Raw genomic sequence first — 140,287 nt, forward strand, 5'->3', positions numbered from 1 at the left:
GCCCAAGCAAGACGCGCCCAGAGGAGCGTCTTGCCACGTGTCACCACTGGGTCTGATTGAGCACCTCCAGGAGAGAGGCCCCAGCAAGACGCGCCCCGAGGAGCGTCTTGCCTTATGTCAGCACTCGGTCTGACTGAGCGCCTCCAGGAGAGAAGCCAAAGCAAGACGCGCCCCGAGTAGCTTCTTTCCACATGTCAACAATGGGTCTTACTGAGGGCCTCCATGAGAGAAGCCCAAGCAAGACGCGCCCCGAGGAGTGTCTTGCCACATGTCAACACTGTGTCAGACTGAGCGCCTCCAGGAGAGAGGCCCAAGCAAGACGCGCCCCGAGGAGCGTCTTGCCACGTGTCAACACTGGGTCTGACTTAGCGCCTCCAGGAGAGAGGCCCAAGCAAGATGCGCCCCGAGGAGCGTCTTGCCACGTGTCACCACTGGGTCTGACTGAGCTCCTCCAGGAGAGAGGCCCAAGCAAGACACGCCCAGAGGTGCGTCTTGCCACGTGTCACCACTGGGTCTGACTGAGCGCCTCTAGGAGAGAGGCCCAAGCAAGACGCGCCCCGAGGAGCGTCTTGCCACATGTCACTTCTCGGTCTAACTGAGCGCCTCCAGGAGAGAGGTCCAAGCAAGACGCGCCCCGAGGAGCGTCTTGCCACATGTCACTACTCGGTCTGACTGAGACCCTCCAGGAGAGAGGCCCAAGCAAGACGTACCCAGAGGAGCGTCTTGCCACATGTCAACACTGGGTCTGACTGAGCGCCTCCAGGAGAGAGGCCCAAGCAAGACACGCCCCGAGGAGCGTCTTGACACATGTCAACACTGGGTCGGAGTGAGGGCCTCCATGAGAGAAGCCCAAGCAAGACGCGCCCCGAGGAGAGTCTTGCCACATGTCAACACTCGGTCTGACAGAGGGCATTCAGGAGAGAGGCCCAAGCAATACGCGCCCCGAGGAGCGTCTTGCCACATGTCACCACTGGGTCTGAATGAGCGCCTCCAGGAGAGAGGCCCAACCAAGACGCGCCCCGAGGAATGTCTTGCCACATGCCAACACTGGGTCTGACTGAGCGCCTCCAGGAGAGAGGCCCAAGCAAGACGCGCCCTGAGGAGCGTCTTGCCACGTGTCAACACTGGGTCTGACTGAGCGCCTCCAGGAGAGAGGCCCAAGCAAGACGTGCCCCGAGGAGCGTCTTTCCACGTGTCACCACTGGGTCTGACTGAGCGCCTCCAGGAGAGAGGCCCGAGCAAGACGCGCCCCGAGGAGCGTCTTGCCACATGTCAACACTGGGTCTGACTGAGCGCCTCCAGGAGAGAGGCCCAAGCAAGACGCGCCCCGAGGAGCGTCTTGCCACATGTCAGCACTGGGTCTGACTGAGCGCCTCCAGGAGAGAGGCCCCAGCAAGACGCGCCCCGAGGAGCGTCTTGCCTTATGTCAGCACTCGGTCTGACTGAGCGCCTCCAGGACAGAGGCCCAAGCAAGACGCGCCCCGAGGAGCGTCTTGCCACATGTCAACAATGGGTCTGATTGAGGGCCTCCAGGAGAGAGGCCCAAGCAAGATGCGCCCGGAGGAGCGTCTTGCCACATGTAGACACTGGGTCTGACAGAGGGCCTCCAGGAGAGAGGCCCAAGCAAGACGCGCCCCGAGGAGCGTCTTGCCACATGTCACCTCTGGTTCTGACTGACCGCCTCCAGGAGAGAGGCCCAAGCAAGATGCGCCCCGAGGAGCGTCTTGCCACGTGTCACCACTGGGTCTGACTGAGCTCCTCCAGGAGAGAGGCCCAAGCAAGACGCGCCCAGAGGAGCGTCTTGCCACGTGTCACCACTGGGTCTGATTGAGCACCTCCAGGAGAGAGGCCCCAGCAAGACGCGCCCCGAGGAGCGTCTTGCCTTTTGTCAGCACTCGGTCTGACTGAGCGCCTCCAGGAGAGAGGCCCAAGCAAGACGCGCCCCGAGGAGCGTCTTGCCACATGTCACTACTCGGTCTAACTGAGCGCCTCCAGGAGAGAGGTCCAAGCAAGACGCGCCCCGAGGAGCGTCTTGCCACATGTCACTACTCGGTCTGACTGAGCGCCTCCAGGAGAGAGGCCCAAGCAAGACGTACCCAGAGGAGCGTCTTGCCACATGTCAACACTGGGTCTGACTGAGCGCCTCCAGGAGAGAGGCCCAAGCAAGACACGCCCCGAGGAGCGTCTTGACACATGTCAACACTGGGTCGGAGTGAGGGCCTCCATGAGAGAAGCCCAAGCAAGATGCGCCCCGAGGAGAGTCTTGCCACATGTCAACACTCGGTCTGACAGAGGGCATTCAGGAGAGAGGCCCAAGCAATACGCGCCCCGAGGAGCGTCTTGCCACATGTCACCACTGGGTCTGACTGAGCGCCTCCAGGAGAGAGGCCCAAGCAAGACGCGCCCTGAGGAGCGTCTTGCCATGTGTCAACACTGGGTCTGACTGAGCGCCTCCAGGAGAGAGGCCCAAGCAAGACGCGCCCCGAGGAGCGTCTTTCCACGTGTCACCACTGGGTCTGACTGAGCGCCTCCAGGAGAGAGGCCCAAGCAAGACGCGCCCCGAGGAGCGTCTTGCCACATGTCAACACTGGGTCTGAATGAGCGCCTCCAGGAGAGAGGCCCAAGCAAGACGCGCCCCGAGGAGCGTCTTGCCACATGTCAGCACTGGGTCTGACTGAGCGCCTCCAGGAGAGAGGCCCCAGCAAGACGCGCCGCGAGGAGCGTCTTGCCTTATGTCAGCACTCGGTCTGACTGAGTGCCTCCATGACAGAGGCCCAAGCAAGACGCGCCCCGAGGAGCGTCTTGCCACATGTCAACAATGGGTCTGATTGAGGGCCTCCAGGAGAGAGGCCCAAGCAAGATGCGCCCGGAGGAGCGTCTTGCCACATGTCAACACTGGGTCTGACAGAGGGCCTCCAGGAGAGAGGCCCAAGCAAGACGCGCCCCGAGGAGCGTCTTGCCACATGTCACCTCTGGTTCTGACTGAGCGCCTCCAGGAGTGAGGCCCAAGCAAGACGCGCCCCGAGGAGCGTCTTGTCACATGTCAACACTGGGTCTGTCTGAGCGCCTCCAGGAGAGAAGCCCAAGCAAGACGCGCTCCGAGGAGTGTCTTGCCACATGTCAACAATGGGTCTGACTGAGGGCCTCCAGGAGAGAAGCCCAAGCAAGACGCGCCCCGAGGAGCATCTTGACACATGTCAACACTGGGTCTGACAGAGGGCCTCCAGGAGAGAGGCCCAAGCAAGACGCTCCCCGAGGAGTGTCTTGCCATATGTCACCACTGGGTCTGACTGAGCGCCTCCAGGAGAGAGGCCCAAGCAACACACGCCCCGAGGAGCGTCAGGCCACATGTCACTACTCAGTCTGACTGAGCGTCTCCAGGAGAGAGGCCCAAGCAAGACGCGCCCCGAGGAGCGTCTTGCCACATGTCAGCACTGGGTCTGACTGAGCGCCTCCAGGAGAGAGGCCCCAGCAAGACGCGCCCCGAGGAGCGTCTTGCCTTATGTCAGCACTCGGTCTGACTGAGCGCCTCCAGGAGAGAGGCCCAAGCAAGACGCGCCCCGAGGAGCCTCTTGCCACATGTCAACAATGGGTCTGACTGAGGTCCTCCAGGAGAGAGGCCCAAGCAAGATGCGCCCGGAGGAGCGTCTTGTTACATGTCACCTCTGGTTCTGACTGAGTGCCTCCAGGAGAGAGGCCCAAGCAAGACGTGCCCCGAGGAGCGTCTTGTCACATGTCAACACTGCGTCTTTCTGAGCGCCTCCAGGAGAGAAGCCCAAGCAAGACGCGCCCCGAGGAGCATCTTGACACATGTCAACACTGGGTCTGACAGAGGGCCTCCAGGAGAGAGGCCCAAGCAAGACGCTCCCCGAGGAGTGTCTTGCCATATGTCACCACTGGGTCTGACTGAGCGCCTCCAGGAGAGAGGCCCAAGCAACACACGCCCCGAGGAGCGTCAGGCCACATGTCACTACTCAGTCTGACTGAGCGTCTCCAGGAGAGAGGCCCAAGCAAGACGCGCCCCGAGGAGCGTCTTGCCACATGTCAGCACTGGGTCTGACTGAGCGCCTCCAGGAGAGAGGCCCCAGCAAGACGCGCCCCGAGGAGCGTCTTGCCTTATGTCAGCACTCGGTCTGACTGAGCGCCTCCAGGAGAGAGGCCCAAGCAAGACGCGCCCCGAGGAGCCTCTTGCCACATGTCAACAATGGGTCTGACTGAGGTCCTCCAGGAGAGAGGCCCAAGCAAGATGCGCCCGGAGGAGCGTCTTGTTACATGTCACCTCTGGTTCTGACTGAGTGCCTCCAGGAGAGAGGCCCAAGCAAGACGTGCCCCGAGGAGCGTCTTGTCACATGTCAACACTGCGTCTTTCTGAGCGCCTCCAGGAGAGAAGCCCAAGCAAGACGCGCCCCGAGGAGCGTCTTGCCACATGTCAGCACTCGGTCTGACTGAGCGCCTCCAGGAGAGAGGCCCAAGCAAGACGCGTCCCGAGGAGCGTCTTGCCACATGTCAACAATGGGTCTGACTGAGGGCCTCCAGGAGAGAAGCCCAAGCAAGACGCGGCCCGAGGAGCGTCTTGCCACATGTCAGCACTCGGTCTGACTGAGCGCCTCCAGGAGAGAGGCCAAAGCAAGACGCGCCCCGAGGAGCGTCTTGACACATGTCAACACTGGGTCTGACAGAGGGCCTCCATGAGAGAGGCCCAAGCAAGACGCGCCCCGAGGAGTGTCTTGCCACATGTCAACACTGGGTATGACAGAGGGCCTCCAGGAGAGAAGCCCAAGCAAGACGCGCCCCGAGAAGTGTCTTGCCACATGTCACCACTTGGTCTGACCGAGCGCCTCCAGGAGAGAGGCCCAAGCAACACGAGCCCCGAGGAGCGTCTTGCCACATGTCACCACTTGGTCTGACTGAGCGCCTCCAGGAGAGAGGCCCAAGCAACACGCGCCCCGAGGAGCGTCAGGCCACATGTCACAACTAAGTCTGACTGAGCGCCTCCAGGAGAGAGGCCCAAGCAAGACGCGCCCCGAGGAGAGTCTTGCCAAATGTCAGCACTTGGTCTGACTGAGCGCCTCCAGGAGAGAGGCCCAAGCAACACACGCCCCGAGGAGCGTCAGGCCACATGTCACTACTCAGTCTGACTGAGCGTCTCCAGGAGAGAGGCCCAAGCAAGACGCGCCCCGAGGAGCGTCTTGCCACATGTCAGCACTGGGTCTGACTGAGCGCCTCCAGGAGAGAGGCCCAAGCAAGACGCGTCCCGAGGAGCGTCTTGCCACATGTCAACAATGGGTCTGACTGAGGGCCTCCAGGAGAGAAGCCCAAGCAACACGCGGCCCGAGGAGCGTCTTGCCACATGTCAGCACTCGGTCTGACTGAGCGCCTCCAGGAGAGAGGCCAAAGCAAGACGCGCCCCGAGGAGCGTCTTGACACATGTCAACACTGGGTCTGACAGAGGGCCTCCATGAGAGAGGCCCAAGCAAGACGCGCCCCGAGGAGTGTCTTGCCACATGTCAACACTGGGTATGACAGAGGGCCTCCAGGAGAGAAGCCCAAGCAAGACGCGCCCCGAGAAGTGTCTTGCCACATGTCACCACTTGGTCTGACCGAGCGCCTCCAGGAGAGAGGCCCAAGCAACACGAGCCCCGAGGAGCGTCTTGCCACATGTCACCACTTGGTCTGACTGAGCGCCTCCAGGAGAGAGGCCCAAGCAACACGCGCCCCGAGGAGCGTCAGGCCACATGTCACTACTAAGTCTGACTGAGCGCCTCCAGGAGAGAGGCCCAAGCAAGACGCGCCCCGAGGAGCGTCTTGCCACATGTCAACAATGGGTCTTACTGAGGGGCTCCAGGAGAGAAGCCCAAGCAAGACGCGCCCCGAGGAGCTTCTTGCCTCATGTCAGCACTCGGTCTGACTGAGCGCCTCCAGGAGAGAGGCCAAAGCAAGACGCGCCCCGAGGAGCGTCTTGACACATGTCAACACTGGGTCTGACAAAAGGGCCTCCATGAGAGAGGCCCAAGCAAGACGCGCCCCGAGGAGTGTCTTGCCACATGTCAACACTGGGTCTGACAGAGGGCCTCCAGGAGAGAGGCCCAAGCAAGACGCGCCCCGAGGAGTGTCTTGCCACATGTCACCACTTGGTCTGACTGAGCGCCTCCAGGAGAGAGGCCCAAGCAACACGCGCCCCGAGGAGCTTCTTGCCACATGTCATTACTCGGTCTGACTGAGCGCCTCCAGGAGTGAGGCCAAAGCAAGACGCGCCCCGAGGAGCGTCTTGACACATGTCAACACTGGGTCTGACAGAGGGCCTCCATGAGAGAGGCCCAAGCAAGACGCGCCCCGAGTAGTGTCTTGCAACATGTCAACACTGGGTCTGACAGAGGGCCTCCAGGAGAGAGGCCCAAGCAAGACGCGCCCCGAGGAGTGTCTTGCCACATGTCACCACTTGGTCTGACTGAGCGCCTCCAGGAGAGAGGCCCAAGCAAGACGCGCCCCGAGGAGCGTCTTGCCACGTGTCAACACTGGGTCTGATTGAGGGCCTTCTGGAGAGAGGCCCAAGCAAGACGCGCACCGAGGAGCGTCTTGCCACATGTCAACAATGGTTCTTACTGAGGGCCTCCAGGAGAGAAGCCCAAGCAAGACGCGCCCCGAGGAGCTTCTGGCCACATGTCAGCACTGGCTCTGACTGAGTGCCTCCATGAGAGAAGCCCCAGCAAGATGCGCCCCGAGGAGCGTCTTGCCACATGTCACTACTCGGTCTGTTTGAGCGCCTCCAGGAGAGAGGCCCAAGCAAGACGTGCCCCGAGGAGTGTCTTGCCACATGTCAACAATGGGACTGACTGAGGGCCTCCAGGAGAGAGGCCCAAGCAAGATGCGCCCGGAGGAGCGTCTTGCCACATGTCACCTCTGGTTCTGACTGAGCGCCTCCAGGAGAGAGGCCCAAGCAAGACGTGCCCCGAGGAGCGTCTTGCCACATGTCACCTCTTGTTCTGACTGAGCTCCTCCAGGAGAGAGGCCCAAGCAAGACGTGCCCCGAGGAGCGTCTTGTCACATGTCAACACTGGGTCTTTCTGAGCGCCTGCAGGAGAGAAGCCCAAGCATGACGCGCCCCGAGGAGCGTCTTGCCACATGTCAGCACTCGGTATGACTGAGCGCCTCAAGGAGAGAGGCCCAAGCAAGACGCGCCCCGAGGAGCGTCTTGCCACATGTCAACAATGGGTCTGACTGAGGGCCTCCAGGAGAGAAGCCCAAGCAACACGCGGCCCGAGGAGCGTCTTGCCACATGTCAGCACTCGGTCTGACTGAGCGCCTCCAGGAGAGAGGCCCAAGCAACACGCGCCCCGAGGAGCTTCTTGCCACATGTCAGCACTCGGTCTGACTGAGCGCCTCCAGGAGAGAGGCCAAAGCAAGACACGCCCCGAGGAGCGTCTTGACACATGTCAACACTGGGTCTGACAGAGGGCCTCCATGAGAGAGGCCCAAGCAAGACGCGCCCCGAGGAGTGTCTTGCCACATGTCAACACTGGGTCTGACAGAGGGCCTCCAGGTGAGAGGCCCAAGCAAGACGCGCCCCGAGGAGCGTCTTGCCACATGTCAGCACTCGGTCTGACTGAGCGCCTCCAGGAGAGAGGCCCAAAGCAAGACGCGCCCCGAGGAGCGTCTTGCCACATGTCAACAATGGCTCTGACTGAGGGCCTCCAGGAGAGAAGCCCAAGCAACACGCGGCCCGAGGAGCGTCTTGCCACATGTCAGCACTCGGTCTGACTGAGCGCCTCCAGGAGAGAGGCAAAAGCAAGACGCTCCCCGAGGAGCGTCTTGACACATATCAACACTGGGTCTGACAGAGGGCCTCCATGAGAGAGGCCCAAGCAAGACGCGCCCCGAGGAGTGTCTTGCCACATGTCAACGCTGGGTCTGACAGAGGGCCTCCAGGAGAGAGGCCCAAGCAAGACGCGCCCCGAGAAGTGTCTTGCCACATGGCACCACTTGGTCTGACTGAGCGCCTCCAGGAGAGAGGCCCAAGCAACACGCACCCCGAGGAGCGTCTTGCCACATGTCACCACTTGGTCTGACTGAGCGCCTCCAGGAGAGAGGCCCAAGCAACACGCGCCCCGAGGAGCGTCAGGCCACATGTCACTACTCAGTCTGACTGAGCGCCTCCAGGAGAGAGGCCCAAGCAAGACGCGCCCCGAGGAGCGTCTTGCCACATGTCAACAATGGGTCTTACTGAGGACCTCCATGAGAGAAGCCCAAGCAAGACGCGCCCCGAGGAGCTTCTTGCCACATGTCAGCACTCGGTCTGACTGAGCGCCTCCAGGAGAGAGGCCAAAGCAAGACGCGCCCCGAGGAGCGTCTTGACACATGTCAACACTGGGTCTGACAGAGGGCCTCCATGAGAGAGGCCCAAGCAAGACGCGCCCCGAGGAGTGTCTTGCCACATGTCAACACTGGGTCTGACAGAGGGCCTCCAGGAGAGAGGCCCAAGCAAGAAGCGCCCTGAGAAGTGTCTTGCCACATGTCACCACTTGGTCCGACTGAGCGCCTCCAGGAGAGAGGCCCAAGCAACACGCGCCCCGAGGAGCTTCTTGCCACATGTCAGCACTCGGTCTGACTGAGCGCCTCCAGGAGAGAGGCCAAAGCAAGACGCGCCCCTAGGAGCGTCTTGACACATGTCAACACTGGGTCTGACAGAGGGCCTCCATGAGAGAGGCCCAAGCAAGACGCGCCCCGAGTAGTGTCTTGCAACTTGTCAACACTGGGTCTGACAGAGGGCCTCCAGGAGAGAGGCCCAAGCAAGACGCGCCCCGAGGAGTGTCTTGCCACATGTCACCACTTGGTCTGACTGAGCGCCTCCAGGAGAGAGGCCCAAGCAAGACGCGCCCCGAGGAGCGTCTTGCCACGTGTCAACACTGGGTCTGATTGAGGGCCTTCTGGAGAGAGGCCCAAGCAAGACGCGCCCCGAGGAGCGTCTTGCCACATGTCAACAATGGTTCTTACTGAGGGCCTCCAGGAGAGAAGCCCAAGCAAGACGTGCCCCGAGGAGCTTCTGGCCACATGTCAGCACTCGGTCTGACTGAGCGCCTCCAGGAGAGAGGCCAAAGCAAGACGCCCCCCGAGGAGCGTCTTGCCACATGTCAACACTGGCTCTGACTGAGTGCCTCCATGAGAGAAGCCCCAGCAAGATGCGCCCCGAGGAGCGTCTTGCCACATGTCACTACTCGGTCTGTTTGAGCGCCTCCAGGAGAGAGGCCCAAGCAAGACGTGCCCCGAGGAGTGTCTTGCCACATGTCAACAATGGGACTGACTGAGGGCCTCCAGGAGAGAGGCCCAAGCAAGATGCGCCCGGAGGAGCGTCTTGCCACATGTCACCTCTGGTTCTGACTGAGCGCCTCCAGGAGAGAGGCCCAAGCAAGACGTGCCCCGAGGAGCGTCTTGTCACATGTCAACACTGGGTCTTTCTGAGCGCCTGCAGGAGAGAAGCCCAAGCATGACGCGCCCCGAGGAGCATCTTGCCACATGTCAGCACTCGGTATGACTGAGCGCCTCAAGGAGAGAGGCCCAAGCAAGACGCACCCCGAGGAGCGTCTTCCCACATGTCAACAATGGGTCTGACTGAGGGCCTCCAGGAGAGAAGCCCAAGCAACACGCGGCCCGAGGAGCGTCTTGCCACATGTCAGCACTCGGTCTGACTGAGCGCCTCCAGGAGAGAGGCCAAAGCAAGACGCGCCCCGATTAGCGTCTTGACACCTGTCAACACTGGGTCTGACAGAGGGCCTCCATGAGAGAGGCCCAAGCAAGACGCGCCCCGAGGAGTGTCTTGCCACATGTCAACACTGGGTCTGACAGAGCGCCTCCAGGAGAGAGGCCCAAGCAAGACGCGCCCTGAGAAGTGTCTTGCCACATGTCACCACTTGGTCTGACTGAGCGCCTCCAGGAGAGAGGCCCAAGCAAGACGTGCCCCGAGGAGTGTCTTGCCACATGTCAACAATGGGTCTGACTGAGGGCCTCCAAGAGAGAGGCCAAGCAAGATGCGCCCGGAGGAGCGTCTTGCCACATGTCACCTCTGGTTCTGACTGAGCGCCTCCAGGAGAGAGGCCCAAGCAAGACGTGCCCCGAGGAGCGTCTTGTCACATGTCAACACTGGGTCTTTCTCAGCGCCTCCAGGAGAGAAGCCCAAGCAAGACGCACCCCGAGGAGCGTCTTGCCACATGTCAGCACTCGGTCTGACTGAGCGCCTCCAGGAGAGAGGCCCAAGCAAGATGCGCCCGGAGGAGCGTCTTGCCACATGTCACCTCTGGTTCTGACTGAGCTCCTCCAGGAGAGAGGCCCAAGCAAGACGTGCCCCGAGGAGCGTCTTGTCACATGTCAACACTGGGTCTTTCTGAGCGCCTCCAGGAGAGAAGCCCAAGCATGACGCGCCTCGAGGAGCGTCTTGCCACATGTCAGCACTCGGTCTGACTGAGCGCCTCCAGGAGAGAGGCCCAAGCAAGACGCGCCCCATGGAGCGTCTTGCCACATGTCAACAATGGGTCTGACTGAGGGCCTCCAGGAGAGAAGCCCAAGCAACACGCGGCCCGAGGAGCGTCTTGCCACATGTCAGCACTTGGTCTGACTGAGCGCCTCCAGGAGAGAGGCCAAAGCAAGACGCGCCCCGAGGAGCGTCTTGACACATGTCATCACTGGGTCTGACTGAGGGCCTCCATGAGAGAGGCCCAAGCAAGACGCGCCCCGAGGAGTGTCTTGCCACATGTCAACACTGGGTCTGACAGAGGGCCTCCAGGAGAGAGGCCCAAGCAAGAAGCGCCCCGAGAAGTGTCTTGCCACATGTCACCACTTGGTCTGACTGAGCGCCTCCAGGAGAGAGGCCCAAGCAACAAGCGCCCCGAGGAGCTTCTTGCCACATGTCAGCACTCGGTCTGACTGAGCGCCTCCAGGAGAGAGGCCAAAGCAAGACGCGCCCCGAGGAGCGTCTTGACACATGTCAACACTGGGTCTGACAGAGGGCCTCCATGAGAGAGGCCCAAGCAAGACGCGCCCCGAGGAGTGTCTTGCAACATGTCAACACTGGGTCTGACAGAGGGCCTCCAGGAGAGAGGCCCAAGCAAGACGCGCCCCGAGGAGTGTCTTGCCACATGTCACCACTTGGTCTGACTGAGCGCCTCCAGGAGAGAGGCCCAAGCAAGACGCGCCCCGAGGAGCGTCTTGCCACGTGTCAACACTGGGTCTGACTGAGCGCCTCCAGGAGAGAAGCCCAAGCAAGACGCGCCCCGAGGAGCGTCTTGCCACATGTCAGCACTCGGTCTGACTGAGTGCCTCCAGGAGAGAGGCCCAAGCAAGATGCGCCCGGAGGAGCGTTTTGCCACATGTCACCTCTGGTTCTGACTGAGCGCCTCCAGGAGAGAGGCCCAAGCAAGACGTGCCCCGAGGAGCGTCTTGTCACATGTCAACACTGGGTCTTTCTCAGCGCCTCCAGGAGAGAAGCCCAAGCAAGACGCGCCCCGAGGAGCGTCTTGCCACATGTCAGCACTCGGTCTGACTGAGCGCCTCAAAGAGAGAGGCCCAAGCAAGATGCGCCCTGAGGAGCGTCTTGCCACATGTCACCTCTGGTTCTGACTGAGCTCCTCCAGGAGAGAGGCCCAAGCAAGACGTGCCCCGAGGAGCTTCTTGTCACATGTCAACACTGGGTCTGACTGAGCGCCTCCAGCAGAGAAGCCCAAGCAAGAAGCGCCCCGAGGAGCGTCTTGCCACATGTCAACACTGGGTCTGACTGAGCGCCTCCAGGAGAGAGGCCCAAGCAAGACGTGCCCCGAGGAGCGTCTTGCCACATGTCAACACTGGGTCTGACTGAGCGCCTCCAGGAGAGAGGCCCAAGCAAGACATGCCCCGAGGAGCGTCTTGCCACATGTGAACACTGGGTCTGACTGAGCGCCTCCAGGAGAGAGGCCCAAGCAAGACACGCCCGGAGGAGCATCTTGACACATGTCTCCTCTGGGTCTGACTGAGCGCCTCCAGGAGAGAGGCCCAAGCAAGACGTGCCCCGAGGAGCGTCTTGCCACATGTCAACACTGGGTCTGACTGAGGGCCTCCAGGAGAGAATCCCAAGCAAGAGGCGCCCCGAGGAGCGTCTTGCCACATGTCAGCACTCGGTCTGACTGAGCGCCTCCAGGAGAGAGGCCCAAGCAAGACGCGCCCCGAGGAGCGTCTTGCCACATGTCAACAATGGGTCTGACTGAGGGCCTCCAGGAGAGAAGCGCAAGCAACACGCGGCCCGAGGAGCGTCTTGCCACATGTCAGCACTCGGTCTGACTGAGCGCCTCCAGGAGAGAGGCCCAAGCAAGACGCGCCCCGAGGAGCGTCTTGACACATGTCAACACTGGGTCTGACAGAGGGCCTCCATGAGAGAGGCCCAAGCAAGACGCGCCCCGAGGAGTTTCTTGCCACATGTCAACACTGGGTCTGACAGAGGGCCTCCAGGAGAGAGGCCCAAGCAAGACGCGCCCCGAGAAGTGTCTTGCCACATGGCACCACTTGGTCTGACTGAGCGCCTCCAGGAGAGAGGCCCAAGCAACACGCGCCCCGAGGAGCGTCTTGCCACATGTCACCACTTGGTCTGACTGAGCGCCTCCAGGAGAGAGGCCCAAGCAACACGCGCCCCGAGGAGTGTCAGGCCACATGTCACTACTCAGTCTGACTGAGCGCCTCCAGGAGAGAGGCCCAAGCAAGACGCGCCCCGAGGAGCGTCTTGCCACATGTCAACAATGGGTCTTACTGAGGGCCTCCAGGAGAGAAGCCCAAGCAAGACGCGCCCCGAGGAGCTTCTTGCCACATGTCAGCACTCGGTCTGACTGAGCGCCTCCAGGAGAGAGGCCAAAGCAAGACGCGCCCCGAGGAGCGTCTTGACACATGTCAACACTGGGTCTGACAGAGGGCCTCCATGAGAGAGGCCCAAGCAAGACGCGCCCCGAGGAGTGTCTTGCCACATGTCAACACTGGGTCTGACAGAGGGCCTCCAGGAGAGAGGCCCAAGCAAGACGCGCCCCGAGAAGTGTCTTGCCACATGTCACCACTTGGTCTGACTGAGTGCCTCCAGGAGAGAGGCCCAAGCAACACGCGCCCCGAGGAGCTTCTTGCCACATGTCAGCACTCGGTCTGACTGAGCGCCTCCAGTAGAGAGGCCAAAGCAATACGCGCCCCGAGGAGCGTCTTGACACATGTCAACACTGGGTCTGACAGAGGGCCTCCATGAGAGAGGCCCAAGCAAGACGCGCCCCGAGGAGTGTCTTGCAACATGTCAACACTGGGTCTGACAGAGGGCCTCCAGGAGAGAGGCCCAAGCAAGACGCGCCCCGAGGAGTGTCTTGCCACATGTCACCACTTGGTCTGACTGAGCGCCTCCAGGAGAGAGGCCCAAGTGAGACGCGCCCCGAGGAGCGTCTTGCCACGTGTCAACACTGGGTCTGATTGAGGGCCTTCTGGAGAGAGGCCCAAGCAAGACGCGCCCCGAGGAGCGTCTTGCCACATGTCAACAATGGTTCTTACTGAGGGCCTCCAGGAGAGAAGCCCAAGCAAGACGCGCCCCGAGGAGCTTCTGGCCACATGTCAGCACTCGGTCTGACTGAGCGCCTCCAGGAGAGAGGCCAAAGCAAGACGCCCCCCGAGGAGCGTCTTGCCACATGTCAACACTGGCTCTGACTGAGTGCCTCCATGAGAGAAGCCCCAGCTAGACGCGCCCCAAGGAGCGTCTTGCCACATGTCACTACTCGGTCTGTTTGAGCGCCTCGAGGAGAGAAGCCCAAGCAAGACGTGCCCCGAGGAGTGTCTTGCCACATGTCAACAATGGGACTGACTGAGGGCCTCCAGGAGAGAGGCCCAAGCAAGACGTGCCCCGAGGAGCGTCTTGTCACATGTCAACACTGGGTCTTTCTCAGCACCTCCAGGAGAGAAGCCCAAGCAAGACGCAACCCGAGGAGCGTCTTGCCACATGTCAGCACTCGGTCTGACTGAGCGCCTCCAGGAGAGAAGCCCAAGCAAGACGCGCCCCGAGGAGCGTCTTGCCACATTTCAACAATGGGTCTGACTGAGGGCCTCCAGGAGAGAAGCCCAAGCAAGACGCGCCCCTAGGAGCGTCTTGCCACATGTCAGCACTCGGTCTGACTGAGCGCCTCCAGGAGAGAGGCCCAAGCAAGACGCGCCCCGAGGAGCGTCTTGCCACATGTCAACAATGGGTCTGACTGAGGGCCTCCAGGAGAGAAGCCCATGCAACACGCGGCCCGAGGAGAGTCTTGCCACATGTCAGCACTCGGTCTGACTGAGCGCCTCCAGGAGAGAGGCAAAAGCAAGACGCGCCCCGAGGAGCGTCTTGACACATGTCAACACTGGGTCTGACAGAGGGCCTCCATGAGAGAGGCCCAAGCAAGACGCGCCCCGAGAAGTGTCTTGCCACATGTCAACACTGGGTCTGACAGAGGGCCTCCAGGAGAGAGGCCCAAGCAAGACGCGCCCCGAGAAGTGTCTTGCCACATGGCACCACCTGGTCTGACTGAGCGCCTCCAGGAGAGAGGCCCAAGCAACACGCGCCCCGAGGAGCGTCTTGCCACATGTCACCACTTGGTCTTACTGAGCGCCTCCAGGAGAGAGGCCCAAGCAACACGCGCCCCGAGGAGCGTCAGGCCACATGTCACTACTCAGTCTGACTGAGCGCCTCCAGGAGAGAGGCCCAAGCAAGACGCGCCCCGAGGAGCGTCTTGCCACATGTCAACAATGGGTCTTACTGAGGGCCTCCAGGAGAGAAGCCCAAGCAAGACGCGTCCCGAGGAGCTTCTTGCCACATGTCAGCACTCGGTCTGACTGAGCGCCTCCAGGAGAGAGGCCCAAGCAAGATGCGCCCGGAGGAGCATCTTGCCACATGTCACCTCTGGTTCTGACTGAGCTCCTCCAGGAGAGAGGCCCAAGCAAGACGTGCCCCGAGGAGCGTCTTGTCACATGTCAACACTGGGTCTGACTGAGCGCCTAAAGCAGAGAAGCCCAAGCAAGAAGCGCCCCGAGGAGCGTCTTGCCACATGTCAACACTGGGTCTGACTGAGCGCCTCCAGGAGAGAGGCCCAAGCAAGACGTGCCCCGAGGAGCATCTTGCCACATGTCAACACTGGGTCTGACTGAGCGCCTCCAGGAGAGAGGCCCAAGCAAGACATGCCCCGAGGAGCGTCTTGCCACATGTGAACACTGGGTCTGACTGAGCGCCTCCAGGAGAGAGGCCCAAGCAAGACACGCCCGGAGGAGCATCTTGACACATGTCTCCTCTGGGTCTGACTGAGCGCCTCCAGGAGAGAGGCCCAAGCAAGACGTGCCCCGAGGAGCGTCTTGCCACATGTCAACACTGGGTCTGACTGAGGGCCTCCAGGAGAGAATCCCAAGCAAGAGGCGCCCCGAGGAGCGTCTTGCCACATGTCAGCAGTCGGTCTGACTGAGCGCCTCCAGGAGAGAGGGCCAAGCAAGACGCGCCCCGAGGAGCGTCTTGCCACATGTCAACGAAGGGTCTGACTGAGGGCCTCCAGGAGAGAAGCCCAAGCAAGACGCGCCCCGAGGAGTGTCTTGCCACATGTCAGCACTAGGTCTGACTGAGCGCCTCCAGGAGAGAGGACCAAGCAAGACGCGCCCCGAGGAGCGTCTTGCCACATGTCAACACTGGGTCTGACTGAGCGCCTCCAGGAGAGAGGCCCAAGCAAGAAACGCCCGAGGAGCCTCTTGACACATGTCAACACTGGGTCTGACTGATCGCCTCCCCAGGAGAGAGGCCCAAGCAAGATGCGCCCCGAGGAGCGTCTTGCCACATGTCAACAATTGGTCTGACTGAGGGCCTCCAGGAGAGAAGCCCAAGCAAGACGCACCCCAAGGAGCATCTTGCCACATGTCAGCACTCGGTCTGACTGAGCGCCTCCTGGAGAGAGGCCCAAGAAAGACGTGCCCCGAGGAGCGTCTTGCCACATGTCAACACTGGGTCTGACTGAGCTTCTCCAGGAGAGAGGCCCAAGCAAGACGCCCCCCGAGGAGCGTCTTGCCACATGTCACCTCTGGGTCTGACTGAGCACCTCCAGGAGAGAGGCCCAAGCAAGACGCGCCCCGAGGAGCGTCTTGTCACATGTCAACACTGGGTCTGACTGAGCGCCTCCAGGAGAGAGGCCAAGCAAGAAACGCCCGAGGAGCGTCTTGACACATGTCAACACTGGGTCTGACTGATTGCCTCCCCAGGAGAGAGGCCCAAGCAAGACGCGCCCTGAGGAGCGTCTTGCCACATGTCAACACTGGGTCTGACTGAGTGCCTCAGTGAGAGAAGCCCCAGCAAGACGCGCCCCAAGGAGCGTCTTGCCACATGTCAACACTGGCTCTGACTGAGCGCCTCCAGGAGAGAGGCCCAAGCAAGACGCGCCTGGAGGAGCGTTTTGCCACATGTCAACACTGGGTCTGACAGAGGGCCTCAAGGAGAGAGGCCCAAGCAAGATGCGCCCCGAGGAGCATCTTGCCACATATCAACAATGGGTCTGACTGAGGCCCTCCAGGAGAGAAGCCCAAGCAAGACGCGCCCCGAGGAGTGTCTTGCCACATGTCAGCACTCGGTCTGACTGAGCGCCTCCAGGAGAGAGGCCCAAGCAAGACGTGCCCCGAGGAGCGTCTTGCCACATGTCAACACTGGGTCTGACTGAGCGCCTCCAGGAGAGAGGCCCAAGCAAGACGCGCCCCGAGGAGCGTCTTGCAACATGTGAACAATGGGTCTGACTGAGCGCCTCCAGGAGAGAGGCCCAAGCAAGACGCGCCCGGAGGAGCGTCTTGCCACATGTCAGCACTCGGTCTGACTGAGCGCCTCCAGGAGAGAGGCCCAAGCAAGACGCGCCCCGAGGAGCGTCTTGCCACATGTCAGCACTCGGTCTGACTGAGCGCCTCCAGGAGAGAGGCCCAAGCAAGACGCGCCCCGAGGAGCGTCTTGCCACATGTCAACAATGGGTCTGACTGAGGGCCTCCAGGAGAGAAGCCCAAGCAACACGCGGCCCGAGGAGCGTCTTGCCACATGTCAGCACTCGGTCTGACTGAGCGCCTCCAGGAGAGAGGCAAAAGCAAGACGCGCCCCGAGGAGCGTCTTGACACATGTCAACACTGGGTCTGACAGAGGGCCTCCATGAGAGAGGCACAAGCAAGACGCGCCCCGAGGAGTGTCTTGCCACATGTCAACACTGGGTCTGACCTAGGGCCTCCAGGAGAGAGGCCCAAGCAAGACGCGCCCCGAGAAGTGTCTTGCCACATGGCACCACTTGGTCTGACTGAGCGCCTCCAGGAGAGAGGCCCAAGCAACACGCGCCCCGAGGAGCGTCTTGCCACATGTCACCACTTGGTCTGACGGAGCGCCTCCAGGAGAGAGGCCCAAGCAACACGCGCCCCGAGGAGCGTCAGGCCACATGTCACTACTCAGTCTGACTGAGCGCCTCCAGGAGAGAGGCCCAAGCAAGACGCGCCCCGAGGAGCGTCTTGCCACATGTCAACAATGGGTCTGACTGAGCGCCTCCAGGAGAGAGGCCAAAGCAAGACGCGCCCAGAGGAGCGTCTTGACACATGTCAACACTGGGTCTGACAGAGGGCCTCCAGGAGAGAGGCCCAAGCAAGACGCGCCCCGAGGAGTGTCTTGCCACATGTCACCACTTGGTCTGACTGAGCGCCTCCAGGAGAGAGGCCCAAGCAAGACGCGCCCCGAGGAGCGTCTTGCCACGTGTCAACACTGGGTCTGATTGAGGGCCTTCTGGAGAGAGGCCCAAGCAAGACGCGGCCCGAGGAGCGTCTTGCCACATGTCAGCACTCGGTCTGACTGAGCGCCTCCAGGAGAGAGGCCAAAGCAAGACGCCCCCCGAGGAGCGTCTTGCCACATGTCAACACTGGCTCTGACTGAGTGCCTCCATGAGAGAAGCCCCAGCAAGACGCGCCCCGAGGAGCGTCTTGCCACATGTCACTACTCGGTCTGTTTGAGCGCCTCCAGGAGAGAGGTCCAAGCAAGACGTGCCCCGAGGAGCGTCTTGTCACATGTCAACACTGGGTCTTTCTCAGCGCCTCCAGGAGAGAAGCCCAAGCAAGACGCGCCCCGAGGAGCGTCTTGCCACATGTCAGCACTCGGTCTGACTGAGCGCCTCCAGGAGAGAGGCCCAAGCAAGATGCGCCCGGAGGAGCGTCTTGCCACATGTCACCTCTGGTTCTGACTGAGCTCCTCCAGGAGAGAGGCCCAAGCAAGACGTGCCCCGAGGAGCGTCTTGTCACATGTCAACACTGGGTCTGACTGAGCGCCTCCAGCAGAGAAGCCCAAGCAAGAAGCGCCCCGAGGAGCGTCTTGCCACATGTCAACACTGGGTCTGACTGAGCGCCTCCAGGAGAGAGGCCCAAGCAAGACGTGCCCCGAGGAGCGTCTTGCCACATGTCAACACTGGGTCTGACTGAGCACCTCCAGGAGAGAGGCCCAAGCAAGACATGCCCCGAGGAGCGTCTTGCCACATGTGAACACTGGGTCTGACTGAGCGCCTCCAGGAGAGAGGCCCGAGCAAGACACGCCCGGAGGAGCATCTTGACACATGTTTCCTCTGGGTCTGACTGAGCGCCTCCAGGAGAGAGGCCCAAGCAAGACGTGCCCCGAGGAGCGTCTTGCCACATGTCAACACTGGGTCTGACTGAGGGCCTCCAGGAGAGAATCCCAAGCAAGAGGCGCCCCGAGTAGCGTCTTGCCACATGTCAGCACTCGGTCTGACTGAGCGCCTCCAGGAGAGAGTGCCAAGCAAGACGCACCCCGAGGAGCTTCTTGCCACATGTCAGCACTCGGTCTGACTGAGCGCCTCCAGGAGAGAGGCCAAAGCAATACGCGCCCCGAGGAGCGTCTTGACACATGTCAACACTGGGTCTGACAGAGGGCCTCCATGAGAGAGGCCCAAGCAAGACGCGCCCCGAGGAGTGTCTTTCAACATGTCAACACTGGGTCTGACAGAGGGCCTCCAGGAGAGAGGCCCAAGCAAGACGCGCCCCGAGGAGTGTCTTGCCACATGTCACCACTTGGTCTGACTGAGCGCCTCCAGGAGAGAGGCCCAAGCAAGACGCGCCCCGAGGAGCGTCTTGCCACGTATTAAAACTGGGTCTGATTGAGGGCCTTCTGGAGAGAGGCCCAAGCAAGACGCGCCCCGAGGAGCGTCTTGCCACATGTCAACAATGGTTCTTACTGAGGGCCTCCAGGAGAGAAGCCCAAGCAAGACGCGCCCCGAGGAGCTTCTGGCCACATGTCAGCACTCGGTCTGACTGAGCGCCTCCAGGAGAGAGGCCAAAGCAAGACGCCCCCCGAGGAGCGTCTTGCCACATGTCAACACTGGCTCTGACTGAGTGCCTCCATGAGAGAAGCCCCAGCAAGACGCGCCCCAAGGAGCGTCTTGCCACATGTCACTACTCGGTCTGTTTGAGCGCCTCCAGGAGAGAGGCCCAAGCAAGACGTGCCCCGAGGAGTGTCTTGCCACATGTCAACAATGGGACTGACTGAGGGCCTCCAGGAGAGAGGCCCAAGCAAGACGTGCCCCGAGGAGCGTCTTGTCACATGTCAACACTGGGTCTTTCTCAGCACCTCCAGGAGAGAAGCCCAAGCAAGACGCAACCCGAGGAGCGTCTTGCCACATGTCAGCACTCGGTCTGACTGAGCGCCTCCATGAGAGAGGCCCAAGCAAGACGCGCCCCGAGGAGTGTCTTGCAACATGTCAACACTGGGTCTGACAGAGGGCCTCCAGGAGAGAGGCCCAAGCAAGACGCGCCCCGAGGAGTGTCTTGCCACATGTCACCACTTGGTCTGACTGAGCGCCTCCAGGAGAGAGGCCCAAGCAAGACGCGCCCCGAGGAGCGTCTTGCCACGTGTCAACACTGGGTCTGATTGAGGGCCTTCTGGAGAGAGGCCCAAGCAAGACGCACCCTGAGGAGCGTCTTGCCACATGTCAACAATGGTTCTTACTGAGGGCCTCCAGGAGAGAAGCCCAAGCAAGACGCGCCCCGAGGAGCTTCTGGCCACATGTCAGCACTCGGTCTGACTGAGCGCCTCCAGGAGAGAGGCCAAAGCAAGACGCCCCCCGAGGAGCGTCTTGCCACATGTCAACACTGGCTCTGACTGAGTGCCTCCATGAGAGAAGCCCCAGCAAGACGCGCCCCAAGGAGCGTCTTGCCACATGTCACTACTCGGTCTGTTTGAGCGCCTCCAGGAGAGAGGCCCAAGCAAGACGTGCCCCGAGGAGTGTCTTGCCACATGTCAACAATGGAACTGACTGAGGGCCTCCAGGAGAGAGGCCCAAGCAAGACGTGCCCCGAGGAGCGTCTTGTCACATGTCAACACTGGGTCTTTCTCAGCACCTCCAGGAGAGAAGCCCAAGTAAGACGCAACCCGAGGAGCGTCTTGCAACATGTCAGCACTCGGTCTGACTGAGCGCCTCCAGGAGAGAAGCCCAAGCAAGACGCGCCCCGAGGAGCGTCTTGCCACATTTCAACAATGGGTCTGACTGAGGGCCTCCAGGAGAGAAGCCCAAGCAAGACGCGCCCCGAGGAGCGTCTTGCCACATGTCAGCACTCGGTCTGACTGAGCGCCTCCAGGAGAGAGGCCCAAGCAAGACGCGCCCCGAGAAGTGTCTTGCCACATGTCAACACTGGGTCTGACAGAGGGCCTCCAGGAGAGAGGCCCAAGAAAGACGGGCCCCGAGAAGTGTCTTGTCACATGGCACCACCTGGTCTGACTGAGCGCCTCCAGGAGAGAGGCCCAAGCAACACGCGCCCCGAGGAGCGTCTTGCCACATGTCACCACTTGGTCTTACTGAGCGCCTCCAGGAGAGAGGCCCAAGCAACACGCGCCCCGAGGAGCGTCAGGCCACATGTCACTACTCAGTCTGACTGAGCGCCTCCAGGAGAGAGGCCCAAGCAAGACGCGCCCCGAGGAACGTCTTGCCACATGTCAACAATGGGTCTTACTGAGGGCCTCCAGGAGAGAAGCCCAAGCAAGACGCGCCCCGAGGAGCTTCTTGCCACATGTCAGCACTCGGTCTGACTGAGCGCCTCCAGGAGAGAGGCCAAAGCAAGACGCGCCCCGAGGAGCGTCTTGACACATGTCAACACTGGGTCTGACAGAGGGCCTCCATGAGAGAGGCCCAAGCAAGACGCGCCCCGAGGAGTGTATTGCCACATGTCAACACTGGGTCTGACTGAGGGCCTCCAGGAGACAGGCCCAAGCAAGACGCGCCCCGAGGAGCGTCTTGCCACATGTCACTACTCGGTCTGTTTGAGCGCCTCCAGGAGAGAGGCCCAAGCAAGACGTGCCCCGAGGAGTGTCTTGCCACATGTCAACAATGGGTCGGACTGAGGGCCTCCAGGAGAGAGGCCCAAGCAAGATGCGCCCGGAGGAGCGTCTTGCCACATGTCACCTCTGGTTCTGACTGAGCGCCTCCAGGAGAGAGGCCCAAGCAAGACGTGCCCCGAGGAGCGTCTTGTCACATGTCAACACTGGGTCTTTCTCAGCGCCTCCAGGAGAGAAGCCCAAGCAAGACGCGCCCCGAGGAGCGTCTTGCCACATGTCAGCACTCGGTCTGACTGAGCGCCTCCAGGAGAGAGGCCCAAGCAAGATGCGCCCGGAGGAGCGTCTTGCCACATGTCACCTCTGGTTCTGACTGAGCTCCTCCAGGAGAGAGGCCCAAGCAAGACGTGCCCCGAGGAGCATCTTGTCACATGTCAACACTGGGTCTGACTGAGCGCCTCCAGCAGAGAAGCCCAAGCAAGAAGCGCCCCGAGGAGCGTCTTGCCACATGTCAACACTGGGTCTGACTGAGCGCCTCCAGGAGAGAGGCCCAAGCAAGACGTGCCCCGAGGAGCGTCTTGCCACATGTCAACACTGGGTCTGACTGAGCGCCTCCAGGAGAGAGGCCCAAGCAAGACATGCCCCGAGGAGCATCTTGCCACATGTGAACACTGGGTCTGACTGAGCGCCTCCAGGAGAGAGTCCCAAACAAGACACGCCCGGAGGAGCATCTTGACACATGTCTCCTCTGGGTCTGACTGAGCGCCTCCAGGAGAGAGGCCCAAGCAAGACGTGCCCCGAGGAGCGTCTTGCCACATGTCAACACTGGGTCTGACTGAGGGCCTCCAGGAGAGAATCCCAAGCAAGAGGCGCCCCGAGGAGCGTCTTGCCACATGTCAGCACTCGGTCTGACTGAGCGCCTCCAGGAGAGAGGGCCAAGCAAGACGCGCCCCGAGGAGCGTCTTGCCACATGTCAACGAAGGGTCTGACTGAGGGCCTCCAGGAGAGAAGCCCAAGCAAGACGCGCCGCGAGGAGCGTCTTGCCACATGTCAGCACTAGGTCTGACTGAGCGCCTCCAGGAGAGAGGACCAAGCAAGACGCGCCCCGAGGAGCGTCTTGCCACATGTCAACACTGGGTCTGACTGAGCGCTTCCAGGAGAGAGGCCCAAGCAAGAAACGCCCGAGGAGCCTCTTGACACATGTCAACACTGGGTCTGACTGATCGCCTCCCCAGGAGAGAGGCCCAAGCAAGATGCGCCCCGAGGAGCGTCTTGCCACATGTCAACAATTGGTCTGACTGAGGGCCTCCAGGAGAGAAGCCCAAGCAAGACGCGCCCCAAGGAGCATCTTGCCACATGTCAGCACTCGGTCTGACTGAGCGCCTCCTGGAGAGAGGCCCAAGAAAGACGTGCCCCGAGGAGCGTCTTGCCACATGTCAACACTGGGTCTGACTGAGCTTCTCCAGGAGAGAGGCCCAAGCAAGACGCCCCCCGAGGAGCGTCTTGCCACATGCAACCTCTGGGTCTGACTGAGCACCTCCAGGAGAGAGGCCCAAGCAAGACGCGCCCCGAGGAGCGTCTTGTCACATGTCAACACTGGGTCTGACTGAGCGCCTCCAGGAGAGAGGCCAAGCAAGAATCGCCCGAGGAGCGTCTTGACACATGTCAACACTGGGTCTGACTGATCGCCTCCCCAGGAGAGAGGCCCAAGCAAGACGCGCCCTGAGGAGCGTCTTGCCACATGTCAACACTGGGTCTGACTGAGTGCCTCAGTGAGAGAAGCCCCAGCAAGACGCGCCCCAAGGAGCATCTTGCCACATGTCAACACTGGCTCTGACTGAGCGCCTCCAGGAGAGAGGCCCAAGCAAGACGCGCCCCGAGGAGCGTCTTGCAACATGTGAACAATGGGTCTGACTGAGCGCCTCCAGGAGAGAGGCCCAAGCAAGACGCGCCCGGAGGAGCGTCTTGCCACATGTCAGCACTCGGTCTGACTGAGCGCCTCCAGGAGAGAGGCCCAAGCAAGACGCGCCCCGAGGAGCGTCTTGCCACATGTCAGCACTCGGTCTGACTGAGCGCCTCCAGGAGAGAGGCCCAAGCAAGATGCGCCCCGAGGAGCATCTTACCACATATTAACAATGGGTCTGACTGAGGCCCTCCAGGAGAGAAGCCCAAGCAAGACGCGCCCCGAGGAGTGTCTTGCCACATGTCAGCACTCGGTCTGACTGAGCGCCTCCAGGAGAGAGGCCCAAGCAAGACGTGCCCCGAGGAGCGTCTTGCCACATGTCAACACTGGGTCTGACTGAGCGCCTCCAGGAGAGAGGCCCAAGCAAGACGCGCCCCGAGGAGCGTCTTGCAACATGTGAACAATGGGTCTGACTGAGCGCCTCCAGGAGAGAGGCCCAAGCAAGACGCGCCCGGAGGAGCGTCTTGCCACATGTCAACAAAGGGTCTTACTGAGGGCCTCCAGGAGAGAAGCCCAAGCAAGACGCGCCCCGAGGAGCTTCTTGCCACATGTCAGCACTCGGTCTGACTGAGCGCCTCCAGGAGAGAGGCCAAAGCAAGACGCGCCCAGAGGAGCGTCTTGACACATGTCAACACTGGGTCTGACAGAGGGCCTCCATGAGAGAGGCCCAAGCAAGACGCGCCCCGAGGAGTGTCTTGCCACTTGTCAACACTGGGTCTTACAGAGGGCCTCCAGGAGAGAGGCCCAAGCAAGACGTGCCCCGAGGAGTGTCTTGCCACATGTCACCACTTGGTCTGACTGAGCGCCTCCAGGAGAGAGGCCCAAGCAAAACGCGCCCCGAGGAGCGTCTTGCCACGTGTCAACACTGGGTCTGATTGAGGGCCTTCTGGAGAGAGGCCCAAGCAAGACGCGGCCCGAGGAGCGTCTTGCCACATGTCAACAATGGTTCTTACTGAGGGCCTCCAGGAGAGAAGCCCAAGCAAGATGCGCCCCGAGGAGCGTCTTGCCACATGTCACTACTCGGTCTGTTTGAGCGCCTCCAGGAGAGAGGCCCAAGCAAGACGTGCCCCGAGGAGCGTCTTGTCACATGTCAACACTGGGTCTGACTGAGCGCCTCCAGCAGAGAAGCCCAAGCAAGAAGCGCCCCGAGGAGCGTCTTGTCACATGTCAACACTGGGTCTGACTGAATGCCTCCAGGAGAGAGGCCCAAGCAAGACGTGCCCCGAGGAGCGTCTTGCCACATGTCAACACTGGGTCTGACTGAGCGCCTCCAGGAGAGAGGCCCAAGCAAGACATACCCCGAGGAGCGTCTTGCCACATGTGAACACTGGGTCTGATTGAGCGCCTCCAGGAGAGAGGCCCAAGCAAGACACGCCCGGAGGAGCATCTTGACACATGTCTCCTCTGGGTCTGACTGAGCGCCTCCAGGAGAGAGGCCCAAGCAAGACGTGCCCCGAGGAGCGTCTTGCCACATGTCAACACTGGGTCTGACTGAGGGCCTCCAGGAGAGAATCCCAAGCAAGAGGCGCCCCGAGGAGCGTCTTGCCACATGTCAGCACTCGGTCTGACTGAGCGCCTCCAGGAGAGAGGGCCAAGCAAGACGCGCCCCGAGGAGCGTCTTGCCACATGTCAACAATTGGTCTGACTGAGGGCCTCCAGGAGAGAAGCCCAAGCAAGATGCGCCCCAAGGAGCATCTTGCCACATGTCAGCACTCGGTCTGACTGAGCGCCTCCTGGAGAGAGGCCCAAGAAAGACGTGCCCCGAGGAGCGTCTTGCCACATGTCAACACTGGGTCTGACTGAGCTTCTCCAGGAGAGAGGCCCAAGCAAGACGCCCCCCGAGGAGCGTCTTGCCACATGTCACCTCTGGGTCTGACTGATCACCTCCAGGAGAGAGGCCCAAGCAAGACGCGCCCCGAGGAGCGTCTTGTCACATGTCAACACTGGGTCTGACTGAGCGCCTCCAGGAGAGAGGCCAAGCAAGAAACACCCGAGGAGCGTCTTGACACATGTCAACACTGGGTCTGACTGAGTGCCTCAGTGAGAGAAGCCCCAGCAAGACGCGCCCCAAGGAGCGTCTTGCCACATGTCAACACTGGCTCTGACTGAGCGCCTCCAGGAGAGAGGCCCAAGCAAGACGCGCCTGGAGGAGCGTTTTGCCACATGTCAACACTGGGTCTGACAGAGGGCCTCAAGGAGAGAGGCCCAAGCAAGATGCGCCCTGAGGAGCATCTTGCCACATATCAACAATGGGTCTGACTGAGGCCCTCCAGGAGAGAAGCCCAAGCAAGACGCGCCCCGAGGAGTGTCTTGCCACATGTCAGCACTCGGTCTGACTGAGCGCCTCCAGGAGAGAGGCCCAAGCAAGACGTGCCCCGAGGAGCGTCTTGCCACATGTCAACACTGGGTCTGACTGAGCGCCTCCAGGAGAGAGGCCCAAGCAAGACGCGCCCCGAGGAGCGTCTTGCCACATGTGAACAATGGGTCTGACTGAGCGCCTCCAGGAGAGAGGCCCAAGCAAGACGCGCCCGGAGGAGCGTCTTGCCACATGTCAGCACTCGGTCTGACTGAGCGCCTCCAGGAGAGAGGCCCAAGCAAGACGCGCCCCGAGGAGCGTCTTGCCACATGTCAGCACTCGGTCTGACTGAGCGCCTCCAGGAGAGAGGCCCAAGCAAGACGCGCCCCGAGGAGCGTCTTGCCACATGTCAACAATGGGTCTGACTGAGGGCCTCCAGGAGAGAAGCCCAAGCAACACGCGGCCCGAGGAGCGTCTTGCCACATGTCAGCACTCGGTCTGACTGAGGGCCTCCAGGAGAGAGGCAAAAGCAAGACGCGCCCCGAGGAGCGTCTTGACACATGTCAAAACTGGGTCTGACAGAGGGCCTCCATGAGAGAGGCCCAAGCAAGACGCGCCCCGAGGAGTGTCTTGCCACATGTCAACACTGGGTCTGACAGAGGGCCTCCAGGAGAGAGGCCCAAGCAAGACGCGCACCGAGAAGTGTCTTGCCACATGGCACCACTTGGTCTGACTGAGCGCCTCCAGGAGAGAGGCCCAAGCAACACGCGCCCCGAGGAGCGTCTTGCCACATGTTACCTCTGGTTCTGACTGAGCGCCTACAGGAGAGAGGCCCAAGCAAGACGTGCCCCGAGGAGCGTCTTGTCACATGTCAACACTGGGTCTTTCTCAGCGCCTCCAGGAGAGAAGCCCAAGCAAGACACGCCCCGAGGAGCGTCTTGCCACATGTCAGCACTCGGTCTGACTGAGCGCCTCCAGGAGAGAGGCCCAAGCAAGATGCGCCTGGAGGAGCGTCTTGCCACATGTTACCTCTGGTTCTGACTGAGCTCCTCCAGGAGAGAGGCCCAAGCAAGACGTGCCCCGAGGAGCGTCTTGTCACATGTCAACACTGGGTCTGACTGAGCGCCTCCAGCAGAGAAGCCCAAGCAAGAAGCGCCCCGAGGAGCGTCTTGCCACATGTCAACACTGGGTCTGACTGAGCGCCTCCAGGAGAGAGGCCCAAGCAAGACGTGCCCCGAGGAGCGTCTTGCCACATGTCAACACTGGGTCTGACTGAGCGCCTCCAGGAGAGAGGCCCAAGCAAGACATGCCCCGAGGAGCGTCTTGCCACATGTGAACACTGGGTCTGACTGAGCTCCTCCAGGAGAGAGGCCAAAGCAAGACACGCCCGGAGGAGCATCTTGACACATGTCTCCTCTGGGTCTTACTGAGCGCCTCCAGGAGAGAGGGCCAAGCAAGACGCGCCCCGAGGAGCGTCTTGCCACATGTCAACGAAGGGTCTGACTGAGGGCCTCCAGGAGAGAAGCCCAAGCAAGACGCGCCCCGAGGAGCGTCTTGCCACATGTCAGCACTAGGTCTGACTGAGCGCCTCCAGGAGAGAGGACCAAGCAAGACGCGCCCCGAGGAGCGTCTTGCCACATGTCAACACTGGGTCTGACTGAGCGCCTCCAGGAGAGAGGCCCAAGCAAGAAACGCCCGAGGAGCCTCTTGACACATGTCAACACTGGGTCTGACTGATCGCCTCCCCAAGAGAGAGGCCCAAGCAAGATGCGCCCCGAGGAACGTCTTGCCACATGTCAACACTGGGTCTGACTGAGCTTCTCCAGGAGAGAGGCCCAAGCAAGACGCCCCCCGAGGAGCGTCTTGCCACATGTCAACTCTGGGTCTGACAGAGCACCTCCTGGAGAGAGGCCCAAGAAAGACGTGCCCCGAGGAGCGTCTTGCCACATGTCAACAATTGGTCTGACTGAGGGCCTCCAGGAGAGAAGCCCAAGCAAGACGCGCCCCAAGGAGCATCTTGCCACATGTCAGCACTCGGTCTGACTGAGCGCCTCCTGGAGAGAGGCCCAAGAAAGACGTGCCCCGAGGAGCGTCTTGCCACATGTCAACACTGGGTCTGACTGAGCTTCTCCAGGAGAGAGGCCCAAGCAAGACGCCCCCCGAGGAGCGTCTTGCCACATGTCAACTCTAGGTCTGACTGAGCACCTCCAGGAGAGAGGCCCAAGCAAGACGCGCCCCGAGGAGCGTCTTGTCACATGTCAACACTGGGTCTGACTGAGCGCCTCCAGGAGAGAGGCCCAAGCAAGACGTGCCCCGAGGAGCGTCTTGCCACATGTCAACACTGGGTCTGACTGAGCGCCTCCAGGAGAGAGGCCCAAGCAAGACATGCCCCGAAGAGCGTCTTGCCACATGTGAACACTGGGTCTGACTGAGCGCCTCCAGGAGAGAGGCCCAAGCAAGACACGCCCGGAGGAGCATCTTGACACATGTCTCCTCTGGGTCTTACTGAGCGCCTCCAGGAGAGAGGGCCAAGCAAGACGCGCCCAGAGGAGCGTCTTGCCACATGTCAACGAAGGGTCTGACTGAGGGCCTCCAGGAGAGAAGCCCAAGCAAGACGCGCCCCGAGGAGCGTCTTGCCACATGTCAGCACTAGGTCTGACTGAGCGCCTCCAGGAGAGAGGATCAAGCAAGACGCGCCCCGAGGAGCGTCTTGCCACATGTCAACACTGGGTCTGACTGAGCGCCTCCAGGAGAGAGGTCCAAGCAAGAAACGCCCGAGGAGCGTCTTGCCACATGTCAACAATGGGTCTTACTGAGGGCCTCCAGGAGAGAAGCCCAAGCAAGACGCGCCCCGAGGAGCTTCTTGCCACATGTCAGCACTCGGTCTGACTGAGCGCCTCCAGGAGAGAGGCCAAAGCAAGACGCGCCCAGAGGAGCGTCTTGACACATGTCAACACTGGGTCTGACAGAGGGCCTCCAGGAGAGAGGCCCAAGCAAGACGCGCCCCGAGGAGTGTCTTGCCACATGTCACCACTTGGTCTGACTGAGCGCCTCCAGGAGAGAGGCCCAAGCAAGACGCGCCCCGAGGAGCGTCTTGCCACGTGTCAACACTGGGTCTGATTGAGGGCCTTCTGGAGAGAGGCCCAAGCAAGACGCGGCCCGAGGAGCGTCTTGCCACATGTCAAGAATGGTTCTTACTGAGGGCCTCCAGGAGAGAAGCCCAAGCAAGATGCGCCCCGAGGAGCTTCTGGCCACATGTCAGCACTCGGTCTGACTGAGCGCCTCCAGGAGAGAGGCCAAAGCAAGACGCCCCCCGAGGAGCGTCTTGCCACATGTCAACACTGGCTCTGACTGAGTGCCTCCATGAGAGAAGCCCCAGCAAGACGCGCCCCGAGGAGCGTCTTGCCACATGTCACTACTCGGTCTGTTTGAGCGCCTCCAGGAGAGAGGTCCAAGCAAGACGTGCCCCGAGGAGCGTCTTGTCACATGTCAACACTGGGTCTTTCTCAGCGCCTCCAGGAGAGAAGCCCAAGCAAGATGCGCCCCGAGGAGCGTCTTGCCACATGTCAGCACTCGGTCTGACTGAGCGCCTCCAGGAGAGAGGCCCAAGCAAGATGCGCCCGGAGGAGCGTCTTGCCACATGTCACCTCTGGTTCTGACTGAGCTCCTCCAGGAGAGAGGCCCAAGCAAGACGTGCCCCGAGGAGCGTCTTGTCACATGTCAACACTGGGTCTGACTGAGCGCCTCCAGCAGAGAAGCCCAAGCAAGAAGCGCCCCGAGGAGCGTCTTGCCACATGTCAACACTGGGTCTGACTGAGCGCCTCCAGGAGAGAGGCCCAAGCAAGACGTGCCCCGAGGAGCGTCTTGCCACATGTCAACACTGGGTCTGACTGAGCGCCTCCAGGAGAGAGGCCCAAGCAAGACATGCCCCGAGGAGCGTCTTGCCACATGTGAACACTGGGTCTGACTGAGCGCCTCCAGGAGAGAGGCCCAAGCAAGACACGCCCGGAGGAGCATCTTGACACATGTTTCCTCTGGGTCTGACTGAGCGCCTCCAGGAGAGAGGCCCAAGCAAGACGTGCCCCGAGGAGCGTCTTGCCACATGTCAACACTGGGTCTGACTGAGGGCCTCCAGGAGAGAATCCCAAGCAAGAGGCGCCCCGAGGAGCGTCTTGCCACATGTCAGCACTCGGTCTGACTGAGCACCTCCAGGAGAGAGGGCCAAGCAAGACGCGCCCCGAGGAGCTTCTTGCCACATGTCAGCACTCGGTCTGACTGAGCGCCTCCAGGAGAGAGGCCAAAGCAATACGCGCCCCGAGGAGCGTCTTGACACATGTCAACACTGGGTCTGACAGAGGGCCTCCATGAGAGAGGCCCAAGCAAGACGCGCCCCGAGGAGTGTCTTGCAACATGTCAACACTGGGTCTGACAGAGGGCCTCCAGGAGAGAGGCCCAAGCAAGACGCGCCCCGAGGAGTGTCTTGCCACATGTCACCACTTGGTCTGACTGAGCGCCTCCAGGAGAGAAGCCCAAGCAAGACGCGCCCCGAGGAGCTTCTGGCCACATGTCAGCACTCGGTCTGACTGAGCGCCTCCAGGAGAGAGGCCAAAGCAAGACGCCCCCCGAGGAGCGTCTTGCCACATGTCAACACTGGCTCTGACTGAGTGCCTCCATGAGAGAAGCCCCAGCAAGACGCGCCCCAAGGAGCGTCTTGCCACATGTCACTACTCGGTCTGTTTGAGCGCCTCCAGGAGAGAGGCCCAAGCAAGACGTGCCCCGAGGAGTGTCTTGCCACATGTCAACAATGGGACTGACTGAGGGCCTCCAGGAGAGAGGCCCAAGCAAGACGTGCCCCGAGGAGCGTCTTGTCACATGTCAACACTGGGTCTTTCTCAGCACCTCCAGGAGAGAAGCCCAAGCAAGACGCAACCCGAGGAGCGTCTTGCCACATGTCAGCACTCGGTCTGACTGAGCGCCTCCAGGAGAGAAGCCCAAGCAAGACGCGCCCCGAGGAGCGTCTTGCCACATTTCAACAATGGGTCTGACTGAGGGCCTCCAGGAGAGAAGCCCAAGCAAGACGCGCCCCGAGGAGCGTCTTGCCACATGTCAGCACTCGGTCTGACTGAGCGCCTCCAGGAGAGAGGCCCAAGCAAGACGCGCCCCGAGGAGCGTCTTGCCACATGTCAACAATGGGTCTGACTGAGGGCCTCCAGGAGAGAAGCCCAAGCAACACGCGGCCCGAGGAGCGTCTTGCCACATGTCAGCACTAGGTCTGACTGAGCGCCTCCAGGAGAGAGGCCCAAGCAAGACGCGCCCCGAGAAGTGTCTTGCCACAAGTCAACACTGGGTCTGACAGAGGGCCTCCAGGAGAGAGGCCCAAGCAAGACGCGCCCCGAGAAGTGTCTTGCCACATGGCACCACCTGGTCTGACTGAGCGCCTCCAGGAGAGAGGCCCAAGCAACACGCGCCCCGAGGAGCGTCTTGCCACATGTCACCACTTGGTCTTACTGAGCGCCTCCAGGAGAGAGGCCCAAGCAACACGCACCCCGAGGAGCGTCAGGCCACATGTCACTACTCAGTCTGACTGAGCGCCTCCAGGAGAGAAGCCCAAGCAAGACGCGCCCCGAGGAGCTTCTTGCCACATGTCAGCACTCGGTCTGACTGAGCGCCTCCAGGAGAGAGGCCAAAGCAAGACGCGCCCCGAGGAGCGTCTTGACACATGTCAACACTGGGTCTGACAGAGGGCCTCCATGAGAGAGGCCCAAGCAAGACGCGCCCCGAGGAGTGTCTTGCCACATGTCAACACTGGGTCTGACTGAGGGCCTCCAGGAGAGAGGCCCAAGCAAGACGCGCCCCGAGGAGCGTCTTGCCACATGTCACTACTCGGTCTGTTTGAGCGCCTCCAGGAGAGAGGCCCAAGCAAGACGTGCCCCGAGGAGTGTCTTGCCACATGTCAACAATGGGTCTGACTGAGGGCCTCCAGGAGAGAGGCCCAAGCAAGATGCGCCCGGAGGAGCGTCTTGCCACATGTCACCTCTGGTTCTGACTGAGCGCCTCCAGGAGAGAGGCCCAAGCAAGACGTGCCCCGAGGAGCGTCTTGTCACCTGTCAACACTGGGTCTTTCTCAGCGCCTCCAGGAGAGAAGCCCAAGCAAGACGCGCCCCGAGGAGCGTCTTGCCACCTGTCAGCACTCGGTCTGACTGAGCGCCTCCAGGAGAGAGGCCCAAGCAAGATGCGCCCGGAGGAGCGTCTTGCCACATGTCACCTCTGGTTCTGACTGAGCTCCTCCAGGAGAGAGGCCCAAGCAAGACTTGCCCCGAGGAGCGTCTTGTCACATGTCAACACTGAGTCTGACTGAGCGCCTCCAGCAGAGAAGCCCAAGCAAGAAGCGCCCCGAGGAGCGTCTTGCCACAGGTCAACACTGGGTCTGACTGAGCGCCTCCAGGAGAGAGGCCCAAGCAAGACGTGCCCCGAGGAGCGTCTTGCCACATGTCAACACTGGGTCTGACTGAGCGCCTCCAGGAGAGAGGCCCAAGCAAGACATGCCCCGAGGAGCGTCTTGCCACATGTGAACACTGGGTCTGACTGAGCGCCTCCAGGAGAGAGTCCCAAACAAGACACGCCCGGAGGAGCATCTTGACACATGTCTCCTCTGGGTCTGACTGAGCGCCTCCAGGAGAGAGGCCCAAGCAAGACGTGCCCCGAGGAGCGTCTTGCCACATGTCAACACTGGGTCTGACTGAGGGCCTCCAGGAGAGAATCCCAAGCAAGAGGCGCCCCGAGGAGCGTCTTGCCACATGTCAGCACTCGGTCTGACTGAGCGCCTCCAGGAGAGAGGGCCAAGCAAGACGCGCCCCGAGGAGCGTCTTGCCACATGTCAACGAAGGGTCTGACTGAGGGCCTCCAGGAGAGAAGCCCAAGCAAGACGCGCCGCGAGGAGCGTCTTGCCACATGTCAGCACTAGGTCTGACTGAGCGCCTCCAGGAGAGAGGACCAAGCAAGACGCGCCCCGAGGAGCGTCTTGCCACATGTCAACACTGGGTCTGACTGAGCGCCTCCAGGAGAGAGGCCCAAGCAAGAAACGCCCGAGGAGCCTCTTGACACATGTCAACACTGGGTCTGACTGATCGCCTCCCCAGGAGAGAGGCCCAAGCAAGATGCGCCCCGAGGAGCGTCTTGCCACATGTCAACAATTGGTCTGACTGAGGGCCTCCAGGAGAGAAGCCCAAGCAAGACGCGCCCCAAGGAGCATCTTGCCACATGTCAGCACTCGGTCTGACTGAGCGCCTCCTGGAGAGAGGCCCAAGAAAGACGTGCCCCGAGGAGCGTCTTGCCACATCTCAACACTGGGTCTGACTGAGCTTCTCCAGGAGAGAGGCCCAAGCAAGACGCCCCCCGAGGAGCGTCTTGCCACATGTCACCTCTGGGTCTGACTGAGCACCTCCAGGAGAGAGGCCCAAGCAAGACGCGCCCCGAGGAGCGTCTTGTCACATGTCAACACTGGGTCTGACTGAGCGCCTCCAGGAGAGAGGCCAAGCAAGAAACGCCAGAGGAGCGTCTTGACACATGTCAACACTGGGTCTGACTGATCGCCTCCCCAGGAGAGAGGCCCAAGCAAGACGCGCCCTGAGGAGCGTCTTGCCACATGTCAACACTGGGTCTGACTGAGTGCCTCAGTGAGAGAAGCCCCAGCAAGACGCGCCCCAAGGAGCGTCTTGCCACATGTCAACACTGGCTCTGACTGAGCGCCTCCAGGAGAGAGGCCCAAGCAAGACGCGCCTGGAGGAGCGTTTTGCCACATGTCAACACTGGGTCTGACAGAGGGCCTCAAGGAGAGAGGCCCAAGCAAGATGCGCCCCGAGGAGCATCTTGCCACATATCAACAATGGGTCTGACTGAGGCCCTCCAGGAGAGAAGCCCAAGCAAGACGCGCCCCGAGGAGTGTCTTGCCACATGTAAGCACTCGGTCTGACTGAGCGCCTCCAGGAGAGAGGCCCAAGCAAGACGTGCCCTAGGAGCGTCTTGCCACATGTCAACACTGGGTCTGACTGAGCGCCTCCAGGAGAGAGGCCCAAGCAAGACGCGCCCCGAGGAGCGTCTTCCAACATGTGAACAATGGGTCTGACTGAGCGCCTCCAGGAGAGAGGCCCAAGCAAGACGCGCCCGGAGGAGCGTCTTGCCACATGTCAGCACTCGGTCTGACTGAGCGCCTCCAGGAGAGAGGCCCAAGCAAGACGCGCCCCGAGGAGCGTCTTGCCACATGTCAGCACTCGGTCTGACTGAGCGCCTCCAGGAGAGAGGCCCAAGCAAGACGCGCCCCGAGGAGCGTCTTGCCACATGTCAACAATGGGTCTGACTGAGGGCCTCCAGGAGAGAAGCCCAAGCAACACGCGGCCCGAGGAGCGTCTTGCCACATGTCAGCACTCGGTCTGACTGAGCGCCTCCAGGAGAGAGGCAAAAGCAAGACGCGCCCCGAGGAGCGTCTTGACACATGTCAACACTGGGTCTGACAGAGGGCCTCCATGAGAGAGGCCCAAGCAAGACGCGCCCCGAGGAGTGTCTTGCCACATGTCAACACTGGGTCTGACAGAGGGCCTCCAGGAGAGAGGCCCAAGCAAGACGCGCCCCGAGAAGTGTCTTGCCACATGGCACCACTTGGTCTGACTGAGCGCCTCCAGGAGAGAGGCCCAAGCAACACGCGCCCCGAGGAGCGTCTTGCCACATGTCACCACTTGGTCTGACTGAGCGCCTCCAGGAGAGAGGCCCAAGCAACACGCGCCCCGAGGAGCGTCAGGCCACATGTCACTACTCAGTCTGACTGAGCGCCTCCAGGAGAGAGGCCCAAGCAAGACGCGCCCCGAGGAGCGTCTTGCCACATGTCAACAATGGGTCTTACTGAGGGCCTCCAGGAGAGAAGCCCAAGCAAGACGCGCCCCGAGGAGCTTCTTGCCACATGTCAGCACTCGGTCTGACTGAGCGCCTCCAGGAGAGAGGCCAAAGCAAGACGCGCCCAGAGGAGCGTCTTGACACATGTCAACACTTGGTCTGACAGAGGGCCTCCATGAGAGAGGCCCAAGCAAGACGCGCCCCGAGGAGTGTCTTGCCACATGTCAACACTGGGTCTGACAGAGGTCCTCAAGGAGAGAGGCCCAAGCAAGACGTGCCCCGAGGAGTGTCTTGCCACATGTCACCACTTGGTCTGACTGAGCGCCTCCAGGAGAGAGGCCCAAGCAAAACGCGCCCCGAGGAGCGTCTTGCCACGTGTCAACACTGGGTCTGATTGAGGGCCTTCTGGAGAGAGGCCCAAGCAAGACGCGGCCCGAGGAGCGTCTTGCCACATGTCAACAATGGTTCTTACTGAGGGCCTCCAGGAGAGAAGCCCAAGCAAGATGCGCCCCGAGGAGCTTCTGGCCACATGTCAGCACTCGGTCTGACTGAGCGCCTCCAGGAGAGAGGCCCAAGCAAGACGTGCCCCGAGGAGCGTCTTGTCACATGTCAACACTGGGTCTTTCTCAGCGCCTCCAGGAGAGAAGCCCAAGCAAGACGCGCCCCGAGGAGCGTCTTGCCACATGTCAGCACTCGGTCTGACTGAGCGCCTCCAGGAGAGAGGCCCAAGCAAGATGCGCCCGGAGGAGCGTCTTGCCACATGTCACCTCTGGTTCTGACTGAGCTCCTCCAGGAGAGAGGCCCAAGCAAGACGTGCCCCGAGGAGCGTCTTGTCACATGTCAACACTGGGTCTGACTGAGCGCCTCCAGCAGAGAAGCCCAAGCAAGAAGCGCCCCGAGGAGCGTCTTGCCACATGTCAACACTGGGTCTGACTGAATGCCTCCAGGAGAGAGGCCCAAGCAAGACGTGCCCCGAGGAGCGTCTTGCCACATGTCAACACTGGGTCTGACTGAGCGCCTCCAGGAGAGAGGCCCAAGCAAGACATACCCCGAGGAGCGTCTTGCCACATGTGAACACTGGGTCTGACTGAGCGCCTCCAGGAGAGAGGCCCAAGCAAGACACGCCCGGAGGAGCATCTTGACACATGTCTCCTCTGGGTCTGACTGAGCGCCTCCAGGAGAGAGGCCCAAGCAAGACTTGCCCCGAGGAGCGTCTTGCCACATGTCAACACTGGGTCTGACTGAGGGCCTCCAGGAGAGAATCCCAAGCAAGAGGCGCCCCGAGGAGCGTCTTGCCACATGTCAGCACTCGGTCTGACTGAGCGCCTCCAGGAGAGAGGGCCAAGCAAGACGCGCCCCGAGGAGCGTCTTGCCACTTGTCAACGAAGGGTCTGACTGAGGGCCTCCAGGAGAGAAGCCCAAGCAAGACGCGCCCCGAGGAGCGTCTTGCCACATGTCAGCACTAGGTCTGACTGAGCGCCTCCAGGAGAGAGGACCAAGCAAGACGCGCCCCGAGGAGCGTCTTGCCACATGTCAACACTGGGTCTGACTGAGCTCCTCCAGGAGAGAGGCCCAAGCAAGAAACGCCCGAGGAGCCTCTTGACACATGTCAACACTGGGTCTGACTGATCACCTCCCCAGGAGAGAGGCCCAAGCAAGATGCGCCCCGAGGAGCGTCTTGCCACATGTCAACAATTGGTCTGACTGAGGGCCTCCAGGAGAGAAGCCCAAGCAAGATGCGCCCCAAGGAGCATCTTGCCACATGTCAGCACTCGGTCTGACTGAGCGCCTCCTGGAGAGAGGCCCAAGAAAGACGTGCCCCGAGGAGCGTCTTGCCACATGTCAACACTGGGTCTGACTGAGCTTCTCCAGGAGAGAGGCCCAAGCAAGACGCCCCCCGAGGAGCGTCTTGCCACATGTCACCTCTGGGTCTGACTGAGCACCTCCAGGAGAGAGGCCCAAGCAAGACGCGCCCCGAGGAGCGTCTTGTCACATGTCAACACTGGGTCTGACTGAGCGCCTCCAGGAGAGAGGCCAAGCAAGAAACGCCCGAGGAGCGTCTTGACACATGTCAACACTGGGTCTGACTGAGTGCCTCAGTGAGAGAAGCCCCAGCAAGACGCGCCCCAAGGAGCGTCTTGCCACATGTCAACACTGGCTCTGACTGAGCGCCTCCAGGAGATAGGCCCAAGCAAGACGCGCCTGGAGGAGCGTTTTGCCACATGTCAACACTGGGTCTGACAGAGGGCCTCAAGGAGAGAGGCCCAAGCAAGATGCGCCCCGAGGAGCATCTTGCCACATATCAACAATGGGTCTGACTGAGGCCCTCCAGGAGAGAAGCCCAAGCAAGACGCGCCCCGAGGAGTGTCTTGCCACATGTCAGCACTCGGTCTGACTGAGCGCCTCCAGGACAGAGGCCCAAGCAAGACGTGCCCCGAGGAGCGTCTTGCCACATGTCAACACTGGGTCTGACTAAGCGCCTCCAGGAGAGAGGCCCAAGCAAGACGCGCCCCGAGGAGCGTCTTGCCACATGTGAACAATGGGTCTGACTGAGCTCCTCCAGGAGAGAGGCCCAAGCAAGACGCGCCCAGAGGAGCGTCTTGCCACATGTCAGCACTCGGTCTGACTGAGCGCCTCCAGGAGAGAGGCCCAAGCAAGACGCGCCCCGAGGAGCGTCTTGCCACATGTCAGCACTCGGTCTGACTGAGCGCCTCCAGGAGAGAGGCCCAAGCAAGACGCGCCCCGAGGAGCGTCTTGCCACATGTCAACAATGGGTCTGACTGAGGGCCTCCAGGAGAGAAGCCCAAGCAACACGCGGCCCGAGGAGCGTCTTGCCACATGTCAGCACTCGGTCTGACTGAGGGCCTCCAGGAGAGAGGCAAAAGCAAGACGCGCCCCGAGGAGCGTCTTGACACATGTCAACACTGGGTCTGACAGAGGGCCTCCATGAGAGAGGCCCAAGCAAGACGCGCCCCGAGGAGTGTCTTGCCACATGTCAACACTGGGTCTGACAGAGGGCCTCCAGGAGAGAGGCCCAAGCAAGACGCGCACCGAGAAGTGTCTTTCCACATGGCACCACTTGGTCTGACTGAGCGCCTCCAGGAGAGAGGCCCAAGCAACACGCGCCCCGAGGAGCGTCTTGCCACATGTCACCACTTGGTCTGACTGAGCGCCTCCAGGAGAGAGGCCCAAGCAACACGCGCCCCGAGGAGCGTCAGGCCACATGTCACTACTCAGTCTGACTGAGCGCCTCCAGGAGAGAGGCCCAAGCAAGACGCGCCCCGAGGAGCGTCTTGCCACATGTCAACAATGGGTCTTACTGAGGGCCTCCAGGAGAGAAGCCCAAGCAAGACGCGCCCCGAGGAGCTTCTTGCCACATGTCAGCACTCGGTCTGACTGAGCGCCTCCAGGAGAGAGGCCAAAGCAAGACGCGCCCCGAGGAGCGTCTTGACACATGTCAACACTGGGTCTGACAGAGGGCCTCCATGAGAGAGGCCCAAGCAAGACGCGCCCCGAGGAGTGTCTTGACACATGTCAACACTGGGTCTGACAGAGGGCCTCCGGGAGAGAGGCCCAAGCAAGACGCGCCCCGAGGAGTGTCTTGCCACATGTCACCACTTGGTCTGACTGAGCGCCTCCAGGAGAGAGGCCCAAGCAAGACGCGCCCCGAGGAGCGTCTTGCCACATGTCAACACTGGCTCTGACTGAGTGCCTCCATGAGAGAAGCCCCAGCAAGACGCGCCCCGAGGAGCGTCTTGCCACATGTCACTACTCGGTCTGTTTGAGCGACTCCAGGAGAGAGGCCCAAGCAAGACGTGCCCCGAGGATTGTCTTGCCACATGTCAACAATGGGTCTGACTGAGGGCCTCCAGGAGAGAGGCCCAAGCAAGATGCGCCCGGAGGAGCGTCTTGCCACATGTCACCTCTGGTTCTGACTGAGCGCCTCCAGGAGAGAGGCCCAAGCAAGACGTGCCCCGAGGAGCGTCTTGTCACATGTCAACACTGGGTCTTTCTCAGCGCCTCCAGGAGAGAAGCCCAAGCAAGACGCGCCCCGAGGAGCGTCTTGCCACATGTCAGCACTCGGTCTGACTGAGCGCCTCCAGGAGAGAGGCCCAAGCAAGATGCGCCTGGAGGAGCGTCTTGCCACATGTCACCTCTGGTTCTGACTGAGCTCCTCCAGGAGAGAGGCCCAAGCAAGACGTGCCCCGAGGAGCGTCTTGTCACATGTCAACACTGGGTCTGACTGAGCGCCTCCAGCAGAGAAGCCCAAGCAAGAAGCGCCCCGAGGAGCGTCTTGCCACATGTCAACACTGGGTCTGACTGAGCGCCTCCAGGAGAGAGGCCCAAGCAAGACGTGCCCCGAGGAGCGTCTTGCCACATGTCAACACTGGGTCTGACTGAGCGCCTCCAGGAGAGAGGCCCAAGCAAGACATGCCCCGAGGAGCGTCTTGCCACATGTGAACACTGGGTCTGACTGAGCGCCTCCAGGAGAGAGGCCCAAGCAAGACACGCCCGGAGGAGCATCTTGACACATGTCTCCTCTGGGTCTTACTGAGCGCCTCCAGGAGAGAGGGCCAAGCAAGACGCGCCCCGAGGAGCGTCTTGCCAAATGTCAACGAAGGGTCTGACTGAGGGCCTCCAGGAGAGAAGCCCAAGCAAGACGCGCCCCGAGGAGCGTCTTGCCACATGTCAGCACTAGGTCTGACTGAGCGCCTCCAGGAGAGAGGACCAAGCAAGACGCGCCCCGAGGAGCGTCTTGCCACATGTCAACACTGGGTCTGACTGAGCGCCTCCAGGAGAGAGGCCCAAGCAAGAAACGCCCGAGGAGCCTCTTGACACATGTCAACACTGGGTCTGACTGATCGCCTCCCCAGGAGAGAGGCCCAAGCAAGATGCGCCCCGAGGAACGTCTTGCCACATGTCAACAATTGGTCTGACTGAGGGCCTCCAGGAGAGAAGCCCAAGCAAGACGCGCCCCAAGGAGCATCTTGCCACATGTCAGCACTCGGTCTGACTGAGCGCCTCCTGGAGAGAGGCCCAAGAAAGACGTGCCCCGAGGAGCGTCTTGCCACATGTCAACACTGGGTCTGACTGAGCTTCTCCAGGAGAGAGGCCCAAGCAAGACACCCCCCGAGGAGCGTCTTGCCACATGTCAACTCTGGGTCTGACTGAGCACCTCCAGGAGAGAGGCCCAAGCAAGACGCGCCCCGAGGAGCGTCTTGTCACATGTCAACACTGGGTCTGACTGAGCGCCTCCAGGAGAGAGGCCCAAGCAAGACGTGCCCCGAGGAGCGTCTTGCCACATGTCAACACTGGGTCTGACTGAGCGCCTCCAGGAGAGAGGCCCAAGCAAGACATGCCCCGAGGAGCGTCTTGCCACATGTGAACACTGGGTCTGACTGAGCGCCTCCAGGAGAGAGGCCCAAGCAAGACACGCCCGGAGGAGCATCTTGACACATGTCTCCTCTGGGTCTCACTGAGCGCCTCCAGGAGAGAGGGCCAAGCAAGACGCCCCCCGAGGAGCGGCTTGCCACATGTCAACTCTGGGTCTGACTGAGCACCTCCAGGAGAGAGGCCCAAGCAAGACACGCCCCGAGGAGCGTCTTGTCACATGTCAACACTGGGTCTGACTGAGCGCCTCCAGGAGAGAGGCCAAGCAAGAAACGCCCGAGGAGCGTCTTGACACATGTCAACACTGGGTCTGACTGATCGCCTCCCCAGGAGAGAGGCCCAAGCAAGACGCGCCCTGAGGAGCGTCTTGCCACATATCAACAATGGGTCTGACGGAGTTCCTCCAGGAGAGAAGCCCAAGCAAGACGCGCCCCGAGGAGTGTCTTGCCACATGTCAGCACTCGGTCTGACTGAGCGCCTCCAGGAGAGAGGCCCAAGCAAGACGTGCCCCGAGGAGCGTCTTGCCACATGTCAACACTGGGTCTGACTGAGCACCTCCAGGAGAGAGGCCCAAGCAAGACGCGCCCCGAGGAGCGTCTTGCCACATGTGAACAATGGGTCTGACTGAGCGCCTCCAGGAGAGAGGCCCAAGCAAGACGCGCCCGGAGGAGCGTCTTGCCACATGTCAGCACTCGGTCTCACTGCGCTTCTCCAGGAGAGAGGCCCAAGCAAGACGCGCCCCGAGGAGAATCTTGACACATGTCTCCTCTGGGTCTGACTGAGCGCCTCCAGGAGAGAGGCCCAGGCAAGACGTGCCCCGAGGAGCGCCTTGCCACATGTCAACACTGGGTCTGACTTAGTGCCTCCATTAGAGAGGCCCAAGCAAGACGTTCCCCGAGGAGCGTCTTGCCACATGTCAACAATGGGTCTGACTGAGGGCCTCCAGGAGAGAAGCCCAAGCAAGAAGCGCCGCGAGGACCGTCTTGCCACATGTCAACACTGGGTCTGACTGAGCGCCTCCAGGAGAGAGGCCCAAGCAAGACACGCCCCGAGGAGCGTCTTGACACATGTAAACAATGGGTCTGACTGAGGGCCTCCAAGAGAGAAGCCCAAGCAAGACGCGCCCCGAGGAGAGTCTTGCCACATGTCAACACTGGGTCTGACAGAGGGCATCCAGGAGAGAGGCCCAAGCAATACGCGCCCCGGGGAGCGTCTTGCCACATGTCACCACTGGGTCTGACTGAGCGCCTCCAGGAGAGAGGCACAAGCAAGAAGCGCCCCGAGGAGCGTCTTGCCACGTGTAAACACTGGGTCTGATTGAGGGCCTTCTGGAGAGAGGCCCAAGCAAGACGCGCCCCGAGGAGCGTCTTGCCACATGTCAACAATGGGTCTGACTGAGTGCCTCCAGGAGAGAAGCCCAAGCAAGACGCGCCCCGAGGAGCGTCTTGCCACATGTCAGCACTCGGTCTGACTGAGCGCCTCCAGGAGAGAGGCCCAAGCAAGACGTGCCCCGAGGAGCGTCTTGCCACATGTCAACACTGGGTCTGACTGAGCGCCTCCAGGAGAGAGGCCCAAGCAAGACACGCCCCGAGGAGCGTCTTGCAACATGTGAACACTGGGTCTTTATCAGCGCCTCCAGGAGAGAAGCCCAAGCAAGACGCACCCCGAGGAGCGTCTTGCCACATGTCAGCACTCGGTCTGACTGAGCGCCTCCAGGAGAGAGGCCCAAGCAAGATGCGCCTGGAGGAGCGTCTTGCCACATGTCACCTCTGGTTCTGACTGAGCTCCTCCAGGAGAGAGGCCCAAGCAAGACGTGCCCCGAGGAGCGTCTTGTCACATGTCAACACTGGGTCTGACTGAGCGCCTCCAGCAGAGAAGCCCAAGCAAGAAGCGCCCCGAGGAGCGTCTTGCCACATGTCAACACTGGGTCTGACTGAGCGCCTCCAGGAGAGAGGCCCAAGCAAGACGTGCCATGAGGAGCGTCTTGCCACATGTCAACACTGGGTCTGACTGAGCGCCTCCAGGAGAGAGGCCCAAGCAAGACATGCCCCGAGGAGCGTCTTGCCACATGTGAACACTGGGTCTGACTGAGCGCCTCCAGGACAGAGGCCCAAGCAAGACACGCCCGGAGGAGCATCTTGACACATGTCTCCTCTGGGTCTTACTGAGCGCCTCCAGGAGAGAGGGCCAAGCAAGACGCGCCCCGAGGAGCGTCTTGCCACATGTCAACGAAGGGTCTGACTGAGGGCCTCCAGGAGAGAAGCCCAAGCAAGACGCGCCCCGAGGAGCGTCTTGCCACATGTCAGCATTAAGTCTTACTGAGCGCCTCCAGGAGAGAGGACCAAGCAAGACGCGCCCCGAGGAGCGTCTTGCCACATGTCAACACTGGGTCTGACTGAGCGCCTCCAGGAGAGAGGCCCAAGCAAGAAACGCCCGAGGATCCTCTTGACACATGTCAACACTGGGTCTGACTGATCGCCTCCCCAGGAGAGAGGCCCAAGCAAGATGCGCCCCGAGGAGCGTCTTGCCACATGTCAACAATTGGTCTGACAGAGGGCCTCCAGGAGAGAAGCCCAAGCAAGACGCGCCCCAAGGAGCATCTTGCCACATGTCAGCACTCGGTCTGACTGAGCGCCTCCTGGAGAGAGGCCCAAGAAAGACGTGCCCCGAGGAGCGTCTTGCCACATGTCAACACTGGGTCTGACTGAGCTTCTCCAGGAGAGAGGCCCAAGCAAGACGCCCCCCGAGGAGCGTCTTGCCACATGTCAACTCTGGGTCTGACTGAGCACCTCCAGGAGAGAGGCCCAAGCAAGACGCGCCCCGAGGAGCGTCTTGTCACATGTCAACACTGGGTCTGACTGAGCGCCTCCAGGAGAGAGGCCAAGCAAGAAACGCCCGAGGAGCGTCTTGACACATGTCAACACTGGGTCTGACTGATCGCCTCCCCAGGAGAGAGGCCCAAGCAAGACGCGCCCTGAGGAGCGTCTTGCCACATATCAACAATGGGTCTGACGGAGTTCCTCCAGGAGAGAAGCCCAAGCAAGACGCGCCCCGCGGAGTGTCTTGCCACATGTCAGCACTCGGTCTGACTGAGCGCCTCCAGGAGAGAGGCCCAAGCAAGACGTGCCCCGAGGAGCGTCTTGCCACATGTCAACACTGGGTCTGACTGAGCGCCTCCAGGAGAGAGGCCCAAGCAAGACTCGCCCCGAGGAGCGTCTTGCCACATGTGAACAATGGGTCTGACTGAGCGCCTCCAGGAGAGAGGCCCAAGCAAGACGCGCCCGGAGGAGCGTCTTGCCACATGTCAGCACTCGGTCTGACTGAGCGCCTCCAGGAGAGAGGCCCAAGCAAGACGCGCCCCGAGGAGAATCTTGACACATGTCTCCTCTGGGTCTGACTGAGCGTCTCCAGGAGAGAGGCCCAGGCAAGACGTGCCCCGAGGAGCGTCTTGCCACATGTCAACACTGGGTCTGACTGAGTGCCTCCATTAGAGAGGCCCAAGCAAGACGTGCCCCGAGGAGCGTCTTGCCACATGTCAACAATGGGTCTGACTGAGGGCCTCCAGGAGAGAAGCCCAAGCAAGAAGCGCCGCGAGGACCGTCTTGCCACATGTCAACACTGGGTCTGACTGAGCGCCTCCAGGAGAGAGGCCCAAGCAAGACACGCCCCGAGGAGCGTCTTGACACATGTAAACAATGGGTCTGACTGAGGGCCTCCAAGAGAGAAGCCCAAGCAAGACGCGCCCCGAGGAGAGTCTTGCCACATGTCAACACTGGGTCTGACAGAGGGCATCCAGGAGAGAGGCCCAAGCAATATGCGCCCCGGGGAGCGTCTTGCCACATGTCACCACTGGGTCTGACTGAGCGCCTCCAGGAGAGAGGCACAAGCAAGAAGCGCCCCGAGGAGCGTCTTGCCACGTGTAAACACTGGGTCTGATTGAGGGCCTTCTGGAGAGAGGCCCAAGCAAGACGCGCCCCGAGGAGCGTCTTGCCACATGTCAACAATGGGTCTGACTGAGGCTCTCCAGGAGAGAAGCCCAAGCAAGACGCGCCCCGAGGAGCGTCTTGCCACATGTCAGCACTCGGTCTGACTGAGCGCCTCCAGGAGAGAGGCCCAAGCAAGACGTGCCCCGAGGAGCGTCTTGCCACATGTCAACACTGGGTCTGACTGAGCGCCTCCAGGAGAGAGGCCCAAGCAAGACACGCCCCGAGGAGCGTCTTGCAACATGTGAACACTGGGTCTGACTGAGCGCCTCCAGGAGAGAGGCCCAAGCAAGACACGCCCGGAGGAGCATCTTGAGACATGTCTCCTCTGGGTCTGAATGAGTGCCTCCAGGAGAGAGGCCCAAGCAAGACGTGCCCCGAGGAGCGTCTTGCCACATGTCAACACTGGGTCTGACTGAGTGCCTCCATGAGAGAAGCCCCAGCAAGACGCGCCCCGAGGAGCATCTTGCCACATGTCAACACTGGGTCTGACTGAGAACCTCCAGGAGAGAGGCCCAAGCAAGACGCGCCCCGAGGAGCGTCTTGCCACATGTCAACAATGGGTCTGACTGACCGCCTCCAGCAGAGAGGCCCAAGCAAGACGCGCCCCGAGGAGCGTCTTGTCACATGTCACTACTCGGTCTGACTGAGCGCCTCCAGGAGAGAGGCCCAAGCAAGACGTGCCCCGAGGAGCGTCTTGCCACATGTCAACAATGGGTCTGACTGAGGGCCTCCAGGAGAGAAGCCCAAGCAAGAAGCGCCCCGAGGAGCGTCTTGCCACATGTCAACACTGGGTCTGACTGAGCGCCTCCAGGAGAGAGGCCCAAGCAAGACACGCCCCGAGGAGCGTCTTGACACATGTCAACACTGGGTCTGACTGAGGGCCTCCATGAGAGAAGCCCAAGCAAGACGCGCCCCGAGGAGAGTCTTGCCACATGTCAACACTGGGTCAGACAGAGGGCATCCAGGAGAGAGGCCCAAGCAAGACGTGCCCCGAGGAGCGTCTTGCCACATGTCAACACTGGGTCTGACTGAGCGCCTCCAGGAGAGAGGCCCAAGCAAGACGCGCCCCGAGGAGCGTCTTGTCACATGTCACTACTCGGTCTGACTGAGCGCCTCCAGGAGAGAGGCCAAAGCAAGACGTGCCCCGAGGAGCGTCTTGCCACATGTCAACAATGGTTCTGACTTAGGGCCTCCAGGAGAGAAGCCCAAGCAAGAAGCACCCCGAGGAGCGTCTTGCCACATGTCAACACTGGGTCTGACTGAGCGCCTCCAGGAGAGAGGCCCAAGCAAGACACGGCCCGAGGAGCGTCTTGACACATGTCAACACTGGGTCTGACTGAGGGCCTCCATGAGAGAAGCCCAAGCAAGACCCGCCCCGAGGAGAGTCTTGCCACATGTCACCACTGGGTCTGACTGAGCGCCTCCAGGAGAGAAGCCCAAGCAAGACACGCCCCGAGGAGCTTCTTGCCACATGTCAGCACTCAGTCTGACTGAGCGCCTCCAGGAGAGAGGCCCAAGCAAGACGCGCCCCGAGGAGTGTCTTGCCACATGTCAACACTGGGTCTGACTGAGCGCCTCCAGGAGAGAGGCCCAAGCAAGACGCGCCCCGAGGAGCGTCTTGCCACGTGTCAACACTGGGTCTGACTTAGCGCCTCCAGGAGAGAGGCCCAAGCAAGATGTGCCCCGAGGAGCGTCTTGCCACGTGTCACCACTTGGTCTGACTGAGCTCCTCCAGGAGAGAGGTCCAAGCAAGACGCGCCCCGAGGAGCGTCTTGCCACGTGTCACCACTGGGTCTGATTGAGCACCTCCAGGAGAGAGACCCCAGCAAGACGCGCCCCGAGGAGCGTCTTGCCTTATGTCAGCACTCGGTCTGACTGAGCGCCTCCAGGAGAGAGGCCCAAGCAAGACGCGCCCCGAGGAGCGTCTTGCCACATGTCACTACTCGGTCTAACTGAGCGCCTCCAGGAGAGAGGTCCAAGCAAGACGCGCCCCGAGGAGTGTCTTGCCACATGTCACTACTCGGTCTGACTGAGCGCCTCAAGGAGAGAGGCCCAAGCAAGACGTGCCCCGAGGAGCGTCTTGCCACATGTCAACAATGGGTCTGACTGAGGGCCTCCAGGAGAGAAGCCCAAGCAAGACGCGCCCCGAGGAGCGTCTTGCCACATGTCAACACTGGGTCTGACTGAGGGCCTCCAGAAGAGAGGCCCAAATAAGACGCGCCCCGAGGAGCGTCTTGCCACATGTCAACAATGGGTCTGACTGAGCGCCTCCAGGAGAGAGGCCCAAGCAAGACGCGCCCCGAGGAGAGTCTTGTCTTGCCACATGTCAGCACTCGGTCTGACTGAGCGCCTCCAGGAGAGAGGCCCAAGCAAGACGCGCCCTGAGGAGCGTCTTGACACATTTCTCCTCTGGGTCTGACTGAGCGCCTCCAGGAGAGAGGCCCAAGCAAGACCTTCCCCGAGGAGCGTCTTTCAAACATGTCAACACTGGGTCTGACTGAGTGCCTCCATGAGAGAAGCCCAAGCAAGACGCGCCCCGAGGAGCGTCTTGCCACATTTCAACACTGGGTCTGTTTGAGCGCCTCCAGGAGAGAGGCCCAAGCAAGACGCGCCCCGAGGAGCGTCTTGCCACATGTCACTACACGGTCTAACTGAGCGCCTCCAGGAGAGAGGTCCAAGCAAGACGCGCCCCGAGGAGCGTCTTGCCACATGTCACTACTCGGTCTGACTGAGCGCCTCCAGGAGAGAGGCCCAAGCAAGACGTGCCCCGAGGAGCGTCTTGCCACATGTCAACAATGGGTCTGACTGAGGGCCTCCAGGAGAGAAGCCCAAGCAAGACGCGCCCCGAAGAGCATCTTGCCACATGTCACTACTCGGTCTAACTGAGCCCCTCCAGGAGAGAGGCCCAAGCAAGACGCGCCCCGAGGAGCGTCTTGCCACATGTCAACAATGGGTCTGACTGAGGGCCTCCAGGAGACAAGCCCAAGCAAGACGCGCCCCGAGGAGCGTCTTGCCACATGTCAGCACTCGGTCTGACTGAGCGCCTCCAGGAGAGAGGCCCAAGCAAGACGCGCCCCGAGGAGCATCTTGCCACATGTCAACACTGGGTCTGACTGAGCGCCTCCAGGAGAGAGGCCCAAGCAAGACGCGCCCCGAGGAGAGTCTTGCCACATGTCAGCACTCGGTCTGACTGAGCGCCTCCAGGAGAGAGGCCCAAGCAAGACGCGCCCCGAGGAGCGTCTTGCCACATGTCAACACTGGGTCTGACTGAGGGCCTCCAGGAGAGAAGCCCAAGCAAGACGCGCCCCGAGGAGCGTCTTGCCACATGTCAACACTGGGTCTGACTGAGGGCCTCCAGAAGAGAGGCCCAAATAAGACGCGCCCCGAGGAGCGTCTTGCCACATGTCAACAATGGGTCCGACTGAGCGCCTCCAGGAGAGAGGCCCAAGCAAGACGCGCCCCGAGGAGAGTCTTGCCAAATGTCAGCACTCGGTCTGACTGAGCGCCTCCAGGAGAGAGGCCCAAGCAAGACGCGCCCCGAGGAGCGTCTTGACACATTTCTCCTCTGGGTCTGACTGAGCGCCTCCAGGAGAGAGGCCCAAGCAAGACGTTCCCCGAGGAGCGTCTTTCCACATGTCAACACTGGGTCTGACTGAGTGCCTCCATGAGAGAAGCCCAAGCAAGACGGGCCCCGAGGACCGTCTTGCCACATGTCAACACTGGGTCTGTTTGAGCGCCTCCAGGAGAGAGGCCCAAGCAAGACGTGCCCCGAGGAGCGTCTTGCCACATGTCACTACTCGGTCTAACTGAGCGCCTCCAGGAGATAGGTCCAAGCAAGACGCGCCCCGAGGAGCGTCTTGCCACATGTCACTACTCGGTCTGACTGAGCGCCTCCAGGAGAGAGGCCCAAGCAAGACGTGCCCCGAGGAGCGTCTTGCCACATGTCAACAATGGGTCTGACTGAGGGCCTCCAGGAGAGAAGCCCAAGCAAGACGCGCCCCGAGGAGCGTCTTGCCACATGTCAACACTGGGTCTGACTGAGGACCTCCAGGAGAGAGGCCCAAATAAGACGCGCCCCGAGGAGCGTCTTGCCACATGTCAACAATGGGTCTGACTGAGGGCCTCCAGGAGAGAAGCCCAAGCAAGACGCGCCCCGAGGAGCGTCTTGCCACATGTCAGCACTCGGTCTGACTGAGCGCCTCCAGGAGAGAGGCCCAAGCAAGACGCGCCCCGAGGAGCGTCAGGCCACATGTCAACACTGGGTCTGACTGAGCGCCTCCAGGAGAGAGGCCCAAGCAAGACGCGCCCCGAGGAGAGTCTTACCACATGTCAGCACTCGGTCTGACTGAGCGCCTCCAGGAGAGAGGCCCAAGCAAGACGCGCCCCGAGGAGCGTCTTGCCACATGTCAACATTGGGTCTGTTTGAGCGCCTCCAGGAGAGAGGCCCAAGCAAGACGCGCCCCGAGGAGCGTCTTGCCACATGTCACTACTCGGTCTAACTGAGCGCCTCCAGGAGATAGGTCCAAGCAAGACGCGCCCCGAGGAGCGTCTTGCCACATGTCAACACTGGGTCTGACTGAGCGCCTCCAGGAGAGAGGCCCAAGCAAGACGCGCCCCGAGGAGAGTCTTGCCACATGTCAGCACTCGGTCTGACTGAGCGCCTCCAGGAGAGAGGCCCAAGCAAGACTCGCCCCGAGGAGCGTCTTGACACAATTCTCCTCTGGGTCTGACTGAGCGCCTCCAGGAGAGAGGCCCAAGCAAGACGTGCCCCGAGGAGCGTCTTGCCACATGTCAACACTGGGTCTGACTGAGCGCCTCCAGGAGAGAGGCCCAAGCAAGACGCGCCCCGAGGAGCGTCTTGCCACATGTGAACAATGGGTCTGACTGAGCGCCTCCAGGAGAGAGGCCCAAGCAAGACGCGCCCGGAGGAGCGTCTTGCCACATGTCAGCACTCGGTCTGACTGAGCGCCTCCAGGAGAGAGGCCCAAGCAAGACGCGCCCCGAGGAGAATCTTGACACATGTCTCCTCTGGGTCTGACTGAGCGCCTCCAGGAGAGAGGCCCAGGCAAGACATGCCCCGAGGAGCGTCTTGCCACATGTCAACACTGGGTCTGACTGAGTGCCTCCATTAGAGAGGCCCAAGCAAGACGTGGCCCGAGGAGCGTCTTGCCACATGTCAACAATGGGTCTGACTGAGCGCCTCCAGGAGAGAGGCCCAAGCAAGACACGCCCCGAGGAGCGTCTTGACACATGTAAACAATGGGTCTGACTGAGGGCCTCCAAGAGAGAAGCCCAAGCAAGACGCACCCCGAGGAGAGTCTTGCCACATGTCAACACTGGGTCTGACAGAGGGCATCCAGGAGAGAGGCCCAAGCAATACGCGCCCCGGGGAGCGTCTTGCCACGTGTCACCACTGGGTCTGACTGAGCGCCTCCAGAAGAGAGGAACAAGCAAGAAGCGCCCCGAGGAGCGTCTTGCCACGTGTAAACACTGGGTCTGATTGAGGGCCTTCTGGAGAGAGGCCCAAGCAAGACGCGCCCCGAGGAGCGTCTTGCCACATGTCAACAATGGGTCTGACTGAGGGCCTCCAGGAGAGAAGCCCAAGCAAGACGCACCCCGAGGAGCGTCTTGCCACATGTCAGCACTCGGTCTGACTGAGCGCCTCCAGGAGAGAGGCCCAAGCAAGACGTGCCCCGAGGAGCGTCTTGCCACATGTCAACACTGGGTCTGACTGAGCGCCTCCAGGAGAGAGGCCCAAGCAAGACACGCCCCGAGGAGCGTCTTGCAACATGTGAACACTGGGTCTGACTGAGCGCCTCCAGGAGAGAGGCCCAAGCAAGACACGCCCGGAGGAGCATCTTGAGACATGTCTCCTCTGGGTCTGACTGAGTGCCTCCAGGAGAGAGGCCCAAGCAAGACGTGCCCCGAGGAGCGTCTTGCCACATGTCAACACTGGGTCTGACTGAGTGCCTCCATGAGAGAAGCCCCAGCAAGACGCGCCCCGAGGAGCATCTTGCCACATGTCAACACTGGGTCTGACTGAGAACCTCCTGGAGAGAGGCCCAAGCAAGACGCGCCCCGAGGAGCGTCTTGCCACATGTCAACAATGGGTCTGACTGACCGCCTCCAGCAGAGAGGCCCAAGCAAGACGCGCCCCGGGGAGCGTCTTGTCACATGTCACTACTCGGTCTGACTGAGCGCCTCCAGGAGAGAGGCCCAAGCAAGACGTGCCCCGAGGAGCGTCTTGCCACATGTCAACAATGGGTCTGACTGAGCGCCTCCAGGAGAGAAGCCCAAGCAAGAAGCGCCCCGAGGAGCGTCTTGCCACATGTCAACACTGGGTCTGACTGAGCGCCTCCAGGAGAGAGGCCCAAGCAAGACACGCCCCGAGGAGCGTCTTGACACATGTCAACACTGGGTCTGACTGAGGGCCTCCATGAGAGAAGCCCAAGCAAGACGCGCCCAGAGGAGAGTCTTGCCACATGTCAACACTGGGTCAGACAGAGGGCATCCAGGAGAGAGGCCCAAGCAAGACGTGCCCCGAGGAGCGTCTTGCCACATGTCAACACTGGGTCTGACTGAGCGCCTCCAGGAGAGAGGCCCAAGCAAGACGCGCCCCGAGGAGCGTCTTGTCACATGTCACTACTCGGTCTGACTGAGCGCCTCCAGGAGAGAGGCCAAAGCAAGACGTGCCCCGAGGAGCATCTTGCCACATGTCAACAATGGTTCTGACTGAGGGCCTCCAGGGGAGAAGCCCAAGCAAGAAGCGCCCCGAGGAGCGTCTTGCCACATGGCCACACTGGGTCTGACTGAGCGCCTCCAGGAGAGAGGCCCAAGCAAGACACGGCCCGAGGAGCGTCTTGACACATGTCAACACTGGGTCTGACTGAGGGCCTCCATGAGAGAAGCCCAAGCAAGACCCGCCCCGAGGAGAGTCTTGCCACATGTCTACACTGGGTCTGACAGAGGGCATCCAGGAGAGAGGCCCAAGCAATACGCGCCCCGAGGAGCGTCTAGCCACATGTCACCACTGGGTCTGACTGAGCGCCTCCAGGAGAGAAGCCCAAGCAAGACACGCCCCGAGGAGCTTTTTGCCACATGTCAGCACTCGGTCTGACTGAGCGCCTCCAGGAGAGAGGCCCAAGCAAGACGCGCCCCGAGGAGTGTCTTGCCACATGTCAACACTGGGTCTGACTGAGCGCCTCCAGGAGAGAGGCCCAAGCAAGACTCGCCCCGAGGAGCGTCTTGCCACGTGTCAACACTGGGTCTGACTTAGCGCCTCCAGGAGAGAGGCCCAAGCAAGATGCGCCCCGAGGAGCGTCTTGCCACGTGTCACCACTGGGTCTGACTGAGCTCCTCCAGGAGAGAGGTCCAAGCAAGACGCGCCCCGAGGAGCGTCTTGCCACGTGTCACCACTGGGTCTGATTGAGCACCTCCAGGAGAGAGGCCCCAGCAAGACGCGCCCCGAGGAGCGTCTTGCCTTATGTCAGCACTCGGTCTGACTGAGCGCCTCCAGGAGAGAGGCCCAAGCAAGACGCGCCCCGAGGAGCGTCTTGCCACATGTCACTACTCGGTCTAACTGAGCGCCTCCAGGAGAGAGGTCCAAGCAAGACGCGCCCCGAGGAGTGTCTTGCCACATGTCACTACTCGGTCTGACTGAGCGCCTCAAGGAGAGAGGCCCAAGCAAGACGTGCCCCGAGGAGCGTCTTGCCACATGTCAACACTGGGTCTGACTGAGGGCCTCCAGAAGAGAGGCCCAAATAAGACGCGCCCCGAGGAGCGTCTTGCCACATGTCAACAATGGGTCTGACTGAGCGCCTCCAGGAGAGAGGCCCAAGCAAGACGCGCCCCGAGGAGAGTCTTGCCACATGTCAGCACTCGGTCTGACTGAGCGCCTCCAGGAGAGAGGCCCAAGCAAGACGCGCCCCGAGGAGCGTCTTGACACATTTCTCCTCTGGGTCTGACTGAGCGCCTCCAGGAGAGAGGCCCAAGCAAGACGCGCCCCGAGGAGCGTCTTGCCACATGTCAACACTGGGTCTGACTGAGGGCCTCCAGAAGAGAAGCCCAAATAAGATGCGCCCCGAGGAGCGTCTTGCCACATGTCAACAATGGGTCCGACTGAGCGCCTCCAGGAGAGAGGCCCAAGCAAGACGCGCCCCGAGGAGAGTCTTGCCAAATGTCAGCACTCGGTCTGACTGAGCGCCTCCAGGAGAGAGGCCCAAGCAAGACGCGCCCCGAGGAGCGTCTTGACACATTTCTCCTCTGGGTCTGACTGAGCGCCTGCAGGAGAGAGGCCCAAGCAAGACGTTCCCCGAGGAGCGTCTTTCCACATGTCAACACTGGGTCTGACTGAGTGCCTCCATGAGAGAAGCCCAAGCAAGACGCGCCCCGAGGACCGTCTTGCCACATGTCAACACTGGGTCTGTTTGAGCGCCTCCAGGAGAGAGGCCCAAGCAAGACGTGCCCCGAGGAGCGTCTTGCCACATGTCACTACTCGGTCTAACTGAGCGCCTCCAGGAGATAGGTCCAAGCAAGACGCGCCCCGAGGAGCGTCTTGCCACATGTCACTACTCCGTCTGACTGAGCGCCTCCAGGAGAGAGGCCCAAGCAAGACGTGCCCCGAGGAGCGTCTTGCCACATGTCAACAATGGGTCTGACTGAGGGCCTCCAGGAGAGAAGCCCAAGCAAGACGCGCCCCGAGGAGCGTCTTGCCACATGTCAACACTGGGTCTGACTGAGGACCTCCAGGAGAGAGGCCCAAATAAGACGCGCCCCGAGGAGCGTCTTGCCACATGTCAACAATGGGTCTGACTGAGGGCCTCCAGGAGAGAAGCCCAAGCAAGACGCGCCCCGAGGAGCGTCTTGCCACATGTCAGCACTCGGTCTGACTGAGCGCCTCCAGGAGAGAGGCCCAAGCAAGACGCGCCCCGAGGAGCGTCAGGCCACATGTCAACACTGGGTCTGACTGAGCGCCTCCAGGAGAGAGGCCCAAGCAAGACGCTCCCCGAGGAGAGTCTTACCACATGTCAGCACTCGGTCTGACTGAGCGCCTCCAGGAGAGAGGCCCAAGCAAGACGCGCCCCGAGGAGCGTCTTGCCACATGTCAACATTGGGTCTGTTTGAGCGCCTCCAGGAGAGAGGCCCAAGCAAGACGCGCCCCGAGGAGCGTCTTGCCACATGTCACTACTCGGTCTAACTGAGCGCCTCCAGGAGATAGGTCCAAGCAAGACGCGCCCCGAGGAGCGTCTTGCCACATGTCACTACTCGGTCTGACTGAGCGCCTCCAGGAGAGAGGCCCAAGCAAGACGTGCCCCGAGGAGCGTCTTGCCACATGTCAACAATGGGTCTGACTGAGGGCCTCCAGGAGAGAAGCCAAAGCAAGATGCGCCCCGAGGAGCGTCTTGCCACATGTCAACACTGGGTCTGACTGAGGGCCTCCAGGAGAGAGGCCCAAATAAGACGCGCCCCGAGGAGCGTCTTGCCACATGTCAACAATGGGTCTGACTGAGGGCCTCCAGGAGAGAAGCCCAAGCAAGACGCGCCCCGAGGGGCGTCTTGCCACATGTCAGCACTCGGTCTGACTGAGCGCCTCCAGGAGAGAGGCCCAAGCAAGACGCGCCCCGAGGAGCGTCTTGCCACATGTCAACACTGGGTCTGACTGAGCGCCTCCAGGAGAGAGGCCCAAGCAAGACGCGCCCCAAGGAGAGTCTTGCCACATGTCAGCACTCGGTCTGACTGAGCGCCTCCAGGAGAGAGGCCCAAGCAAGACTCGCCCCGAGGAGCGTCTTGACACAATTCTCCTCTGGGTCTGACTGAGCGCCTCCAGGAGAGAGGCCCAAGCAAGACGTGCCCCGAGGAGCGTCTTGCCACATGTCAACACTGGGTCTGACTGAGCGCCTCCAGGAGAGAGGCCCAAGCAAGACGCGCCCCGAGGAGCGTCTTGCCACATGTGAACAATGGGTCTGACTGAGCGCCTCCAGGAGAGAGGCCCAAGCAAGACGCGCCCGGAGGAGCGTCTTGCCACATGTCAGCACTCGGTCTGACTGAGCGCCTCCAGGAGAGAGGCCCAAGCAAGACGCGCCCCGAGGAGAATCTTGACACATGTCTCCTCTGGGTCTGACTGAGCGCCTCCAGGAGAGAGGCCCAGGCAAGACATGCCCCGAGGAGCGTCTTGCCACATGTCAACACTGGGTCTGACTGAGTGCCTCCATTAGAGAGGCCCAAGCAAGACGTGGCCCGAGGAGCGTCTTGCCACATGTCAACAATGGGTCTGACTGAGGGCCACCAGGAGAGAAGCCCAAGCAAGAAGCGCCGCGAGGACCGTCTATCCACATGTCAACACTGGGTCTGACTGAGCGCCTCCAGGAGAGAGGCCCAAGCAAGACACGCCCCGAGGAGAGTCTTGTCACATGTCAACACTGGGTCTGACAGAGGGCATCCAGGAGAGAGGCCCAAGCAATACGCGCCCCGGGGAGCGTCTTGCCACGTGTCACCACTGGGTCTGACTGAGCGCCTCCAGAAGAGAGGCACAAGCAAGAAGCGCCCCGAGGAGCGTCTTGCCACGTGTAAACACTGGGTCTGATTGAGGGCCTTCTGGAGAGAGGCCCAAGCAAGACGCGCCCCGAGGAGCGTCTTGCCACATGTCAACAATGGGTCTGACTGAGGGCCTCCAGGAGAGAAGCCCAAGCAAGACGCACCCCGAGGAGCGTCTTGCCACATGTCAGCACTCGGTCTGACTGAGCGCCTCCAGGAGAGAGGCCCAAGCAAGACGTGCCCCGAGGAGCGTCTTGCCACATGTCAACACTGGGTCTGACTGAGCGCCTCCAGGAGAGAGGCCCAAGCAAGACACGCCCCGAGGAGCGTCTTGCAACATGTGAACACTGGGTCTGACTGAGCGCCTCCAGGAGAGAGGCCCAAGCAAGACACGCCCGGAGGAGCATCTTGAGACATGTCTCCTCTGGGTCTGACTGAGTGCCTCCAGGAGAGAGGCCCAAGCAAGACGTGCCCCGAGGAGCGTCTTGCCACATGTCAACACTGGGTCTGACTGAGTGCCTCCATGAGAGAAGCCCCAGCAAGACGCGCCCCGAGGAGCATCTTGCCACATGTCAACACTGGGTCTGACTGAGAACCTCCAGGAGAGAGGCCCAAGCAAGACGCGCCCCGAGGAGCGTCTTGCCACATGTCAACAATGGGTCTGACTGACCGCCTCCAGCAGAGAGGCCCAAGCAAGACGCGCCCCGGGGAGCGTCCTGTCACATGTCACTACTCGGTCTGACTGAGCGCCTCCAGGAGAGAGGCCCAAGCAAGACGTGCCCCGAGGAGCGTCTTGCCACATGTCAACAATGGGTCTGACTGAGGGCCTCCAGGAGAGAAGCCCAAGCAAGAAGCGCCCCGAGGAGCGTCTTGCCACATGTGAACACTGGGTCTGACTGAGCGCCTCCAGGAGAGAGGCCCAAGCAAGACACGCCCCGAGGAGCGTCTTGACACATGTCAACACTGGGTCTGACTGAGGGACTCCATGAGAGAAGCCCAAGCAAGACGCGCCCCGAGGAGAGTCTTGCCACATGTGAACACTGGGTCAGACAGAGGGCATCCAGGAGAGAGGCCCAAGCAAGACGTGCCCCGAGGAGCGTCTTGCCACATGTCAACACTGGGTCTGACTGAGCGCCTCCAGGAGAGAGGCCCAAGCAAGACGCGCCCCGAGGAGCGTCTTGTCACATGTCACTACTCGGTCTGACTGAGCGCCTCCAGGAGAGAGGCCAAAGCAAGACGTGCCCCGAGGAGCATCTTGCCACATGTCAACAATGGTTCTGACTGAGGGCCTCCAGGGGAGAAGCCCAAGCAAGAAGCGCCCCGAGGAGCGTCTTGCCACATGTCAACACTGGGTCTGACTGAGCGCCTCCAGGAGAGAGGCCCAAGCAAGACACGGCCCGAGGAGCGTCTTGACACATGTCAACACTGGGTCTGACTGAGGGCCTCCATGAGAGAAGCCCAAGCAAGACCCGCCCCGAGGAGAGTCTTGCCACATGTCAACACTGGGTCTGACAGAGGGCATCCAGGAGAGAGGCCCAAGCAATACGCGCCCCGAGGAGCGTCTAGCCACATGTCACCACTGGGTCTGACTGAGCGCCTCCAGGAGAGAAGCCCAAGCAAGACACACCCCGAGGAGCTTTTTGCCACATGTCAGCACTCGGTCTGACTGAGCGCCTCCAGGAGAGAGGCCCAAGCAAGACGCGCCCCGAGGAGTGTCTTGCCACATGTCAACACTGGGTCTGACTGAGCGCCTCCAGGAGAGAGGCCCAAGCAAGACGCGCCCCGAGGAGCGTCTTGCCACGTGTCAACACTGGGTCTGACTTAGCGCCTCCAGGAGAGAGGCCCAAGCAAGATGCGCCCCGAGGAGCGTCTTGCCACGTGTCACCACTGGGTCTGACTGAGCTCCTCCAGGAGAGAGGTCCAAGCAAGACGCGCCCCGAGGAGCGTCTTGCCACGTGTCACCACTGGGTCTGATTGAGCACCTCCAGGAGAGAGGCCTTAGCAAGACGCGCCCCGAGGAGCGTCTTGCCACATGTCACTACTCGGTCTAACTGAGCGCCTCCAGGAGAGAGGTCCAAGCAAGACGCGCCCCGAGGAGTGTCTTGCCACATGTCACTACTCGGTCTGACTGAGCGCCTCAAGGAGAGAGGCCCAAGCAAGACGTGCCCCGAGGAGCGTCTTGCCACATGTCAACAATGGGTCTGACTGAGGGCCTCCAGGAGAGAAGCCCAAGCAAGACGCGCCTCGAGGAGCGTCTTGCCACATGTCAACACTGGGTCTGACTGAGGGCCTCCAGAAGAGAGGCCCAAATAAGACGCGCCCCGAGGAGCGTCTTGCCACATGTCAACACTGGGTCTGACTGAGCGCCTCCAGGAGAGAGGCCCAAGCAAGACACGCCCCGAGGAGCGTCTTGACACATGTCAACACTGGGTCTGACTGAGGGCCTCCATGACAGAAGCCCAAGCAAGACGCGCCCCGAGGAGAGTCTTGCCACATGTCAACACTGGGTCAGACAGAGGGCATCCAGGAGAGAGGCCCAAGCAAGACGTGCCCCGAGGAGCGTCTTGCCACATGTCAACACTGGGTCTGACTGAGCGCCTCCAGGAGAGAGGCCCAAGCAAGACGCGCCCCGAGGAGCGTCTTGTCACATGTCACTACTCGGTCTGACTGAGCGCCTCCAGGAGAGAGGCCAAAGCAAGACGTGCCCCGAGGAGCATCTTGCCACATGTCAACAATGGTTCTGACTGAGGGCCTCCAGGGGAGAAGCCCAAGCAAGAAGCGCCCCGAGGAGCGTCTTGCCACATGTCAACACTGGGTCTGACTGAGCGCCTCCAGGAGAGAGGCCCAAGCAAGACACAGCCCGAGGAGCGTCTTGACACATGTCAACACTGGGTCTGACTGAGGGCCTCCATGAGAGAAGCCCAAGCAAGACCCGCCCCGAGGAGAGTCTTGCCACATGTCAACACTGGGTCTGACAGAGGGCATCCAGGAGAGAGGCCCAAGCAATACGCGCCCCGAGGAGCGTCTAGCCACATGTCACCACTGGGTCTGACTGAGCGCCTCCAGGAGAGAAGCCCAAGCAAGACACGCCCCGAGGAGCTTTTTGCCACATGTCAGCACTCGGTCTGACTGAGCGCCTCCAGGAGAGAGGCCCAAGCAAGACGCGCCCCGAGGAGTGTCTTGCCACATGTCAACACTGGGTCTGACTGAGCGCCTCCAGGAGAGAGGCCCAAGCAAGACGCGCCCCGAGGAGCGTCTTGCCACGTGTCAACACTGGGTCTGACTTAGCGCCTCCAGGAGAGAGGCCCAAGCAAGATGCGCCCCGAGGAGCGTCTTGCCACGTGTCACCACTGGGTCTGACTGAGCTCCTCCAGGAGAGAGGTCCAAGCAAGACGCGCCCCGAGGAGCATCTTGCCACGTGTCACCACTGGGTCTGATTGAGCACCTCCAGGAGAGAGGCCTTAGCAAGACGCGCCCCGAGGAGCGTCTTGCCACATGTCACTACTCGGTCTAACTGAGCGCCTCCAGGAGAGAGGTCCAAGCAAGACGCGCCCCGAGGAGTGTCTTGCCACATGTCACTACTCGGTCTGACTGAGCGCCTCAAGGAGAGAGGCCCAAGCAAGACGTGCCCCGAGGAGCGTCTTGCCACATGTCAACAATGGGTCTGACTGAGGGCCTCCAGGAGAGAAGCCCAAGCAAGACGCGCCCCGAGGAGCGTCTTGCCACATGTCAACACTGGGTCTGACTGAGGGCCTCCAGAAGAGAGGCCCAAATAAGACGCGCCCCGAGGAGCGTCTTGCCACATGTCAACAATGGGTCTGACTGAGCGCCTCCAGGAGAGAGGCCCAAGCAAGACGCGCCCCGAGGAGAGTCTTGCCACATGTCAGCACTCGGTCTGACTGAGCGCCTCCAGGAGAGAGGCCCAAGCAAGACGCGCCCCGAGGAGCGTCTGGACACATTTCTCCTCTGGGTCTGACTGAGCGCCTCCAGGAGAGAGGCCCAAGCAAGACCTTCCCCGAGGAGCGTCTTTCCACATGTCAACACTGGGTCTGACTGAGTGCCTCCATGAGAGAAGCCCAAGCAAGACGCGCCCCGAGGAGCGTCTTGCCACATTTCAACACTGGGTCTGTTTGAGCGCCTCCAGGAGAGAGGCCCAAGCAAGACGCGCCCCGAGGAGCGTCTTGCCACATGTCACTACACGGTCTAACTGAGCGCCTCCAGGAGAGAGGTCCAAGCAAGACGCGCCCCAAGGAGCGTCTTGCCACATGTCACTACTCGGTCTGACTGAGCGCCTCCAGGAGAGAGGCCCAAGCAAGACGTGCCCCGAGGAGCGTCTTGCCACATGTCAACAATGGGTCTGACTGAGGGCCTCCAGGAGAGAAGCCCAAGCAAGACGCGCCCCGAAGAGCGTCTTGCCACATGTCACTACTCGGTCTAACTGAGCCCCTCCAGGAGAGAGGTCCAAGCAAGACGCGCCCCGAGGAGCGTCTTGCCACATGTCAACAATGGGTCTGACTGAGGGCCTCCAGGAGAGAAGCCCAAGCAAGACGCGCCCCGAAGAGCGTCTTGCCACATGTCAGCACTCGGTCTGACTGAGCGCCTCCAGGAGAGAGGCCCAAGCAAGACGCGCCCCGAGGAGCTTCTTGCCACATGTCAACACTGGGTCTGACTGAGCGCCTCCAGGAGAGAGGCCCAAGCAAGACGCGCCCCGAGGAGAGTCTTGCCACATGTCAGCACTCGGTCTGACTGAGCGCCTCCAGGAGAGAGGCCCAAGCAAGACGCGCCCCGAGGAGCGTCTTGACACATGTCAGCACTCGGTCTGACTGAGCGCCTCCAGGAGAGAGGCCCAAGCAAGACGCGCCCCGAGGAGCTTCTTGCCACATGTCAACACTGGGTCTGACTGAGCGCCTCCAGGAGAGAGGCCCAAGCAAGACGCGCCCCGAGGAGAGTCTTGCCACATGTCAGCACTCGGTCTGACTGAGCGCCTCCAGGAGAGAGGCCCAAGCAAGACGCGCCCCGAGGAGCGTCTTGACACATTTCTCCTCTGGGTCTGACTGAGCGCCTCCAGGAGAGAGGCCCAAGCAAGACGCGCCCCGAGGAGCGTCTTGCCACATGTCACTACTCGGTCTAACTGAGCGCCTCCAGGAGAGAGGTCCAAGCAAGACGCGCCCCGAGGAGTGTCTTGCCACATGTCACTACTCGGTCTGACTGAGCGCCTCAAGGAGAGAGGCCCAAGCAAGACGTGCCCCGAGGAGCGTCTTGCCACATGTCAACAATGGGTCTGACTGAGGGCCTCCAGGAGAGAAGCCCAAGCAAGACGCGCCCCGAGGAGCGTCTTGCCACATGTCAACACTGGGTCTGACTGAGGGCCTCCAGAAGAGAGGCCCAAATAAGACGCGCCCCGAGGAGCGTCTTGCCACATGTCAACAATGGGTCTGACTGAGCGCCTCCAGGAGAGAGGCCCAAGCAAGACGCGCCCCGAGGAGAGTCTTGCCACATGTCAGCACTCGGTCTGACTGAGCGCCTCCAGGAGAGAGGCCCAAGCAAGACGCGCCCCGAGGAGCGTCTGGACACATTTCTCCTCTGGGTCTGACTGAGCGCCTCCAGGAGAGAGGCCCAAGCAAGACCTTCCCCGAGGAGCGTCTTTCCACATGTCAACACTGGGTCTGACTGAGTGCCTCCATGAGAGAAGCCCAAGCAAGACGCGCCCCGAGGAGCGTCTTGCCACATTTCAACACTGGGTCTGTTTGAGCGCCTCCAGGAGAGAGGCCCAAGCAAGACGCGCCCCGAGGAGCGTCTTGCCACATGTCACTACACGGTCTAACTGAGCGCCTCCAGGAGAGAGGTCCAAGCAAGACGCGCCCCAAGGAGCGTCTTGCCACATGTCACTACTCGGTCTGACTGAGCGCCTCCAGGAGAGAGGCCCAAGCAAGACGTGCCCCGAGGAGCGTCTTGCCACATGTCAACAATGGGTCTGACTGAGGGCCTCCAGGAGAGAAGCCCAAGCAAGACGCGCCCCGAAGAGCGTCTTGCCACATGTCACTACTCGGTCTAACTGAGCCCCTCCAGGAGAGAGGTCCAAGCAAGACGCGCCCCGAGGAGCGTCTTGCCACATGTCAACAATGGGTCTGACTGAGGGCCTCCAGGAGAGAAGCCCAAGCAAGACGCGCCCCGAAGAGCGTCTTGCCACATGTCAGCACTCGGTCTGACTGAGCGCCTCCAGGAGAGAGGCCCAAGCAAGACGCGCCCCGAGGAGCTTCTTGCCACATGTCAACACTGGGTCTGACTGAGCGCCTCCAGGAGAGAGGCCCAAGCAAGACGCGCCCCGAGGAGAGTCTTGCCACATGTCAGCACTCGGTCTGACTGAGCGCCTCCAGGAGAGAGGCCCAAGCAAGACGCGCCCCGAGGAGCGTCTTGACACATGTCAGCACTCGGTCTGACTGAGCGCCTCCAGGAGAGAGGCCCAAGCAAGACGCGCCCCGAGGAGCTTCTTGCCACATGTCAACACTGGGTCTGACTGAGCGCCTCCAGGAGAGAGGCCCAAGCAAGACGCGCCCCGAGGAGAGTCTTGCCACATGTCAGCACTCGGTCTGACTGAGCGCCTCCAGGAGAGAGGCCCAAGCAAGACGCGCCCCGAGGAGCGTCTTGACACATTTCTCCTCTGGGTCTGACTGAGCGCCTCCAGGAGAGAGGCCCAAGCAAGACGCGCCCCGAGGAGCGTCTTGCCACATGTCAACACTGGGTCTGACTGAGGGCCTCCAGAAGAGAGGCCCAAATAAGACGCGCCCCGAGGAGCGTCTTGCCACATGTCAACAATGGGTCCGACTGAGCGCCTCCAGGAGAGAGGCCCAAGCAAGACGCGCCCCGAGGAGAGTCTTGCCACATGTCAGCACTCGGTCTGACTGAGCGCCTCCAGGAGAGAGGCCCAAGCAAGACGCGCCCCGAGGAGCGTCTTGACACATTTCTCCTCTGGGTCTGACTGAGCGCCTCCAGGAGAGAGGCCCAAGCAAGACGTTCCCCGAGGAGCGTCTTTCCACATGTCAACACTGGGTCTGACTGAGTGCCTCCCTGAGAGAAGCCCAAGCAAGACGCGCCCCGAGGAGCGTCTTGCCACATGTCAACACTGGGTCTGTTTGAGCGCCTCCAGGAGAGAGGCCCAAGCAAGACGCGCCCCGAGGAGCGTCTTGCCACATGTCACTACTCGGTCTAACTGAGCGCCTCCAGGAGATAGGTCCAAGCAAGACGCGCCCCGAGGAGCGTCTTGCCACATGTCACTACTCGGTCTGACTGAGCGCCTCCAGGAGAGAGGCCCAAGCAAGACATGCCCCGAGGAGCATCTTGCCACATGTCAACAATGGGTCTGACTGAGGGCCTCCAGGAGAGAAGCCCAAGCAAGACGCGCCCCGAGGAGCGTCTTGCCACATGTCAACACTGGGTCTGACTGAGGACCTCCAGGAGAGAGGCCCAAATAAGACGCGCCCCGAGGAGCGTCTTGCCACATGTCAACAATGGGTCTGACTGAGGGCCTCCAGGAGAGAAGCCCAAGCAAGACGCGCCCCGAGGAGCGTCTTGCCACATGTCAGCACTCGGTCTGACTGAGCGCCTCCAGGAGAGAGGCCCAAGCAAGACGCGCCCCGAGGAGAGTCTTACCACATGTCAGCACTCGGTCTGACTGAGCGCCTCCAGGAGAGAGGCCCAAGCAAGACGCGCCCCGAGGAGCGTCTTGCCACATGTCAACATTGGGTCTGTTTGAGCGCCTCCAGGAGAGAGGCCCAAGCAAGACGCGCCCCGAGGAGCGTCTTGCCACATGTCACTACTCGGTCTAACTGAGCGCCTCCAGGAGATAGGTCCAAGCAAGACGCGCCCCGAGGAGCGTCTTGCCACATGTCACTACTCGGTCTGACTGAGCGCCTCCAGGAGAGAGGCCCAAGCAAGACGTGCCCCGAGGAGCGTCTTGCCACATGTCAACAATGGGTCTGACTGAGGGCCTCCAGGAGAGAAGCCCAAGCAAGATGCGCCCCGAGGAGCGTCTTGCCACATGTCAACACTGGGTCTGACTGAGGGCCTCCAGGAGAGAGGCCCAAATAAGACGCGCCCCGAGGAGCGTCTTGCCACATGTCAACAATGGGTCTGACTGAGGGCCTCCAGGAGAGAAGCCCAAGCAAGACGCGCCCCGAGGAGCGTCTTGCCACATGTCAGCACTCGGTCTGACTGAGCGCCTCCAGGAGAGAGGCCCAAGCAAGACGCGCCCCGAGGAGCGTCTTGCCACATGTCAACACTGGGTCTGATTGAGCGCCTCCAGGAGAGAGGCCCAAGCAAGACGCGCCCCAAGGAGAGTCTTGCCACATGTCAGCACTCGGTCTGACTGAGCGCCTCCAGGAGAGAGGCCCAAGCAAGACTCGCCCCGAGGAGCGTCTTGACACATTTCTCCTCTGGGTCTGACTGAGCGCCTCCAGGAGAGAGGCCCAAGCAAGACGCGCCCCTAGGAGCGTCTTGCCACATGTCAACACTGGGTCTGACTGAGCACCTCCAGGAGAGAGGCCCAAGCAAGACGCGCCCCGAGGAGCGTCTTGCCACATATAAACACTGGGTCTGACTGAGTGCCTCCAGGAGAGAGGCCCGAGGAGCGTCTTGACACATGTCACCTCTGGGTCTGACTGAGCGCCTCCAGGAGAGAGGCCCAAGCAAGACGCCCCCCGAGGAGCGTCTTGTCACATGTCAACACTGGGTCTGACTGAGCGCCTCCAGGAGCGAGGCCCAAGCAAGAAACGCCCGAGGAGCGTCTTGACACATGTCAACACTGGGTCTGACTGAGCGCCTCCAGGAGAGAGGTCCAAGCAACACGCGCCCCGAGGAGCGTCTTGCCACATGTCAACACTGGGTCTGACTGAGTGCCTCCATGAGAGAAGCCAAAGCAAGACGCGCCCCGAGGAGCGTCTTGTCACATGTCACTACTCGGTCTGACTGAGCACCTCCAGGAGAGAGGCCCAAGCAAGACGTGCCCCGAGGAGCGTCTTGCCACATGTCAACAATGGGTCTGACTGAGGGCCTCCAGGAGAGAAGCCCAAGCAAGAAGCGCCCCGAGGAGCATCTTGCCACATGTCAACACTGGGTCTGACTGAGCGCCTCCAGGAGAGAGGCCCAAGCAAGACACGCCCCGAGGAGCGTCTTGACACATGTTAACACTGGGTCTGACTGAGGGCCTCCATGTGAGAAGCCCAAGCAAGACGCGCCCCGAGGAGAGTCTTGCCACATGTCAACACTGGGTCTGACAGAGGGCATCCAGGAGAGAGGCCCAAGCAATACGCGCCCCGAGGAGCGTCTTGCCACATGTCAACAATGGGTCTGACTGAGGGCCTCCAGGAGAGAAGCCCAAAGAAGACGCGCCCCGAGGAGCTTCTTGCCACATGTCAGCACTCGGTCTGACTGAGCGCCTCCAGGAGAGAGGCCAAAGCAAGATGCGCCCCGAGGAGCGTCTTGACACATGTCAACACTGGGTCTGTTTGAGCTCCTCGAGGAGAGAGGCCCAAGCAAGACGCGCCCCGAGGAGCGTCTTGCCACATGTCACTACTCGGTCTAACTGAGCGCCTCCAGGAGATAGGTCCAAGCAAGACGCGCCCCGAGGAGCGTCTTGCCACATGTCACTACTCGGTCTGACTGAGCGCCTCCAGGAGAGAGGCCCAAGCAAGACGTGCCCCGAGGAGCGTCTTGCCACATGTCAACAATGGGTCTGACTGAGGGCCTCCAGGAGAGAAGCCCAAGCAAGATGCGCCCCGAGGAGCGTCTTGCCACATGTCAACACTGGGTCTGACTGAGGGCCTCCAGGAGAGAGGCCCAAATAAGACGCGCCCCGAGGAGCGTCTTGCCACATGTCAACAATGGGTCTGACTGAGGGCCTCCAGGAGAGAAGCCCAAGCAAGACGCGCCCCGAGGAGCGTCTTGCCACATGTCAGCATTCGGTCTGACTGAGCGCCTCCAGGAGAGAGGCCCAAGCAAGACGCGCCCCGAGGAGCGTCTTGCCACATGTCAACACTGGGTCTGATTGAGCGCCTCCAGGAGAGAGGCCCAAGCAAGACGCGCCCCAAGGAGAGTCTTGCCACATGTCAGCACTCGGTCTGACTGAGCGCCTCCAGGAGAGAGGCCCAAGCAAGACTCGCCCCGAGGAGCGTCTTGCCACATGTCAACAATGGGTCTGACTGAGGGCCTCCAGGAGAGAAGCCCAAGCAAGACGCGCCCCGAGGAGCGTCTTGCCACATGTCAGCACTCGGTCTGACTGAGCGCCTCCAGGAGAGAGGCCCAAGCAAGACGCGCCCCGAGGAGAGTCTTACCAAATGTCAGCACTCGGTCTGACTGAGCGCCTCCAGGAGAGAGGCCCAAGCAAGACGCGCCCCGAGGAGCGTCTTGCCACATGTCAACATTGGGTCTGTTTGAGCGCCTCCAGGAGAGAGGCCCAAGCAAGACGCGCCCCGAGGAGCGTCTTGCAACATGTCACTACTCGGTCTAACTGAGCGCCTCCAGGAGATAGGTCCAAGCAAGACGCGCCCCGAGGAGCGTCTTGCCACATGTCACTACTCGGTCTGACTGAGCGCCTCCAGGAGAGAGGCCCAAGCAAGACGTGCCCCGAGGAGCGTCTTGCCACATGTCAACACTGGGTCTGACTGAGGGCCTCCAGGAGAGAAGCCCAAGCAAGATGCGCCCCGAGGAGCGTCTTGCCACATATAAACACTGGGTCTGACTGAGTGCCTCCAGGAGAGAGGCCCGAGGAGCGTCTTGACAGATGTCACCTCTGGGTCTGACTGAGCGCCTCCAGGAGAGAGGCCCAAGGAAAACGCCCCCCGAGGAGCGTCTTGTCACATGTCAACACTGGGTCTGACTGAGCGCCTCCAGGAGCGAGGCCCAAGCAAGAAACGCCCGAGGAGCGTCTTGACACATGTCAACACTGGGTCTGACTGAGCGCCTCCAGGAGAGAGGTCCAAGCAACACGCGCCCCGAGGAGCGTCTTGCCACATGTCAACACTGGGTCTGACTGAGTGCCTCCATGAGAGAAGCCAAAGCAAGACGCGCCCCGAGGAGCGTCTTGTCACATGTCACTACTCGGTCTGACTGAGCACCTCCAGGAGAGAGGCCCAAGCAAGACGTGCCCCGAGGAGCGTCTTGCCACATGTCGACAATGGGTCTGACTGAGGGCCTCCAGGAGAGAAGCCCAAGCAAGAAGCGCCCCGAGGAGCATCTTGCCACATGTCAACACTGGGTCTGACTGAGCGCCTCCAGGAGAGAGGCCCAAGCAAGACACGCCCCGAGGAGCGTCTTGACACATGTTAACACTGGGTCTGACTGAGGGCCTCCATGTGAGAAGCCCAAGCAAGACGCGCCCCGAGGAGAGTCTTGCCATATGTCAACACTGGGTCTGACAGAGGGCATCCAGGAGAGAGGCCCAAGCAATACGCGCCCCGAGGAGCGTCTTGCCACATGTCAACAATGGGTCTGACTGAGGGCCTCCAGGAGAGAAGCCCAAAGAAGACGCGCCCCGAGGAGCTTCTTGCCACATGTCAGCACTCGGTCTGACTGAGCGCCTCCAGGAGAGAGGCCAAAGCAAGATGCGCCCCGAGGAGCGTCTTGACACATGTCAACACTGGGTCTGTTTGAGCGCCTCCAGGAGAGAGGCCCAAGCAAGACGCGCCCCGAGGAGCGTCTTGCCACATGTCACTACTCGGTCTGACTGAGCGCCTCCAGGAGAGAGGCCCAAGCAAGACGTGCCCCGAGGAGCGTCTTGCCACATGTCAACAATGGGTCTGACTGAGGGCCTCCAGGAGAGAAGCCCAAGCAAGATGCGCCCCGAGGAGCGTCTTGCCACATGTCAACACTGGGTCTGACTGAGGGCCTCCAGGAGAGAGGCCCAAATAAGACGCGCCCCGAGGAGCGTTTTGACCCAACGTCAACAATGGGTCTGACTGAGGGCCTCCAGGAGAGAAGCCCAAGCAAGACGCGCCCCGAGGAGCGTCTTGCCACATGTCAGCACTCGGTCTGACTGAGCGCCTCCAGGAGAGAGGACCAAGCAAGACGCGCCCCGAGGAGCGTCTTGCCACATGTCAACACTGGGTCTGATTGAGCGCCTCCAGGAGAGAGGCCCAAGCAAGACGCGCCCCAAGGACAGTCTTGCCACATGTCAGCACTCGGTCTGACTGAGCGCCTCCAGGAGAGAGGCCCAAGCAAGACTCGCCCCGAGGAGCGTCTTGACACATTTCTCCTCTGGGTCTGACTGAGCGCCTCCAGGAGAGAGGCCCAAGCAAGACGCGCCCCGAGGAGCGTCTTGCCACATATAAACACTGGGTCTGACTGAGTGCCTCCAGGAGAGAAGCCCGAGGAGCGTCTTGACACATGTCACCTCTGTGTCTGACTGAGCGCCTCCAGGAGAGAGGCCCAAGCAAGACGCCCCCCGAGGAGCGTCTTGTCACATGTCAACACTGGGTCTGACTGAGCGCCTCCAGGAGCGAGGCCCAAGCAAGAAACGCCCGAGGAGCGTCTTGACACATGTCAACACTGGGTCTGACTGAGCGCCTCCAGGAGAGAGGTCCAAGCAACACGCGCCCCGAGGAGCGTCTTGCCACATGTCAACACTGGGTCTGACTGAGTGCCTCCATGAGAGAAGCCAAAGCAAGACGCGCCCCGAGGAGCGTCTTGTCACATGTCACTACTCGGTCTGACTGAGCACCTCCAGGAGAGAGGCCCAAGCAAGACGTGCCCCGAGGAGCGTCTTGCCACATGTCAACAATGGGTCTGACTGAGGGCCTCCAGGAGAGAAGCCCAAGCAAGAAGCGCCCCGAGGAGCATCTTGCCACATGTCAACACTGGGTCTGACTGAGCGCCTCCAGGAGAGAGGCCCAAGCAAGACACGCCCCGAGGAGCGTCTTGACACATGTTAACACTGGGTCTGACTGAGGGCCTCCATGTGAGAAGCCCAAGCAAGACGCGCCCCGAGGAGAGTCTTGCCACATGTCAACACTGGGTCTGACAGAGGGCATCCAGGAGAGAGGCCCAAGCAATACGCGCCCCGAGGAGCGTCTTGCCACATGTCAACAATGGGTCTGACTGAGGGCCTCCAGGAGAGAAGCCCAAAGAAGACGCGCCCCGAGGAGCTTCTTGCCACATGTCAGCACTCGGTCTGACTGAGCGCCTCCAGGAGAGAGGCCAAAGCAAGATGCGCCCCGAGGAGCGTCTTGACACATGTCAACACTGGGTCTGACAGAGGGCCTCCATGAGAGAGGCCCAAGCAAGACGCGCCCCGAGGAGTGTCTTGCCACATGTCAACACTGGGTCTGACTTAGCGCCTCCAGGAGAGAGGCCCAAGCAAGATGCGCCCCGAGGAGCGTCTTGCCTTATGTCAGCACTCGGTCTGACTGAGCGCCTCCAGGAGAGAGGCCCAAGCAAGACCCGCCCCGAGGAGCGTCTTGCCACATGTCACTACTCGGTCTAACTGAGCGCCTCCAGGAGAGAGGTCCAAGCAAGACACGCCCCGAGGAGCGTCTTGCCACATGTCACTACTCGGTCTGACTGAGCGCCTCCAGGAGAGAGGCCCAAGCAAGACGTGCCCCGAGGAGCGTCTTGCCACATGTCAACAATGGGTCTGACTGAGGGCCTCCAGGAGAGAAGCCCAAGCAAGACGCTCCCCGAGGAGCGTCTTGCCACATGTCAACACTGGGTCTGACTGAGGGCCCCCAGGAGAGAGGCCCAAATAAGACGCGCCCCGAGGAGCGTCTTGCCACATGTCAACACTGGGTCTGACTGAGGGCCTCCAGGAGAGAAGCCCAAGCAAGATGCGCCCCGAGGAGCGTCTTGCCACATGTCAACACTGGGTCTGACTGAGTGCCTCCAGGAGAGAGGCCCAAGCAAGACGCGCCCCGAGGAGCGTCTTGACACATGTCTCCTCTGGGTCTGACTGAGCGCCTCCAGGAGAGAGGCCCAAGCAAGACGTGCCCCGAGGAGCATCTTGCCACATGTCAACACTCGGTCTGACTGAGCGCCTCCAGGAGAGGGGCCCAAGCAAGACGCGCCCCGAGGAGCGTCTTACCACATGTCAACACTGGGTCTGACTGAGCGCCTCCAGGAGAGAGGCCCAAGCAAGACGCGCCCCGAGGAGCGTCTTGACACACTTCTTCTCTGGGTCTGACTGAGCGCCTCCAGGAGAGAGGCCCAAGCAAGACGTGCCCCGAGGAGCGTCTTTCCACATGTCAACACTGGGTCTGACTGAGTGCCTCCATGAGAGAAGCCCCAGCAAGACGCGCCCCGAGGAGCGTCTTGCCACATGTCAACACTGGGTCTGACTGAGCACCTCCAGGAGAGAGGCCCGAGGAGCGTCTTGACACATGTCACCTCTGGGTCTGACTGAGCGCCTCCAGGAGAGAGGCCCAAGCAAGACGCGCCCCAAGGAGCGTCTTGTCACATGTCAACACTGGGTCTGACTGAGCGCCTCCAGGAGCAAGGCCCAAGCAAGAAACGTCCGAGGAGCGTCTTGAGACATGTCAACACTGGGTCTGACTGAGCGCCTCCAGGAGAGAGGTCCAAGCAACACGCGCCCCGAGGAGCGTCTTGCCACATGTCAACACTGGGTCTGACTGAGCACCTCCAGGAGAGAGGCCCAAGCAAGACGCGCCCCGAGGAGAGTCTTGCCACATGTCAGCACTCGGTCTGACTGAGCGCCTCCAGGAGAGAGGCCCAAGCAAGACGCGCCCCGAGGAGCGTCTTGACACATTTCTCCTCTTGGTCTGACTGAGCACCTCCAGGAGAGAGGCCCAAGCAAGACGTTCCCCGAGGAGCGTCTTTCCACATGTCAACAATGGGTCTGACTGAGCGCCTCCAGGAGAGAGGTCCAAGCAACACGCGCCCCGAGGAGCGTCTTGCCACATGTCAACACTGGGTCTGACTGAGCACCTCCAGGAGAGAGGCCCAAGCAAGACGCGCCCCGAGGAGAGTCTTGCCACATGTCAGCACTCGGTCTGACTGAGCGCCTCCAGGAGAGAGGCCCAAGCAAGACGCGCCCCGAGGAGCGTCTTGACACATTTCTCCTCTTGGTCTGACTGAGCACCTCCAGGAGAGAGGCCCAAGCAAGACGTTCCCCGAGGAGCGTCTTTCCACATGTCAACACTGGGTCTGACTGAGTGCCTCCATGAGAGAAGCCCCAGCAAGACGCGCCCCAAGGAGCGTCTTGCCACATGTCAACACTGGGTCTGACTGAGCACCTCCAGGAGAGAGGCCCAAGCAAGACGCGCCCCGAGGAGCGTCTTGCCACATGTCAACACTGGGTCTGACTGAGCGCCTCCAGGAGAGAGGCCCGAGGAGCGTCGTGACACATGTCACCTCTGGGTCTGACTGAGCGCCTCCAGGAGAGAGGCCCAAGCAAGACGCGCCCCAAGGAGCGTCTTGTCACACGTCAACACTGGGTCTGACTGAGCGCCTCCAGGAGCGAGGCCCAAGCAAGAAACGCCCGAAGAGCGTCTTGACACATGTCAACACTGGGTCTGACTGAGCGCCTCCAGGAGAGAGGTCCAAGCAACACGCGCCCCGAGGAGCGTCTTGCCACATGTCAACACTGGGTCTGACTGAGTGCCTCCATGAGAGATGCCCCAGCAAGACGCGCCCCGAGGAGCGTCTTGTCACATGTCACTACTCGGTCTGACTGAGCGCCTCCAGGAGAGAGGCCCAAGCAAGACGTGCCCCGAGGAGCGTCTTGCCACATGTCAACAATGGGTCTGACTGAGGGCCTCCAGGAGAGAAGCCCAAGCAAGAAGCGCCCCGAGGAGCGTCTTGCCACATGTCAACACTGGGTCTGACTGAGCGCCTCCAGGAGAGAGGCCCAAGCAAGACACGCCCCGAGGAGCGTCTTGACACATGTTAACACTGGGTCTGACTGAGGGCCTCCATGTGAGAAGCCCAAGGAAGACGCGCCCCGAGGAGAGTCTTGCAAAATGTCAACACTGGGTCTGACAGAGGGCATCCAGGAGAGAGGCCAGAGCAATACGCTCCCCGAGGAGCGTCTTGCCACATGTCAACAATGGGTCTGACTGAAGGCCTCCAGGAGAGAAGCCCAAGGAAGACGCGCCCCGAGGACCTTCTTGCCACATGTCAGCAATCGGTCTGACTGAGCGCCTCCAGGAGAGAGGCCAAAGCAAGATGCGCCCCGAGGAGCGTCTTGACACATGTCAACACTGGGTCTGACAGAGGGCCTCCATGAGAGAGGCCCAAGCAAGACGCGCCCCGAGAAGCGTCTTGCCACGTGTCAACACTGGGTCTGACTTAGCGCCTCCAGGAGAGAGGTCCAAGCAAGATGCGCCCCGAGGAGCGTCTTGCCACGTGTCACCACTGGGTCTGACTGAGCTCCTCCAGGAGAGAGGCCCAAGCAAGACGCGCCCCGAGGAGCGTCTTGCCACGTGTCACCACTGGGTCTGATTGAGCACCTCCAGGAGAGAGACCCCAGCAAGACGCGCCGCGAGGAGCAACTTGCCTTATGTCAGCACTCGGTCTGACTGAGCGCCTCCAGGAGAGAGGCCCAAGCAAGACCCGCCACGAGGAGCGTCTTGCCACATGTCACTACTCGGTCTAACTGAGCGCCTCCAGGAGAGAGGTCCAAGCAAGACACGCCCCGAGGAGCGTCTTGCCACATGTCACTACTCGGTCTGATTGAGTGCCTCCAGGAGGGAGGTCCAAGCAAGACGCGCCCCGAGGAGCGTCTTGCCACATGTCACTACTCGGTCTGACTGAGCGCCTCCAGGAGAGAGGCCCAAGCAAGACGTGCCCCGAGGAGCGTCTTGCCACATGTCAACACTGGGTCAGACTGAGGGCCTCCAGGAGAGAAGCCCAAGCAAGATGCACCCCGAGGAGCGTCTTGCCACATGTCAGCACTCGGTCTGACTGAGCGCCTCCAGGAGAGAGGCCCAAGCAAGACGCGCCCCGTGGAGCGTCTTGCCACATGTCAACACTGGGTCTGACTGAGCGCCTCCAGGAGAGAGGCCCAAGCAAGACGCGCCCGGAGGAGCGTCTTGCCACATGTCACTACTCGGTCTGACTGAGCGCCTCCAGGAGGGAGGTCCAAGCAAGACGCGCCCCAAGGAGCGTCTTGCCACATGTCACTACTCGGTCTGACTGAGCGCCTCCAGGAGAGAGGCCCAAGCAAGACGTGCCCCGAGGAGCGTCTTGCCACATGTCAACACTGGGTCTGACTGAGGGCCTCCAGGAGAGAAGCCCAAGCAAGATGCACCCCGAGGAGCGTCTTGCCACATGTCAGCACTCGGTCTGACTGAGCGCCTCCAGGAGAGAGGCCCAAGCAAGACGTGCCCCGTGGAGCGTCTTGCCACATGTGAACACTGGGTCTGACTGAGCGCCTCCAGGAGAGAGGCCCAAGCAAGACGCGCCCCGAGGAGCGTCTTGACACATGTCTCCTATGGGTCTGACTGAGCGCCTCCAGGAGAGAGGCCCAAGCAAGACGTGCCCCGAGGAGCGTCTTTCCACATGTCAACACTGGGTGTGACTGAGTGCCTCCATGAGAGAAGCCCCAGCAAGACGCGCCCCGAGGAGCGTCTTGCCACATGTCAACACTGGGTCTGACTGAGCGCCTCCAGGAGAGAGGCCCGAGGAGCGTCTTGACACATGTCACCTCTGGGTCTGACTGAGCGCCTCCAGGAGAGAGGCCCATGCAAGACGCGCCCCGAGGAGCGTCTTGTCACATGTCAACACTGGGTCTGACTGAGCGCCTCCAGGAGCGAGGCCCAAGCAAGAAACGCCCGAGGAGCGTCTTGACACATGTCAACACTGGGTCTGACTGAGCGCCTCCAGGAGAGAGGTCCAAGCAACACGCGCCCCGAGGAGCGTCTTGCCACATGTCAACACTGGGTCTGACTGAGTGCCTCCATGAGAGAAGCCCCAGCAAGACGCGCCCCGAGGAGCGTCTTGTCACATGTCACTACTTGGTCTGACTGAGCGCCTCCAGGAGAGAGGCCCCAGCAAGACGCGCCCCGAGGAGCGTCTTGCCACATGTCAACACTGGGTCTGACTGAGCGCCTCCAGGAGAGAGGCCCGAGGAGCGTCTTGACACATGTCACCTCTGGGTCTGACTGAGCGCCTCCAGGAGAGAGGCCCATGCAAGACGCGCCCCGAGGAGCGTCTTGTCACATGTCAACACTGGGTCTGACTGAGCGCCTCCAGGAGCGAGGCCCAAGCAAGAAACGCCCGAGGAGCGTCTTGACACATGTCAACACTGGGTCTGACTGAGCGCCTCCAGGAGAGAGGTCCAAGCAACACGCGCCCCGAGGAGCGTCTTGCCACATGTCAACACTGGGTCTGACTGAGTGCCTCCATGAGAGAAGCCCCAGCAAGACGCGCCCCGAGGAGCGTCTTGTCACATGTCACTACTTGGTCTGACTGAGCGCCTCCAGGAGAGAGGCCCAAGCAAGACGTGCCCCGAGGAGCGTCTTGCCACATGTCAACAATGGGTCTGACTGAGGGCCTCCAGGAGAGAAGCCCAAGCAAGAAGCGCCCCGAGGAGCGTCTTGCCACATGTCAACACTGGGTCTGACTGAGCGCCTCCAGGAGAGAGGCCCAAGCAAGACACGCCCCGAGGAGCGTCTTGCCACATGTCAACACTGGGTCTGACAGAGGGCATCCAGGAGAGAGGCCCAAGCAATACGCGCCCCGAGGAGCGTCTTGCCACATGTCAACAATGGGTCTGACTGAGGGCCTCCAGGAGAGAAGCCCAAGGAAGACGCGCCCCGAGGAGCTTCTTGCCACATGTCAGCACTCGGTCTGACTGAGCGCCTCCAGGAGAGAGGCCAAAGCAAGATGCGCCCCGAGGAGCGTCTTGACACATGTCAACACTGGGTCTGACAGAGGGCCCCCAGGAGAGAGGCCCAAATAAGACGCGCCCCGAGGAGCGTCTTGCCACATGTCAACACTGGGTCTGACTGAGGGCCTCCAGGAGAGAAGCCCACGCAAGATGCGCCCCGAGGAGCATCTTGCCACATGTCAGCACTCTGTCTGACTGAGCGCCTCCAGGAGAGAGGCCCAAGCAAGACGCGCCCCGAGGAGCGTCTTGCCACATGTGAACACTGGGTCTGACTGAGCGCCTCCAGGAGAGAGGCCCCAGCAAGACCCGCCCCGAGGAGCGTCTTGCCACATGTCACTACTCGGTCTAACTGAGCGCCTCCAGGAGAGAGGTCCAAGCAAGACACGCCCCGAGGAGCGTCTTGCCATATGTCACTACTCGGTCTGACTGAGCGCCTCCAGGAGGGAGGTCCAAGCAAGACGTGCCCCGAGGAGCGTCTTGCCACATGTCAACAATGGGTCTGACTGAGGGCCTCCAGGAGGGAGGTCCAAGCAAGTCGTGCCCCGAGGAGCGTCTTGCCACATGTCAACAATGGGTCTGACTGAGGGCCTCCAGGAGAGAAGCCCAAGCAAGACGCGCCCCGAGGAGCGTCTTGCCACATGTCAACACTGGGTCTGACTGAGGGCCCCCAGGATAGAGGCCCAAATAAGACACGCCCCGAGGAGCGTCTTGCCACATGTCAACACTGGGTCTGAATGAGCGCCTCCAGGAGAGAGGCCCAAGCAAGACGCGCCCCGAGGAGCGTCTTGCCACATGTCAACACTGGGTCTGACTGAGTGCCTCCAGGAGAGAGGCCCAAGCAAGACGCGCCCCGAGGAGCGTCTTGACACACTTCTTCTCTGGGTCTGACTGAGCGCCTCCAGGAGAGAGGCCCAAGCAAGACGTGCCCCGAGGAGCGTCTTTCCACATGTCAACACTGGGTCTGACTGAGTGCCTCCATGAGAGAAGCCCCAGCAAGACGCGCCCCGAGGAGCGTCTGCCACATGTCAACACTGGGTCTGACTGAGCGCCTCCAGGAGAGAGGCCCGAGGAGCGCCTTGACACATGTCACCTCTGGGTCTGACTGAGCGCCTCCAGGAGAGAGGCCCAAGCAAGACGCGCCCCAAGGAGCGTCTTGTCACATGTCAACACTGGGTCTGACTGAGCGCCTCCAGGAGCAAGGCCCAAGCAAGAAACGCCCGAGGAGCGTCTTGACACATGTCAACACTGGGTCTGACTGAGCGCCTCCAGGAGAGAGGTCCAAGCAACACGCGCCCCGAGGAGCGTCTTGCCACATGTCAACACTGGGTCTGACTGAGTGCCTCCATGAGAGAAGCCCCAGCAAGACGCGCCCCAAGGAGCGTCTTGTCACATGTCACTACTTGGTCTGACTGAGCGCCTCCAGGAGAGAGGCCCAAGCAAGACGTGCCCCGAGGAGCGTCTTGCCACATGTCAACAATGGGTCTGACTGAGGGCCTCCAGGAGAGAAGCCCAAGCAAGAAGCGCCCCGAGGAGCGTCTTGCCACATGTCAACACTGGGTCTGACTGAGCGCCTCCAGGAGAGAGGCCCAAGCAAGACACGCCCCGAGGAGAGTCTTGCCACATGTCAACACTGGGTCTGACAGAGGGCATCCAGGAGAGAGGCCCAAGCAATACGCGCCCCGAGGAGCGTCTTGCCTTATGTCAACAATGGGTCTGACTGAGGGCCTCCAGGAGAGAAGCCCAAGGAAGACGCGCCCCGAGGAGCGTCTTGCCACATGTCAGCACTCTGTCTGACTGAGCGCCTCCAGGAGAGATGCCCAAGCAAGACGCGCCCCGAGGAGCGTCTTGCCACATGTGAACACTGGGTCTGACTGAGCGCCTCCAGGAGAGAGGCCCCAGCAAGACGCGCCACGAGGAGCATCTTGCCTTATGTCAGCACTCGGTCTGACTGAGCGCCTCCAGGAGAGAGGCCCAAGCAAGACCTGCACCGAGGAGCGTCTTGCCACATGTCACTACTCGGTCTAACTGAGCGCCTCCAGGAGAGAGGTCCAAACAAGACACGCCCCGAGGAGCGTCTTGCCATATGTCACTACTCGGTCTGACTGAGCGCCTCCAGGAGGGAGGTCCAAGCAAGACGTGCCCCGAGGAGCGTCTTGCCACATGTCAACAATGGGTCTGACTGAGGGCCTCCAGGAGGTAGGTCCAAGCAAGACGTGCCCCGAGGAGCGTCTTGCCACATGTCAACAATGGGTCTGACTGAGGGCCTCCAGAAGAGAAGCCCAAGCAAGACGCGCCCCGAGGAGCGTCTTGCCACATGTCAACACTGGGTCTGACTGAGGGCCCCCAGGATAGAGGCCCAAATAAGACGCGCCCCGAAGAGCGTCTTGCCACATGTCAACACTGGGTCTGACTGAGCGCTTCCAGGAGAGAGGCCCAAGCAAGACGCGCCCCGAGGAGCGTCTTGCCACATGTCAACACTGGGTCTGACTGAGTGCCTCCAGGAGAGAGGCCCAAGCAAGACGCGCCCCGAGGAGCGTCTTGACACATGTCTCCTCTGGGTCTGACTGAGCGCCTCCAGGAGAGAGGCCCAAGCAAGACGTGCCCCGAGGAGCATCTTGCCACATGTCAACACTCGGTCTGACTGAGCGCCTCCAGGAGAGGGGCCCAAGCAAGACGCGCCCCGAGGAGCGTCTTGCCACATGTCAACACTGGGTCTGACTGAGCGCCTCCAGGAGAGAGGCCCAAGCAAGACGCGCCCCGAGGAGCGTCTTGACACACTTCTTCTCTGGGTCTGACTGAGCGCCTCCAGGAGAGAGGCCCAAGCAAGACGTGCCCCGAGGAGCGTCTTTCCACATGTCAACACTGGGTCTGACTGAGTGCCTCCATGAGAGAAGCCCCAGCAAGACGCGCCCCGAGGAGCGTCTTGCCACATGTCAACACTGGGTCTGACTGAGCAACCTCCAGGAGAGAGGCCCGAGGAGCGTCTTGACACATGTCACCTCTGGGTCTGACTGAGCGACTCCAGGAGAGAGGCCCAAGCAAGACGCGCCCCAAGGAGCGTCTTGTCACATGTCAACACTGGGTCTGACTGAGCGCCTCCAGGAGCAAGGCCCAAGCAAGAAACGCCCGAGGAGCGTCTTGACACATGTCAACACTGGGTCTGACTGAGCGCCTCCAGGAGAGAGGTCCAAGCAACACGCGCCCCGAGGAGCTTCTTGCCACATGTCAACACTGGGTCTGACTGAGCACCTCCAGGAGAGAGGCCCAAGCAAGACGCGCCCCGAGGAGAGTCTTGCCACATGTCAGCACTCGGTCTGACTGAGCGCCTCCAGGAGAGAGGCCCAAGCAAGACGCGCCCCGAGGAGCGTCTTGACACATTTCTCCTCTTGGTCTGACTGAGCACCTCCAGGAGAGAGGCCCAAGCAATACGTTCCCCGAGGAGCGTCTTTCCACATGTCAACACTGGGTCTGACTGAGCGCCTCCAGGAGAGAGGTCCAAGCAACACGCGCCCCGAGGAGCGTCTTGCCACATGTCAACACTGGGTCTGACTGAGGGCCCCCAGGATAGAGGCCCAAATAAGACGCGCCCCGAAGAGCGTCTTGCCACATGTCAACACTGGGTCTGACTGAGCGCCTCCAGGAGAGAGGCCCAAGCAAGACGCGCCCCGAGGAGAGTCTTGCCACATGTCAACACTGGGTCTGACTGAGTGCCTCCAGGAGAGAGGCCCAAGCAAGACGCGCCCCGAGGAGCGTCTTGACACATGTCTCCTCTGGGTCTGACTGAGCGCCTCCAGGAGAGAGGCCCAAGCAAGACGTGCCCCGAGGAGCATCTTGCCACATGTCAACACTCGGTCTCACTGAGCGCCTCCAGGAGAGGGGCCCAAGCAAGACGCGCCCCGAGGAGCGTCTTGCCACATGTCAACACTGGGTCTGACTGAGCGCCTCCAGGAGAGAGGCCCAAGCAAGACGCGCCCCGAGGAGCGTCTTGACACACTTCTTCTCTGGGTCTGACTGAGCGCCTCCAGGAGAGAGGCCCAAGCAAGACGTGCCCCGAGGAGCGTCTTTCCACATGTCAACACTGGGTCTGACTGAGTGCCTCCATGAGAGAAGCCCCAGCAAGACGCGCCCCGAGGAGCGTCTTGCCACATGTCAACACTGGGTCTGACTGAGCACCTCCAGGAGAGAGGCCCGAGGAGCGTCTTGACACATGTCACCTCTGGGTCTGACTGAGCGCCTCCAGGAGAGAGGCCCAAGCAAGACGCGCCCCAAGGAGCGTCTTGTCACATGTCAACACTGGGTCTGACTGAGCGCCTCCAGGAGCAAGGCCCAAGCAAGAAACGCCCGAGGAGCGTCTTGACACATGTCAACACTGGGTCTGACTGAGTGCCTCCATGAGAGAAGCCCCAGCAAGACGCTCCCCAAGGAGCGTCGTGACACATGTCACCTCTGGGTCTGACTGAGCGCCTCCAGGAGAGAGGCCCAAGCAAGACGCGCCCCGAGGAGCGTCTTGTCACACGTCAACACTGGGTCTGACTGAGCGCCTCCAGGAGCGAGGCCCAAGCAAGAAACGCCCGAAGAGCGTCTTGACACATGTCAACACTGGGTCTGACTGAGCGCCTCCAGGAGAGAGGTCCAAGCAACACGCGCCCCGAGGAGCGTCTTGCCACATGTCAACACTGGGTCTGACTGAGTGCCTCCATGAGAGAAGCCCCAGCAAGACGCGCCCCGAGGAGCGTCTTGACACATGTTAACACTGGGTCTGACTGAGGGCCTCCATGTGAGAAGCCCAAGCAAGACGCGCCCCGAGGAGAGTCTTGCCAAATGTCAACACTGGGTCTGACAGAGGGCATCCAGGAGAGAGGCCAGAGCAATACCCTCCCCGAGGAGCGTCTTGCCACATGTCAACAATGGGTCTGACTGAAGGCCTCCAGGAGAGAAGCCCAAGGAAGACGCGCCCCGAGGACCTTCTTGCCACATGTCAGCACTCGGTCTGACTGAGCGCCTCCAGGAGAGAGGCCAAAGCAAGATGCGCCCCGAGGAGCGTCTTGACACATGTCAACACTGGGTCTGACAGAGGGCCTCCATGAGAGAGGCCCAAGCAAGACGCGCCCCGAGGAGCGTCTTGCCACGTGTCAACACTGGGTCTGACTTAGCGCCTCCAGGAGAGAGGTCCAAGCAAGATGCGCCCCGAGGAGCGTCTTGCCACGTGTCACCACTGGGTCTGACTGAGCTCCTCCAGGAGAGAGGCCCAAGCAAGACGCGCCCCGAGGAGCGTCTTGCCACGTGTCACCACTGGGTCTGATTGAGCACCTCCAGGAGAGAGACCCCAGCAAGACGCGCCGCGAGGAGCAACTTGCCTTATGTCAGCACTCGGTCTGACTGAGCGCCTCCAGGAGAGAGGCCCAAGCAAGACCCGCCACGAGGAGCGTCTTGCCACATGTCACTACTCGGTCTAACTGAGCGCCTCCAGGAGAGAGGTCCAAGCAAGACACGCCCCGAGGAGCGTCTTGCCACATGTCACTACTCGGTCTGATTGAGCGCCTCCAGGAGGGAGGTCCAAGCAAGACGCGCCCCGAGGAGCGTCTTGCCACATGTCACTACTCGGTCTGACTGAGCGCCTCCAGGAGAGAGGCCCAAGCAAGACGTGCCCCGAGGAGTGTCTTGCCACATGTCAACACTGGGTCAGACTGAGGGCCTCCAGGAGAGAAGCCCAAGGAAGATGCACCCCGAGGAGCGTCTTGCCACATGTCAGCACTCGGTCTGACTGAGCGCCTCCAGGAGAGAGGCCCAAGCAAGACGCGCCCCGTGGAGCGTCTTGCCACATGTCAACACTGGGTCTGACTGAGCGCCTCCAGGAGAGAGGCCCAAGCAAGACGCGCCCGGAGGAGCGTCTTGCCACATGTCACTACTCGGTCTGACTGAGCGCCTCCAGGAGGGAGGTCCAAGCAAGACGCGCCCCGAGGAGCGTCTTGCCACATGTCACTACTCGGTCTGACTGAGCGCCTCCAGGAGAGAGGCCCAAGCAAGACGTGCCCCGAGGAGCGTCTTGCCACATGTCAACACTGGGTCTGACTGAGGGCCTCCAGGAGAGAAGCCCAAGCAAGATGCACCCCGAGGAGCGTCTTGCCACATGTCAGCACTCGGTCTGACTGAGCGCCTCCAGGAGAGAGGCCCAAGCAAGACGTGCCCCGTGGAGCGTCTTGCCACATGTGAACACTGGGTCTGACTGAGCGCCTCCAGGAGAGAGGCCCAAGCAAGACGCGCCCGGAGGAGCGTCTTGCCACATTTCAGCACTCGGTCTGACTGAGCGCCTCTAGGAGAGAGGCCCAAGCAAGATGCGCCCCGAGGAGCGTCTTGACACATGTCTCCTATGGGTCTGACTGAGCGCCTCCAGGAGAGAGGCCCAAGCAAGACGTGCCCCGAGGAGCGTCTTTCCAAATGTCAACACTGGGTCTGACTGAGTGCCTCCATGAGAGAAGCCCCAGCAAGACGCGCCCCGAGGAGCGTCTTGCCACATGTCAACACTGGGTCTGACTGAGCGCCTCCAGGAGAGAGGCCCGAGGAGCGTCTTGACACATGTAACCTCTGGGTCTGACTGAGCGCCTCCAGGAGAGAGGCCCATGCAAGACGCGCCCCGAGGAACGTCTTGTCACATGTCAACACTGGGTCTGACTGAGCGCCTCCAGGAGCAAGGCCCAAGCAAGAAACGCCCGAGGAGCGTCTTGACACATGTCAACACTGGGTCTGACTGAGCGCCTCCAGGAGAGAGGTCCAAGCAACACGCACCCCGAGGAGCGTCTTGCCACATGTCAACACTGGGTCTGACTGAGTGCCTCCATGAGAGAAGCCCCAGCAAGACGCGCCCCGAGGAGCGTCTTGTCACATGTCACTACTTGGTCTGACAGAGCGCCTCCAGGAGAGAGGCCCAAGCAAGACGTGCCCCGAGGAGCGTCTTGCCACATGTCAACAATGGGTCTGACTGAGGGCCTCCAGGAGAGAAGCCCAAGCAAGAAGCGCCCCGAGGAGCGTCTTGCCACATGTCAACACTGGGTCTGACTGAGCGCCTCCAGGAGAGAGGCCCAAGCAAGACACGCCCCGAGGAGCGTCTTGCCACATGTCAACACTGGGTCTGACAGAGGGCATCCAGGAGAGAGGCCCAAGCAATACGCGCCCCGAGGAGCGTCTTGCCACATGTCAACAATGGGTCTGACTGAGGGCCTCCAGGAGAGAAGCCCAAGGAAGACGCGCCCCGAGGAGCTTCTTGCCACATGTCAGCACTCGGTCTGACTGAGCGCCTCCAGGAGAGAGGCCAAAGCAAGATGCGCCCCGAGGAGCGTCTTGACACATGTCAACACTGGGTCTGACAGAGGGCCCCCAGGAGAGAGGCCCAAATAAGACGCGCCCCGAGGAGCGTCTTGCCACATGTCAACACTGGGTCTGACTGAGGGCCTCCAGGAGAGAAGCCCATGCAAGATGCGCCCCGAGGAGCATCTTGCCACATGTCAGCACTCTGTCTGACTTAGCGCCTCCAGGAGAGAGGCCCAAGCAAGACGCGCCCCGAGGAGCGTCTTGCCACATGTGAACACTGGGTCTGACTGAGCGCCTCCAGGAGAGAGGCCCCAGCAAGACGCGCCACGAGGAGCATCTTGCCTTATGTCAGCACTCGGTCTGACTGAGCGCCTCCAGGAGAGAGGCCCAAGCAAGACCCGCCCCGAGGAGCGTCTTGCCACATGTCACTACTCGGTCTAACTGAGCGCCTCCAGGAGAGAGGTCCAAGCAAGACACGCCCCGAGGAGCGTCTTGCCATATGTCACTACTCGGTCTGACTGAGCGCCTCCAGGAGGGAGGTCCAAGCAAGACGTGCCCCGAGGAGCGTCTTGCCACATGTCAACAATGGGTCTGACTGAGGGCCTCCAGGAGGGAGGTCCAAGCAAGTCGTGCCCCGAGGAGCGTCTTGCCACATGTCAACAATGGGTCTGACTGAGGGCCTCCAGGAGAGAAGCCCAAGCAAGACGCGCCCCGAGGAGCGTCTTGCCACATGTCAACACTGGGTCTGACTGAGGGCCCCCAGGATAGAGGCCCAAATAAGACGCGCCCCGAGGAGCGTCTTGCCACATGTCAACACTGGGTCTGACTGAGCGCCTCCAGGAGAGAGGCCCAAGCAAAACGCGCCCCGAGGAGCGTCTTGCCACATGTCAACACTGGGTCTGACTGAGTGCCTCCAGGAGAGAGGCCCAAGCAAGACGCGCCCCGAGGAGCGTCTTGACACATGTCTCCTCTGGGTCTGACTGAGCGCCTCCAGGAGAGAGGCCCAAGCAAGACATGCCCCGAGGAGCATCTTGCCACATGTCAACACTCGGTCTGACTGAGCGCCTCCAGGAGAGAGGCCCAAGCAAGACGCGCCCCGAGGAGCGTCTTGCCACATGTCAACACTGGGTCTGACTGAGCGCCTCCAGGAGAGAGGCCCAAGCAAGACGCGCCCCGAGGAGCGTCTTGACACACTTCTTCTCTGGGTCTGACTGAGCGCCTCCAGGAGAGAGGCCCAAGCAAGACGTGCCCGAGGAGCGTCTTTCCACATGTCAACACTGGGTCTGACTGAGTGCCTCCATGAGAGAAGCCCCAGCAAGACGCGCCCCGAGGAGCGTCTTGCCACATGTCAACACTGGGTCTGACTGAGCGCCTCCAGGAGAGAGGCCCGAGGAGCGTCTTGACACATGTCACCTCTGGGTCTGACTGAGCCCCTCCAGGAGAGAGGCCCAAGCAAGACGCGCCCCAAGGAGCGTCTTGTCACATGTCAACACTGGGTCTGACTGAGCGCCTCCAGGAGCAAGGCCCAAGCAAGAAACGCCCGAGGAGCGTCTTGACACATGTCAACACTGGGTCTGACTGAGCGCCTCCAGGAGAGAGGTCCAAGCAACACGCGCCCCGAGGAGCGTCTTGCCACATGTCAACACTGGGTCTGACTGAGTGCCTCCATGAGAGAAGCCCCAGCAAGACGCGCCCCGAGGAGCGTCTTGTCACATGTCACTACTTGGTCTGACTGAGCGCCTCCAGGAGAGAGGCCCAAGCAAGACGTGCCCCGAGGAGCGTCTTGCCACATGTCAACAATGGGTCTGACTGAGGGCCTCCAGGAGAGAAGCCCAAGCAAGAAGCGCCCCGAGGAGCGTCTTGCCACATGTCAACACTGGGTCTGACTGAGCGCCTCCAGGAGAGAGGCCCAAGCAAGACACGCCCCGAGGAGAGTCTTGCCACATGTCAACACTGGGTCTGACAGAGGGCATCCAGGAGAGAGGCCCAAGCAATACGCGCCCCGAGGAGCGTCTTGCCTTATGTCAACAATGGGTCTGACTGAGGGCCTCCAGGAGAGAAGCCCAAGGAAGACGTGCCCCGAGGAGCTTCTTGCCACATGTCAGCACTCGGTCTGACTGAGCGCCTCCAGGAGAGAGGCCAAAGCAAGATGCGCCCCGAGGAGCGTCTTGACACATGTCAACACTGGGTCTGACAGAGGGCCCCCAGGAAAGAGGCCCAAATAAGACGCGCCCCGAGGAGCGTCTTGCCACATGTCAACACTGGGTCTGACTGAGGGCCTCCAGGAGAGAAGCCCATGCAAGATGCGCCCCGAGGAGCGTCTTGCCACATGTCAGCACTCTGTCTGACTGAGCGCCTCCAGGAGAGAGGCCCAAGCAAGACGCGCCCCGAGGAGCGTCTTGCCACATGTCAACACTGGGTCTGACTGAGCGCCTCCAGGAGAGAGGCCCAAGCAAGACGCGCCCTGAGGAACGTCTTGCCACATGTGAACACTGGGTCTGATTGAGCACCTCCAGGAGAGAGGCCCCAGCAAGACGCGCCACGAGGAGCATCTTGCCTTATGTCAGCACTCGGTCTGACTGAGCGCCTCCAGGAGAGAGGCCCAAGCAAGACCCGCCCCGAGGAGCGTCTTGCCACATGTCACTACTCGGTCTAACTGAGCGCCTCCAGGAGAGAGGTCCAAGCAAGACACGCCCCGAGGAGCGTCTTGCCATATGTCACTACTCGGTCTGACTGAGCGCCTCCAGGAGGGAGGTCCAAGCAAGACGTGCCCCGAGGAGCGTCTTGCCACATGTCAACAATGGGTCTGACTGAGGGCCTCCAGGAGGGAGGTCCAAGCAAGACGTGCCCCGAGGAGCGTCTTGCCACATGTCAACAATGGGTCTGACTGAGGGCCTCCAGGAGAGAAGCCCAAGCAAGACGCGCCCCGAGGAGCGTCTTGCCACATGTCAACACTGGGTCTGACTGAGGGCCCCCAGGATAGAGGCCCAAGTAAATCGCGCCCCGAGGAGCGTCTTGCCACATGTCAACACTGGGTCTGACTGAGCGCCTCCAGGAGAGAGGCCCAAGCAAGACGCGCCCCGAGGAGCGTCTTGCCACATGTCAACACTGGGTCTGACTGAGTGCCTCCAGGAGAGAGGCCCAAGCAAGACGCGCCCCGAGGAGCGTCTTGACACATGTCTCCTCTGGGTCTGACTGAGCGCCTCCAGGAGAGAGGCCCAAGCAAGACGTGCCCCGAGGAGCATCTTGCCACATGTCAACACTCGGTCTGACTGAGCGCATCCAGGAGAGAGGCCCAAGCAAGACGCGCCCCGAGGAGCGTCTTGCCACATGTCAACACTGGGTCTGACTGAGCGCCTCCAGGAGAGAGGCCCAAGCAAGACGCGCCCCGAGGAGCGTCTTGACACACTTCTTCTCTGGGTCTGACTGAGCGCCTCCAGGAGAGAGGCCCAAGCAAGACATGCCCCGAGGAGCGTCTTTCCACATGTCAACACTGGGTCTGACTGAGTGCCTCCATGAGAGAAGCCCCAGCAAGACGTGCCCCGAGGAGCGTCTTGCCACATGTCAACACTGGGTCTGACTGAGCACCTCCAGGAGAGAGGCCCAAGCAAGACGCGCCCCGAGGAGCGTCTTGCCACATGTCAACACTGGGTCTGACTGAGCTCCTCCAGGAGAGAGGCCCGAGGAGCGTCTTGACACATGTCACCTCTGGGTCTGACTGAGCGCCTCCAGGAGAGAGGTCCAAGCAACACGCGCCCCGAGGAGCGTCTTGCCACATGTCAACACTGGGTCTGACTGAGTGCCTCCATGAGAGAAGCCCCAGCAAGACGCGCCCCGAGGAGCGTCTTGTCACATGTCACTACTCGGTCTGACTGAGCGCCTCCAGGAGAGAGGCCCAAGCAAGACGTGCCCCGAGGAGCGTCTTGCCACATGTCAACAATGGGTCTGACTGAGGGCCTCCAGGAGAGAAGCCCAAGCAAGAAGCTCCCCGAGGAGCGTCTTGCCACATATCAACACTGGGTCTGACTGAGCGCCTCCAGGAGAGAGGCCCAAGCAAGACACGCCCCGAGGAGCGTCTTGACACATGATAACACTGGGTCTGACTGAGGGCCTCCATGTGAGAAGCCCAAGCAAGACGCGCCCCGAGGAGAGTCTTGCCACATGTCAACACTGGGTCTGTCAGAGGGCATCCAGGAGAGAGGCCCAAGCAATACGCGCCCCGAGGAGTGTCTTGCCACATGTCAACAATGGGTCTGACTGAGGGCCTCCAGGAGAGAAGCCCAAGGAAGACGCGCCCCGAGGAGCTTCTTGCCACATGTCAGCACTCGGTCTGACTGAGCGCCTCCAGGAGAGAGGCCAAAGCAAGATGTGCCCCGAGGAGCGTCTTGACACATGTCAACACTGGGTCTGACAGAGGGCATCCGGGAGAGAGGCCCAAGCAATACGCGCCCCGAGGAGCGTCTTGTCACATGTCAACACTGGGTCTGACTGAGCGCCTCCGTGAGAGAAGCCCCAGCAAGACGCGCCCCGAGGAGTGTCTTGCCACATGTCAACACTGGGTCTGACTGAGTGCCTCCAGGAGAGATGCCCAAGCAAGACGCGCCCCGAGGAGCATCTTGTCACATGTCAACACTGGGTCTGACTGAGCGCCTCCAGGAGCGAGGCCCAAGCAAGAAACGCCCGAGGAGCGTCTTGACACATGTCAACACTGGGTCTGACTGAGCGCCTCCAGGAGAGAGGTCCAAGCAACACGCGCCCCGAGGAACGTCTTGCCACATGTCAACACTGGGTCTGACTGAGTGCCTCCATGAGAGAAGCCCCAGCAAGACGCGCCCCGAGGAGCGTCTTGTCAAATGTCACTACTCGGTCTGACTGAGCGCCTCCAGGAGATAGGCCCAAGCAAGACGTGCCCCGAGGAGCGTCTTGCCACATGTCAACAATGGGTCTGACTGAGGGCCTCCAGGAGAGAAGCCCAAGCAAGAAGCGCCCCGAGGAGCGTCTTGCCACATGTCAACACTGGGTCTGACTGAGCGCCTCCAGGAGAGAGGCCCAAGCAAGACACGCCCCGAGGAGCGTCTTGACACATGATAACACTGGGTCTGACTGAGGGCCTCCATGTGAGAAGCCCAAGCAAGACGCGCCCCGAGGAGAGTCTTGCCACATGTCAACACTGGGTCTGACAGAGGGCATCCAGGAGAGAGGCCCAAGCAATACGCGCCCCGAGGAGCGTCTTGCCACATGTCAACAATGGGTCTGACTGAGGGCCTCCAGGAGAGAAGCCCAAGGAAGTCGCGCCCCGAGGAGCTTCTTGCCACATGTCAACACTGGGTCTGACAGAGGGCCTCCATGAGAGAGGCCCAATCAAGACGCGCCCCGAGGAGTGTCTTGCCACATGTCAACACTGGGTCTGACTGAGCGCCTCCAGGAGAGAGGCCCAAGCAAGACGCGCCCCGAGGAGCGTCTTGCCACGTGTCAACACTGGGTCTGACTTAGCGCCTCCAGGAGAGAGGCCCAAGCAAGATGCGCCCCGAGGAGCGTCTTGCCACGTGTCACCACTGGGTCTGACTGAGCTCCTCCAGGAGAGAGGCCCAAGCAAGACGCGCCCCGAGGAGCGTCTTGCCACGTGTCACCACTGGGTCTGATTGAGCACCTCCAGGAGAGAGGCCCCAGCAAGACGCGCCGCGAGGAGCATCTTGCCTTATGTCAGCACTCAGTCTGACTGAGCGCCTCCAGGAGAGAGGCCCAAGCAAGACCCGCCCCGAGGAGCGTCTTGCCACATGTCACTACTCGGTCTAACTGAGCGCCTCCAGGAGAGAGGTCCAAGCAAGACACGCCCCGAGGAGCGTCTTGCCACATGTCACTACTCGGTCTGAATGAGCGCCTCCAGGAGGGAGGTCCAAGCAAGACGCGCCCCGAGGAGCGTCTTGCCACATGTCAGCACTCGGTCTGACTGAGCGCCTCCAGGAGAGAGGCCCAAGCAAGACGCGCCCTGAGGAGCGTCTTGACACATGTCTCCTCTTGGTCTGACTGAGTGCCTCCAGGAGAGAGGCCCAAGCAAGACGTGCCCCGAGGAGCATCTTGCCACATGTCAACACTGGGTCTGACTGAGTGCCTCCATGAGAGAAGCCCCAGCAAGACGCGCCCCGAGGAAAGTCTTGCCACATGTCAACACTGGGTCTGACTGAGCACCTCCAGGAGAGAGGCCCAAGCAATACGCGTCCCGAGGAGCGTCTTGCCACATGTCAACACTGGGTCTGACTGAGCGCCTCCAGGAGAAAGGCCCGAGGAGCGTCTTGCCATATGTCACCTCTGGGTCTGACTGAGCGCCTCCAGGAGATAGGCGCAAGCAAGAAACGTCCGAGAAGCGTCTTGACACATGTCAACACTGGGTCTGACTGAGTGCCTCCAGGAGAGAGGCCCCAGCAAGACGCGCCCCGAGGAGCGTCTTGCCACATGTCAGCACTCGGTCTGACTGAGCGCCTCCAGGAGAGAGGCCCAAGCAAGAAGCGCCCCGAGGAGCGTCTTGCCACATGTCAACCTTGGGTCTGACTGAGGGCCTCCAGGAGAGAAGCCCAAGCAAGACGTGCCCGAGGAGCTTCTTGCCACATGTCAACACTGGGTCTAATTGAGCGCCTCCAGGAGAGAGGCCCAAGCAAGACGCGCCCCGAGGAGCGTCTTGCCTCATGTCACTACTCGGTCTGACTGAGCGCCTCCAGGAGAGAGGTCCAAGCCACACGCGCCCCGAGGAGCGTCTTGCCACATGTCAACACTGGGTCTGACTGAGTGCCTCCATGAGAGAAGCCCCAGCAAGACGCGCCCGAGGAGCGTCTTGCCACATGTCACTACTCGGTCTGACTGAGAGCCTCCAGGAGAGAGGCCCAAGCAAGACGTGCCCCGAGGAGCGTCTTGCCACATGTCAACAATGGGTCTGACTGAGGGCCTCCAGGAGAGAAGCCCAAGCAAGAAGCGCCCCGAGGAGCGTCTTGCCACATGTCAACACTGGGTCTGACTGAGCGCCTCCAGGAGAGAGGCCCAAGCAAGACACGCCCCGAGGAGCGTCTTGACCCATGTCAACACTGGGTCTGACTGAGGGCCTCCATGAGAGAAGCCCAAGCAAGACGCGCCCCGAGGAGAGTCTTGCCACATGTCAACACTGGTTCTGACAGAGGGCATCCAGGAGAGAGGCCCAAGCAATACGCGCCCCGAGGAGCGTCTTGCCAGATGTCAACAATGGGTCTGACTGAGGGTCTCCAGGAGAGAAGCCAAAGCAAGACGCGCCCCGAGGAGCTTCTTTCCACATGTCAACAATGGGTCTTACTGAGGGCCTCCATGAGAGAAGCCCAAGCAAGACGCGCCCCGAGGAGTGTCTTGCCACATGTCAACACTGTGTCTGACTGAGCGCCTCCAGGAGAGAGGCCCAAGCAAGACGCGCACCGAGGAGCGTCCTGCCACGTGTCAACACTGGGTCTGACTTAGCGCCTCCAGGAGAGAGGCCCAAGCAAGATGCGCCCCGAGGAGCATCTTGCCTTATGTCAGCACTCGGTCTGACTGAGCGCCTCCAGGAGAGAGGCCCAAACAAGACCCGCCACGAGGAGCGTCTTGCCACATGTCACTACTCGGTCTAACTGAGCGCCTCCAGGAGAGAGGTCCAAGCAAGACACGCCCCGAGGAGCGTCTTGCCACATGTCACTACTCGGTCTGACTGAGCGCCTCCAGGAGGGAGGTCCAAGCAAGACGCGCCCCGAGGAGCGTCTTGCCACATGTCAACACTGGTTCTGACAGAGGGCATCCAGGAGAGAGGCCCAAGCAATACGCGCCCCGAGGAGCGTCTTGCCAGATGTCAACAATGGGTCTGACTGAGGGTCTCCAGGAGAGAAGCCAAAGCAAGACGCGCCCCGAGGAGCTTCTTTCCACATGTCAACAATGGGTCTTACTGAGGGCCTCCATGAGAGAAGCCCAAGCAAGACGCGCCCCGAGGAGTGTCTTGCCACATGTCAACACTGTGTCTGACTGAGCGCCTCCAGGAGAGAGGCCCAAGCAAGACGCGCACCGAGGAGCGTCCTGCCACGTGTCAACACTGGGTCTGACTTAGCGCCTCCAGGAGAGAGGCCCAAGCAAGATGCGCCCCGAGGAGCATCTTGCCTTATGTCAGCACTCGGTCTGACTGAGCGCCTCCAGGAGAGAGGCCCAAGCAAGACCCGCCACGAGGAGCGTCTTGCCACATGTCACTACTCGGTCTAACTGAGCGCCTCCAGGAGAGAGGTCCAAGCAAGACACGCCCCGAGGAGCGTCTTGCCACATGTCACTACTCGGTCTGACTGAGCGCCTCCAGGAGGGAGGTCCAAGCAAGACGCGCCCCGAGGAGCGTCTTGCCACATGTCACTACTCGGTCTGACTGAGCGCCTCCAGGAGAGAGGCCCAAGCAAGACGTGCCCCGAGGAGCTTCTTGCCACATGTCAACACTGGGTCTGACTGAGGGCCTCCAGGAGAGAAGCCCAAGCAAGATGCGCCCCGAGGAGCGTCTTGCCACATGTCAGCACTCGGTCTGACTGAGCGCCTCCAGGAGAGAGGCCCAAGCAAGACGCGCCCCGAGGAGCGTCTTGCCACATGTCAACACTGGGTCTGACTGAGCGCCTCCAGGATAGAGGCCCAAGCAAGACGCGCCCCGAGGAGCGTCTTGCCACATGTGAACACTGGGTCTGACTGAGCGCCTCCAGGAGAGAGGCCCAAGCAAGACGCGCCCGGAGGAGCGTCTTGCCACATGTCAGCACTCGGTCTGACTGAGCGCCTCTAGGAGAGAGGCCCAAGCAAGACGCGCCCCGAGGAGTGTCTTGACACATGTCTCCTCTGGGTCTGACTGAGCGCCTCCAGGAGAGAGGCCCAAGCAAGACGTGCCCCGGGGAGCATCTTGCCACATGTCAACACTCGGTCTGACTGAGCGCCTCCAGGAGAGAGGCCCAAGCAAGACGCGCCCCGAGGAGAGTCTTGCCACATGTCAGCACTCGGTCTGACTGAGCGCCTCCAGGAGAGAGGCCCAAGCAAGACGCGCCCCGAGGAGAGTCTTGCCACATGTCAGCACTCGGTCTGACTGAGCGCCTCCAGGAGAGAGGCCCAAGCAAGACGCGCCCCGAGGAGCGTCTTGACACATTTCTCCTCTGGGTCTGACTGAGCGCCTCCAGGAGAGAGGCCCAAGCAAGACGTTCCCCGAGGAGCGTCTTTCCACAAGTGAACACTGGGTCTGACTGAGTGCCTCCATGAGAGAAGCCCCAGCAAGACGCGCCCCGAGGAGCGTCTTGCCACATGTCAACACTGGGTCTGACTGAGCGCCTCCAGGAGAGAGGCCCGAGGAGCGTCTTGACACATGTCACCTCTGGGTCTGACTGAGCGCCTCCAGGAGAGAGGCCAAAGCAAGACGCGCCCCGAGGAGCGTCTTGTCACATGTCAACACTGGGTCTGACTGAGCGCCTCCAGGAGTGAGGCCCAAGCAAGAAACGCCCGAGGAGCGTCTTGACACATGTCAACACTGGGTCTGACTGAGCGCCTCCAGGAGAGAGGCCCAAGCAAGACGCGCCCGGAGGAGCGTCTTGCCACATTTCAGCACTCGGTCTGACTGAGCGCCTCTAGGAGAGAGGCCCAAGCAAGACGCGCCCCGAGGAGCGTCTTGACACATGTCTCCTATGGGTCTGACTGAGCGCCTCCAGGAGAGAGGCCCAAGCAAGATGTGCCCCGAGGAGCGTCTTTCCACATGTCAACACTGGGTCTGACTGAGTGCCTCCATGAGAGAAGCCCCAGCAAGACGCGCCCCGAGGAGCGTCTTGCCACATGTCAACACTGGGTCTGACTGAGCGCCTCCAGGAGAGAGGCCCGAGGAGCGTCTTGACACATGTCACCTCTGGGTCTGACTGAGCGCCTTCAGGAGAGAGGCCCAAGCAAGACGCGCCCCGAGGAGCGTCTTGTCACATGTCAACACTGGGTCTGACTGAGCGCCTCCAGGAGCGAGGCCCAAGCAAGAAACGCCCGAGGAGCGTCTTGACACATGTCAACACAGGGTCTGACTGAGCGCCTCCAGGAGAGAGGTCCAAGCAACACGCGCCCCGAGGAGCATCTTGCCACATGTCAACACTGGGTCTGACTGAGTGCCTCCATGAGAGAAGCCCCAGCAAGACGCGCCCCGAGGAGCGTCTTGTCACATGTCACTACTTGGTCTGACTGAGCGCCTCCAGGAGAGAGGCCCAAGCAAGACGTGCCCCGAGGAGCGACTTGCCACATGTCAACAATGGGTCTGACTGAGGGCCTCCAGGAGAGAAGCCCGAGCAAGACGCGCCCCGAGGAGCGTCTTGCCACATGTCAACACTGGGTCTGACTGAGCGCCTCCAGGAGAGAGGCCCAAGCAAGACACGCCCCGAGGAGAGTCTTGCCACATGTCAACACTGGGTCTGACAGAGGGCCTCCAGGAGAGAAGCCCAAGGAAGACGCGCCCCGAGGAGCTTCTTGCCACATTTCAGCACTCGGTCTAACTGAGCGCCTCCAGGAGAGAGGCCAAAGCAAGATGCGCCCCGAGGAGCGTCTTGACACATGTCAACACTGGGTCTGACAGAGGGCCCCCAGGAGAGAGGCCCAAATAAGACGCGCCCCGAGGAGCGTCTTGCCACATGTCAACACTGGGTCTGACTGAGGGCCTCCAGGAGAGAAGCCCACGCAAGATGCGCCCCGAGGAGCGTCTTGCCACATGTCAGCACTCGGTCTGACTGAGCGCCTCCAGGAGAGAGGTCCAAGCAAGACGCGCCCCGAGGAGCGTCTTGCCACATGTCACTACTCGGTCTGACTGAGCGCCTCCAGGAGAGAGGCCCAAGCAAGACGTGCCCCGAGGAGCGTCTTAACACATGTCAACAATGGGTCTGACTGAGGGCGTCCAGGAGAGAAGCCCAAGCAAGACGCGCCCCGAGGAGCGTCTTGCCACATGTCTACACTGGGTCTGACTGAGGGCCTCCAGGAGAGAGGCCCAAATAAGACGCGCCCCGAGGAGCGTCTTGCCACATGTCAACAATGTGTCTGACTGAGGGCCTCCAGGAGAGAAGCCCAAGCAAGACGCGCCCCGAGGAGCGTCTTGCCACATGTCAGCACTCGGTCTGACTGAGCGCCTCCAGGAGAGAGGCCCAAGCAAGACGCGCCCCGAGGAGCGTCTTGCCACATGTCAACACTGGGTCTGACTGAGCACCTCCAGGAGAGAGGCCCAAGCAAGACGCGCCCCGAGGAGAGTCTTGCCACATGTCAGCACTCGGTCTGACTGAGCGCCTCCAGGAGAGAGGCCCAAGCAAGACGCGCCCCGAGGAGCGTCTTGACACATTTCTCCTCTTGGTCTGACTGAGCACCTCCAGGAGAGAGGCCCAAGCAAGACGTTCCCCGAGGAGCGTCTTTCCACATGTCAACACTGGGTCTGACTGAGTGCCTCCATGAGAGAAGCCCCAGCAAGACGCGCCCCGAGGAGCGTCTTGCCACATGTCAACACTGGGTCTGACTGAGCACCTCCAGGAGAGAGGCCCAAGCAAGACGCGCCCCGAGGAGCGTCTTGCCACATGTCAACACTGGGTCTGACTGAGCGCCTCCAGGAGAGAGGCCCGAGGAGCGTCGTGACACATGTCACCTCTGGGTCTGACTGAGCGCCTCCAGGAGAGAGGCCCAAGCAAGACGCGCCCCGAGGAGCGTCTTGTCACACGTCAACACTGGGTCTGACTGAGCGCCTCCAGGAGCGAGGCCCAAGCAAGAAACGCCCGAGGAGCGTCTTGACACATGTCAACACTGGGTCTGACTGAGCGCCTCCAGGAGAGAGGTCCAAGCAACACGCGCCCCAAGGAGCGTCTTGCCACATGTCAAGACTGGGTCTGACTGAGTGCCTCCATGAGAGAAGCCCCAGCAAGACGCGCCCCGAGGAGCGTCTTGTCACATGTTACTACTCGGTCTGACTGAGCGCCTCCAGGAGAGAGGCCCAAGCAAGATGTGCCCCGAGGAGCGTCTTGCCACATGTCAACAATGGGTCTGACTGAGGGCCTCCAGGAGAGAAGCCCAAGCAAGAAGCGCCCCGAGGAGCGTCTTGCCACATGTCAACACTGGGTCTGACTGAGCGCCTCCAGGAGAGAGGCCCAAGCAAGACACGCCCCGAGGAGCGTCTTGACACATGTTAACACTGGGTCTGACTGAGGGCCTCCATGTGAGAAGCCCAAGCAAGACGCGCCCCGAGGAGAGTCTTGCCAAATGTCAACACTGGGTCTGACAGAGGGCATCCAGGAGAGAGGCCAGAGCAATACGCTCCCCGAGGAGCGTCTTGCCACATGTCAACAATGGGTCTGACTGAAGGCCTCCAGGAGAGAAGCCCAAGGAAGAAGCGCCCCGAGGACCTTCTTGCCACATGTCAGCACTCGGTCTGACTGAGCGCCTCCAGGAGAGAGGCCAAAGCAAGATGCGCCCCGAGGAGCGTCTTGACACATGTCAACACTGGGTCTGACAGAGGGCCTCCATGAGAGAGGCCCAAGCAAGACGCGCCCCGAGGAGTGTCTTGCCACATGTCAACACTGGGTTTGACTGAGCGCCTCCAGGAGAGAGGCCCAAGCAAGACGCGCCCCGAGGAGCGTCTTGCCACGTGTCAACACTGGGTCTGACTTAGCGCCTCCAGGAGAGAGGTCCAAGCAAGATGCGCCCCGAGGAGCGTCTTGCCACGTGTCACCACTGGGTCTGACTGAGCTCCTCCAGGAGAGAGGCCCAAGCAAGACGCGCCCCGAGGAGCGTCTTGCCACGTGTCACCACTGGGTCTGATTGAGCACCTCCAGGAGAGAGACCCCAGCAAGACGCGCCGCGAGGAGCATCTTGCTTTATGTCAGCCCTCGGTCTGACTGAGCGCCTCCAGGAGAGAGGCCCAAGCAAGACCTGCCACGAGGAGCGTCTTGCCACATGTCACTACTCGGTCTAACTGAGCGCCTCCAGGAGAGAGGTCCAAGCAAGACACGCCCCGAGGAGCGTCTTGCCACATGTCACTACTCGGTCTGACTGAGCGCCTCCAGGAGGGAGGTCCAAGCAAGATGCGCCCCGAGGAGCGTCTTGCCACATGTCACTACTCGGTCTGACTGAGCGCCTCCAGGAGAGAGGCCCAAGCAAGACATGCCCCGAGGAGCGTCTTGCCACATGTCAACACTGGGTCTGACTGAGGGCCTCCAGGAGAGAAGCCCAAGCAAGATGCACCCCGAGGAGCGTCTTGCCACATGTCAGCACTCGGTCTGACTGAGCGCCTCCAGGAGAGAGGCCCAAGCAAGACGCGCCCCGTGGAGCGTCTTGCCACATGTCAACACTGGGTCTGACTGAGCGCCTCCAGGAGAGAGGCCCAAGCAAGACGCGCCCCGAGGAGCGTCTTGCCACATGTGAACACTGGGTCTGACTGAGCGCCTCCAGGAGAGAGGCCCAAGCAAGACGCGCCCGGAGGAGCGTCTTGCTTGGGCCTCCAGGAGAGAGGCCCAAGCAAGACGCGCCCGGAGGAGCGTCTTGCCACATTTCAGCACTCGGTCTGACTGAGCGCCTCTAGGAGAGAGGCCCAAGCAAGACGTGCCCCGAGGAGCGTCTTTCCACATGTCAACACTGGGTCTGACTGAGTGCCTCCATGAGAGAAGCCCCAGCAAGACGCGCCCCGAGGAGCGTCTTGCCACATGTCAACACTGGGTCTGACTGAGCGCCTCCAGGAGAGAGGCCCGAGGAGCGTCTTGACACATGTCACCTCTGGGTCTGACTGAGCGCCTCCAGGAGAGAGGCCCAAGCAAGACGCGCCCCGAGGAGCGTCTTGTCACATGTCAACACTGGGTCTGACTGAGCGCCTCCAGGAGCGAGGCCCAAGCAAGAAACGCCCGAGGAGCGTCTTGACACATGTCAACACTGGGTCTGACTGAGCGCCTCCAGGAGAGAGGTCCAAGCAACACGCGCCCCGAGGAGCGTCTTGCCACATGTCAACACTGGGTCTGACTGAGTGCCTCCATGAGAGAAGCCCCAGCAAGACGCGCCACGAGGAGCGTCTTGTCACATGTCACTATTTGGTCTGACTGAGCGCCTCCAGGAGAGAGGCCCAAGCAAGACGTGCCCCGAGGAGCGTCTTGCCACATGTCAACAATGGGTCTGACTGAGGGCCTCCAGGAGAGAAGCCCAAGCAAGAAGCACCCCGAGGAGCGTCTTGCCACATGTCAACACTGGGTCTGACTGAGCGCCTCCAGGAGAGAGGCCCAAGCAAGACACGCCCCGAGGAGAGTCTTGCCACATGTCAACACTGGGTCTGACAGAGGGCATCCAGGAGAGAGGCCAGAGCAATACGCGCCCCGAGGAGCGTCTTGCCACATGTCAACAATGGGTCTGACTGAGGGCCTCCAGGAGAGAAGCCCAAGGAAGACGCGCCCCGAGGAGCTTCTTGCCACATGTCAGCACTCGGTCTGACTGAGCGCCTCCAGGAGAGAGGCCAAAGCAAGATGCGCCCCGAGGAGCGTCTTGACACATGTCAACACTGGGTCTGACAGAGGGCCCCCAGGAGAGAGGCCCAAATAAGACGCGCCCCGAGGAGCGTCTTGCCACATGTCAACACTGGGTCTGACTGAGGGCCTCCAGGAGAGAAGCCCACGCAAGATGCGCCCCGAGGAGCGTCTTGCCACATGTCAGCACTCTGTCTGACCGAGCGCCTCCAGGAGAGAGGCCTAAGCAAGACGCGCCCCGAGGAGCATCTTGCCACATGTCAACACTGGGTCTAACTGAGCGCCTCCAGGAGAGAGGCCCAAGCAAGACGCGCCCCGAGGAGCGTCTTGCCACATGTGAACACTGGGTCTGATTGAGCACCTCCAGGAGAGAGGCCCCAGCAAGACGCGCCACGAGGAGCATCTTGCCTTATGTCAGCACTCGGTCTGACTGAGCGCCTCCAGGAGAGAGGCCCAAGCAAGACCCGCCCCGAGGAGCGTCTTGCCACATGTCACTACTCGGTCTAACTGAGCGCCTCCAGGAGAGAGGTCCAAGCAAGACACGCCCCGAGGAGCGTCTTGCCATAAGTCACTACTCGGTGTGACTGAGCGCCTCCAGGAGGGAGGTCCAAGCAAGACGTGCCCCGAGGAGCGTCTTGCCACATGTCAACAATGGGTCTGACTGAGGGCCTCCAGGAGGGAGGTCCAAGCAAGACGTGCCCCGAGGAGCGTCTTGCCACATGTCAACAATGGGTCTGACTGAGGGCCTCCAGGAGAGAAGCCCAAGCAAGACGCGCCCCGAGGAGCGTCTTGCCACATGTCAACACTGGGTCTGACTGAGGGCCCCCAGGATAGAGGCCCAAATAAGACGCGCCCCGAGGAGCGTCTTGCCACATGTCAACACTGGGTCTGACTGAGCGCCTCCAGGAGAGATGCCCAAGCAAGACGCGCCCCGAGGAGCGTCTTGCCACATGTCAACACTGGGTCTGACTGAGCGCCTCCAGGAGAGAGGCCCAAGCAAGACGCGCCCAGAGGAGCGTCTTGACACATGTCTCCTCTGGGTCTGACTGAGCGCCTCCAGGAGAGAGGCCCAAGCAAGACGTGCCCCGAGGAGCATCTTGCCACATGTCAACACTCGGTCTGACTGAGCGCCTCCAGGAGAGAGGCCCAAGCAAGACGCGCCCCGAGGAGCGTCTTGCCACATGTCAACACTGGGTCTGACTGAGCGCCTCCAGGAGAGAGGCCCAAGCAAGACGCGCCCCGAGGAGCGTCTTGACACACTTCTTCTCTGGGTCCGACTGAGCGCCTCCAGGAGAGAGGCCCAAGCAAGACGTGCCCCGAGGAGCGTCTTTCCACATGTCAACACTGGGTCTGAATGAGTGCCTCCATGAGAGAAGCCCCAGCAAGACGCGCCCCGAGGAGCGTCTTGCCACATGTCAACACTGGGTCTGACTGAGCACCTCCAGGAGAGAGGCCCAAGCAAGACGCGCCCCGAGGAGCGTCTTGCCACATGTCAACACTGGGTCTGACTGAGTGCCTTCATGAGAGAAGCCCCAGCAAGACGCGCCCCGAGGAGCGTCTTGTCACATGTCACTACTCGGTCTGACTGAGCGCCTCCAGGAGAGAGGCCCAAGCAAGACGTGCCCCGAGGAGCGTCTTGCCACATGTCAACAATGGGTCTGACTGAGGGCCTCCAGGAGAGAAGCCCAAGCAAGAAGCGCCCCGAGGAGCGTCTTGCCACATGTCAACACTGGGTCTGACTGAGCGCCTCCAGGAGAGAGGCCCAAGCAAGACACGCCCCGAGGAGCGTCTTGACACATGATAACACTGGGTCTGACTGAGGGCCTCCATGTGAGAAGCCCAAGCAAGACGCGCCCCGAGGAGAGTCTTGCCACATGTCAACACTGGGTCTGACAGAGGGCATCCAGGAGAGAGGCCCAAGCAATACGCGCCCCGAGGAGCGTCTTGCCACATGTCAACAATGGGTCTGACTGAGGGCCTCCAGGAGAGAAGCCCAAGGAAGACGCGCCCCGAGGAGCTTTTTGCCACATGTCAGCACTGGGTCTGACTGAGCGCCTCCAGGAGAGAGGCCAAAGCAAGATGCGCCCCGAGGAGCGTCTTGACACATGTCAACACTGGGTCTGACAGAGGGCATCCAGGAGAGAGGCCCAAGCAATACGCGCCCCGAGGAGCGTCTTGTCACATGTCAACACTGGGTCTGACTGAGCGCCTCCATGAGAGAAGCCCCAGCAAGACGCGCCCCGAGGAGCGTCTTGCCAGATGTCAACACTGGGTCTGACTGAGTGCCTCCAGGAGAGAGGCCCAAGCAAGACGCGCCCCGAGGAGCGTCTTGTCACATGTCAACACTGGGTCTGACTGAGCGCCTCCAGGAGCGAGGCCCAAGCAAGAAACGCCCGAGGAGCGTCTTGACACATGTCAACACTGGGTCTGACTGAGCGCCTCCAGGAGAGAGGTCCAAGCAACACGCGCCCCGAGGAGCGTCTTGCCACATGTCAACACTGGGTCTGACTGAGTGCCTCCATGAGAGAAGCCCCAGCAAGACGCGCCCCGAGGAGCGTCTTGTCACATGTCACTACTCGGTCTGACTGAGCGCCTCCAGGAGAGAGACCCAAGCAAGACGTGCCCCGAGGAGCGTCTTGCCACATGTCAACAATGGGTCTGACTGAGGGCCTCCAGGAGAGAAGCCCAAGCAAGAAGCGCCCCGAGGAGCGTATTGCCACATGTCAACACTGGGTCTGACTGAGCGCCTCCAGGAGAGAGGCCCAAGCAAGACACGCCCCGAGGAGCGTCTTGACACATGATAACACTGGGTCTGACTGAGGGCCTCCATGTGAGAAGCCCAAGCAAGACGCGCCCCGAGGAGAGTCCTGCCACATGTCAACACTGGGTCTGACAGAGGGCATCCAGGAGAGAGGCCCAAGCAACATGCGCCCCGAGGAGCGTCTTGCCACATGTCAACAATGGGTCTGACTGAGGGCCTCCAGGAGAGAAGTCCAAGGAAGTCGCGCCCCGAGGAGCTTCTTGCCACATGTCAGCACTCGGTCTGACTGAGCGCCTCCAGGAGAGAGGCCAAAGCAAGATGCGCCCCGAGGAGCGTCTTGACACATGTCAACACTGGGTCTGACAGAGGGCCTCCATGAGAGAGGCCCAAGCAAGACGCGCCCCGAGGAGTGTCTTGCCACATGTCAACACTGGGTCTGACTGAGCGCCTCCAGGAGAGAGGCCCAAGCAAGACGCGCCCCGAGGAGCGTCTTGCCACGTGTCAACACTGGGTCTGACTTAGCGCCTCCAGGAGAGAGGCCCAAGCAAGATGCGCCCCGAGGAGCGTCTTGCCACGTGTCACCACTGGGTCTGACTGAGCTCCTCCAGGAGAGAGGCCCAAGCAAGACGCGCCCCGAGGAGCGTCTTGCCACGTGTCACCACTGGGTCTGATTGAGCACCTCCAGGAGAGAGGCCCCAGCTAGACGCGCCGCGAGGAGCATCTTGCCTTATGTCAGCACTCGGTCTGACTGAGCGCCTCCAGGAGAGAGGCCCAAGCAAGACCCGCCCCGAGGAGCGTCTTGCCACATGTCACTACTCGGTCTAACTGAGCGCCTCTAGGAGAGAGGTCCAAGCAAGACACGCCCCGAGGAGCGTCTTGCCACATGTCACTACTCGGTCTGACTGAGCGCCTCCAGGAGGGAGGTCCAAGCAAGACGCGCCCCTAGGAGCGTCTTGCCACATGTCAGCACTCGGTCTGACTGAGCGCCTCCAGGAGAGAGGCCCAAGCAAGACGCGCCCCGAGGAGCGTCTTGACACATGTCTCCTCTTGGTCTGACTGAGCGCCTCCAGGAGAGAGGACCAAGCAAGACGTGCCCCGAGGAGCATCTTGCCACATGTCAACACTGGGTCTGACTGAGCGCCTCCAGGAGAGAGGCCCGAGGAGCGTCTTGCCACATGTCACCTCTGGGTCTGACTGAGCGCCTCCAGGAGAGAGGCGCAAGCAAGAAACGCCCGAGAAGCGTCTTGACACATGTCAACACTGGGTCTGACTGAGCGCCTCCAGGAGAGAGGGCCCAGCAAGACGCGCCCCGAGGAGCGTTTTGCCACATGTCAGCACTCGGTCTGACTGAGCGCCTCCAGGAGAGAGGCCCAAGCAAGAAGCGCCCCGAGGAGCGTCTTGCCACATGTCAACAATGGGTCTGACTGAGGGCCTCCAGGAGAGAAGCCCAAGCAAGACGCGCCCCGAGGAGCTTCTTGCCACATGTCAGCACTCGGTCTGACTGAGCGCCTCCAGGAGAGAGGCCAAAGCAAGATGCGCCCCGAGGAGTGTCTTGACACATGTCAACACTGGGTCTGACAGAGGGCATCCAGGAGAGAGGCCCAAGCAATATGCGCCCCGAGGAGCGTCTTGTCACATGTCAACAATGGGTCTGACTGAGGGCCTCCAGGAGAGAAGCCCAAGCAAGAAGCGCCCCGAGGAGCGTATTGCCACATGTCAACACTGGGTCTGACTGAGCGCCTCCAGGAGAGAGGCCCAAGCAAGACACGCCCCGAGGAGCGTCTTGACACATGATAACACTGGGTCTGACTGAGGGCCTCCATGTGAGAAGCCCAAGCAAGACGCGCCCCGAGGAGAGTCCTGCCACATGTCAACACTGGGTCTGACAGAGGGCATCCAGGAGAGAGGCCCAAGCAACATGCGCCCCGAGGAGCGTCTTGCCACATGTCAACAATGGGTCTGACTGAGGGCCTCCAGGAGAGAAGTCCAAGGAAGTCGCGCCCCGAGGAGCTTCTTGCCACATGTCAGCACTCGGTCTGACTGAGCGCAACCAGGAGAGAGGCCAAAGCAAGATGCGCCCCGAGGAGCGTCTTGACACATGTCAACACTGGGTCTGACAGAGGGCCTCCATGAGAGAGGCCCAAGCAAGACGCGCCCCGAGGAGTGTCTTGCCACATGTCAACACTGGGTCTGACTGAGCGCCTCCAGGAGAGAGGCCCAAGCAAGACGCGCCCCGAGGAGCGTCTTGCCACGTGTCAACACTGGGTCTGACTTAGCGCCTCCAGGAGAGAGGCCCAAGCAAGATGCGCCCCGAGGAGCGTCTTGCCACGTGTCACCACTGGGTCTGACTGAGCTCCTCCAGGAGAGAGGCCCAAGCAAGACGCGCCCCGAGGAGCGTCTTGCCACGTGTCACCACTGGGTCTGATTGAGCACCTCCAGGAGAGAGGCCCCAGCTAGACGCGCCGCGAGGAGCATCTTGCCTTATGTCAGCACTCGGTCTGACTGAGCGCCTCCAGGAGAGAGGCCCAAGCAAGACCCGCCCCGAGGAGCGTCTTGCCACATGTCACTACTCGGTCTAACTGAGCGCCTCTAGGAGAGAGGTCCAAGCAAGACACGCCCCGAGGAGCGTCTTGCCTTATGTCACTACTCGGTCTGACTGAGCGCCTCCAGGAGGGAGGTCCAAGCAAGACGCGCCCCTAGGAGCGTCTTGCCACATGTCAGCACTCGGTCTGACTGAGCGCCTCCAGGAGAGAGGCCCAAGCAAGACGCGCCCTGAGGAGCGTCTTGACACATGTCTCCTCTTGGTCTGACTGAGCGCCTCCAGGAGAGAGGACCAAGCAAGACGTGCCCCGAGGAGCATCTTGCCACATGTCAACACTGGGTCTGACTGAGTGCCTCCATGAGAGAAGCCCCAGCAAGACGCGCCCCGAGGAAAGTCTTGCCACATGTCAACACTGGGTCTGACTGAGCGCCTCCAGGAGAGAGGCCCGAGGAGCGTCTTGCCACATGTCACCTCTGGGTCTGACTGAGCGCCTCCAGGAGAGAGGCGCAAGCAAGAAACGCCCGAGAAGCGTCTTGACACATGTCAACACTGGGTCTGACTGAGCGCCTCCAGGAGAGAGGCCCCAGCAAGACGCGCCCCGAGGAGCGTTTTGCCACATGTCAGCACTCGGTCTGACTGAGCGCCTCCAGGAGAGAGGCCCAAGCAAGAAGCGCCCCGAGGAGCGTCTTGCCACATGTCAACAATGGGTCTGACTGAGGGCCTCCAGGAGAGAAGCCCAAGCAAGACGCGCCCCGAGGAGCTTCTTGCCACATGTCAGCACTCGGTCTGACTGAGCGCCTCCAGGAGAGAGGCCAAAGCAAGATGCGCCCCGAGGAGCGTCTTGACACATGTCAACACTGGGTCTGACAGAGGGCATCCAGGAGAGAGGCCCAAGCAATACGCGCCCCGAGGAGCGTCTTGTCACATGTCAACACTGGGTCTGACTGAGCGCCTCCATGAGAGAAGCCCCAGCAAGACGCGCCCCGAGGAGCGTCTTGCCACATGTCAACACTGGGTCTGACTGAGTGCCTCCAGGAGAGAGGCCCAAGCAAGACGCGCCCCGAGGAGCGTCTTGTCACATGTCAACACTGGGTCTGACTGAGCGCCTCCAGGAGCGAGGCCCAAGCAAGAAACGCCCGAGGAGCGTCTTGACACATGTCAACACTGGGTCTGACTGAGCGCCTCCAGGAGAGAGGTCCAAGCAACACGCGCCCCGAGGAGCGTCTTGCCACATGTCAACACTGGGTCTGACTGAGTGCCTCCATGAGAGAAGCCCCAGCAAGACGCGCCCCGAGGAGCGTCTTGTCACATGTCACTACTCGGTCTGACTGAGCGCCTCCAGGAGAGAGGCCCAAGCAAGACGTGCCCCGAGGAGCGTCTTGCCACATGTCAACAATGGGTCTGACTGAGGGCCTCCAGGAGAGAAGCCCAAGCAAGAAGCGCCCCGAGGAGCGTCTTGCCACATGTCAACACTGGGTCTGACTGAGCGCCTCCAGGAGAGAGGCCCAAGCAAGACACACCCCGAGGAGCGTCTTGACACATGATAACACTGGGTCTGACTGAGGGCCTCCATGTGAAAAGCCCAAGCAAGACGCGCCCCGAGGAGAGTCCTGCCACATGTCAACACTGGGTCTGACAGAGGGCATCCAGGAGAGAGGCCCAAGCAACATGCGCCCCGAGGAGCGTCTTGCCACATGTCAACAATGGGTCTGACTGAGGGCCTCCAGGAGAGAAGTCCAAGGAAGTCGCGCCCCGAGGAGCTTCTTGCCACATGTCAGCACTCGGTCTGACTGAGCGCCTCCAGGAGAGAGGCCAAAGCAAGATGCGCCCCGAGGAGCGTCTTGACACATGTCAACACTGGGTCTGACAGAGGGCCTCCATGAGAGAGGCCCAAGCAAGACGCGCCCCGAGGAGTGTCTTGCCACATGTCAACACTGGGTCTGACTGAGCGCCTCCAGGAGAGAGGCCCAAGCAAGACGCGCCCCGAGGAGCGTCTTGCCACGTGTCAACACTGGGTCTGACTTAGCGCCTCCAGGAGAGAGGCCCAAGCAAGATGCGCCCCGAGGAGCGTCTTGCCACGTGTCACCACTGGGTCTGACTGAGCTCCTCCAGGAGAGAGGCCCAAGCAAGACGCGCCCCGAGGAGCGTCTTGCCACGTGTCTCCACTGGGTCTGATTGAGCACCTCCAGGAGAGAGGCCCCAGCTAGACGCGCCGCGAGGAGCATCTTGCCTTATGTCAGCACTCGGTCTGACTGAGCGCCTCCAGGAGAGAGGCCCAAGCAAGACCCGCCCCGAGGAGCGTCTTGCCACATGTCACTACTCGGTCTAACTGAGCGCCTCTAGGAGAGAGGTCCAAGCAAGACACGCCCCGAGGAGCGTCTTGCCACATGTCACTACTCGGTCTGACTGAGCGCCTCCAGGAGGGAGGTCCAAGCAAGACGCGCCCCTAGGAGCGTCTTGCCACATGTCAGCACTCGGTCTGACTGAGCGCCTCCAGGAGAGAGGCCCAAGCAAGACGCGCCCTGAGGAGCGTCTTGACACATGTCTCCTCTTGGTCTGACTGAGCGCCTCCAGGAGAGAGGACCAAGCAAGACGTGCCCCGAGGAGCATCTTGCCACATGTCAACACTGGGTCTGACTGAGTGCCTCCATGAGAGAAGCCCCAGCAAGACGCGCCCCGAGGAAAGTCTTGCCACATGTCAACACTGGGTCTGACTGAGCGCCTCCAGGAGAGAGGCCCGAGGAGCGTCTTGCCACATGTCACCTCTGGGTCTGACTGAGCGCCTCCAGGAGAGAGGCGCAAGCAAGAAACGCCCGAGAAGCGTCTTGACACATGTCAACACTGGGTCTGACTGAGCGCCTCCAGGAGAGAGGCCCCAGCAAGACGCGCCCCGAGGAGCGTTTTGCCACATGTCAGCACTCGGTCTGACTGAGCGCCTCCAGGAGAGAGGCCCAAGCAAGAAGCGCCCCGAGGAGCGTCTTGCCACATGTCAACAATGGGTCTGACTGAGGGCCTCCAGGAGAGAAGCCCAAGCAAGACGCGCCCCGAGGAGCTTCTTGCCACATGTCAACACTGGGTCTAATTGAGCGCCTCCAGGAGAGAGGCCCAAGCAAGACGCGCCCCGAGGAGCGTCTTGCCTCATGTCACTACTCGGTCTGACTGAGCGCCTCCAGGAGAGAGGTCCAAGCCACACGCGCCCCGAGGAGCGTCTTGCCACATGTCAACACTGGGTCTGACTGAGTGCCTCCATGAGAGAAGCCCCAGCAAGACGCGCCCCGAGGAGCGTCTTGCCACATGTCACTACTCGGTCTGACTGAGCGCCTCCAGGAGAGAGGCCCAAGCAAGACGTGCCCCGAGGAGCGTCTTGCCACATGTCAACAATGGGTCTGACTGAGGGCCTCCAGGAGAGAAGCCCAAGCAAGAAGCGCCCCGAGGAGCGTCTTGCCACATGTCAACACTGGGTCTGACTGAGCGCCTCCAGGAGAGAGGCCCAAGCAAGACACGCCCCGAGGAGCGTCTTGACCCATGTCAACACTGGGTCTGACTGAGGGCCTCCATGAGAGAAGCCCAAGCAAGACGCGCCCCGAGGAGAGTCTTGCCACATGTCAACACTGGGTCTGACAGAGGGCATCCAGGAGAGAGGCCCAAGCAATACGCGCCCCGAGGAGCGTCTTGCCACATGTCAACAATGGGTCTGACTGAGGGCCTCCAGGAGAGAAGCCAAAGCAAGACGCGCCCCGAGGAGCTTCTTTCCACATGTCAACAATGGGTCTTACTGAGGGCCTCCATGAGAGAAGTCCAAGCAAGACGCGCACCGAGGAGCGTCCTGTCACGTGTCAACACTGGGTCTGACTTAGCGCCTCCAGGAGAGAGGCCCAAGCAAGATGCGCCCCGAGGAGCATCTTGCCTTATGTCAGCACTCGGTCTGACGGAGCGCCTCCAGGAGAGAGGCCCAAGCAAGATCCGCCACGAGGAGCGTCTTGCCACATGTCACTACTCGGTCTAACTGAACGCCTCCAGGAGAGAGGTCCAAGCAAGACACGCCCCGAGGAGCGTCTTGCCACATGTCACTACTCGGTCTGACTGAGCGCCTCCAGGAGGGAGGTCCAAGCAAGACGCGCCCCGAGGAGCGTCTTGCCACATGTCACTACTCGGTCTGACTGAGCGCCTCCAGGAGAGAGGCCCAAGCAAGACGTGCCCCGAGGAGCGTCTTGCCACATGTCAACACTGGGTCTGACTGAGGGCCTCCAGGAGAGAAGCCCAAGCAAGATGCGCCCCGAGGAGCGTCTTGCCACATGTCAGCACTCGGTCTGACTGAGCGTCTCCAGGAGAGAGGCCCAAGCAAGACGCGCCCCGAGGAGCGTCTTGCCACATGTCAACACTGGGTCTGACTGAGCGCCTCCAGGATAGAGGCCCAAGCAAGACGTGCCCCGAGGAGCGTCTTGCCACATGTGAACACTGGGTCTGACTGAGCGCCTCCAGGAGAGAGGCCCAAGCAAGACGCGCCCGGAGGAGTGTCTTGCCACATGTCAGCACTCGGTCTGACTGAGCGCCTCTAGGAGAGAGGCCCAAGCAAGACGCGCCCCGAGGAGTGTCTTGACACATGTCTCCTCTGGGTCTGACTGAGCGCCTCCAGGAGAGAGGCCCAAGCAAGACGTGCCCCGAGGAGCATCTTGCCACATGTCAACACTCGGTCTGACTGAGCGCCTCCAGGAGAGAGGCCCAAGCAAGACGCGCCCCGAGGAGCGTCTTGCCACATGACATCACTGGGTCTGACTGAGCGCCTCCAGGACAGAGGCCCAAGCAAGACGCGCCCCGAGGAGAGTCTTGCCACATGTCAGCACTCGGTCTGACTGAGCGCCTCCAGGAGAGAGGCCCAAGCAAGACGCGCCCCGAGGAGCGTCTTGACACATTTCTCCTCTGGGTCTGACTGAGCGCCTCCAGGAGAGAGGCCCAAGCAAGACGTTCCCCGAGGAGCGTCTTTCCACATGTCAACACTGGGTCTGACTGAGTGCCTCCATGAGAGAAGCCCCAGCAAGACGCGCCCCGAGGAGCGTCTTGCCACATGTCAACACTGGGTTTGACTGAGCGCCTCCACGAGAGAGGCCCGAGGAGCGTCTTGACACATGTCACCTCTGGGTCTGACTGAGCGCCTCCAGGAGAGAGGCCAAAGCAAGACGCGCCCCGAGGAGCGTCTTGTCACATGTCAACACTGGGTCTGACTGAGCGCCTCCAGGAGCGAGGCCCAAGCAAGAAACGCCCGAGGAGCGTCTTGACACATGTCAACACTGGGTCTGACTGAGCGCCTCCAGGAGAGAGGCCCAAGCAAGACGCTCCCGGAGGAGCGTCTTGACACATGTCTCCTATGGGTCTGACTGAGCGCCTCCAGGAGAGAGGCCCAAGCAAGACGTGCCCCGAGGAGCGTCTTTCCACATGTCAACACTGGGTCTGACTGAGTGCCTCCATGAGAGAAGCCCCAGCAAGACGCGCCCCGAGGAGCGTCTTGCCACATGTCAACACTGGGTCTGACTGAGCGCCTCCAGGAGAGAGGCCCGAGGAGCGTCTTGACATATGTCACCTCTGGGTCTGACTGAGCGCCTCCAGGAGAGAGGCCCAAGCAAGACGCGCCCCGAGGAGTGTCTTGTCACATGTCAACACTGGGTCTGACTGAGCGCCTCCAGGAGCGAGGCCCAAGCAAGAAACGCCCGAGGAGCGTCTTGACACATGTCAACACAGGGTCTGACTGAGCGCCTCCAGGAGAGAGGTCCAAGCAACACGCGCCCCGAGGAGCGTCTTGCCACATGTCAACACTGGGTCTGACTGAGTGCCTCCATGAGAGAAGCCCCAGCAAGACGCGCCCCGAGGAGCGTCTTGTCACATGTCACTACTTGGTCTGACTGAGCGCCTCCAGGAGAGAGGCCCAAGCAAGACGTGCCCCGAGGAGCGACTTGCCACATGTCAACAATGGGTCTGACTGAGGGCCTCCAGGAGAGAAGCCCAAGCAAGACGCGCCCCGAGGAGCGTCTTGCCACATGTCAACACTGGGTCTGACTGAGCGCCTCCAGGAGAGAGGCCCAAGCAAGACACGCCCCGAGGAGAGTCTTGCCAAATGTCAACACTGGGTCTGACAGAGGGCATCCAGGAGAGAGGCCCAAGCAATACGCGCCCCGAGGAGCGTCTTGCCACATGTCAACAATGGGTCTGACTGAGGGCCTCCAGGAGAGAAGCCCAAGGAAGACGCGCCCCGAGGAGCTTCTTGCCACATGTCAGCACTCGGTCTGACTGAGCGCCTCCAGGAGAGAGGCCAAAGCAAGATGCGCCCCGAGGAGCGTCTTGACACATGTCAACACTGGGTCTGACAGAGGGCCCCCAGGAGAGAGGCCCAAATAAGACGCGCCCCGAGGAGCGTCTTGCCACATGTCAACACTGGGTCTGACTGAGGTCCTCCAGGAGAGAAGCCCACGCAAGATGCGCCCCGAGGAGCGTCTTGACACATGTCAACACTGGGTCTGACTGAGGGCCTCCATGTGAGAAGCCCAAGCAAGACGCGCCCCGAGGAGAGTCTTGCCACATGTCAACACTGGGTCTGACAGAGGGCATCCAGGAGAGAGGCCCAAGCAACATGCTCCCCGAGGAGCGTCTTGCCACATGTCAACAATGGGTCTGACTGAGGGCCTCCAGGAGAGAAGTCCAAGGAAGTCGCGCCCCGAGGAGCTTCTTGCCACATGTCAGCACTCGGTCTGACTGAGCGCCTCCAGGAGAGAGGCCAAAGCAAGATGCGCCCCGAGGAGCGTCTTGACACATGTCAACACTGGGTCTGACAGAGGGCCTCCATGAGAGAGGCCCAAGCAAGACGCACCCCGAGGAGTGTCTTGCCACATGTCAACACTGGGTCTGACTGAGCGCCTCCAGGAGAGAGGCCCAAGCAAGACGCGCCCCGAGGAGCGTCTTGCCACGTGTCAACACTGGGTCTGACTTAGCGCCTCCAGGAGAGAGGCCCAAGCAAGATGCGCCCCGAGGAGCGTCTTGCCACGTGTCACCACTGGGTCTGACTGAGCTCCTCCAGGAGAGAGGCCCAAGCAAGACGCGCCCCGAGGAGCGTCTTGCCACGTGTCACCACTGGGTCTGATTGAGCACCTCCAGGAGAGAGGCCCCAGCTAGACGCGCCGCGAGGAGCATCTTGCCTTATGTCAGCACTCGGTCTGACTGAGCGCCTCCAGGAGAGAGGCCCAAGCAAGACCCGCCCCGAGGAGCGTCTTGCCACATGTCACTACTCGGTCTAACTGAGCGCCTCCAGGAGAGAGGTCCAAGCAAGACACGCCCCGAGGAGCGTCTTGCCACATGTCACTACTCGGTCTGACTGAGCGCCTCCAGGAGGGAGGTCCAAGCAAGACGCGCCCCTAGGAGCGTCTTGCCACATGTCAGCACTCGGTCTGACTGAGCGCCTCCAGGAGAGAGGCCCAAGCAAGACGCGCCCTAAGGAGCGTCTTGACACATGTCTCCTCTTGGTCTGACTGAGCGCCTCCAGGAGAGAGGACCAAGCAAGACGTGCCCCGAGGAGCATCTTGCCACATGTCAACACTGGGTCTGACTGAGTGCCTCCATGAGAGAAGCCCCAGCAAGACGCGCCCCGAGGAAAGTCTTGCCACATGTCAACACTGGGTCTGACTGAGCGCCTCCAGGAGAGAGGCCCGAGGAGCGTCTTGCCACATGTCACCTCTGGGTCTGACTGAGCGCCTCCAGGAGAGAGGCGCAAGCAAGAAACGCCCGAGAAGCGTCTTGACACATGTCAACACTGGGTCTGACTGAGCGCCTCCAGGAGAGAGGCCCCAGCAAGACGCGCCCCGAGGAGCGTTTTGCCACATGTCAGCACTCGGTCTGACTGAGCGCCTCCAGGAGAGAGGCCCAAGCAAGAAGCGCCCCGAGGAGCGTCTTGCCACATGTCAACAATGGGTCTGACTGAGGGCCTCCAGGAGAGAAGCCCAAGCAAGACGCGCCCCGAGGAGCTTCTTGCCACATGTCAACACTGGGTCTAATTGAGCGCCTCCAGGAGAGAGGCCCAAGCAAGACGCGCCCCGAGGAGCGTCTTGCCTCATGTCACTACTCGGTCTGACTGAGCGCCTCCAGGAGAGAGGTCCAAGCCACACGCGCCCCGAGGAGCGTCTTGCCACATGTCAACACTGGGTCTGACTGAGTGCCTCCATGAGAGAAGCCCCAGCAAGACGCGCCCCGAGGAGCGTCTTGCCACATGTCACTACTCGGTCTGACTGAGCGCCTCCAGGAGAGAGGCCCAAGCAAGACGTGCCCCGAGGAGCGTCTTGCCACATGTCAACAATGGGTCTGACTGAGGGCCTCCAGGAGAGAAGCCCAAGCAAGAAGCGCCCCGAGGAGCGTCTTGCCACATGTCAACACTGGGTCTGACTGAGCGCCTCCAGGAGAGAGGCCCAAGCAAGACACGCCCCGAGGAGCGTCTTGACCCATGTCAACACTGGGTCTGACTGAGGGCCTCCATGAGAGAAGCCCAAGCAAGACGCGCCCCGAGGAGAGTCTTGCCACATGTCAACACTGGGTCTGACAGAGGGCATCCAGGAGAGAGGCCCAAGCAATACGCGCCCCGAGGAGCGTCTTGCCACATGTCAACAATGGGTCTGACTGAGGGCCTCCAGGAGAGAAGCCAAAGCAAGACGCGCCCCGAGGAGCTTCTTTCCACATGTCAACAATGGGTCTTACTGAGGGCCTCCATGAGAGAAGTCCAAGCAAGACGCGCACCGAGGAGCGTCCTGTCACGTGTCAACACTGGGTCTGACTTAGCGCCTCCAGGAGAGAGGCCCAAGCAAGATGCGCCCCGAGGAGCATCTTGCCTTATGTCAGCACTCGGTCTGACTGAGCGCCTCCAGGAGAGAGGCCCAAGCAAGACCCGCCACGAGGAGCGTCTTGCCACATGTCACTACTCGGTCTAACTGAGCGCCTCCAGGAGAGAGGTCCAAGCAAGACACGCCCCGAGGAGCGTCTTGCCACATGTCACTACTCGGTCTGACTGAGCGCCTCCAGGAGGGAGGTCCAAGCAAGACGCGCCCCGAGGAGCGTCTTGCCACATGTCACTACTCGGTCTGACTGAGCGCCTCCAGGAGAGAGGCCCAAGCAAGACGTGCCCCGAGGAGCGTCTTGCCACATGTCAACACTGGGTCTGACTGAGGGCCTCCAGGAGAGAAGCCCAAGCAAGATGCGCCCCGAGGAGCGTCTTGCCACATGTCAGCACTCGGTCTGACTGAGCGTCTCCAGGAGAGAGGCCCAAGCAAGACGCGCCCCGAGGAGCGTCTTGCCACATGTCAACACTGGGTCTGACTGAACGCCTCCAGGATAGAGGCCCAAGCAAGACGTGCCCCGAGGAGCGTCTTGCCACATGTGAACACTGGGTCTGACTGAGCGCCTCCAGAAGAGAGGCCCAAGCAAGACGCGCCCGGAGGAGTGTCTTGCCACATGTCAGCACTCGGTCTGACTGAGCGCCTCCAGGAGAGAGGCCCAAGCAAGACGCGCCCCGAGGAGTGTCTTGACACATGTCTCCTCTGGGTCTGACTGAGCGCCTCCAGGAGAGAGGCCCAAGCAAGACATGCCCCAAGGAGCATCTTGCCACATGTCAACACTCGGTCTGACTGAGCGCCTCCAGGAGAGAGGCCCAAGCAAGACGCGCCCCGAGGAGCGTCTTGCCACATGTCAACACTGGGTCTGACTGAGCGCCTCCAGGACAGAGGCCCAAGCAAGACGCGCCCCGAGGAGAGTCTTGCCACATGTCAGCACTCGGTCTGACTGAGCGCCTCCAGGAGAGAGGCCCAAGCAAGACGCGCCCCGAGGAGCGTCTTGACACATTTCTCCTCTGGTTCTGACTGAGCGCCTCCAGGAGAGAGGCCCAAGCAAGATGTTCCCCGAGGAGCGTCTTTCCACATGTCAACACTGGGTCTGACTGAGTGCCTCCATGAGAGAAGCCCCAGCAAGACGCGCCCCGAGGAGCGTCTTGCCACATGTCAACACTGGGTCTGACTGAGCGCCTCCAGGAGAGAGGCCCGAGGAGCGTCTTGACACATGTCACCTCTGGGTCTGACTGAGCGCCTCCAGGAGAGAGACCAAAGCAAGACGCGCCCCGAGGAGCGTCTTGTCACATGTCAACACTGGGTCTGACTGAGCGCCTCCAGGAGCGAGGCCCAAGCAAGAAACGCCCGAGGAGCGTCTTGACACATGTCAACACTGGGTCTGACTGAGCGCCTCCAGGAGAGAGGCCCAAGCAAGACGCGCCCGGAGGAGCGTCTTGACACATGTCTCCTATGGGTCTGACTGAGTGCCTCCAGGAGAGAGGCCCAAGCAAGACGTGCCCCGAGGAGCGTCTTTCCACATGTCAACACTGGGTCTGACTGAGTGCCTCCATGAGAGAAGCCCCAGCAAGACGCGCCCCGAGGAGCGTCTTGCCACATGTCAACACTGGGTCTGACTGAGCGCCTCCAGGAGAGAGGCCCGAGGAGCGTCTTGACATATGTCACCTCTGGGTCTGACTGAGCGCCTCCAGGAGAGAGGCCCAAGCAAGACGCGCCCCGAGGAGCGTCTTGTCACATGTCAACACTGGGTCTGACTGAGCGCCTCCAGGAGCGAGGCCCAAGCAAGAAACGCCCGAGGAGCGTCTTGACACATGTCAACACAGGGTCTGACTGAGCGCCTCCAGGAGAGAGGTCCAAGCAACACGCGCCCCGAGGAGCGTCTTGCCACATGTCAACACTGGGTCTGACTGAGTGCCTCCATGAGAGAAGCCCCAGCAAGACGCGCCCCGAGGAGCGTCTTGTCACATGTCACTACTTGGTCTGACTGAGCGCCTCCAGGAGAGAGGCCCAAGCAAGACGTGCCCCGAGGAGCGACTTGCCACATGTCAACAATGGGTCTGACTGAGGGCCTCCAGGAGAGAAGCCCAAGCAAGACGCGCCCCGAGGAGCGTCTTGCCACATGTCAACACTGGGTCTGACTGAGCGCCTCCAGGAGAGAGGCCCAAGCAAGACACGCCCCGAGGAGAGTCTTGCCACATGTCAACACTGGGTCTGACAGAGGGCATCCAGGAGAGAGGCCCAAGCAATACGCGCCCCGAGGAGCGTCTTGCCACATGTCAACAATGGGTCTGACTGAGGGCCTCCAGGAGAGAAGCCCAAGGAAGACGCGCCCCGAGGAGCTTCTTGCCACATGTCAGCACTCGGTCTGACTGAGCGCCTCCAGGAGAGAGGCCAAAGCAAGATGCGCCCCGAGGAGCGTCTTGACACATGTCAACACTGGGTCTGACAGAGGGCCCCCAGGAGAGAGGCCCAAATAAGACGCGCCCCGAGGAGCGTCTTGCCACATGTCAACACTGGGTCTGACTGAGGGCCTCCAGGAGAGAAGCCCACGCAAGATGCGCCCCGAGGAGCGTCTTGCCACATGTCAGCACTCGGTCTGACTGAGCGCCTCCAGGAGAGAGGCCCAAGCAAGACGCGCCCCGAGGAGCGTCTTGCCACATGTCAACACTGGGTCTGACTGAGCGCCTCCAGGAGAGAGGCCCAAGCAAGACGCGCCCCGAGGAGCGTCTTGCCACATGTGAACACTGGGTCTGATTGAGCAACTCCAGGAGAGGCCCCAGCAAGACGCGCTGCGAGGAGCATCTTGCCTTATGTCAGCACTCGGTCTGACTGAGCGCCTCCAGGAGAGAGGCCCAAGCAAGACCCGCCCCGAGGAGCGTCTTGCCACATGTCACTACTCGGTCTAACTGAGCGCCTCCAGGAGAGAGGTCCAAGCAAGACACGCCCCGAGGAGCGTCTTGCCATATGTCACTATTCGGTCTGACTGAGCGCCTCCAGGAGGGAGGTCCAAGCAAGACGTGCCCCGAGGAGCCTCTTGCCACATGTCAACAATGGGTCTGACTGAGGGCCTCCAGGAGAGAAGCCCAAGCAAGACGCGCCCCGAGGAGCGTCTTGCCACATGTCAACACTGGGTCTGACTGAGGGCCCCCAGGATAGAGGCCCAAATAAGACGCGCCCCGAGGAGCGTCTTGCCACATGTCAACACTGGGTTTGACTGAGGGCCTCCAGGAGAGAAGCCCAAGCAAGATGCGCCCCGAGGAGCGTCGTGCCACATGTCAGCACTCGGTCTGACTGAGCGCCTCCAGGAGAGAGGCCCAAGCAAGACGCGCCCCGAGGAGCGTCATCGCCACATGTCAACACTGGGTCTGACTGAGCGCCTCCAGGAGAGAGGCCCAAGCAAGACGCGCCCCGAGGAGCGTCTTGACACATGTCTCCTCTGGGTCTGACTGAGCGCCTCCAGGAGAGAGGCCCAAGCAAGACGTGCCCCGAGGAGCATCTTGCCACATGTCAACACTCGGTCTGACTGAGCGCCTCCAGGAGAGAGGCCCAAGCAAGACGCGCCCCGAGGAGCGTCTTGCCACATGTCAACACTGGGTCTGACTGAGCGCCTCCAGGAGAGAGGCCCAAGCAAGACGCGCCCCGAGGAGAGTCTTGCCACACTTCTTCTCTGGGTCTGACTGAGCGCTTCCAGGAGAGGCCCAAGCAAGACGTTCCACGAGGAGTGTCTTTCCACATGTCAACACTGGGTCTGAATGAGTGCCTCCATGAGAGAAGCCCCAGCAAGACGCGCCCCGAGGAGCGTCTTGCCACATGTCAACACTGGGTCTGACTGAGCGCCTCCAGGAGAGAGGCCCGAGGAGCGTCTTGACACATGTCACCTCTGGGTCTGACTGAGCGCCTCCAGGAGAGAGGCCCAAGCAAGACGCGCCCCGAGGAGCGTCTTGTCACATGTCAACACTGGGTCTGACTGAGCGCCTCCAGGAGCGAGGCCCAAGCAAGAAACGCCCGAGGAGCGTCTTGACACATGTCAACACTGGGTCTGACTGAGCGCCTCCAGGAGAGAGGTCCAAGCAACACGCGCCCCGAGGAGCGTCTTGCCACATGTCAACACTGGGTCTGACTGAGTGCCTCAATGAGAGAAGCCCCTGCAAAACGCGCCCCGAGGAGCGTCTTGTCACATGTCACTACTCGGTCTGACTGAGCGCCTCCAGGAGATAGGCCCAAGCAAGACGTGCCCCGAGGAGTGTCTTGCCACATGTCAACAATGGGTCTGACTGAGGGCCTCCAGGAGAGAAGCCCAAGCAAGAAGCGCCCCGAGGAGTGTCTTGCCACATGTCAACACTGGGTCTGACTGAGCGCCTCCAGGAGAGAGGCCCAAGCAAGACACGCCCCGAGGAGTGTCTTGACACATGATAACACTGGGTCTGACAGAGGGCCTCCATGTGAGAAGCCCAAGCAAGACGCGCCCCGAGGAGAGTCTTGCCACATGTCAACACTGGGTCTGACAGAGGGCATCCAGGAGAGAGGCCCAAGCAATACGCGGCCCGAGGAGCGTCTTGTCACATGTCAACAATGGGTCTGACTGAGGGCCTCCAGGAGAGAAGCCCAAGGAAGACGCGCCCCGAGGAGCTTCTTGCCACATGTCAGCACTCGGTCTGACTGAGCGCCTCCAGGAGAGAGGCCAAAGCAAGATGCGCCCCGAGGAGCGTCTTGACACATGTCAACACTGGGTCTGACAGAGGGCCTCCATGAGAGAGGCCCAAGCAAGACGCGCCCCGAGGAGTGTCTTGCCACTTGTCAACACTGGGTCTGACTGAGCGCCTCCAGGAGAGAGGCCCAAGCAAGACGCGCACCGAGGAGCGTCTTGCCACGTGTCAACACTGGGTCTGACTTAGCGCCTCCAGGAGAGAGGCCCAAGCAAGATGCGCCCCGAGGAGCGTCTTGCCACGTGTCACCACTGGGTCTGACTGAGCTCCACCAGGAGAGAGGCCGAAGCAAGACGCGCCCCGAGGAGCGTCTTGCCACGTGTCACCACTGGGTCTGATTGAGCACCTCCAGGAGAGAGGCCCCAGCAAGACGCGCCGCGAGGACCATCTTGCCTTATGTCAGCACTCGGTCTGACTGAGCGCCTCCAGGAGAGAGGCCCAAGCAAGACGCGCCCCGAGGAGAGTCTTGCCATACTTCTTCTCTGGGTCTGACTGAGCGCCTCCAGGAGAGAGGTCCAAGCAAGACGTTCCACGAGGAGCGTCTTTCCACAGGTCAACAATGGGTCTGAATGAGTGCCTCCATGAGAGAAGCCCCAGCAAGACGCGCCCCGAGGAGCGTCTTGCCACATGTCAACACTGGGTCTGACTGAGCGCCTCCAGGAGAGAGGCGTGAGGAGCGTCTTGACACATGTCACCTCTGGGTCTGACTGAGCGCCTCCAGGAGAGAGGCCCAAGCAAGACGCGCCCCGAGGAGCGTATTGTCACATGTCAACACTGGGTCTGACTGAGCGCCTCCAGGAGCGAGGCCCAAGCAAGAAACGCCCGAGGAGCGTCTTGACACATGTCAACACTGGGTCTGACTGAGCGCCTCCAGGACAGAGGCCCAAGCAAGACGCGCCCCGAGGAGAGTCTTGCCACATGTCAGCACTCGGTCTGACTGAGCGCCTCCAGGAGAGAGGCCCAAGCAAGACGCGCCCCGAGGAGCGTCTTGACACATTTCTCCTCTGGTTCTGACTGAGCGCCTCCAGGAGAGAGGCCCAAGCAAGATGTTCCCCGAGGAGCGTCTTTCCACATGTCAACACTGGGTCTGACTGAGTGCCTCCATGAGAGAAGCCCCAGCAAGACGCGCCCCGAGGAGCGTCTTGCCACATGTCAACACTGGGTTTGACTGAGCGCCTCCACGAGAGAGGCCCGAGGAGCGTCTTGACACATGTCACCTCTGGGTCTGACTGAGCGCCTCCAGGAGAGAGGCCAAAGCAAGACGCGCCCCGAGGAGCGTCTTGTCACATGTCAACACTGGGTCTGACTGAGCGCCTCCAGGAGCGAGGCCCAAGCAAGAAACGCCCGAGGAGCGTCTTGACACATGTCAACACTGGGTCTGACTGAGCGCCTCCAGGAGAGAGGCCCAAGCAAGACGCGCCCGGAGGAGCGTCTTGACACATGTCTCCTATGGGTCTGACTGAGTGCCTCCAGGAGAGAGGCCCAAGCAAGACGTGCCCCGAGGAGCGTCTTTCCACATGTCAACACTGGGTCTGACTGAGTGCCTCCATGAGAGAAGCCCCAGCAAGACGCGCCCCGAGGAGCGTCTTGCCACATGTCAACACTGGGTCTGACTGAGCGCCTCCAGGAGAGAGGCCCGAGGAGCGTCTTGACATATGTCACCTCTGGGTCTGACTGAGCGCCTCCAGGAGAGAGGCCCAAGCAAGACGCGCCCCGAGGAGCGTCTTGTCACATGTCAACACTGGGTCTGACTGAGCGCCTCCAGGAGCGAGGCCCAAGCAAGAAACGCCCAAGGAGCGTCTTGACACATGTCAACACAGGGTCTGACTGAGCGCCTCCAGGAGAGAGGTCCAAGCAACACGCGCCCCGAGGAGCGTCTTGCCACATGTCAACACTGGGTCTGACTGAGTGCCTCCATGAGAGAAGCCCCAGCAAGACGCGCCCCGAGGAGCGTCTTGTCACATGTCACTACTTGGTCTGACTGAGCGCCTCCAGGAGAGAGGCCCAAGCAAGACGTGCCCCGAGGAGCGACTTGCCACATGTCAACAATGGGTCTGACTGAGGGCCTCCAGGAGAGAAGCCCAAGCAAGACGCGCCCCGAGGAGCGTCTTGCCACATGTCAACACTGGGTCTGACTGAGCGCCTCCAGGAGAGAGGCCCAAGCAAGACACGCCCCGAGGAGAGTCTTGCCACATGTCAACACTGGGTCTGACAGAGGGCATCCAGGAGAGAGGCCCAAGCAATATGCGCCCCGAGGAGCATCTTGCCACATGTCAACAATGGGTCTGACTGAGGGCCTCCAGGAGAGAAGCCCAAGGAAGACGCGCCCCGAGGAGCTTCTTGCCACATGTCAGCACTCGGTCTGACTGAGCGCCTCCAGGAGAGAGGCCAAAGCAAGATGCGCCCCGAGGAGCGTCTTGACACATGTCAACACTGGGTCTGACAGAGGGCCCCCAGGAGAGAGGCCCAAATAAGACGCGCCCCGAGGAGCGTCTTGCCACATGTCAACACTGGGTCTGACTGAGGGCCTCCAGGAGAGAAGCCCACGCAAGATGCGCCCCGAGGAGCGTCTTGCCACATGTCAGCACTCGGTCTGACTGAGCGCCTCCAGGAGAGAGGCCCAAGCAAGACGCGCCCCGAGGAGCGTCTTGCCACATGTCAACACTGGGTCTGACTGAGCGCCTCCAGGAGAGAGGCCCAAGCAAGACGCGCCCCGAGGAGCGTCTTGCCACATGTGAACACTGGGTCTGATTGAGCAACTCCAGGAGAGGCCCCAGCAAGACGCGCTGCGAGGAGCATCTTGCCTTATGTCAGCCCTCGGTCTGACTGAGCGCCTCCAGGAGAGAGGCCCAAGCAAGACCCGCCCCGAGGAGCGTCTTGCCACATGTCACTACTCGGTCTAACTGAGCGCCTCCAGGAGAGAGGTCCAAGCAAGACACGCCCCGAGGAGCGTCTTGCCATATGTCACTATTCGGTCTGACTGAGCGCCTCCAGGAGGGAGGTCCAAGCAAGACGTGCCCCGAGGAGCCTCTTGCCACATGTCAACAATGGGTCTGACTGAGGGCCTCCAGGAGAGAAGCCCAAGCAAGACGCGCCCCGAGGAGCGTCTTGCCACATGTCAACACTGGGTCTGACTGAGGGCCCCCAGGATAGAGGCCCAAATAAGACGCGCCCCGAGGAGCGTCTTGCCACATGTCAACACTGGGTTTGACTGAGGGCCTCCAGGAGAGAAGCCCAAGCAAGATGCGCCCCGAGGAGCGTCGTGCCACATGTCAGCACTCGGTCTGACTGAGCGCCTCCAGGAGAGAGGCCAAAGCAAGACGCGCCCCGAGGAGCGTCATCGCCACATGTCAACACTGGGTCTGACTGAGCGCCTCCAGGAGAGAGGCCCAAGCAAGACGCGCCCCGAGGAGCGTCTTGACACATGTCTCCTCTGGGTCTGACTGAGCGCCTCCAGGAGAGAGGCCCAAGCAAGACGTGCCCCGAGGAGCATCTTGCCACATGTCAACACTCGGTCTGACTGAGCGCCTCCAGGAGAGAGGCCCAAGCAAAACGCGCCCCGAGGAGCGTCTTGCCACATGTCAACACTGGGTCTGACTGAGCGCCTCCAGGAGAGAGGCCCAAGCAAGACGCGCCCCGAGGAGAGTCTTGCCACACTTCTTCTCTGGGTCTGACTGAGCGCCTCCAGGAGAGGCCCAAGCAAGACGTTCCACGAGGAGCGTCTTTCCACATGTCAACACTGGGTCTGAATGAGTGCCTCCATGAGAGAAGCCCCAGCAAGACGCGCCCCGAGGAGCGTCTTGCCACATGTCAACACTGGGTCTGACTGAGCGCCTCCAGGAGAGAGGCCCGAGGAGCGTCTTGACACATGTCACCTCTGGGTCTGACTGAGCGCCTCCAGGAGAGAGGCCCAAGCAAGACGCGCCCCGAGGAGCGTCTTGTCACATGTCAACACTGGGTCTGACTGAGCGCCTCCAGGAGCGAGGCCCAAGCAAGAAACGCCCGAGGAGCGTCTTGACACATGTCAACACTGGGTCTGACTGAGCGCCTCCAGGAGAGAGGTCCAAGCAACACGCGCCCCGAGGAGCGTCTTGCCACATGTCAACACTGGGTCTGACCGAGTGCCTCAATGAGAGAAGCCCCTGCAAAACGCGCCCCGAGGAGCGTCTTGTCACATGTCACTACTCAGTCTGACTGAGCGCCTCCAGGAGATAGGCCCAAGCAAGACGTGCCCCGAGGAGTGTCTTGCCACATGTCAACAATGGGTCTGACTGAGGGCCTCCAGGAGAGAAGCCCAAGCAAGAAGCGCCCCGAGGAGCGTCTTGCCACATGTCAACACTGGGTCTGACTGAGCGCCTCCAGGAGAGAGGCCCAAGCAAGACACGCCCCGAGGAGTGTCTTGACACATGATAACACTGGGTCTGACAGAGGGCCTCCATGTGAGAAGCCCAAGCAAGACGCGCCCCGAGGAGAGTCTTGCCACATGTCAACACTGGGTCTGACAGAGGGCATCCAGGAGAGAGGCCCAAGCAATACGCGGCCCGAGGAGCGTCTTGTCACATGTCAACAATGGGTCTGACTGAGGGCCTCCAGGAGAGAAGCCCAAGGAAGACGCGCCCCGAGGAGCTTCTTGCCACATGTCAGCACTCGGTCTGACTGAGCGCCTCCAGGAGAGAGGCCAAAGCAAGATGCGCCCCGAGGAGCGTCTTGACACATGTCAACACTGGGTCTGACAGAGGGCCTCCATGAGAGAGGCCCAAGCAAGACGCGCCCCGAGGAGTGTCTTGCCACTTGTCAACACTGGGTCTGACTGAGCGCCTCCAGGAGAGAGGCCCAAGCAAGACGCGCACCGAGGAGCGTCTTGCCACGTGTCAACACTGGGTCTGACTTAGCGCCTCCAGGAGAGAGGCCCAAGCAAGATGCGCCCCGAGGAGCGTCTTGCCACGTGTCACCACTGGGTCTGACTGAGCTCCACCAGGAGAGAGGACCAAGCAAGACGCGCCCCGAGGAGCGTCTTGCCACGTGTCACCACTGGGTCTGATTGAGCACCTCCAGGAGAGAGGCCCCAGCAAGACGCGCCGCGAGGAGCATCTTGCCTTATGTCAGCACTCGGTCTGACTGAGCGCCTCCAGGAGAGAGGCCCAAGCAAGACGCGCCCCGAGGAGAGTCTTGCCATACTTCTTCTCTGGGTCTGACTGAGCGCCTCCAGGAGAGAGGCCCAAGCAAGACGTTCCACGAGGAGCGTCTTTCCACAGGTCAACAATGGGTCTGAATGAGTGCCTCCATGAGAGAAGCCCCAGCAAGACGCGCCCCGAGGAGCGTCTTGCCACATGTCAACACTGGGTCTGACTGAGCGCCTCCAGGAGAGAGGCGTGAGGAGCGTCTTGACACATGTCACCTCTGGGTCTGACTGAGCGCCTCCAGGAGAGAGGCCCAAGCAAGACGCGCCCCGAGGAGCGTATTGTCACATGTCAACACTGGGTCTGACTGAGCGCCTCCAGGAGCGAGGCCCAAGCAAGAAACGCCCGAGGAGCGTCTTGACACATGTCAACACTGGGTCTGACTGAGCGCCTCCAGGAGAGAGGTCCAAGCAACACGCGCCCCGAGGAGCGTCTTGCCACATGTCAACACTGGGTCTGACTGAGTGCCTCCATGAGAGAAGTCCCAGCAAGACGCGCCACGAGGAGCGTCTTGTCACATGTCACTACTTGGTCTGACTGAGCGCCTCCAGGAGAGAGGCCCAAGCAAGACGTGCCCCGAGGAGCGACTTGCCACATGTCAACAATGGGTCTGACTGAGGGCCTCCAGGAGAGAAGCCCAAGCAAGAAGCGCCCCGAGGAGCGTCTTGCCACATGTCAACACTGGGTCTGACTGAGCGCCTCCAGGAGAGAGGCCCAAGCAAGACACGCCCCGAGGAGAGTCTTGCCACATGTCAACACTGGGTCTGACAGAGGGCATCCAGGAGAGAGGCCCAAGCAATACGCGCCCCGAGGAGCGTCTTGCCACATGTCAACAATGGGTCTGACTGAGGGCCTCCAGGAGAGAAGCCCAAGGAAGACGCGCCCCGAGGAGCTTCTTGCCACATGTCAGCACTCGGTCTGACTGAGCGCCTCCAGGAGAGAGGCCAAAGCAAGATGCGCCCCGAGGAGCGTCTTGACACATGTCAACACTGGGTCTGACAGAGGGCCCCCAGGAGAGAGGCCCAAATAAGACGCGCCCCGAAGAGCGTCTTGCCACATGTCAACACTGGGTCTGACTGAGGGCCTCCAGGAGAGAAGCCCACGCAAGATGCGCCCCGAGGAGCGTCTTGCCACATGTCAGCACTCGGTCTGACTGAGCGCCTCCAGGAGAGAGGCCCAAGCAAGACGCGCCCCGAGGAGCGTCTTGCCACATGTCAACACTGGGTCTGACTGAGCGCCTCCAGGAGAGAGGCCCGAGGAGCGTCTTGACACATGTCACCTCTGGGTCTGACTGAGCACGTCCAGGAGAGAGGCCCAAGCAAGACGCGCCCCGAGAAGCGTCTTGTCACATGTCAACACTGGGTCTGACTGAGCGCCTCCAGGAGCGAGGCCCAAGCAAGAAACGCCCGAGGAGCGTCTTGACACATGTCAACACTGGGTCTGACTGAGCGCCTCCAGGAGAGAGGGCCAAGCAACACGCGCCCCGAGGAGCGTCTTGCCACATGTCAACACTGGGTCTGACTGAGTGCCTCCATGAGAGAAGCCCCAGCAAGACGCGCCCCGAGGAGCGTCTTGTCACATGTCACTACTCGGTCTGACTGAGCGCCTCCAGGAGAGAGGCCCAAGCAAGACGTGCCCCGAGGAGCGTCTTGCCACATGTCAACAATGGGTTTGACTGAGGGCCTCCAGGAGAGAAGCCCAAGCAAGAAGCGCCCCGAGGAGCGTCTTGCCACATGTCAACACTGGGTCTGACTGAGTGCCTCCAGGAGAGAGGCCCAAGCAAGACATGCCCCGAGGAGCGTCTTGACACATGATAACACTGGGTCTGACTGAGGGCCTCCATGTGAGAAGCCCAAGCAAGACGCGCCCCGAGGAGAGTCTTGCCACATGTCAACACTGGGTCTGACAGAGGGCATCCAGGAGAGAGGCCCAAGCAATACGCGCCCCGAGGAGCGTCTTGCCACATGTCAACAATGGGTCTGACTGAGGGCCTCCAGGAGAGAAGCCCAAGGAAGACGCGCCCCGAGGAGCTTCTTGCCACATGTCAGCACTCGGTCTGACTGAGCGCCTCCAGGAGAGAGGCCAAAGCAAGATGCGCCCCGAGGAGCGTCTTGACACATGTCAACACTGGGTCTGACAGAGGGCCTCCATGAGAGAGGCCCAAGCAAGACGCGCCCCGAGGAGTGTCTTGCCACATGTCAACAATGGGTCTGACTTAGCGCCTCCAGGAGAGAGGCCCAAGCAAGATGCGCCCCGAGGAGCGTCTTGCCACGTGTCACCACTGGGTCTGATTGAGCACCTCCAGGAGAGAGGCCCCAGCAAGACGCGCCGCGAGGAGCATCTTGCCTTATGTCAGCACTCGGTCTGACTGAGCGCCTCCAGGAGAGAGGCCCAAGCAAGACGCGCCCCGAGGAGTGTCTTGCCACACTTCTTCTCTGGGTCTGACTGAGCGCCTCCAGGAGAGAGGCCCAAGCAAGACGTTCCACGAGGAGCGTCTTTCCACATGTCAACACTGGGTCTGAATGAGTGCCTCCATGAGAGAAGCCCCAGCAAGACGCGCCCCGAGGAGCGTCTTGCCACATGTCAACACTGGGTCTGACTGAGCGCCTCCAGGAGAGAGGCCCGAGGAGCGTCTTGACACATGTCACCTCTGGGTCTGACTGAGCGCCTCCAGGAGAGAGGCCCAAGCAAGACGCGCCCCGAGGAGCGTCTTGTCACATGTCAACACTGGGTCTGACTGAGCGCCTCCAGGAGCGAGGCCCAAGCAAGAAACGCCCGAGGAGCGTCTTGACACATGTCAACACTGGGTCTGACTGAGCGCCTCCAGGAGAGAGGTCCAAGCAACACGCGCCCCGAGGAGCGTCTTGCCACATGTCAACACTGGGTCTGACTGAGTGCCTCCATGAGAGAAGCCCCAGCAAGACGCGCCCCGAGGAGCGTCTTGTCACATGTCACTACTTGGTCTGACTGAGCGCCTCCAGGAGAGAGGCCCAAGCAAGACGTGCCCCGAGAAGCGACTTGCCACATGTCAACAATGGGTCTGACTGAGGGCCTCCAGGAGAGAAGCCCAAGCAAGAAGCACCCCGAGGAGCGTCTTGCCACATGTCAACACTGGGTCTGACTGAGCCCCTCCAGGAGAGAGGCCCAAGCAAGACACGCCCCGAGGAGAGTCTTGCCACATGTCAACACTGGGTCTGACAGAGGGCATCCAGGAGAGAGGCCCAAGCAAGAAGCGCCCCGAGGAGCGTCTTGCCACATGTCAACACTGGGTCTGACTGAGCGCCTCCAGGAGAGAGGCCCAAGCAAGACACGCCCCGAGGAGAGTCTTGCCACATGTCAACACTGGGTCTGACAGAGGGCATCCAGGAGAGAGGCCCAAGCAATACGCGCCCCGAGGAGCGTCTTGCCACATGTCAGCACTCGGTCTGACTGAGCGCCTCCAGGAGAGAGGCCAAAGCAAGATGCGCCCCGAGGAGCGTCTTGACACATGTCAACACTGGGTCTGACAGAGGGCCCCCAGGAGAGAGGCCCAAATAAGACGCGCCCCGAGGAGCGTCTTGCCACATGTCAACACTGGGTCTGACTGAGGGCCTCCAGGAGAGAAGCCCACGCAAGATGCGCCCCGAGGAGCGTCTTGCCACATGTCAGCACTCGGTCTGACTGAGCGCCTCCAGGAGAGAGGCCCAAGCAAGACGCGCCCCGAGGAGCGTCTTGCCACATGTCAACACTGGGTCTGACTGAGCGCCTCCAGGAGAGAGGCCCAAGCAAGACGCGCCCCAAGGAGCGTCTTGCCACATGTGAACACTGGGTCTGATTGAGCACCTCCAGGAGAGAGGCCCCAGCAAGACGCGCCGCGAGGAGCATCTTGCCTTATGTCAGCACTCGGTCTGACTGAGCGCCTCCAGGAGAGAGGCCCAAGCAAGACCCGCCCCGAGGAGCGTCTTGCCACATGTCACTACTCGGTCTGACTGAGCGCCTCCAGGAGGGAGGTCCAAGCAAGACGTGCCCCGAGGAGCGTCTTGCCACATGTCAACAATGTGTCTGACTGAGGGCCTCCAGGAGAGAAGCCCAAGCAAGACGCGCCCCGAGGAGCGTCTTGCCACATGTCAACACTGGGTCTGACTGAGGGCCCCCAGGATAGAGGCCCAAATAAGACGCGCCCCGAGGAGCGTCTTGCCACATCTCAACTCTGGGTTTGACTGAGGGCCTCCAGGAGAGAAGCCCAAGCAAGATGTGCCCCGAGGAGCGTCGTGCCACATGTCAGCACTCGGTCTGACTGAGCGGCTCCAGGAGAGAGGCCCAAGCAAGACGTGCCCCGAGGAGCGACTTGCCACATGTCAACAATGGGTCTGACTGAGGGCCTCCAGGAGAGAAGCCCAAGCAAGAAGCACCCCGAGGATCGTCTTGCCACATGTCAACACTGGGTCTGACTGAGCGCCTCCAGGATAGAGGCTCAAGCAAGACACGCCCCGAGGAGAGTCTTGCCACATGTCAACACTGGGTCTGACAGAGGGCATCCAGGAGAGAGGCCCAAGCAATACGCGCCCCGAGGAGCGTCTTGCCACATGTCAACAATGGGTCTGACTGAGGGCCTCCAGGAGAGAAGCCCAAGGAAGACGCGCCCCGAGGAGCTTCTTGCCACATGTCAGCGCTCGGTCTGACTGAGCGCCTCCAGGAGAGAGGCCAAAGCAAGATGCGCCCCGAGGAGCGTCTTGACACATGTCAACACTGGGTCTGACAGAGGGCCCCCAGGAGAGAGGCCCAAATAAGACGCGCCCCGAGGAGCGTCTTGCCACATGTCAACACTGGGTCTGACTGAGGGCCTCCAGGAGAGAAGCCCACGCAAGATGCGCCCGAGGAGCGTCTTGCCACATGTCAGCACTCGGTCTGACTGAGCGCCTCCAGGAGAGAGGCCCAAGCAAGACGCGCCCCGAGGAGCGTCTTGCCACATGTCAACACTGGGTCTGACTGAGCGCCTCCAGGAGAGAGGCCCAAGCAAGACGCGCCCCGAGGAGCGTCTTGCCACATGTGAACACTGGGTCTGATTGAGCGCCTCCAGGAGAGAGGCCCAAGCAAGACCCGCCCCGAGGAGCGTCTTGCCACATGTCACTACTCGGTCTAACTGAGCGCCTCCAGGAGAGAGGTCCAAGCAAGACACGCCCCGAGGAGCGTCTTGCCATATGTCACTACTCGGTCTGACTGAGCGCCTCCAGGAGGGAGGTCCAAGCAAGACGTGCCCCGAGGAGCGTCTTGCCACATGTCAACACTGGGTCTGACTGAGGGCCCCCAGGATAGAGGCCCAAATAAGACGCGCCCCAAGGAGCGTCTTGCCACATCTCAACTCTGGGTTTGACTGAGGGCCTCCAGGAGAGAAACCCAAGCAAGATGCGCCCCGAGGAGCGTCGTGCCACATGTCAGCACTCGGTCTGACTGAGCGCCTCCAGGAGAGAGGCCCAAGCAAGACGCGCCCCGAGGAGCGTCATTGCCATATGTCAACACTGGGTCTGACTGAGCGCCTCCAGGAGAGAGGCCCAAGCAAGACGCGCCCCGAGGAGCGTCTTGACACATGTCTCCTCTGGGTCTGACTGAGCGCCTCCAGGAGAGAGGCCCAAGCAAGACGTGCCCCGAGGAGCATCTTGCCACATGTCAACACTCGGTCTGACTGAGCGCCTCCAGGAGAGAGGCCCAATCAAGATGCGCCCCGAGGAGCGTCTTGCCACATGTCAACACTGGGTCTGACTGAGCTTCTCCAGGAGAGAGGCCCAAGCAAGACGCGCCCCGAGGAGAGTCTTGCCACACTTCTTCTCTGGGTCTGACTGAGCGCCTCCAGGAGATAGGCCCAAGCAAGACATGCCCCGAGGAGCGTCTTGCCACATGTCAGCACTCGGTCTGACTGAGCGCCTCCAGGAGAGAGGCCCAAGCAAGACGCGCCCTGAGGAGCGTCTTGACACATGTCTCCTCTTGGTCTGACTGAGCGCCTCCAGGAGAGAGGCCCAAGCAAGACGTTCCCCGAGGAGCATCTTGCCACATGTCAACACTGGGTCTGACTGAGTGCCTCCATGAGAGAAGCCCCAGCAAGACGCGCCCCGAGGAGCGTCTTGCCACATGTCAACACTGGGTCTGACTGAGCACCTCCAGGAGAGAGGCCCAAGCAAGACGCGCCCCGAGGAGCGTCTTGCCACATGTCAACACTGGGTCTGACTGAGCGCCTCCAGGAGAGAAGCCCGAGGAGCGTCTTGCCACATGTCACCTCTGGGTCTGACTGAGCGCCTCCAGGAGAGAGGCGCAAGCAAGAAACGCCCGAGAAGCGTCTTGACACATGTCAACACCGGGTCTGACTGAGCTTCTCCAGGAGAGAGGCCCCAGCAAGACGCGCGCCCAGAGGAGCGTCTTGCCACATGCCAGCACTCGGTCTGACTGAGCGCCTCCAGGAGAGAGGCCCAAGCAAGAAGCGCCCCGAGGAGCGTCTTGCCACATGTCAACACTGGGTCTAATTGAGTGCCTCCAGGAGAGAGGCCCAAGCAAGACGCGCCCCGAGGAGCGTCTTGCCTCATGTCACTACTCGGTCTGACTGAGCGCCTCCAGGAGAGAGGTCCAAGCCACACGCGCCCCGAGGAGCGTCTTGCCACATGTCAACACTGGGTCTGACTGAGTGCCTCCATGAGAGAAGCCCCAGCAAGACGCGCCCCGAGGAGTGTCTTGCCACATGTCACTACTCGGTCTGACTGAGCGCCTCCAGGAGAGAGGCCCAAGCAAGACGTGCCCCGAGGAGCGTCTTGCCACATGTCAACAATGGGTCTGACTGAGGGCCTCCATGAGAGAAGCCCAAGCAAGACGCGCCCCGAGGAGAGTCTTGCCACATGTCAACACTGGGTCTGACAGAGGGCATCCAGGAGAGAGGCCCAAGCAATACGCGCCCTGAGGAGCGTCTTGCCACATGTCAACAATGGGTATGACTGAGGGCCTCCAGGAGAGAAGCCAAAGCAAGACGCGCCCCGAGGAGCTTCTTTCCACATGTCAACAATGGGTCTTACTGAGGGCCTCCATGAGAGAAGCCCAAGCAAGACGTGCCCCGAGGAGTGTCTTGCCACATGTCAACACTGTGTCTGACTGAGCGCCTCCAGGAGAGAGGCCCAAGCAAGACGCGCACCGAGGAGCGTCTTGCCACGTGTCAACACTGGGTCTGACTTAGCGCCTCCAGGAGAGAGGCCCAAGCAAGATGCGCCCCGAGGAGCATCTTGCCTTATGTCAGCACTCGGTCTGACTGAGCGCCTCCAGGAGAGACGCCCAAGCAAGACCCGCCACGAGGAGCGTCTTGCCAAATGTCACTACTAAGTCTAACTGAGTGCCTCCAGGAGAGTGGTCCAAGCAAGACACGCCCCGAGGAGCGTCTTGCTACATGTCACTACTCGGTCTGACTGAGCGCCTCCAGGAGGGAGGTCCAAGCAAGACGCGCCCCGAGGAGCGTCTTGCCACATGTCACTACTCGGTCTGACTGAGCGCCTCCAGGAGAGAGGCCCAAGCAAGACGTGCCCCGAGGAGCGTCTTGCCACATGTCAACACTGGGTCTGACTGAGGGCCTCCAGGAGAGAGGCCCAAGCAAGACGTGCCCCGAGGAGCGTCTTGCCACATGTCAACACTGGGTCTGACTGAGGGCCTCCAGGAGAGAAGCCCAAGCAAGATGTGCCCCGAGGAGCGTCTTGCCACATGTCACTACTCGGTCTGACTGAGCGCCTCCAGGAGAGAGGCCCAAGCAAGACGTGCCCCGAGGAGCGTCTTGTTGGGGCTTCTCTCATGGAGGCACTCAGTCAGACCCAGTGTTGACATGTGGCAAGACGCTCCTCGGGGCGCGTGTTGCATGGACCTCTCTCCTGGAGGCGCTCAGTCAGACCCAGTGTTGACATGTGTCAAGACGCTCCTCGGGCGTTTCTTCCTTGGGCCTCGCTCCTGGAGGCGCTCAGTCAGACCCAGTGTTGACATGTGACAAGACGCTCCTCGGGGCGCGTCTTGCTTGGGCCTCTCTCCTGGAGGCGCTCAGTCAGACCCAGTGTTGACATGTGTCAAGACGCTCCTCGGGCGTTTCTTGCTTGGGCCTCGCTCCTGGAGGCGCTCAGTCAGACCCAGTGTTGACATGTGACAAGACGCTCCTCGGGGCGCGTCTTGCTTGGGCCTCTCTCCTGGAGGCGCTCAGTCAGACCCAGTGTTGACATGTGGCAAGACGCTCCTCGGGGCGCGTCTTGCTTGGGCTTCTCTCCTGGAGGCCCTCAGTCAGACCCATTGTTGACATGTGGCAAGAAGCTCCTCGGGGCGCGTCTTGCTTGGGCTTCTCTCCTGGAGGCCCTCAGTCAGACCCATTGTTGACATGTGGCAAGACGCTCCTCGGGGCATGTATTGCTTGGGCCTCTCTCCTGGATGCCCTCTGTCAGACCCAGTGTTGACATGTGGCAAGACTCTCCTCGGGGCGCGTCTTGCTTGGGCTTCTCACATGGAGGCCCTCAGTCGGACCCAGTGTTAACATGTGTCAAGACGCTCCTCGGGGCGCGTCTTGCTTGGGCCTCTCTCCTGGAGGCGCTCAGTCAGAACGAGTGCTGACATGTGGCAAGACGCTCCTCCGGGTGCGTCTTGCTTGGGCCTCTCTCCTGGAGGCGCTCAGTCAGACCCAGTGTTGACATGTGTCAAGACGCTCCTCGGGCGTTTCTTGCTTGCGCCTCTCTCCTGGCGGCGCTCAGTCAGACCCAGAGGTGACATGTGGCAAGACGCTCCTCGGGGCGCGTCTTGCTTGGGCCTCTCTCCTGGAGGTGCTCAGTCAGACCCAGTGTTGACATGTAGCAAGACGCTCCTCGGGGCGCGTCTTGCTGGGGCTTCTCTCATGGAGGCACTCAGTCAGACCCAGTGTTGACATGTGGCAAGACGCTCCTCGGGGCGCGTCTTGCTTGGGCCTCTCTCCTGGAGGCGCTCAGTCAGACCGAGTGCTGACATGTGGCAAGACGCTCCTCCGGGCGCGTCTTGCTTGGGCCTCTCCCCTGGAGGCGCTCAGTCAGACCCAGTGTTCACATGTGGCAAGACGCTCCTCGGGGCGCGTCTTGCTTGGGCCTCTCTCCTGGAGGCGCTCAGTCAGACCCAGTGTTGACATGTGGCAAGACGCTCCTCGGGGCGCATCTTGCTTGGGCTTCTCTCCTGGAGGCCCTCAGTCAGACCCAGTGTTGACATGTGGCAAGACGCTCCTCGGGGCGCGTCTTATTTGGGCCTCTCTCCTGGGGGCCCTCAGTCAGACCCAGTGTTGAAATGTGGCAACACGCTCATCGGGGCGCGTCTTGCTTTGGCTTCTCTCCTGGAGGCCCTCAGTCAGACCTATTGTTGACATGTGGCAAGACGCTCCTCACGGCACGTCTTGCTTGGGCCTCTCTCCTGGAGGCGCTCAGTAAGACCGAGAAGTGACATGTGGCAAGACGCTCCTCGGGGCGCGTCTTGCTTGGACCTCCCTCCTGGAGGCGCTCAGTCAGACCGACTAGTGACATGTGGCAAGACGCTCCTCGGGGCGTGTCTTGCTTGGACCTCTTTCCTGGAGGCGCTCAGTTAGACCGAGTAGTGCCATGTGGCAAGACGCTCCTCGCGGCGGGTCTTGCTTGGGCCTCTCTCCTGGAGGCGCTCAGTCAGACCGAGTGCTGACATAAGGCAAGATGCTCCTCGGGGCGCGTCTTGCTGGGGCCTCTCTCCTGGAGGAGCTCAGTCAGACCCAGTGGTGACATGTGGCAAGATGCTCTTCGGGGCACATCTTGCTTGGGCCTCTCTCCTGGAGGCGCTAAGTCAGACCCAGTGTTGACATGTGGCAAGACGCTCCTCGGGGCGCGTCTTGCTTGGGCCTCTTTCCTGGAGGCCCTCAGTCAGACCCAGTGTTGACATGTGGCAAGACACTCCTCGGGGCGCGTCTTGCTTGGGCCTCTCTCATGGAGGCCCTCTGTCAGACCCAGTTTTGACATGTGTCAAGACGCTCCTCGGGGCGTGTCTTGCTTTGGCCTCTCTCCTGGAGGCGCTCAGTCAGACCCAGTGTTGACATGTGTCAAGACGCTCCTCGGGCGTTTCTTGCTTGTGCCTCGCTCCTGGAGGCACTCAGTCAGACCCAGTGTTGACATGTGACAAGACGCTCCTTGGGGCGCGTCTTGCTTGGGCCTCTCTCCTGGAGGCGCTCAGTCAGACCCAGTGTTGACCTGTGTCAAGACGCTCCTCGGGCGTTTCTTGCTTGGTCCTCGCTCCTGGAGGCGCTCAGTCAGACCCAGTGTTGACATGTGACAAGACGCTCCTCGGGGCGCGTCTTGCTTGGGCCTCTCTCCTGGAGGCGCTCAGTCAGACCCAGTGTTGACATGTGGCAAGACGCTCCTCGGGGCGCGTCTTGCTTGGGCTTCTCTCCTGGAGGCCCTCAGTCAGACCCATTGTTGACATGTGGCAAGAAGCTCCTCGGGGCGCGTCTTGCTTGGGCTTCTCTCCTGGAGGCCCTCAGTCAGACCCATTGTTGACATGTGGCAAGACGCTCCTCGGGGCACGTATTGCTTGGGCCTCTCTCCTGGATGCCCTCTGTCAGACCCAGTGTTGACATGTGGCAAGACTCTCCTCGGGGCGCGTCTTGCTTGGGCTTCTCACATGGAGGCCCTCAGTCAGACCCAGTGTTAACATGTGTCAAGACGCTCCTCGGGGCGCGTCTTGCTTGGGCCTCTCTCCTGGAGGCGCTCAGTCAGACCCAGTGTTGACATGTGTCAAGACGCTCCTCGGGCGTTTCTTGCTTGCGCCTCTCTCCTGGAGGCGCTCAGTCAGACCCAGAGGTGACATGTGGCAAGACGCTCCTCGGGGCGCGTCTTGCTTGGGCCTCTCTCCTGGAGGTGCTCAGTCAGACCCAGTGTTGACATGTGGCAAGACGCTCCTCGGGGCGCGTCTTGCTGGGGCTTCTCTCATGGAGGCACTCAGTCAGACCCAGTGTTGACATGTGGCAAGACGCTCCTCGGGGCGCGTCTTGCTTGGGCCTCTCTCCTGGAGGCGCTCAGTCAGACCGAGTGCTGACATGTGGCAAGACGCTCCTCCGGGCGCGTCTTGCTTGGGCCTCTCCCCTGGAGGCGCTCAGTCAGACCCAGTGTTCACATGTGGCAAGACGCTCCTCGGGGCGCGTCTTGCTTGGGCATCTCTCCTGGAGGCGCTCATTCAGACCCAGTGTTGACATGTGGCAAGACGCTCCTCGGGGCGCGTCTTGCTTGGGCCTCTCTCCAGGAGGCGCTCAGTCAGACCGAGTGCTGACATGTGGCAAGACGCTCCTCGGGGCGCATCTTGCTTGGGCTTCTCTCCTGGAGGCCCTCAGTCAGACCCAGTGTTGACATGTGGCAAGACGCTCCTCGGGGCGCATCTTATTTGGGCCTCTCTCCTGGGGGCCCTCAGTCAGACCCAGTGTTGAAATGTGGCAAGACGCTCATCGTGGCGCGTCTTGCTTGGGCTTCTCTCCTGGAGGCCCTCAGTCAGACCCATTGTTGACATGTGGCAAGACGCTCCTCAGGGCACGTCTTGCTTGGGCATCTCTCCTGGAGGCACTCAGTCAGACCGAGTAGTGACATGTGGCAAGACGCTCCTCGGGGCGCGTCTTGCTTGGACCTCCGTCCTGGAGGCGCTCAGTCAGACCGACTAGTGACATGTGGCAAGACGCTCCTCGGGGCGTGTCTTGCTTGGACCTCTTTCCTGGAGGCGCTCAGTTAGACCGAGTAGTGACATGTGGCAAGACGCTCCTCGGGGCGGGTCTTGCTTGGGCCTCTCTCCTGGAGGCGCTCAGTCAGACCGAGTGCTGACATAAGGCAAGATGCTCCTCGGGGCGCGTCTTGCTGGGGCCTCTCTCCTGGAGGTGCTCAATCAGACCCAGTGGTGACACGTGGCAAGACGCTCCTCGGGGCGCGTCTTGCTTGGGCCTCTCTCCTGGAGGAGCTCAGTCAGACCCAGTGGTGACATGTGGCAAGACGCTCCTCGGGGCACATCTTGCTTGGGCCTCTCTCCTGGAGGCGCTCAGTCAGACCCAGTGTTGACATGTGGCAAGACACTCCTCGGGGCGCGTCTTGCTTGGGCCTCTCTCATGGAGGCCCTCTGTCAGACCCAGTGTTGACATGTGTCAAGACGCTCCTCGGGGTGTGTCTTGCTTTGGCCTCTCTCCTGGAGGCGCTCAGTCAGACCGAGTGCTGACATGTGGCAAGAAGCTCCTCGGGGCGCGTCTACCTTGGGCTTCTCTCCTGGAGGCCCTTAGTCAGACCCATTGTTGACATGTGGCAAGACGCTCCTCGGGGCGCGTATTGCTTGGGCCTCTCTCCTGGATGCCCTCTGTCAGACCCAGTGTTGACATGTGTCAAGATGCTCCTCGGGGCGTGTCTTGCTTTGGCCTCTCTCCTGGAGGCGCTCAGTCAGACCGATTGCTGACATGTGGCAAGAAGCTCCTCGGGGCGCGTCTACCTTGGGCTTCTCTCCTGGAGGCCCTCAGTCAGACCCATTGTTGACATGTGGCAAGACGCTCCTCGGGGCGCGTATTGCTTGGGCCTCTCTCCTGGATGCCCTCTGTCAGACCCAGTGTTGACATGTGGCAAGACTCTCCTCGGGGCGCGTCTTGCTTGGGCTTCTCTCCTGGAGGCCCTCAGTCAGACCCATTGTTGACATGTGGCAAGACGCTCCTCGGGGCGCGTCTTATTTGGGCCTCTCTCCTGGAGGCCCTCAGTCAGACCCAGTGTTGACATGTGGCAAGACGCTCCTCGGGGTGCGTCTTGCTTGGGCCTCTCTCCTGGAGGCGCTCAGTCAGACCCAGTGGTGACATGTGGAAAGACGCTCCTCGGGGCGCGTCTTGCTTGGGCCTCTCTCCTGGATGCCCTCTGTCAGACCCAGTGTTGACATGTGGCAAGACTCTCCTCGGGGCGCGTCTTGCTTGAGCCTCTCTCCTGGAGGCGCTCAGTCAGACCCAGTGTTCGCATGTGGGAGGACATTCCTCGGGGCGCGTCTTGGTTGGGCGTCTCTCCTGGAGGCGCTCATTCAGACCCAGTGGTGACATGTGGCAAGACGCTCCTCGGGGCGCGTATTGCGTGGGCCTCTCTCCTGAATGCCCTCTGTCAGACCGACTGTTGACATGTGGCAAGACTCTCCTCGGGGCGCGTCTTGCTTGGGCTTCTCTCATGGAGGCCCTCAGTCCGACCCAGTGTTGACATGTGTCAAGACACGCCTCGGGGCGTGTCTTGCTTGGGCCTCTCTCCTGGAGGCGCTCAGTCAGACCCAGTGTTGACATGTGGCAAGACGCTCCTCTGGGCGCGTCTTGCTTGGGCTTCTCTCCTGGAGGCCCTCAGTAAGACCCATTGTTGACATGTGGCAAGACGCTCCTCGGGGCACGTCTTGCTTGGGCCTCTCTCCTGGAGGCTCTCAGTCAGACCGAGTAGTGACATGTGGCAAGACGCTCCTCGGGGCGCGTCTTGCTTGGACCTCTCTCCTGGAGGCGCTCAGTTAGACCGAGTAGACACATGTGGCAAGACGCTCCTCGGGGCGCGTCTTGCTGGGGCCTCTCTCCTGGAGGTGCTCAATCAGACCCAGTGGACACACGTGGCAAGACGCTCCTCTGGGCGCGTCTTGCTTGGGCCTCTCTCCTGGAGGAGCTCAGTCAGACCCAGTGGTGCCACGTGGCAAGGCGCTCCTCGGGGCGCATCTTGCTTGGGCCACTCTCCTGGAGGCGCTAAGTCAGACCCAGTGTTGACACGTGGCAAGACGCTCCTCGGGGCGCGTCTTGCTTGGGCCTCTATCCTGGAGGCGCTCAGTCAGACACAGTGTTGACATGTGGCAAGACACTCCTCGGGGCGCGTCTTGCTTGGGCTTCTCTCAAGGAGGCCCTCAGTAAGACCCATTGATGACATGTGGAAAGAAGCTCCTCGGGGCACGTCTTGCTTTGGCTTCTCTCCTGGAGGCCCTCAGTCAGACCCATTGTTGACATGTGGCAAGACGCTCCTCGGGGTGCGTATTGCTTGGGCCTCTCTCCTGGATGCCCTCTTTCAGACCCAGTGTTGACATGTGGCAAGACTCTCCTCGGGGCGCGTCTTGCTTGGGCTTCTCTCATGGAGGCCCTCAGTCAGACCCAGTGTTGACATGTGTCAAGACGCTCCTCGGGGCGTGTCTTGCTTGGCCCTCTCTCCTGGAGGTGCTCAGTCAGACCCAGTGTTGACATGTGGCAAGACGCTCCTCGGGGCGCTACTTGCTTGGGCTTCTCTCCTGGAGGCCCTCAGTAAGAGCCATTGTTGACATGTGGAAAGAAGCTCCTCGGGGCGCTTCTTGCTTTGGTTTCTCTCCTGGAGGCGCTCAGTCAGACCGAGTAGTGACATGTGGCAAGACGCTCCTCGGGGCGCGTCTTGCTGGGGCTTCTCTCATGGAGGCACTCAGTCAGACCCACTGTTGACATGTGGCAAGACGCTCCTCGGGGCGCGTGTTGCTTGGACCTCTCTCCTGGATGCGCTCAGTCAGACCGAGTAGTGACATGTGGCAAGACGCTCCTCGGGGCACGTCTTGCTTGGGCCTCTCTCCTGGAGGCGCTCAGTCAGACCGAGTAGTGACATGTGACAAGACGCTCCTCGGGGCGCGTCTTGCTGGGGCTTCTCTCATGGAGGCACTCAGTCAGACCCAGTGTTGACATGTGGCAAGACGCTCCTCGGGGTGCTTCTTGCTTGGACCTCTCTCCTGGAGGTGCTCAGTCAGACCCAGTGTTGACATGTGTCAAGACGCTCCTCGGGCGATTCTTGCTTGGGCCTCGCTCCTGGAGGCGCTCAGTCAGACCCAGTGTTGACATGTGACAAGACGCTCCTCGGGGCGCGTCTTGCTTGGGCCTCTCTCCTGGAGGTGCTCAGTCAGACCCAGAGGTGACATGTGTCAAGACGCTCCTCGGGGCGCGTCTTGCTTGGGCCTCTCTCCTGGAAGTGCTCATTCAGACCCAGTGTTGACATGTGGCAAGACTCTCCTCGGGGCGCGTCTTGCTGGGGCTTCTCTCATGGAGGCACTCAGTCAGACCCAGTGTTGACATGTGGAAGACGCTCCTCGGGGCACGTCTTGCTTGGGCCTCTCTCCTGGAGGCGCTCAGTCAGACCCAGAGGAGAAATGTGTCAAGACGCTCCTCGGGGCACGTCTTGCTTGGGCGTCTCTCCTGGAGGCGCTCAGTCAGACCGAGTGCTGACATGTGGCAAGACTCTCCTCGGGGCGCGTCTTGCTTGGGCCTCTCTCCTGGAGGGACTCAGTCAGACCCAGTGTTGACATGTGGCAAGACGCTCCTCGGGGCGCGTCTTGCTTGGGCCTCTCTCCTGGAGGCGCTCAGTCAGACCGAGTGCTGACATGTGGCAAGACGCTCCTCGGGGCGCGTCTTGCTTGGGCTTCTCTCCTGGAGGCCCTCAGTCAGACCCATTGTTGACATGTGGCAAGACGCTCCTCGGGGCGTGTCTTATTTGGGCCTCTCTCCTGGAGGCCCTCAGTCAGACCCAGTGTTGACATGTGGCAAGATGCTCCTCGGGGCGCGTCTTGCTTGGGCTTCTCTCCTGGAGGCCCTCAGTCAGACCCATTGTTGACATGTGGCAAGATGCTCCTCGGGGTACGTCTTGCTTGGGCCTCTCTCCTGGAGGCGCTCAATCGGACCGAGTAGTGACATGTGGCAAGACGCTCCTCGGGGCGCGTCTTGCTTGGACCTCTCTCCTGGAGGCTCTCAGTTAGACCGAGTAGTGACATGTGTCAAGACGCTCTTCGGGCCTCTCTCCTGGAGGCGCTCAGTCAGACCCAGTGTTGACATGTGGCAAGACGCTCCTCGGGGCGCGTCTTAATTGGGCCTCTCTCCTGGAGGTGCTCAGTCAGACCCAGAGTTGACATGTGGCAAGACGCTCCTCGGGGCGCGTCTTGCTGGGGCTTCTCTCATGGAGGCACTCAGTCAGACCCAGTGTTGACATGTGGAAAGACGCTCCTCGGGGCACGTCTTGCTTGGGCCTCTCTCCTGGAGGCGCTCAGTCAGACCCAGAGGAGAAATGTGTCAAGACGCTCCTCGGGGCACGTCTTGCTTGGGCGTCTCTCCTGGAGGCGCTCAGTCAGACCGAGTGCTGAGATGTGGCAAGACGCTCCTCGGGGCGCGTATTGCTTGGGCCTCTCTCCTGAATGCACTCTGTCAGACCGACTGTTGACATGTGGCAAGACTCTCCTCGGGGCGCGTCTTGCTTGGGCTTCTCTCATGGAGGCTCTCAGTCCGACCCAGTGTTGACATGTGTCAAGACGCTCCTCGGGGCGTGTCTTGCTTGGGCCTCTCTCCTGGAGGCGCTCAGTCAGACCCAGTGTTGACATGTGGCAAGACGGTCCTCTGGGCGCGTCTTGCTTTGGCTTCTCTCCTGGAGGCCCTCAGTAAGACCCATTGTTGACATGTGGCAAGACGCTCCTCGGGGCACGTCTTGCTTGGGCCTCTCTCCTGGAGGCGCTCAGTCAGACCGAGTAGTGACATGTGGCAAGACGCTCCTCGGGGCGCTTCTTGGTTGGACCTCTCTCCTGGAGGCGCTCAGTTAGACCGAGTAGTGACATGTGGCAAGACGCTCCTCGGGGCGCGTCTTGCTGGGGCCTCTCTCCTGGAGGTGCTCAATCAGACCCAGTGGTGACACATGGCAAGACGCTCCTCTGGGCGCGTCTTGCTTGGGCCTGTCTCCTGGAGGGGCTCAGTCAGACCCAGTGTTGACATGTGGCAAGACGCTCCTCGGGGCGCATGTTGCTTGGACCTCTCTCCTGGAGGCGCTCAGTCAGACCGAGTAGTGACATGTGGCAAGACGCTCCTCGGGGCACGTCTTGCTTGGGCCTCTCTCCTGGAGGCGCTCAGTCAGACCGAGTAGTGACATGTGACAAGACGCTCCTCGGGGCGCGTCTTGCTGGGGCTTCTCTCATGGAGGCACTCAGTCAGACCCAGTGTTGACATGTGGCAAGACGCTCCTCGGGGTGATCTTGCTTGGACCTCTCTCCTGGAGGTGCTCAGTCAGACCCAGTGTTGACATGTGTCAAGACGCTCCTCGGGGCGCGTCTTGCTTGGGCCTCTCTCCTGGAGGTGCTCAGTCAGACCCAGAGGTGACATGTGTCAAGACGCTCCTCGGGCCTCTCTCCTGGAGGCGCTCAGTCAGACCCAGTGTTGACATGTGGCAAGACGCTCCTCGGGGCGCGTCTTGCTTGGGCCTCTCTCCTGGAGGTGCTCATTCAGACCCAGTGTTGACATGTGGCAAGACTCTCCTCGGGGCACGTCTTGCTGGGGCTTCTCTCATGGAGGCACTCAGTCAGACCCAGTGTTGACATGTGGAAAGACGCTCCTCGGGGCACGTCTTGCTTGGGCCTCTCTCCTGGAGGCGCTCAGTCAGACCCAGAGGAGAAATAAGTCAAGACGCTCCTCGGGGCACGTCTTGCTTGGGCGTCTCTCCTGGAGGCGCTCAGTCAGACCGAGTGCTGACATGTGGCAAGACTCTCCTCGGGGCGCGTCTTGCTTGGGCCTCTCTCCTGGAGGCGCTGAGTCAGACCCAGTGTTGACATGTGGCAAGACGCTCCTCGGGGCGCGTCTTGCTTGGGCCTCTCTCCTGGAGGCGCTCAGTCAGACCGAGTGCTGACATGTGGCAAGACGCTCCTCGGGGCGCGTCTTGCTTGGGCTTCTCTCCTGGAGGCCCTCAGTCAGACCCATTGTTGACATGTGGCAAGACGCTCCTCGGGGCGCGTCTTATTTGGGCCTCTCTCCTGGAGGCCCTCAGTCAGACCCAGTGTTGACATGTGGCAAGACGCTCCTCGGGGCGCGTCTTGCTTGGGCTTCTCTCCTGGAGGCCCTCAGTCAGACCCATTGTTGACATGTGGCAAGATGCTCCTCGGGGTACGTCTTGCTTGGGCCTCTCTCCTGGAGGCGCTCAATCAGAGCGAGTAGTGACATGTGGCAAGACGCTCCTCGGGGCGCGTCTTGCTTGGACCTCTCTCCTGGAGGCGCTCAGTTAGACCGAGTAGTGACATGTGTCAAGACGCTCCTCGGGCCTCTCTCCTGGAGGCGCTCAGTCAGACCCAGTGTTGACATGTGGCAAGACGCTCCTCGGGGCGCGTCTTAATTGGGCCTCTCTCCTGGAGGTGCTCAGTCAGACCCAGTGTTGACATGTGGCAAGACGCTCCTCGGGGCGCGTCTTGCTGGGGCTTCTCTCATGGAGGCACTCAGTCAGACCCAGTGTTGACATGTGGAAAGACGCTCCTCGGGGCACGTCTTGCTTGGGCCTCTCTCCTGGAGGCGCTCAGTCAGACCCAGAGGAGAAATGTGTCAAGACGCTCCTCGGGGCACGTCTTGCTTGCGCGTCTCTCCTGGAGGCGCTCAGTCAGACCGAGTGCTGACATGTGGCAAGACTCTCCTCGGGGCGCGTCTTGCTTGGGCCTCTCTCTTGGAGGCGCTCAGTCAGACCGAGTGCTGACATGTGGCAAGACACTCCTCGGGGCGCGTCTTGCTTGAACTTCTCTCCTGGAGGCCCTCAGTCAGACCCATTGTTGACATGTGGCAAGACGCTCATCGGGGCGCGTCTTGCTTGGACCTCTCTCCTGGAGGCGCTCAGTTAGACCGAGTAGTGACATGTGTCAAGACGCTCCTCCGACCTCTCTCCTGGAGGCGCTCAGTCAGACCCAGTGTTGACATGTGGCAAGACGCTCCTCGGGGCGCGTCTTAATTGGGCCTCTCTCCTGGAGGCCCTCAGTCAGACCCAGTGTTGACATGTGGCAAGACGCTCCTCGGGGCGCGTCTTGCTTGGGCTTCTCTCCTGGAGGCCCTCAGTCAGACCCATTGTTGACATGTGGCAAGACGCTCCTCGGTGCAAGTCTTGCTTGGGCCTCTCTCCTGGAGGCGCTCAGTCAGACCGAGTAGTGACATGTGGCAAGACGCTCCTCGGGGCGCTTCTTGCTTGGACATCTCTCCTGGAGGCGCTCAGTTAGACCGAGTAGTGACATGTGGCAAGACGCTCCTCGGGGCGCGTCTTGCTGGGGCCTCTCTCCTGGAGGTGCTCACTCAGACCCAGTGTTGACATGTGTCAAGACGCTCTTCGGGGCGCGTCTTGCTTGGGCTTCTCTCCTGGAGGCCCTCAGTCAGACCCATTGTTGACATGTGGCAAGACGCTCCTCGGGGCGCGTCTTGCTTGGGCCTCTCTCCAGAAGGCCCTCAATCAGACCCAGTGTTGACACGTGGCAAGACGCTCCTCGGGGCGCTTCTTGCTTGGGCCTCTCTCCTGGAGGCGCTCAGTCAGACCCAGTGGTGACTTGTGGCAAGACGCTCCTCGGGGCGCGTATTGCTTGGGCCTCTCTCCTGGATGCCCTCTGTCAGACCCAGCGTTGACATGTGGCAAGACTCTCCTCGGGGTGCGTCTTGCTTGGGCTTCTCTCATGGAGGCCCTCAGTCAGACCCAGTGTTGAACTGTGGCAAGACGCTCCTCGGGGCGCTTCTTGCTTGGGCTTCTCTCCTGGAGGCCCTCAGTCAGACCCATTGTTGACATGTGGCAAGACGCTCCTCGGGGCACTTCTTGCTTGGGCCTCTCTCCTGGAGGCGCTCAGTCAGACCGAGTAGTGACATGTGACAAGACGCTCCTCGGGGCTCGTCTTGCTAGGGCCTCTCTCCTGGAGGCGCTCAGTCAGACCGAGTAGTGACATGTGGCAAGACGCTCCTCGGGGCGCTTCTTGCTTGGACATCTCTCCTGGAGGCGCTCAGTTAGACCGAGTAGTGACATGTGGCAAGACGCTCCTCGGGGCGCGTCTTGCTGGGGCCTCTCTCCTGGAGGTGCTCACTCAGACCCAGTGTTGACATGTGTCAAGACGCTCCTCGGGGCGCGTCTTGCTTGGGCTTCTCTCCTGGAGGCCCTCAGTCAGACCCATTGTTGACATGTGGCAAGACGCTCCTCGGGGCGCGTCTTGCTTGGGCCTCTCTCCAGAAGGCCCTCAATCAGACCCAGTGTTGACACGTGGCAAGACGCTCCTTGGGGCGCTTCTTGCTTGGGCCTCTCTCCTGGAGGCGCTCAGTCAGACCCAGTGGTGACTTGTGGCAAGACGCTCCTCGGGGCGCGTATTGCTTGGGCCTCTCTCCTGGATGCCCTCTGTCAGACCCAGCGTTGACATGTGGCAAGACTATCCTCAGGGTGCGTCTTGCTTGGGCTTCTCTCATGGAGGCCCTCAGTCATACCCAGTGTTGACATGTGTCAAGACGCTCCTCGGGGCATGTCTTGCTTGGGCCTCTCTCCTGGAGGCGCTCAGTCAGACCCAGTGTTGAACTGTGGCAAGACGCTCCTCGGGGCGCGTCTTGCTTGGGCCTCTCTCCTGGAGGTTCTCAGTCAGACCCAGTGTTGACATGTGGCAAGATGCTCCTCGGGGCGCGTCTTGCTGGGGCTTCTCTCATGGAGGCACTCAGTCAGACCCAGTGTTGACATGTGGCAAGACGCTCCTCGGGGCACGTCTTGCTTGGGCCTCTCTCCTGGAGGCGCTCAGTCAGACCCAGAGGAGACATGTGTCAAGATGCTCCTCGGGGCGCGTCTTGCTTGGGACTCTCTCCTGGAGGCGCTCAGTCAGACCGAGTGCTGACATGTGGCAAGACACTCCTCCGGGCGCGTCTTGCTTGGGCCTCTCTCCTGGAGGCGCTCAGTCAGACCCAGTGTTGACATGTGGCAAGATGCTCCTCGGGGCACGTCTTACTTGGGCCTCTCTCCTGGAGGCGCTCAGTCAGACCGAGTGCTGACATGTGGCAAGACGCTCCTCGGGGCGCTTCTTGCTTGGGCCTCTATCCTGGAGGCGCTCAGGCAGACCCAGTGGTGACATGTGGCAAGACGCTCCTCGGGGCGCGTATTGCTTGGGCCTCTCTCCTGGAGGCGCTCAGTCAGACCGAGTGCTGACATGTGGCAAGACGCTCCTCGGGGCGCTTCTTGCTTGGGCCTCTCTCCTGGAGGCGCTCAGTCAGACCCAGTGGTGACATGTGGCAAGACGCTCCTCGGGGCGCGTATTGTTTGGGCCTCTCTCCTGGATGCCCTCTGTCAGACCCAGTGTTGACATGTGGCAAGACGCTCCTCGGGGCGCGTCTTGCTTGGGCTTCTCTCATGGAGGCCCTCAGTCAGACCCAGTGTTGACATGTGTCAAGATGCTCCTCGGGGTGTGTCTTGCTTGGGCCTCTCTCCTGGAGGCGCTCAGTCAGACCGA

The sequence above is a fragment of the Nothobranchius furzeri genome, chromosome 17 (genome assembly GCF_043380555.1).
Source record: "Nothobranchius furzeri strain GRZ-AD chromosome 17, NfurGRZ-RIMD1, whole genome shotgun sequence".
Classification (NCBI taxonomy): Eukaryota; Metazoa; Chordata; class Actinopteri; order Cyprinodontiformes; family Nothobranchiidae; genus Nothobranchius; species Nothobranchius furzeri.